Source organism: Mus caroli, unplaced genomic scaffold (assembly GCF_978045245.1).
Source record: "Mus caroli unplaced genomic scaffold, Mus_caroli_1 scaffold_1, whole genome shotgun sequence".
NCBI lineage: Eukaryota > Metazoa > Chordata > Mammalia > Rodentia > Muridae > Mus > Mus caroli.
Genome location: NW_028227256.1, coordinates 75,723,160 through 75,867,338, shown reverse-complemented (window position 1 = coordinate 75,867,338; position 144,179 = coordinate 75,723,160). Strand labels below are relative to the sequence as shown.

Sequence of the window (144,179 nt, the reverse complement as noted above, 5' to 3'; positions counted from 1 at the left end):
GTTAAGTAGCCAAGGATGTTCTTAAACTCACTATCCTCCTGTGCTTTGTAAATCTCTAGAGGGAAAGATTGTCTAGAGTTGGGGACTCCAGTGATACATATTCTGTGATTCCCCATTCTGAAATTATAGGTGTGTACCACCAGATATAGCTATAGTACATATTTAAACATATGTGATTATAATATATATGGCAAGACCATACAGAGAAAAGAGTAAAAGGACACATATTATGGTAGGCTTCTACATCTCCCAGAAAATGAAAAATTTTGAATTCTAAGTGAATTGTGAAAAAAGAAGTTATCAACTATATCACTTCAACAACAGTAAATATGTAAATGTGAGAAAAATTATGTGCAATGGGTATCAACTACAGAGCTTAACACACCTGAGAAGAAACTATTCTACCACTGAGACACACCATTATCCCTGGAGAAAATTTTTGAAAATTGAGGATAGACTTTCTTGAACAAAACACAAGGTCACTAACCTATATATGAATGTTATACATTGTATTTCCTTCCAGATGCCTCAGTGGTTAAGAGAACTAGCCATTCTTCCAGAATACCCAGGTTCAATTCCCAGCACACACTTGGCAGCTCACAACTATTAGTGACTCCAGTTCCAGGGAATCTGACACCCAAACAGAGACATACATGCAGGCAAAACACCAGTGCACACAAAATAAATAATTTTTAAATGTAGAGTAATTAATTATAACAAAAAAACCTGATTTTTAAAATGACCACAAGGTTTGAATGGATGCCTTGCAAAAGAACTTATATAAAAGCTGGGAGATAGCACAGTCAATTAAGTGTTTACTATACAGTCATGAAGACCTGAGTTTCACCTCAAAGAACTTAGCATTAAAAACCGGAATTTTACCAGGCATGAAGGCAGACACTTTAATCCCAAAATTCTGGAGGCAGGAGCAGGTGGGTCCCTGTGAATTCAAGGTCTGTGTGGTCTACATACCAAGTTCAGAACAACACAACTACATAGTAATATCCCGTCTCAAAAATCTAAAAATAAATAAAAATGTTGATAAGCATTAATTATGAAAATTCTGGGAAAGTGGAGCCAGAAAGGTCCCAGGAGCTCACTGTCTAGCCAGACTAACCTACTTGGGAAACTCTAGGAAAGAGAAGGCAAAGGCAAGTATACAAGTACACACACACACACACACACACACACACACACACACACACACACACCTACAGACAGATACAAAGAAGTTACATAGATTACCAATAGGGAAAAAATATAGTCTAGCAATACCTGAGATCAAGAATATACAAATTAAGATCATACAAAGATAAAACTGCACACTCTATAACAGAGATAAAATTAGAAGGGTTGGTGGTAAAAATCTCCCACATTGCTGGTAGAAAAATAAACCACCATCCCCAGCCATGATAGAACCATCCATCACCTAGAAAAATTGTTCAACATTTTCAATTGAACAAATACTTACCCAGCAATTCTAGCCCTAAGAAGAAAGCCTTGAATTTGAGGTTTTAAAACAAGAGCCAAGGAGAAAATGAGAGTAACAATCAAAAAACGACAGAAATGTTCATAGCAACTTCATTTGGGATAACCCAAAGTTTATCGGTGAGAAAATGTGCACATTAATTATAATATAACCACCCACTACCCAGCCATAGAAAAGAATGAGGAGCAGATACAGAACATCCTCAGTAAATCTCAGAAATATTGTGTGAGGGGGGTAAGGCACAGATTGAATCATCCCACTTGTCTTAGCCACTGCTCTATTGCTGCAAGAGACTCAGTTAGCAAGGGAACTCTTATAAAAGAAAGCATTTGTTGGAGCTTTCTTACAGTAGGCCATTATAATCATGGTAGGAGCATGGCAGCACTCAGGCAGACAGGATGCTGGAGAAGTAGCTGAGAGTTCTACACTCTGATCCATAGGAAGAAAGGGAGCGACTGAGACTGGTGAGGGCTTTTGAAACCTTAGAGCCCACCCCCAGTGACACACTCCCCCCAACACGGTCACACCTCCTAATCCTTCTAATCCTTTCATATGGTCCCACTCCCTGATGACTAAGCATTCTGATATATTAGCCTGTAGGGGTCATTTTTATTCAAACCATCATATCATTTATTAATAGTGCTGGACAACCTAACCTATGGTGACAAAAAAAAAAAAAAAAAAAAAGATCAATACCTACATGGAGTTGAACTCCAGCAAACTGTGGCATGCAAGGGAACCTAAGGGAATTTGGTGGGATGATGAGATGCACTGTATTATAATTTGTATGGTAGTAACATGAGCAGATGTATGGCAAAATCTACTTAGCTCTACAGCTAGGATAAAAACATTTTACTTTCTCAAAACTACACTTTAGTAAACTGATTTAAAACTCTCTAAGGGAGCCATTTTTGTCCTTTCATCTCTAGTCTGTGATGTAATATTAAAATAGGCTATTATAGGAAGATTTGGCTTCACCTTCTCAGTGACACAGGGAATTTTTAGTTGATTTGTCAGCTGCCTCAGAAATTACAGAGGATGGGGATCTGCTCCTCTGCTCTCTTGCATCTGTTCTTTTCTTCGTGGTTGACAGAGGCTGTGTCCATATGGCAGAGGAGTAGATCTTTGGCTAGTTCACTTCTAGTTCTAAGACCCAAGATGCAAGAATTTTGTCTCAAAATTCCAACTGTCAATAAACACGGATGCAGCTGAGGTTGTAGGCTCTCCCATGTGCCACAATAGTGCTCAGGATAATGGGGACTTGTATGAACCCAATTATCATTGTGTGGCCTGAAAGAGGGATTAGAGGAAAGGCAGGGTACCGTGACAATGGTCCCATCAGAACCATGAGCCTAGAGCTAGGGAGATTAACACCCCAGCCAAGGTGTGCATCCTTGCCATCCTAAACCCACAGAACCCATCACATCTTCCAAGACAATTGACACTCACAGTGTTCTGAACATAAAAATAAAATGGATGAGCCTGGAGAGGTGGCTCAGCAGTTAAGAACATTTGCTGCTCCTCCAGAGGACAAAAGTTCAAGTTCCAGCTTTCATGGCAGAGCACAACCATCTGTAACTCTAGTCCCAGGGCATCCAGTACCCTCTTCTAGCCTCTGTGGGCTCCAGGCATGTGCATGGTGCACAAGTATATATGTAGAAAAGCCACCCATACATAAATAAAAGATTGATTAAATTTATTTGATTGTTTGTTTTAAAAGATGGAAGTCTCAGGTCACTTATAAAGCCTAGCCCTGCAAATGTATAGGAGAAAACATCTGAGATCACAATCTTTTTTCTCCCCATGATCTCCATGATGTTGTTGTTGTTTTTGATACAGAAAAATAAAGATAACAAGGGGGAGTTGTTATTCTTTTCTTCCTAACCATTGTAATCCTTTGGGGAGAAGACTACACAAATATACATATGCAAAACATCTTCATAAGCATTAGTATATTTGTGTGCCTGTGTTCTCAGTATCTAGTGAGTCTAACTTTTTTTATTTCTGTGAATATTTCTCAGCAGCCCTAACACAGTGGCAGTCTCTAGCCTGCTTTCCCCAGTGCCTCTGTGTCAGAGAATATACAGAAGAGGAAATCAAAAGCCCTATTTCATCAGCTGACAGCAGAGAGAAGAGCAGAGGGAACACAATCTAAGGCTGGCAACCAGCCCTCTTTCTCCCAGAGGAAAATTACCAGAACTCACTGCTGAGTGACTAAGGACTGCCTGGTATTCTCATCTCATAGGAGGCTGAGCAGACAGACACGGCTCTGTAAACATGATAGAGGGAAGCCAGGATTCCACGCTGAGGCCCAGCAGGCTGCCTCCGACCAGGTGGTCTCACCACTTCACCCCATGGACTTCAGACAGACAGCCTGGAATGCTCCTGGGCAAAAGGCCTGCCAAAAGCTTCCTGGCACTGCCACAGATAGGATCCACAGAGCAGCCTTGATGATGAGGAGAGACAGCAGCTTCTTAGTGCTGTGAGTGTGGAAACAGAAGTTCTCGGTAGCCTGTTAGCTTACATAGGTGTCTGGAAGAGATGAGTCAACATTGGAACGCATCCTTGACTGTAGCTTTTCTTGCACCTGTTCTGGGACAGCTGTGTTCCCAAAACCTACACCGTGGCAAAACAAAAAAAGAAGGGAAATCGGATTGTAATGTGTTGCAGGGCACTCAGGAAAGCAGGCCCTGCACCTCATCTGAGCAGCACAGGAGAGCCTGGTAGCAAAGGCACTGGTGAGCCAGGCCCAAGGGCATAAGAACAAGAGAGCTGGCCCTGCCTGTGTCGGGCTGCAGCACTTGAAACCCTGCACCCTGATTGGGTAGTATAGTGGAGTCGTCTCTGGAGGCATGGGTGGTGAACCAGCCTGGAGGGCATGAGAGCAGGAGAGCTACATTAAGTGGCCTAGCCAGAGCAGTGCTAGAGAGCTTGCCCTGGTGTTAAGGCTGATCAGCTCAGCTATCAACCAAGTCTAGATCCAGGGCTCTGAATTGGCCCACCCCAAAATCTCTATCATCAGTTGAGACACATGAAAGGGCCAGTCCTGCCATTCCAAAGCTGCAGGATCTCCATGACAGAGGCCAACAACAGGAGAACTGGGAGGAGTCCCTGTGAGGATCCAATATTGATGGTGTCACAGAAGTCAGAGATCTCAAACCAGACCAGTGACTCATTGCAATGAACATCTGCAAGTGAAGATGTGTGGTCACAGGGATATACTGTGGGACACACTGTGACATACTATAGCTTTCACAATGAGATGTTTTCTATGCTTTTGTTATTGTTGTTTGTGTTTTATTTGTGGGGGGAAGGTTGCAAGGGTGAGTGGTGGATATGAGGGGATGGGGGGATGAGAGGGACTGGGATGCATGATGTGAAACTCACAAAGAATCAATTAAAAATAGGGGTTTTTTTAATGTGTTGCAGGGATAGTAAAAATTTTCACATTTTGCTTATATTTTAGTTGTACTTGTCATAGCCTATAGAGTCAGAGACCTTCTGAGTTCTTGCTGTATTTCAGGCCCCAGTGGGAAAACTGGGATGCTTGAAACAGCCAATGAATGAATAAGACACTGCCTAGTTTTCCTCCAGGTTCACTGTGATCATAAGCTCATAAGTATATGCTACTACAGTGTGTGCGCGTGTGTGTATGTGTGTCTGTGTGTGTGTGTCTGTGTGTGTGTGTGTGCATGCATGCGTGTATGTGTGTTGGTATATGTATACTTGTGTTGGTGTGTGTCTATCTGTGTCCATGTTGGTATGTATGTTTTGGTGTGTTTTATGTTCATGTGTGTCTGTATAATTGTCTATGTGTGTGTGTTGAAGTATATATGTGTGTGAGTGTTGGCATGTGTACAGAATCATGTTTGTGTGTGTGTGTGTGTGTGTGTGTGTGTGTGTGTGTGTGTGTATGCTGATGTGTGCATTTACTGAATCCTAGTTTCTGAAGCACTGATGTCCAAGAAACTATGATTTCTTTTTTTTTTCTACCTTTAGCTATCTAGTTGAGAAAAGTAGAATGTTATCTTCTCAGATTGTCCCACTCCTAAGAGCCTTCCAACCCTGTGATAAACTATGCATTTGAACTGTTTTATACTCAAACTGGATCGTCCCTTAGTAAGAGAGAACTCAAACCATTTCTAAGGAAGGTAAATCAGGACAACCCCACTAAGGTCAACACTAGAGTGAAGTAGAGGCCTGTGACAACTGAGAGAAGGCAAGCATATGACAGAACCAATGCTTACCCACAGCCAAACACGGCTGAAAGTGCCCCCTGCGCACCGCTCCCACCATCTCCCCACCAGCCCTTGGGTAACCGTTACTTCCCACCAGCTCCTCATATTAGAAATGCTTTACCCCACAAGCCACACTTCCAATTAATTCTCTCATTCCTCTGTCCAAACCTAGTTTAGATTACCTTGGAGACCAGTTCTCACATCCACCAAAGTTGGAGATGAGAGCTCTTTCTCATCTCTGATCCTTTGGGATTACCTGCCTGACAACAAGGCCATTGTGCTAATATTCCAGACCAGCAAAGAGGTGTGAGTCTAAGCCCTTAGCTCCTCCACAGACAGAATCTCCTTGGGATGGAGGCAGCATCAGCTTTTAGAGCTGAATATTGAAGCACATTTCCTGAGGAGGTAAATGTTGATGAGAACAGGCAGGCTCCATCAGTTCTGGCCTCCACTGTGACCTTTTCTTCTCTGGGCCAGAGCGTGACCCAGTGTGCCTGAAGGGTTGGAGGACACAGCACTCTCATCCCTGGGCTAAAGCTCATTTAAAAAGGTAAACAGCACTGTGGCCCATTTGGCCTCAAAAATAGACTCGGTGGTGCCTCGAGGAAGCCAATACTGTCCTATATGGCTACCCAGCTTTCAGTGGAAGTTAATCAAGCGTTTGCATTGGGACCAATGGAAGGCTGAATGAGCCCTGGAGGATGCTTGGGCTGGAAGGGAAGGTTCGGAAGTGCTGGAGGGAGAAAGGAAAAGGAAATAAGCAGAATGCAGACGGGTCGGAGGGGGAGCCCTGAGTTTCCTCTGAACTTTGTACATGGAGACCTCGCAAGTTCTCTGCCTTGGATGCAGTGATTGACAGAACCGCAGCTTGCTCCTGAAAACGCATCGAGATTTTTTTTTTCTCTCTGGTTCGGAGCCTGAAGGACTATTACTGAGAGCGATACCTTGTATCTGTTTCTTTTTACCTCCACCATCCCTCATCCCTCTCTGTGCTCTACTCTTCTCATTTCCCCAAGCTCATCTCTCCTTTCCTGTTCTTAGCCTTCTGTCCATCCTCACCAAAGTAGATGGAAAAATTGTGCTCTGGAGGGGAAAAACAAGCGCACTTCCTTGTCGAAGAAGTAAGCCAGTGTTTGAGCTTACAGATTGTCTTAGGCGGTGTGCGAGTGCTCCCGCCTTCACTAACTCCCGGGCACCAACTCCATGCCAGCCCGTGCAGATGGTATCTCTGCTCAACTCTGGGTGTTATAATAATTTGGGTGTCTCACAGTTTTTAGACAGATTGGAGAAAGGTATTGTGGGAGTGCAGTGAAAACGCTTTTAATTCTTTATAGCGTCCTCAATAAAGGCTTCTTGGTGGTGGTACTGTTTATGTTGGCTCTTGAAGGATACATAGAGTTGTTGTTGTCGTCGTTGTTGTTGCTGTTGGTTTGGTTTGATTTTAGACAAAAATAAAAAATTAAAAAGACCTTAAGAATGAAGCAGAACCCCCAGACTACAGGGCAAGCTCTATGCTAGCCTGAGCTACTTGGGAAACCCTGAACCACAAATAAATAAAACAAAAACAACCAAGACCTTAAAAGACTAAAGAAAAATCATCTTAAAATGTGAAGCGATGAGGGCTAGATATACAGCTCAGTTGGTGGAGGGTGTGCCTAGCGTTCTGGAAGCCCTGGGTCCAATCCCCTGCACTGCATTAAGAAAATAAGAATGGGGGACACACCTATCTGTGCTGCAAACACGTGAGAGGTGGAGGGAGGAGATCAGGAGTTCCCATCATACTCGTTACACAGCAAGTGCAAGGCCATCCTAAACTACAAAGACCCTGACTCAAAAGCATGGGGGCCTGAGTTTTGTCTCTCGTATCCTCAATGAGCAGCTCACAACCAACCCCCTGTAACTCCAGACCCAGAGGATAAGACATCCTTTCGGGGTCTCCTTGGGCACATGCAGACATGTGGCATACACACACATGGATAAATCACAGACACATCAGTAACAATAAATCTTTATTACAATCTAGAAGATGAACAGACATAATAGAACACATCTTTAATCCAAGCACTTGGAAGACAGAGGCAGGCAGATCTCTATGAGTTCAAGGCCAGCCTGGTCTACAAAGCTAGTTCCTGGACAGCCATAATTACAAAGAGAAGCCCTGTCTCAAAAAAAAAAAAAAATAGATGACATATTTGCTCAGAAAAAAAAAAGTACCTCAGAGCTGGGCAGTGGTAGTGCATGCCTTTAATCCCAGCACTTGGGAGGCAGAGGCAGGTGGATTTCTGAGTTCAAGACCAGTCTGGTCTGCAAAGTGAGTTCCAGGACAGCCAGGGCTACACAGAGAAACCCTGTCTCGAAAAATTTTTTTAAAAAATAAATTAAATAAATAAATTAAATAAATAAAATAAAATAAAGTACCTCAGGAGCCCTGTGCTCTCTATATTGTCGTACAAGAACTAGGGACATGTAAGTGACTTAAGTTAAAAATTACCATGGTCACATCTTCATAGTAAGAAGATAGCTTTGGCTACTGGGTCGAGATGTGCAGCTAGGGTAAGTAAGCCCACAACAAGCAAAGAAACAAGAGAGGAGGCTCCTGCGGGGCTCGAGCAGGAGATGGTGGGGTCAGAAGCCTGCGCTGCACAGGTTTAGAGGAAACAGCCCCGCGTTCTTACCACTCTGTTTCCGAAGCAACACTTCCGCCTCCCAGCTTTGCTTCAGGGACTCAAACAAGAAAACAGCGCATGCGTGTCAAGTCACGGACCTCTCTCATGTTTCCTTGGCTTGTTCTTGCGTTGTAAATAAGCTCTGGCACAGAATGATCGGTGGTGTGACATGGCAGTGATCACAATGATGACGAGGACGTAACCACCACCTTAGAACGTGAGAGTGGACTCTGAACGTCCATGGAGATTTGCTCTCTTCTGGATTTGCCCTTTTCTCCATGCCCCTCCCTTATGGTGATGGAATTAGAAGGTGGAGATTTGGGGAAGCTGTTAAATCCTGAGGGCTCCGCCTTCGTGAATGGGATCAGTTACGTTATACAAGAAGCAACCTACAGGGAACCGTTGACCTCTGGACACAACAGGATAGCCATACTTAGAGATTCATAGCAGTTGTGACATCATGAACCACACAGGCCCATGCAAGCTCAATCCAGACAAAATCTCAGCATGGAAGGGCAGAGCTAGATAGACGTCCCACCCCACCCCCCACACCCCCGCCACCCACCCCCAGCTAAGGAGCTATTGGCAACTGCTAGCTGTTCATGGACAGAAGAGCCTGTTTTCTTTAAGAGTGTAGCACCCTGTAAGTGCCATGCTCCCATGGAAGACCATACACCCAGGAGTTTATACAGTACCAACTGTGCTTGATTTAAAAAAAAAAAAGACATGGACTGGAAAGATGGCTCAGTGGTTAAGAGCACTGACTGAGTTCAATTCTCAGCAACCACATAGTGGCTCACAGCCATCTGTAATGGAACCCGATGCCCTTTTCTGGAGTGTCTCAAGACAACAACAGTGTACTTGTATATAATAAATAAATAAATCTTAAAAAAAAAAAGATTTAAAAAAAAAGACGCAAAATTGGATGGGTAGGGAAGAGACCAGGGGGGTTGAGGAGTTTGAGGAAGGGTGATTATGACCAAAATACATTGTACAAAATTCTCACGGACCAAATAAGAAAATGAGAAAAAGAGGGAAAAAGCTTGAGTAAGGTGTGTGCCCTTCCACTTGAAGGAAATATGTTAAAAGTATCACCTCTAACAGGCCTCAAGCAGGTACCAAATGCAATGACAGATAGAGCTGACACCCTAGGCTTGAGAACAGCAAGCAGTACTTTTCTGTCATTTATAAATTTCCATATCTAAGATATAATATAATACATATTATATTATATAATAATACAAAAAATTATAATAGCCCCAAACTTAGACAATGTTGAATACCAATTATCCCTTCACAAGACTTGAGGTTGTATTGTCAGAAATAAATATTTTCCTATTAGTAACAAAATGCCTCACAGATTATCTTAAAGGGTTGTCGGAATTGTTTTCTCATCACTGTGATACAACAGCAGCAACCTAAGGGAGCTGAATAAGAATCGGTTTTTAGCTCACAGGTCCAGGGGTTACAGTGACAGGAACTAAGTGTGCAACCATGTGAGCCCGCAGGAAACACTTTATAGCCGAGCCACAACAAGAAGAGGCCACTTGTTCACCCTGACCGAGGCTTCAGCCCATCGTTGCTTTCACCTCCCACTTTTGATCATGACATCAAAGCATCAAGAGCAAAACTCAAAACCACTGGGTCCCATGGTTTTCAAGAGCTTCAACAAAATCTCTTGCTGCCTTTCTGGTCAAGGGCCATGTAGAAGTATGTGTGAAACCCATTTCAAGCCCACACAGCTGAGCTCCTGGGGTTCTTTCTCACAAGATTCGCCAGGGGGAAGCCCTTTCCCCTAGATCGCTTTGTCTTTTAAACCCTGACTACTCAAAATGCGGTCCCCCGACCAGAAACAGCAGCATCACTTGAGAGCTCGTAATAAATGTAGAAGCAGGAGCTGACAGGTAAGCTAGGCAAGAAAAGTACTTGCTGCCAAACCTGATGACCTGAGTTTGACCCCAGAATCAGTGTGCTGGAGGGAGGGAAATAACTCCCTCAAGTTGTCCTTTGACCTCCACATATGTTTCATTACACTTGTATAGCCACACATATAAATGCAAACACACAAAAATAAATAAATAAATGTAATAAATAAATGAATGTAATAAATAAATGAATGTAATAAATAAATGTGAAAATAAATAAATGTAAAAATACATTTTAAAAAAATTAAAGGTAGACCCAGGAACAGTGACAATCTGCATACTCTCAGAACTCAGAGGATAAAGCAGGAGGAACAAGAGTTTGAGAGAAAAAGAAAAAAGATAAAGAGACAGACAGACAGACAGACAGACAGACAGGGAAAAAGATCAAGAAGGAGAAAGAATGTTTCAGCCATACCCCCAGACACACCTGATAATAATTTGCACTTTTCTAGGCTTACCATGTCATTCCTGTGTTTATTAGCATGTGAGAAGTCTTGAATGTACTATGAAATAATCTCTCCAGCCATCCACAGGTCCTGGAGGGAAAGGAAGGGATGCAGGTGTTCACAGTTCTGTATCACTGCAGGGGAAGAAATGATAGAGCTGAGCCAAGACATTCTTTCCCAGAGTGAGCATGAGTTCAAGCGCAGGGTAAGGGTGGGCCCCAAACAGCTGGCCACTTTCCCAGCCAGAGGATAGGGGTCCGCCCGGGCCGGGAGCACTTGGCCTGAACATTGACTGCAGACATCTTGGTTCCAGGACTCCTCCGAGAGTATTCTGCACAGGTGAGAGTGTAGAATACAGAAGCTAACAGCTTCTGGGACAGGCCAAAGCAACTCAGCTTCGGGACAGGTCCTGTTTTGGGCCTTCATCTTCTGCCAAGAGGGAGGTCCTAAGGCCAGATATCTGTGCACCTTTCCTGTAAGAGGAGAGCTTGCCTGCAGAGAGTGCTCTGACCACTGAAACTCAGAGGACAGAGCTAGTCTCCCAGGTCTGCTGACAGAGGCTAACAGAATCACCTGAGGAACAAGCTCTAACCAGAGACAACTATAACAGCTAGCTTCAGAGATTACCAGATGGTGAAAGGCAAATGTAAGAATCCTACTAACAGAAATCAAGACCACACACCATCATCAGAACGCAGCACTCCCACCCCACCTAGTCCTGGGCACCCCAACACAACTGAAAATCTAGACCCAGATTTAAAAGCATATCTCATGGTGATGGTAGAGGACATCAAGAAGGACTTTCATAACTCACTTAAGGAAATATAGGAGAGCACTGCTAAAGAGTTACAGGTCCTTAAAGAAAAAGAGGAAAACACAACCAAACAGGTAGAAGTCCTTAAAGAAAAACAGGAAAACACATCCAAACAGGTGATGGAAATGAACAAAACCATACTAGACCTAAAAAGGGAAGTAGACACAATAAAGAAAACCCAAAGTGAGGCAACGCTGGAGATAGAAACCCTAGGAAAGAAATCTGGAACCATAGATACAAGCATCAGCAACAGAATACAAGAGATGGAAGAGAGAATCTCAGGTGCAGAAGATTCCATAGAGAACATCAGCACAACAATGAAAGAAGATACAAAATGCAAAAGGATCCTAACTCAAAACATCCAGGAAATCCAGGACACAATGAGAAGACCAAACCTACGGATAATAGGAGTTGATGAGAATGAAGATTTTCAACTTAAAGGGCCAGCAAATATCTTCAACAAAATTATACAAGAAAAATTCCCAAACCTAAAGAAAGTCATGCCCATGATCATACAAGAAGCCTACAGAACTCCAAATAGACTGGACCAGAAAAGAAATTCCTCCCGACACATAATAATCAGAACAACAAATGCACTAAATAAAGATAGAATATTAAAAGCAATAAGGGAGAAAGGTCAAGTAACATATAAAGGCAGGCCTATCAGAATTACACCCGACTTTTCATCAGAGACTATGAAAGCCAGAAGAGCCTGGACAGATGTTCTACAGACACTAAGAGAACACAAATGCCAGCCCAGGCTACTATACCGGCAAAACTCTCAATTACCATAGATGGAGAAACCAAAGTATTCCACGACAAAACCAAATTCACACATTATCTTTCCACAAATCCAGCCCTTCAAAGGATAATAACAGAAAAAAAAAAAAAACAATACAAGGACAGAAATCACACCCTAGAAAAAGCAAGAAAGTAATCCCTCAACAAACCAAAAAATAGACAGCCACAAGAACAGAATGCCAACTCTAACAACAAAAATAAACGGAAGCAACAATCACTTTTCCTTAATATCTCTTAATATCAATGAACCAACTCCCCAATGAAAAGACATAGACTAACAGACTGGCTACACAAACAGGACCCAACATTCTGCTGCTTACAGGAAACCCATCTCAGGGAAAAAGACAGACACTACCTCAGAGTGAAAGGCTGGAAAACAAACTTCCAAGCAAATGGTCTGAAGAAACAAGCTGGAGTAGCCATTCTAATATCGAATAAAATCGACTTCCAACCCAAAGTTATCAAAAAAGACAAGGAGGGACACTTCATACTCATCAAAGGTAAAATCCTCCAAGAGGAACTATCAATTCTGAATATCTATGCCCCAAATGCAAGGGCAGCCACATTCATTAAAGACACTTTAGTAAAGCACAAAGCACACATTGCACCTCACACAATAATAGTGGGAGACTTCAACACACCACTTTCATCAATGGACAGATTGTGGAAACAGAAACTAAACAGGGACACAGTGAAACTAACAGAAGTTATGAAACAAATGGGCTTAACAGATATCTACAGAACATTTTATCCTAAAACAAAAGGATATACCTTCTTCCCAGCACCTCACAGGTCCTTCTCCAAAACTGACCATATAATTGGTCACAAAACAGGCCTCAACAGATACAAAAATATTGAAATTGTCCCATGCATCCTATCAGACTACCATGGACTAAGGCTGATCTTCAATAACAACATAAATAATGGAAAGCCAACATTCACGTGGAAACTGAACAACGCTCTGCTCAATGATAGCTTGGTCAAGGAAGGAATAAAGAAAGAAATTAAAGACTTTTTACAGTTTAATGAAAATGAAGCCACAACATACCCAAACCTATGGGACACAATGAAAGCATTTCTAAGAGGGAAACTAATAGCTCTGAGTGCTTCCAAGAAGAAACTGGGGAGAGCACACACTAGCAGCTTGACAACACATCTAAAAGCTCTAGAAAAAAAGGAAGAAAATTCACCCAAGAGGAGTAGACGGAAGGACATAATCAAACTCAGGGGTGAAATCAACCAAGTGGAAACAAGAAGAACTATTCAAAGAATTAACCAAACGAGGAGTTTGTTCTTTGAGAAAATCAACAAGATAGATAAACCCTTAGCTAGACTCACTAGAGGGCACAGGGACAACATCCTAATTAACAAAATCAGAAATGAAAAGGGAGACAACAACAGATCCTTAAGAAATCCAAAACACGAGAAAAAGCTCTTCCGGCCGGACCAGAACAAAGGTAGCTAGAGCGCAGGGTCGGCTGACACCCGCCAGCTACCCACGACCCCCGCCACAGGATTTTGAGACTGCTGGTGAGTGGAACACAGCTTCTGCTCCAATCTTTAAACAGTGACAACGACAACAAGTAACCCCAGAGATTACCAGATGGCGAAAGGTAAACGTAATAATCTTACTAACAGAAACCAAGACCACTCACCATCATCAGAACCCAGCACTCCCACTTCGCCCAGTCCAGGGCACCCCAACACACCGGAAAAGCTAGACACGGATCTAAAAGCATATCTCATGATGATGGTAGAGGACTTCAAGAAGGACTTTAATAACACACTTAAAGAAATACAAAGGAACACTGGTAAACAGGTAGAAGACAGTAAAGAGGAAGCACAAAAATCCCTTAAAGAATTGCAGGAGAACACTGCTAAAGAGTTACAAATCCTTAAAGAAAAACAGGATAACATAATCAAACAGGTAGAAGTCCTTACAGAAAAACAGGAAAACACATCCAAACAGATGATGGAAATGAACAAAACCATACTAGACCTAAAAAGGGAAGTAAACACAATAAAGAAAACACAAAATGAGGCAACACTGGAGATAGAAACCCTAGGAAAGAAATCTGGAACCATAGATACGAGCATCAGCAACAGAATACAAGAGATGGAAGAGAGAATCTCAGGTGCAGAAGATTCCATAGAGAACATCAGCACAACAATCAAGGAAAATGTAAAATGCAAAAAGATCCTAACTCAAAACATCCAAGAAATACAGGACACAATGAGAAGACCAAACCTACGGATAATAGGAGTGGATGAGAATGAAGATTTTCAACTCAAAGGACCAGCAAACATCTTCAACAAAATTATAGAAGAAAACTTCCCAAATGTAAAGAAAGAGATGCCCATGAACATACAAGAAGCCTACAGAACCCCAAATAGACTGGACCAGAAAAGAAATACCTCCCGACACATAATAATCAGAACAACAAATGCTCTAAATAAAGATAGAATACTAAAAGCAGTAAGAGAAAAAGGCCAAGTAACATATAAAGGCAAGCCTATCAGAATTACACCAGATTTCTCACCAGAGACTATGAAAGCCAGAAGATCCTGGACAGATGTTATACAGACACTAAAAGAACACAAACTCCAGCCCAGGCTACTATACCCAGCCAACTCTCAATTAACATAGATGGAGAAACCAAAGTATTCCACGACAAAACCAAATTCACACATTATCTCTCCATGAATCCAGCCCTTCAAAGGATAATAACAGAAAAAAAACCAATACAAGGACAGGAACCACGCCCTAGAAACAACAAGAAGGTAATCCCTCAACAAACCTAAAAGAAGACAGCCACAAGAACAGAATGCCAACTTTAACAACAAAAATAACAGGAAACAACAATTACTTTTCCTTAATATCTCTTAATATCAATGGAATCAACTCCCCGATAAAAAGACATAGACTAACAAACTGGCTACACAAACAAGACCCAACATTTTGCTGCTTACAGGAAACTCATCTCAGAGAAAAAGATAGACACTACCTCAGAATGAAAGGCTGGAAAACAATTTTCCAAGCAAATGGTATGAAGAAACAAGCTGGAGTAGCCATTCTAATATCTGATAAGATTGACTTCCAACCCAAAGTCATTAAAAAAGACAGGGAGGGACACTTCATACTCATCAAAGGTAAAATCCTCCAAGAGGAACTATCAATCCTGAATATCTATGCTCCAAATACAAAGGCAGCCACATTCATTAAAGAAACTTTAGTAAATCTCAAAGCACACATTGCACCTCATACAATAATAGTGGGAGACTTCAACACACCACTTTCACCAATGGACAGATCATGGAAACAGAAACTAAACAGGGACACAGTGAAACTAACAGAAGTTATGAAACAAATGGGCTTAACAGATATCTACAGAACATTTTATCCTAAAACAAAAGGATATACCTTCTTCCCAGCACCTCACAGGTCCTTCTCCAAAATTGACCACATAATTGGTCACAAAACAGGCCTCAACAGATACAAAAATATTGAAATTGTCCCATGCATCCTATCAGATCACCATGGACTAAGGCTGATCTTCAATAACAAAATAAATAATAGAAAGCCAACCTTCACGTGGAAACTGAACAACACTCTTCTCAATGATACCTTGGTCAAGGAAGGAATAAAGAAAGAAATTAAGGACTTTTTAGAGTTCAATGAAAATGAAGCCACAACATACCCAAACTTATGGGATGCAATGAAAGCATTTCTAAGAGGAAAACTCATAGCTCTGAGTGCCTCCAAAAGGAAACTAGAGAGAGCACACATTAGCAGCTTGACAACATACCTAAAAGCACTAGAACAAAAGGAAGCAAATTCACCCAAGAGGAGTAGATGGCAGGAAATAATCAAACTCAGGGGCGAAATCAACCAAGTGGAAACAAGAAGAACTATTCAAAGAATCAACCAATCAAGGAGCTGGTTCTTTGAGAAAATCAACAAGATAGATAAACCCTTAGCCAGACTCACTAGAGGGCACAGGGAAAGCATCCTAATTAACAAAATCAGAAATGAAAAAGGAGACATAACAACAGATCCTGAAGACATCCAAAACACCATCAGATCCTTCTACCAAAGGCTATACTCAACAAAACTGGAGAACCTGGATGAAATGGAGAAGTTCCTAGACAGATACCAGGTACCAAAGTTGAATCAAGATCAGGTTAATGATCTAAACAGCCCTATATCCCCCAAAGAAATAGAAGCAGTCATTAATAGTCTCCCAACTAAAAAAAGCCCAGGACCAGATGGGTTTAGTGCAGAGTTCTATCAGACCTTCAAAGAAGATCTAATCCCAGTTCTTCACAAACTAGTCCACAAAATAGAAACAGAAGGTACTCTACCCAACTCCTTCTATGAAGCCACAATTACTCTGATACCTAAACCACAAAAAGACCCAACAAAGATAGAATACTTCAGACCAATATCCCTTATGAATATTGATGCAAAAATCCTCAATAAAGTTCTAGCTAACCGAATCCAAGAACACATCAAAACAATCATCCATCCTGACCAAGTAGGTTTCATCCCAGGGAATGCAGGGATGGTTCAATATACGGAAATCCATCAACGTTATCCAGTATATAAACAAACTCAAAGACAAAAACCACATGGTCATCGCGATAGATGCAGAAAAAGCATTTGACAAGATCCAACACCCATTCATGATAAAAGTCCTGGAAAGATCAGGAATTCAAGGCCCATACCTAAACATGATAAAAGCAATCTACAGCAAACCAGTAGCCAACATCAAAGTAAATGGTCAGAAGCTTGAAGCAATCCCTCTAAAATCAGGGATTAGACAAGGCTGTCCACTTTCTCCATACCTATTCAACATTGTACTTGAAGTCCCAGCCAGAGCAATTCGACAACAAAAGGAGATCAAGGGGATACAAATTGGAAAAGATGAAGTCAAAATATCACTTTTTGCAGATGATATGATAGTATATATAGGTGACCCTAAAAATTCCACCAGAGAACTCCTAAGCCTGATAAACAGCTTCGGTGAAGTACCTGGATATAAAATTAACTCAAGCAAGTCAATGGCCTTTCTGTACACAAAGGATAAACAGGCTGAGAAAGAAATTAGGGAAACAACACCCTTCTCAATAGTCACAAATAATATAAAATACCTTGGCGTGACTCTAACTAAGGAAGTGAAAGATCTGTATAATAAAAACTTCAAGTCTCTGAAGAAAGAAATTATAGAAGATCTCAGAAGATGGAAAGATCTCCCATGCTCATGGATTGGCAGGATCAACATTGTAAAAATGGCTTATCTTGCCAAAAGCAATCTACACATTCAATGCAATCCCCATCAAAATTCCAAATCAATTCTTCAACGAATTAGAAAGTGCAATCTGCAAATTCATCTGGAATAACAAAAAACCTAGGATAGCAAAAACTCTTCTCAAGGATAAAAGAACCTCTGGTGGAATCACCATGCCGGACCTAAAGCTTTACTACAGAGCAATTGTGATAAAAACTGCGTGGTACTGGTATAGTGACAGACAAGTAGACCAATGGAATAGAATTGAAGACCCAGAAATGAACCCACACACCTATGGTCACTTGATCTTCGACAAGGGAGCTAAAACCATCCAGTGGAAGAAAGACAGCATTTTCAACAAATGGTGCTGGCACAACTGGTTGTTAACATGTAGAAGAATGCGAATCGATCCATTCCTATCTCCTTGTACTAAGGTCAAGTCTAAGTGGATCAAGGAACTTCACATAAAACCAGAGACACTGAAACTTATAGAGGAGAAAGTGGGGAAAAGCCTTGAAGATATGGGCACAGGGGAAAAATTCTTGAATAGAACAGTAATGGCTTGTGCTGTAAGATTGAGAATTGACAAGTGGAACCTCATGAAACTGCAAAGCTTCTGCAAGGCTAAAGACACCATCAATAAGACAAAAATACCACCAACAGATTGGGAAAGGATCTTCACCTATCCTAAATCAGATAAGGGACTAATATCTAATATATATAAGAACTCAAGAAGGTGGACTCCAGAAAGTCTAATAACCCCATTAAAAAATGGGGCTCAGAACTGAACAAAGAATTCTCACCTGAGGAATACCGAATGGCAGAGAAGCACCTGAAAAAATGTTCAACATCCTTAATCATCAGGGAAATGCAAATCAAAACAACCCTGAGATTCCACCTCACACCAGTCAGAATGGCTAAGATCAAAAATTCAGGTGACAGCAGATGCTGGTGAGGATGTGGAGAAAGAGGAACACTCCTCCATTGTTGGTGGGATTGCAAGCTTGTACAACCACTCTGGAAATCAGTCTGGCGGTTCCTCAGAAAATTGGACATAGTACTACCGGAGGATCCAGCAATACCTCTCCTGGGCATATATCCAGAAGATGTCCCAACCGGTAAAAAGGACACATGCTCCACTATGTTCATAGCAGCCTTATTTATAATAGCCAGAAGCTGGAAAGAACCCAGATGTCCCTCAACAGAGGAATGGATACAGAAATTATGGTACATTTACACAATGGAGTACTACTCAGCTATTAAAAAGAATGAATTTATGAAATTCCTAGCCAAATGGATGGACCTGGAGGGCATCATCTTGAGTGAAGTAACACAATCACAAAAGAACTCACACAATATGTATTCACTGATAAGTGGATATTAGCCCAAAACTTAGGATACCCAAGATATAAGATACAATTTGCTAAACGCATGAAACTCGCGAAGAATGAAGACCAAAGTGTGGACACTGTGCCCCTTCTTAGAATTGGGAACAAAACACCCAGGGAAGGAGTTACAGAGACAAAGTTCGTAGCTGTGATGAAAGGATGGACCATTTAGAGACTGCTGTATCCAGGGATCCATCCCATAAGCAGCTTCTAAACGCTGACACCATTGCATACACTAGCAAGATTTTGCTGAAAGGACCCAAATATAGCTGTCTCTTGTGAGACGATGCCGGGGCCTAGCAAACACAGGAGTGGATGTTCACAGTCAGCTATTGGATGTATCACAGGGCTCCCAATGGAGAAGCTAGAGAAAGTACCCAAGGAGCTAAAGGGATCTGCAACCCTATTGTTGGAACAACATGATGTACTAACCAGAACCCCGGAGCTCTTGACTCTAGCTGCATATGTATCGAAAGATGGCCTAGTCGGCCATCACTGGAAAGAGAGGCCCATTGGACTTGCCAACTTTATATGCCCCAATATAGGGGAATGCCAGGGCCAAAAGAATGGGAATGGGTGGGTAGGGAAGTGGGGGGCGCTATGGGGGACTTTTGGGATAGCATTGGAAATGTAACTGAGGAAAATATGTAATAGAAATATTAAAAATTAGAAAAAAAAGAAATCCAAAACACTACCAGATCCTTCTACAAAAGGCTATACTCAACAAAACTGGAAAACCTGGATGAAGTGGACAAATTTCTAGTCAGATACCAGGTACTAAATTTAAATCAGGATCAAGTTAATGATCTAAAAAGTTCCATATCCCCTAAAGAAATAGAAGCAGTCATTAATAGTCTCCCAGCCAAAAAAAGCCCAGGACCAGATGGGTTTAGTGCAGAGTTCTACCAGACCTTCAAAGAAGATCTAATTCCAGTTCTGCACAAACGATTCCACAAAATAGAAGTAGAGGGAACTCTACCCAACTCATTCTATGAAGCCACAATTACTCTGATACCTAAACCACAGAAAGATCCAACAAAGATAGAGAACTTCAGACCAATTTCCCTTATGAATATAGGTGCAAAAATACTCAATAAAATTCTCGCTAACCGAATCCAAGAACACATTAAAGCAATCATCCATCCTGACCACGTAGGTTTTATTCCAGGGATGCAGGGATGGTTTAATATATGGAAATCCATCAACATAATCCATTATATAAAGAAACTCAAAGACAAAAACCACATGATCATCTCGTTAGATACAGAAAAAGCATTCGACAAGATCCAACACCCATTCATGATAAAAGTCCTGGAAAGATCAGGAATTCAAGGCCCATACCTAAACATGATAAAAGCAATCTACAGCAAACCAGTAGCCAACATCAAAGTAAATGGTGAGAAGCTTGAAGCAATCCCACTAAAATCAGGGACTAGACAAGGCTGCCCACTTTCTCCCTACCTATTCACTTGAAGTACTATTGTACTTGAAGTCCTAGCCAGAGCAATTCGACAATAAAAGGAGACAAAGTGGATACAAATTGGAAAAGATGAAGTCAAAATATCACTTTTTGCAGATGATATGATAGTATATATAAGTGACGCTAAAAATTCCACCAGAGAACTCCTAAGCCTGATAAACAGCTTCGGTGAAGTACCTGGATATAAAATTAACTCAAGCAAGTCAATGGCCTTTCTGTACACAAAGGATAAACAGGCTGAGAAAGAAATTAGGGAAACAACACCCTTCTCAATAGTCACAAATAATATAAAATACCTTGGCGTGACTCTAACTAAGGAAGTAAAAGATCTGTATGACAAGAACTTCAAGTCTCTGAAGAAAGAAATTATAGAAGATCTCAGAAGATGGAAAGATCTCCCATGCTCATGGATTGGCAGGATCAACATTGTAAAAATGGCTTATCTTGCCAAAAGCAATCTACACATTCAATGCAATCCCCATCAAAATTCCAAATCAATTCTTCAACGAATTAGAGCAATCTGCAAATTCACCTGGAATAACAAAAAACCTAGGATAGCAAAATCTCTTCTCAAGGATAAAAGTACCTCTGGTGGAATCACCATGCCTGACCTAAAGCTTTACTACAGAGCAATTGTGATAAAAACTGCGTGGTACTGGTATAGTGACAGACAAGTAGACCAATGGAATAGAATTGAAGACCCAGAAATGAACCCACACACCTATGGTCACTTGATCTTGGACAAGGGAGCTAAAACCATCCAGTGGAAGAAAGACAGCATTTTCAACAAATGGTGCTGGCACAACTGGTTGTTATCATGTAGAAGAATGCGAATCGATCCATTCCTATCTCCTTGTACTAAGGTCAAATCTAAGTGGATCAAGGAACTTCACATAAAACCAGAGACACTGAAGAGGAGAAAGTGGGGAAGAGCCTTGAAGATATGGGTACAGAGGAAAAATTCCTGAATAGAACAGCAATGGCTTGTGCTGTAAGATCGAGAATTGACAAATGGAACCTCATGAAACTGCAAAGCTTCTGCAAGGCAAAAGACACCGTCAATAAGACAAAAAGGCCACCAACAGATTGGGAAAGGATCTTTACCTATCTTAAATCAGATAGGGGACTAATATCCAATATATATAAAGAACTCAAGAGGGTGGAGTCCAGAAAATCAAATAACCCCATTAAAAAATGGGGCTCAGAGCTAAACAAAGAATTCTCACCTGAGGAATACCGATTGGCTGAGAAGCACCTGAAAAAATGTTCAACATCCTTAATCATCAGGGAAATGCAAACCAAAACAACCCTGAGATTTCATCTCACACCAGTCAGAATGGCTAAGATCAAAAATTCAGGTGATAGCAGATGCTGGGGAGGATGTGGAGAAAGAGGAACATTCCTCCATTGTTGGTGGGATTGCAAGCTTGTACAACCACTCTGGAAATCAGTCTGGCGGTTCCTCAGAAAATTGGACATAGTACTACAGGAGGATCCCGCAATACCTCTTCTGGGCATATATCCAGAAGATGTCCCAACCGGTAAAAAGGACACATGCTCCACTATGTTCATAGCAGCCTTATTTATAATAGCCAGAAGCTGGAAAGAACCCAGATGCCCCTCAACAGAGAAATGGATACAAAAAATGTGGTACATTTACACAATGGAATACTACTCAGCTATTAAAGAGAATGAATTTATGAAATTCCTAGGCAAATGGTTGGACCTGGAGGGCATCATCCTGAGTGAGGTAACACAATCACAAAAGGACTCAAATGATATGTACTCACTGATAAGTGGATATTAGCCTAGAAACTTAGTATAGCGAGATATAAGATACAATTTGCAAAACACATGAAACTGAAGAAGAACGAAGACCAAAGTGTGGACACTTGGCCCCTTCTTAGAATTGGAAACAATCACCCATGGAAGGAGTTACAGAGACAAAGTTTGGAGCTGAGACAAAAGGATGGACCATCTAGAGACTGCCATATCCAGGGATCCATCCCATAATTAGCCTCCAAACAATGACAGCAAGGGATTGTACGGGGGAGGAACTGAGGCCAGTCCACAGCAAAACTTGTTATGCAGTTGAGGATGGCATTGAACATCTGATCTGCCTGCTTCTATCTCCCAAGTTTTGGGCTTTCAGGCATAGACCCCAAGTTCAGTTTATGCAGTATTAGGAATTAAATCCAGGTCTCCATTCTGCCAGCTAAGCTACATTGCCAGCCTGGCTCTACCTCTTATCCACAGCACGACTCACCATTCCTATATATGGCAAACAAGAAAGAAAGCAGCATAGATGGATCTGAAATCAGAATGCTTTACTAAAATAAGTCAAGTATAGAAAGATAAATATCTCAGGATTTCACTCATCTATAAAATCTACAGAAGCTAAGTGTATAGAAGGTAGTTACCAGGTACCAGAGGCTGGGGAGGGTACAGGAAAGGGATAGATGGGAAGGGATTGGTGATCAGGGGCAAATCAGCCAGCTAAGAGAAATAAGCTGTGCCCTGCTTATTACACAGAAGGGTGATTGTACTCCTCAATATAGAGTCACTGATCCAAAGAACCCAAAGAGAGGATTTTACTGTTCTTATTAAAAAGGAAACAGCAATTCCCTGATGTTAGATAAGCAACATATTCCGCGTTGCTCCTTGGAAGAGGGGTAAACGTACCTACACATCGCTCAGACCCCCTAAAGATGCACAGCCACTATCTACCAATTAAAAATATTAATGTAACTGTAGGATGGCCACCCAAAAGACAAGGATGCAAATCCAAGGTTACAGAGTGTCTGAGGCACTTTGAAAAGAAGGCCACGGGTGCTAGGGATGGGGCCTTCCCCCACAGGAATGGCTTCTGAGAGCTAAGGCAGAGTGGCTAAGTCCTCCGAAGACACCCTGCCACATTTAAAGCGTTTTTGCAGAGGGAGCTAAGCTGCTGATTTCTTGGATGGAGCACAAAGTCACAAACACCTGATGACAAGTGTTACTGCTTCTTCTCCTGGCCCTTGGAAGAGACTAGATGAGGTCAGGCAGGTGGTGGTCTCGGGCCAGTAAGTGGGCGGAGCCTACGGAAGGGCTACTGGGCTGTTGCTGGGACCGGAGTCAGGAAGGCCTCCAGAGGAAGTGGTTTTCCTTCGGCTTGCTAAGAGCAACAAAGGCTCTGGGAAAACAGGATGCCGTGGGAAGGTGGGTGACCCAGAACTTGTAATGTGTGCTTCTTCAGCTCTGAAAATGTCTGCTCACAGTATCATCTTTTAGACTGGAGCCCCAACCCGTAAACAAGTCTTAACAGTATTCCTTTCGATCAAAATACAGCCTAATCCCCTTGAAGGTCACGTTGCCATGGTTTCTGAACTTCTTACTGGGTCCTAGACTGCAACGCTCAGAGGTCAAATTTCCCGCATAACAAACACATCTATCTACCATGGAGAACAGAGGAAAACACAGGGACGGAAAATCACAGTCGGTCAGGGGCACATATGAGTTGTTTTGGTGAGCGCCTGGCTTGCTTCAGGTCACAAAATGATTATCACTGAAGTGCCCTCCGCTGGCCGAGCAGGCAGCCTCAGCCTCTGGATTCCCCCTTTGCCCTAGAGTCACGGGCAGAAATAGGCTTTGAAAGGGGAGAGTCTCTGCAGGTTGTCCTCTTGGTTCCTTAGTTCAGAGATGCTCAGAATAGAATCCATGGAAGAAGAAAGACCAGCCTACAATATTGCCTCTTTTAACCCAATCTTTAATTTTATGTGGGAAATTCCCTTTAATCTTACAGCAAAGGCCTTCAAGTTTTCTTTACTTTTAGTCTCTTAAATGACTGCCAGCAGAGGACCACAGAACCAGAAACTCTGCATTCAGGACTTAACCTTATGCCGTGTGTTTTATCTTACTTCCCCCCCCCCCCCCCACATACACACTCTCCAGCTCTGCCTAAGCAATTTCACTTTGTGATCTGTTTAGTAAAAAAGACTAAAGTGATCCAGTTCTATAATTAAAGCTGAGGCCAGGTTCCTTCCTCACAGGCCCACACCTCACAGTAACAAAGAGAAAAGGAAAGAGCCCTTCTGCCATTTCTCCACATCCTTGGGCACATAGGGAAAAGCAGGAGGGTCCGAGGAAATACTCCAACCTGATAGCCACAGCCCAGGACACTTCATGACAGGCAGAACAGCTGTAACTGGATGGGTTATTGTCACAGAAATCTTTTGAACATTTCAGAGAATCTGGAGGACAGTGGTGCCTCATAACCACCAACAATGTTAGACAGGGAAGAACAGTGGCTTCCATAAGAGGAGAAAGCTTTGAGATGTAGGGAGCACTTTTGATGAACTAGATTGAGACAGAACTCAGAGAACCAGTCTAGTGTTCCAGGTGCTAATTTTTCCCTAGCTTTATTGAAGTCTACTCAACAAGATGTTACCTGTTTAAAGCATCCATATATGTACTGGGACATAACCCACCATCAAGTTGGCTAACACTTCTTTCATCTCAACTTGTGATCATAGTGTCTGTTTGTCCCCAGAAGGAATAGTCAGTACCTCAGAGAAAAAGCCACAGTCTCCTGTTCTTTGTAGAATTATTCACTATAGCAGAAATATAGAATTGATTGAGGCATCAGTGATACATATACAAAAAAAAAAATGGGGGCTACATAGATGCATGCACACACATGCAGTGAATATTATTCAGCCATGAAAAGGAAGAAAATCTTGCCTCCTGGGAGAATGGGGATAAACCTGGAGGGCATTTTCCTAAGCAAAAGAATTTGGAAAGAAAAAGACAAGGATTGCAGGATCACACTTGTAAATGGAATCTTTTAAAGGCTGGTGGTTGCCAGAAGCTGGGGGGGGGGGGGGGGGGAGTGGCAGAGATATGGGTCAAATGTTATTCCTTTGAATGCATGAACTGGGTATAGAAAAGGCTCTTAGAAGTTACAGGTTAAGCCGCCCGTTGTTTACCACTCTAGAGGCGATTAGACGTGGAAGAATGGAGTTGATAAATGAAGTGGACTGAAGCCCCATGCGATAGCTGACTTTATTCAGAGCATCAGACAATTTATACCCTCAGAGTTAGGAAGAATCACACCAATGAAGTGTGCAGTCACAAGAACAAGCTGCACATGGCAAAAACATGTTTCTCCATAGAGGCACACGGACAGAAAAACAGTATCCAGGGGTAACGAGTAATGTGGAGTAAACTCACTCCTATCTGCTACACGTGGGAGGGCCACAAGAACATGTTCCATGTTTTTAAGAAGCTGAGGTTACAAGACTCTTGTTTTCTTGACGTTTTCTCACACGCACACAGAATTTTCCTCACAAGATTCCATTCTTGAACTGCCTTCTGACAGCCTGTGAACGAGCAGCCCTTTCCAATCCTTCGCACATAGACTCTCTGAAACGCAATCTCACCCTTGTGTTTACAGTAAGGCTTTGCTTTTACATTCTAATTTCTGCTCTGCGGCATTTGTCACAGTTCCAGTTTGAGTACTACAGTCTTCAGCAGTTAAGGGGAGGCGTCACGTCTAAGAGAAAAAGCTGTATTGTAAAGACCTGTCTGGGAAGGAGAAGGGCGGGGCGGGGAAGATTGTCCATACAGGGCCTGATAGCAGAGACCCCAAGCTCCTGGGATCAGGAGCCCAGCTTCCAGTGCTGCTTCCCCTCAGCTGCAAAGAGGCTTCACTTAAGTGCTTAAGTGCCTTGTCACCCAGGGCCTCGTCTCCTTATGTGTCATGTGGCAATTAGGTGCAAAATGCTGGTCTGTTTCCCAGCCTCCATATGACATAAAAACCATGTATAACTCCAGTTCTAGGGGATCCAGCACCCTCTTCTGGCCTCCTTGGACATCAAGCACACATATGGTATATATACATACACATATACATACATACATATAAGCAAACACCCATACATATAAATAAAAATAAATCTTTTCCTTAAAGAAGCAAGTGACTGATATACCTAACTTGGGTGAATCTCACAGATATAAGATGCAATGAAAGAAATTAAGCATCACAGAGCACACCCTGCATGGTTTCATTTACATGGAGGCTGGAAAGAAAGCAATTGTGAAGGAGGTCAGAAGGAAAGGGTTCCCTGAAGGATCTCGGCCCAGAGGGTCATGCTGGGAGTCTTCGGTAAAATTCACATGACAACTATGTAAAATATACACCTAAGTAAAAGTGGTCACATGTAGAGTTCAGGGACAGGCACTTTAATGCAAAAGTAGTCATACTGTAGTTAAGTCATACAGTAGTTAAGTCCAAAGGAACAAGTGAATTCCAAGAGAGAAGCAGAGAGGCTGAGACGGGTTGGGTGACCCTAACATTTAAGGATGGCAAGCTAAGTGACAGTAAAGGAGCAAAGAATGCAGAGATGAGGAGGTAATGGATATAGGAAGGTGTGTGGAGCTGCGGGAGTGGCAAGGAAAGATGGAGAGGGTGACAGAGGTGGGGAGGGGATGCACACTCATATGTAGAAATGACATATATGAAAATGTGTGTGTGTGTGTGTGTGTGTGTGCACACGAGTTAGGTTGTATAGAAATTTGGTGAAACTGTTATTTGCTTTTCCTATTGCTATAACAGAATACCCACTGCTAGGTTTTCTAGCGAGCCCATGAGAGCAGCTCAATGGACAATTAGCAAAGTACAAGGTCTCAGGCGACCTAAGGAAGGAAGGAAGGGCTTGCTTCAAGCTGCCACCCACAGTGGCAAGGCAGAGGAGACAGCAGGAACTTGAAGCAGGCGGTCACGTTGAATCTAGTCTGGCTACATAGGGAGAGGAATGAATGTCGGGGCGCAGTTTTCTCAGTTATGTACTCCAGAACCCACTGCCCGAGGGATGGTCCTGCCCACTGTAAAGACAATTCTTCCCACCTCGATTAATCCAACCAGGTGAAACCAGATCCTGTTGATCTGACAACACTCCCTATGAGAGTAAGAGCCTACAGGTGACTATTCTCTTATACTCTGAATGCGTTTGTATACTTCTTTTCCTCCGTATTTGATTATAAATGCCCTAAGCACAGAAACTTGGTTGTCTCAGATTGGTCTTTTTTAAATTGTCTACACCTGCTTCTTCCCAGCAACTTCACACACCTGATGCTCTTGAAGGACAGAATACAGCACGTGTGTCCTGGGGTTCACATTGAGATCAGCTCCCTCTGTGAGAAAGGACTTTGATACCAGTCCACTTGTCCCAAAATGCATCGTCTGGAGTCTCAGGCGCTCTATGTCTGTGAGTGAGGTAAAAATAAATTGCTTAAAATTCAAGAAGACATTTCAGAGAAACAGAGACTAGATGAACACAGCCCCCGTGGCAATAAAGCAGACATCGAAGGATCCAGACAGAGTTCTGAAGGAGGAAGACAGGGTTGCCTTGCCCTCGGGTCTCATTAGATGAAATAACACAGGGAGGTGACATCTTTAAAGATGTTTAGAAGTTGCCTGAGCGGTCGTGAAATTGCTAGTGGCAGTATTAGGTTTTCAAAATACGCAGAGCAAGCCCATGAGAGCAGCTCAATTGGCAATTAGGACAGCAGAGGGTCAGAAGCAGCTTCCTGCTCTTCCAGCAATGAGTCACAAGCTGCTAATTAAGAAATCAGTGACCTGTCAAAGGCTTGATATAACCTAATGGTCTATAGCCCTTGGTGGTGATGACTAAGAATATTGCCAGGTTCGGGATTTCATCTTTAACTTGATTTCCTGGGGTGATGAGAGGATGAACAGGAAAGTGGTCGCTTTGCTCATTGATGGATCCTAGATGCAGGGAAACATGTAATACCATAAAGCAACGGGGATTAAGAGTTTTAGCCTTCTGTGTTCTGCCTCGGTCAACACCACACCAACAGCCACATTTGAGTTAGCAGGCTTCCCATACAGATAGGTTTCTTAGTAAGGCGTGCTAGGATCCACACTGATCAGAGCCCTCACACCCTCCCTATGAAATGATCATGTCAACAGCTCATAAAGGAGACTGCAGATGTGGCTCAGTTGATTAAAGTGACTACCAAAAATAACTAAGGGCCTGAGTCCAGGTCCCCAACGCTCACATGAAAAGCTAGGTGTGGTGGTTCGAAACTGAGCCCTACGCTGGGAAGTGGAGACAGGAGGATTCCCAGAACCACTAAACAATCAATGTGCTCTGGGCTCAGTGACTCTGGTAGTTTAAATGACAGCATGCAGCAGGCTTTAAATGACAGCACTGTGCAGGCCTGAAGAAGTGCTGGCACACGTCCACTAAGGTTGTCATTGGTTTATTATCATCTGAGATGTTTGTGATAGGTGATCTTGATTGGGTCTAGGGTCAACTGAGAGATGTGCCTTAGGAGGGATCTGCCAGTGACTTTCCAGGAAGAAGTAACTGAGGGAGGAAGCTCTCCCCACCCCCAGAGCAGGTAGTACCTTCACAAAGGGCCACCTGCCCCACTGCTGGTGAGTTTGGCTCTCCTGGTGTGCTGCCACCACCCTTCATTGCCATCCCAAAGATCATGTTCAGACTTTGAATATGGATTGGAGACCAGCAGCTCTGTGCCAGATTGGGAATGCTGAACCATTCAACTTTGTATCTGACCAGCTACCAGGTTCTCAGCTTCTCCTGCATGCAGACAGCCATTAACAAACTACCCAACCCCTGTGGGTAAGACAAGCTAACAAGTACCCCTTATCATACACATTCATTGTTATCTGTGCATGACTCTAGAACAGAAGTTCTCAACCTGGGGTCACAACCCTTTTGGGATCCAATGACCTTTTCACAAGAGTCACACATCAGATACTCTGCACATTCTATGCTTGCATTGCAGAACATAACTGTTATGGGGTAGCGAGTAAATAAATAATATTATGGTTGGGGTCACCACAACACATAGAACTGTACTAAAGGGTCACAGCATTAATAAGGTTGAGGGCCACATTCTGAAAAATTCCAATACATTGTCTTATAACCACTCTATTTCTTTACAAAGCTTAAACCATTTCCAGTCATTGCTCCATCCATGGAGAGAAAGCATGAATGTGTTGGTTTTGTCTCCATGTTTAAGACTCTTTGGAGGAAGCCAGTTATAAGCTGGCAGGGGGCCATTAAAGTCCCACAGAGGAGACATTCTCCAAATATCACACTTCATTGTCGGATTATGACTCTAAAGCTAGCCAAGACCTCCAAGACAAGGTCCTCCACTGGTCTTGATTTCTCTACTGATAGTGGAGAAGGCTCCTTTGGACTAGTGCTGGGATGTTGCCATAAAAGATAGGGCTGCTGGCATAGAGTAGCCAGTCTCTTGGCATCTCATGGAGTAATAATTTCCATGAAATTCAATAAGAAAGGATGGAGTAGCTGCCATCATTCATTAAGAAAATGTTGGTTTTCCCCATGCCTGGAGAGCAGTCACCCCGCCTTGCTTATTGGCACTACTGTGGTGATTAATCTCAATTATTGCCGTAGACCCTCTGGGCCCCTTTGTCTGCGTGGAACAGGTCTCTGGGGCAGGTGGGCAAAGCATCGGATGGGATGAATGACAGACAGATGCACACAGGAGAGGTTGTGTAGAATCTGAATGTATTTTGTCAAATTGAGCATCAGACTTTTTATACAGAAGACAATAAAGAAGTTGGGTGACATACCCACAAGGTACAAATAAGGTAACCGGATGCTTAATGATTCTTATACAGAACAGAGGAATGAAAAGGCAAAGATCGGAAGGAACTAGGCAATAAAAATAACTGAGACAAAGTCAGCCCTATCTAAGGTCAGCTATAGTCTTAGAAGCCAGGTCTGAGGTCTTTACTCTCCTAGGGCAAGGGCTTTCACACCCAAGTCATGGTTCTAACTAGGGAGTTCCGTTCTAGCTAACCATCTCATGAATAATGCAATACTCTAAAACCATAGCCCGATCTACTTCCTAAACCATTGTAAATTCCTGTATATGGGTGCAACTTGGCTTTTATTCTAAGTGATAGTGTAATACCAGAGGCTATTCTGAATGTCACTGAATAGCAATATTCTTACTGAATTTCAAGCCCATGGTCTTGCTCAAGGACGTTCTAGGACTTGTTGGAACACTGGCGGAAGGCTTCAGCTATGTCAGAATTCAATCTTAAAAGGCACTTATAATAGGATAATACTAAAAGAGAGCATGTGGATCCATCCTCTAGACTAACGTGGGAATGGAAAATTAATGTATGGGTTAGAGAGAACGCCAAACTCCAGGAGCGAGTTTCTGTGAAACTCTTTTGCCTCGTGAGTAGCTTTCAAGCTTCTCGGCTTGTCAAACTGACTCGACCGGAGTGCGTGGCAAATTATAATTAGATGAGATCTAGAACCACCAAGTTTCCAGGGCTCTGAGCATGCCGGTGATGGGATTATCTTGATTAGGTGGACTGAAGTGGGAAGGCTCATCCACCATGGATAGCACCTTTCTGTGGGTGCATAAGAAGGAGAAATTGAGCTAAGCACAGACATTCATGAGTCTCTGCTTCTTGGTTGTAGCTACAGTATAGGCAGCTACATTGAGCATCTGCTGCTGTGACATCATCATGTTGAACCAGCGCCTCCCACTGTGAGCCAACATGGAGCCTTTCTCACTTAAGTTGCTTCTGTCAGAGTAGTCGTTATCATAACAGGAAAATAAGGGAAGATAAACACTCACTCTAGCAAGGACAGTGTAAATGATGGACATGTCTGCAATGTCAGCAGAGACCAAACATGAAGCCACTGTCATGTCCACGTGAATGACAAACACAAATTAGTATACAGAAAATCTTTCCATAAGCAAAGCCACGCCTTTTGACTCTGACCTCAGCACCAGAGTGCCTGGGCATTGTGGACCACACAAATAATGTCTGATGACAGTGCCCATTGCCAAACCAAAGCAGAATACTAAAAAGAATAAGGAACAGATCACTGTGTGCACAAGAGAAGTCTCAAAATGTTAAAAAAAAAAAAAAATTCATGTTCTCACTTATGTATCTTCTTGGATCTTAACATCTTCATTTACATAAAAAAATATTTCTTTAAAGTAAACCAACACCAGGGAGATAATTCAGTTGGTAAGGTGCCTTCCTTGTGGGAGGAAAAGAGCTGTGTTCCATTCCTAGCAGAGAGAGAGAGAGAGCTCACTAGACATGATGGCATGGCTTGTGCCTGTAATCTCAGCACGGTGGAGGCAAAGAAAGGTGGGTCCCTGGGGCTCACCAGCTGTCCTAGTCTACTTGGAAAGAGCCAAGACAATGACAGATTTTATCTCAAGATATGGATGGTACCTGAGGAACAACACCTACAGCTGTTCTCTGGCCTCCACATGCATACACACACACACACACACACACACACCCCACACAAGCAAATACACACACGTACACACACACGAACAAGAACACACACACACCAAATAAATGCATAACTGAGCACAATAGGTCACATCTGCAGTCCCTACCGTCAGAAGCCCAAAGCAAGAGAACTGCAGTAAGTTTCAGTCCAGCTGTAGAGGAAGGCCCTGTCTGAGAAACACAAATGGAGACGTCCTGTTCAAAAATCAGCAGGCGTCTTCCTTATCTTAGCTTGGAAACTCCTTCATTTCTATTAAAATGTGTGGAATCATTTCTGTCAATATGCTATCCAGGACTAGTCAGATTCATGGGGGAAATCTCACCAGTGGTATGTGTTCTCTTATCAGACATGGGCTGACCCGGAAGCTAAGGGCTGGAGGAAGGGATCATCTCACTGCATAAGCATCTCTGATGATGGTGACAGACAAGAAGCTTCGGAGACCCTGGGAACAAGCCATTCTTGGGCTCAGAGTCACGGGTTCTGCATCTGAGGCTCTATATGTTGTTTGATGTTTCTCCTTACAGCACCTACCAGGAAACTGATGTAGCACAGAGCCAAGCAGAGAAAGAAAGATGGGTAGCCAGACCTCCTGCCTACCCAAGGGCCTCCCTGTCCTGCTGCCTCACAGCAACCCCTGAGAAAGCCTTATCAGTTTCTCAAACAGCCTCTGAACATCTTCCCTCCCAAAGATGAATACATTAGATCCCTTCCAGCCATGAAGTTGGTTGTTGTTGTTGAGATCCTTATACACACAGCATGAGTTTGTCCTCTGGAAATAATTGGGAAGTATCCAGGAAAAGAATTACTGAAAATAAACACTACAGTGAATGCTCCGTGAAACCCGATGCTAGGTCTGTGGAGCAGCTGTTTAAAAAAAAAAATCACAATCGTGTGTGTGTGTGTGTGTGTGTGTGTGTGTGTGTGTGTATGTGTGTGTGTGTAAGAGAAGCTGAGTTTTTTTTTAATCAAATTTAACCGAGGCAATAAATTAATTTTATATTCCAGTGGTAGAAAAATAATCTGGTCTCTCATCTGGAAGCCAGGAGAAATACAAGTTTCTCATTTCTCATCTTGGGAAGATGCCAGGGGCCAGTAGGTGGGAGAGGTGAGGGGGGCAAGGGAGAAGTTTTTCTTTGCTAATCTTGTTTTCTTTTTTTTAAGTTGTATAACACGTATTGTCCTGCTTAAAACTCCCTAAAAAAATAAAAAATAGCTTAGTCTCCGGCTCCAACCCTCCATCTGCTGTAAGGCAAAAGTCATGGAAACTGCACCTAGGCCAAAGGAAATGATAAAAACGGTTTCCGTGACGCCAAAAAGAGACATTGGTCTCCACACGGAGGCATCTGTCAAATGCCAGCTCGTTCCCCTGGCTGATTCTCCCCAACTCTTGCTATTTCCCATCAATATTGTACCAACCTTCAAAGCCCAGCTCAGCAGTGCCACCAGCACCTAGTGGATGGAAGGCGGCCAGGCAGGAAGCTGGTATGCCTTTTGTCCCCTGAACAGCAAACAATCCCAAGCATGGGCTGGAAAAAAAGGCTAAGAAAGCCTGACTGAGTGCTAGCCTGACTGGGTGCTGGCCTGGTTAGGTGTTGGCCTTGGCTGGGTGCTGGTCTGAGTGTGTGCTAGCCTGGATGGGTACTGGCCTGGCTGGGTGCTGGCCTGGCTGAGTGCTGGCCTAGTTGAGTGCTGGCCTGGCTGGGTGCTAGTCTAGCTGTGTGCCGGCCTGGCTGGGTGCTGGTTCTTACTGTTTTGGTAGAGTGCTAACATGGCTGAGCGCTGTTTTGGTAGGGTGCTGGCCATAACCCTCTCTCCTACAAGGTTTGGTTTCATCCTTCTGCTTTAAAGTCCTGTTTCTCTCAAAAAATGCATTCTTCAGTGGGGCAGCCACTGTAATAAATAACTGCAAACACCTGAAATTAAGTCAATGTAAGTATGAAAGTAAAAGCAGGAAGTAATTAAGAAGATGAAAATGATTATCAGGAGTTGAAGGGAACTGTAAATATAGACAAAAAATAGTATGTATAAGTAGAGACTGGCATGGTGAAACCTGTCATAATGTACAATTAATATATGCTAAGAAAAAAATCATTTTGAAAAATCCTCCTTTTCGCCCCAGCCTCTCTCTAACTCATATCCTGCTCTCAGCCCCACTCTGCCCGGCAGCCAGCCTGGCCTCCTGGGTCCCTTCTCAGGGTTGCTACATTACTGTACCCTCACAGGAAGTCTCTCCCCTAAGGTTTTCAGGGCTTGCTCATCAAACCGTCAGGTCTTAATGAGATGTCATCTTTCCCAGGAGGTCTTCTGGGACCATGGATTGAAAGGTACATCCCTCCACTGCCACCTGATGTCCCCATGATATTTGTTGCCATCTGACACACAGGTTATTTATCTTATCTAAGCTGTGGTCAGAGTCCCTGTCGGATGGATGCAAGCTCTTCAAAGACAGGGTATGATTTTTTTACCGTTGCCACTGCACACAACTTAGTGCACACCATAGAAAACGTCCAGTGTGATGAACAATTAAACCACGAGTTAGACCTGAAAACTGCCTTTGTACAGGAGTTAACACGCACACCCCGTTTTCAACACCCTATCTGTCACTGATCTCTTGTACAAGCCAGAAAGAGTCCTTGGGGTTTTCCTAAACATTTCATTTAGTTTGTTAGGACCTCGACATTTCATTGTATATTCATGCAGAATGCTCTAAACGCCAGCTATCTTGTGAAGACTGTAAAGGCTTCATCAAACCAATCCAGCTTCTTCCAGACCCGAGGCTGTGCAGCGCTGAGACGCCATGAGCGGAGTTCCTCCGCCATCCAGTGGACACCTATGGAATTACAACTACTAAAAGACTTCCTGCTTTCACGCATGCGCTTGAGAAATTGCCTGCTTATTGAAGTCCCTTCCCCATCCCCAAAAGGCACCCTACCTCATCCTCTCACCAGGCCTCGGTTTCCAAACGTCCCTTGGCTAGAAGTGTTTTAAGTTAATGATTTTCACTCTCATGAAAAACGAATTTCCTCCTGGCCCAGCAAGCAGGACTCCATCCTCCCAGCTACCCCTAAATTCGGAAACCCTGCGGGGGGCGGGAGGACATGACTCCAGGAGCAATGTGGGGGAGGCTGGCGGCCCTCCCAAATCAAGCCTGATGCGCCAGCTTGGGGCGTCCTAACATATATCTTTCATTCCAAAGTCAGAAGCCAGGTGCTAGGAATAAACACTCTTAGGAGAGAGTTGGTGGTTCAGTCATTCTGTATCAAGACCAACAGCTGACCTTCGGGTCCTGTTTAGAGGGCAGAGGTGAAAGGCAGTCCGTTAGAAGGCAAGATGTTGAGGCAGATTGAAGGGTCTGGTCTGTAACACGGGGCGGCGGGGGAGGCGGGAGAGGCGTCTAAATTCAACTTCACAGGCTTACGAAATACCTTTTGCTCCGCCTAGCTAGCTGTATGTGACAACACAGAGTACTGAGGGGAAGGGGGCCAGGAAGTAGCTAAGCCACCTCAGCTTAGCCTATCTTGACAACAGCCATCAAAAGAGGCTGGGAAAAGGCTGAAGACCAAATGATGTGGCGTGTTGTCATGAGACAAACCTCTTGAAATGACCCCCATTTCTTACTTATGGGAAGGAATCGTGTTAGTCAAGGTTTTGGAAACTGCCTGCTTTTGCAGTATCTATAGAAGAAATGAAGTAGAGCATAGAGTGTTAAGATTTCATCTTCAAGAGGGAATATTCAAATCACCATCAGAAGGAGAAAGAGGAAAGTCCACTGTAATGGAAAACTGGGGGAAGCACAACCCAGACACAAGACGGGCATGTGGAAAGCTCTCTTCAGCAGCCAGCTATCCAACCTTGGGTTCAGCCTCTCTGGGTGCCATGTCCCACCCTGTGAAATGATACGGTGAGCTGTGATAAGCAGTTCAGCAACTCCTCAGAAAACTCAGCACAGAATTCCCATGTGACCCTGAATCTTGCTTCAAAGTGAAGACAGGAACTCAAGCAGGTGTCTACAGTGACAAAGGTACAGACACCCCAACACCTATCACAAGGCACTGAATATACAAAATGTGGTGTGTGTGGTGGGTTATCTGGGCAGTGATTGTGCATGCTTTTAATCCCAGCACTCAGGAGGCAGAGGCAGAAGGTAAATCTCTGTCTTTGAGATTAGCCTGGTGTACAGAGCAAGTTCCAGGACAGCCAGGGCTACACAGAGAAACCATGTCTTTGAGAGAGGTGGTGGGGGAGGGAAGGAGGAAGAGGAGGGATAAGAGGAGGAGGAGGAGGAGAAGGAGGAGGAGAAGAAGAAGAAGAAGAAGAAGAAGAAGAAGAAGAAGAAGAAGAAGAAGAAGAAGAAGACAAAGAAGAAGAAGAAGACAAAGAAGAAGAAGAAGAAGAAGAAGAAGAAGAAGAAGAAGAAGAAGAAGAAGAAGAAGAAGAAGAAGAAGAAGAAGAAAGAAGAAAGAAGAAAGAAGAAAGAAGAAAGGCAGTGTTTCCACAATAAAAAGCAAACCCATAAATCAAATAGATAAACTGGTATGAAGATTGGTGTTAATTATCAACTTGATATTGTCTTAACTCACCTGGAAGTTGGCCTATAGGCATACCTGTGGAGGATTGTCTTATGTTCGCTGATATGGGATGGCCCATCTTACCTGTGGGTGGCACCATTCTCTGGGCTGGCAATCCTGATTGTAGAAACTGGAGAGACTCCACTGAGCATGGCTCCTCGTAACTCTTCATATGACCGGCTGCTTCAACCTCCTGCTGCCCGGGCATCCACACCATGGTGGGCTATGTCTGGAACTACAAGCCAAATAGTTATCAACTAATAAGATGAGCCTGTGAGATGAAAGAGATTTTGTCCTTAAGTTACTTTAGTCAGAGTGCTGTATTGCTCCAACAGGGAAACTGAGAGAAGAGAGAATAGCAGCAAAACAGAAGGGGGCAGACAGGTGAAAGACAGAGAGAGAATGGATAAAGAGTTTATAGACAAACACGCAGGCAGAGAGGGGGAGTAGGAAGGACAGAACAGCGGAACGCTACACACAGTCATGCTTTGTGATGGGTAGCCTTTGCTGTCCACTCGGCACACTTGGGAAGAGGAAACTTCAATTGTCTCCATCCAATGGGAAAACAGGCAAGTCCGTGAGGCATTTTCTTGGTCGCTAATTAGCTTAGGAGGGCACGTCCCACTGTGGATAGCAGCATCTCTGTGCATATGGCCATACATACATGTGGAAGAAAGGCAGATGGACATGAGCCTAGGGACAAAGCAGCAGGTAGGTCTCTGCTTCGAGCCCCTGCCTCAAACTCCATTCCTACCTTGGAGTCCCTCGATGATGAAATGTAACTTCTATGCTGTAATAAGCCCACACACACACTTAGTTGCTTTTGGTCCGTGTTTATTACACAATTAGAGAATGATATTTGGCCTCCCCTCCAAAACACCCAGTGCCTGCCCTGTATTATCCACAGTGATGTTTAACTGAAGGCTCATTCACTATGTCCAAAAATTGAGTTCAGCAGACTTTGTGAGCTAAAGTAGGGTCGTTTTATTTATTATTGTAGCCCCAAAATGGAAGTCTTTATAATGAGTTGTCTCCAGAGAGAATCTCACATAGCCTTCCTCCCGAGTCACCTCCATCCTAGCTAGCCCAGTTATCTCTCCTGAGAAATGCCCACAGGGATGGCAATGTGTCGCCTCCAATGTGTCGCCTCCTTTCCGTGTAGAAGAGTGACTGGTTTTCTTCCCATTTTAATCAATATGGGCCATTCCCAAGCCAGGAAAAGTCATGTATCAGATGAAAGAAAAGGAAGAACACCATGGGAATGACAGTTAACAGGATGCAGCCATTTGCAAAAATATGACCTATGGGCTGAGAAACATGTTGTGCTGTTCTGCTCACGGCTTTTAGTTGGGTGTGCTGGAATCCACCACTTGGTTCTCTCTGGGACAAAAACACCCAGCTTTGCTGGGCATGAGTGAAGGAAAGGGATGGGGAAAGAAGGCACTGCCCACAGAAGGAGGAAGGAGAGAATCCTCCAACTCCAAACGTTGGAAATTCCATAAAGAAGTAACCTACTTGCCCTAGCAAACCAAAACAAAGAAAAACAAGAGATAACAGAGAGTAAGACCGCCAGGCTCTGGCTTTTCAAGAAGGAAAGGAAGTCGAGGGCTCTAACTTTAAAGGAGTTAACAAGCATGTCTGCACACAGAGCCCATTCTGTGCTTTCTCACTACATCCAAGACCTGTAGATGTGCACGCTCCATGCTGAGAATATCAAAGACCACAGGAGTGATCCAAATGCCTCTCCAGATGTGAGTCCCTTCTGTGAGAAAATACATCTGTGAGGACTGATGATAACAAGAGGCATTAAGGGCCGGGCGTGGTGGCGCACGCCTTTAATCCCAGCACTTGGGAGGCAGAGGCAGGCGGATTTCTGAGTTCGAGGCCAGCCTGGTCTACAAAGTGAGTTCCAGGACAGCCAGGGCTACACAGAGAAACCCTGTCTCGAAAAACCAAAAAAAAAAAAAAACCAAGAGGCATTAAGCAAGGCAGTGATGCTCACTGGAGATGTCATCTCCCTCGGTGACGGTAATAGCGTGCCTTCCACACACAGCTCGATGAAAACAAAACGGGGTCCTTCTCCATTGCACACCATAATAGAATTGAGCATTTTAAAGAATCTAATCCCAAACAGGAAGGTGAGTTGAGTGACTAGGTCAGCAAGTAATGTAGAAAGTGGGATTCTAGGGGCTGGGAACATAGCTCAGTTGGTAAAATTCTCAACACGTATACTGGAGGCCCTGGGTAGGATCCCCAGCACCACGTAAACCAGGCATAATAACACATTCCTATAACGTCAGCACTACAGACATAGAGGCAGGAGAATCATACGTTTAAGGCTATCCTTGGCTATGTAGCAAGTTAAAGGCCAGCCCAGTAAAAATGAGACATCTTTTATACATACATGCACACACATATACATATATAATATAGAGAGAGATATCATATATGTGATATAGATATCATATATGTGATATATATCATATATACATATATATGTGTATATGTGTGTGTGTGTGTGTATATATATATATATATATATATATATATATATATATATGATTTTTCATGATAGGGTAATAGTCCTGGCTATCCTGAAACTAGCTTTGTAGACCAGGTTGGCCTCAAACTCACAGAGATCCACCTGTCTCTGCCTCCCAAGAGCTGAGATTAAAGGCAATGCACCTCTATGCCCTGTAAGTGAGGTTTTTTTTTTTTTTAATGTACTAAATATAGATTCAAACAGAAGGTTGGGGATGTTGGATATGCATATCTAGTTCCACTCTCACTTGAGTTTTCAATAAAATGACAGAATGAAATGTTAATAAAGACGTAAACCCTCTAAGTGAACATAAGGATTTGGAGACTATCACTCCTGTCTATTCAACAAATTACCAGAAGATGGGATGGGCAGGAGTATTAAATAAAGCAAGGAAACAGAAGAAGGGAGTGAGGGGGAGGAAGGAAGAGAAGATAGGACAAGGAGGAGGAGAAGGAAGAGTTTCCTCAAAGGACACTGTAAGGACTGTCTTCAAAGGACGTCTGGAGTCCCCACGAAACGGGAGGACATTTCAGGAATGTACAGAGCTTGCCTGCTCTGCTATACCCCAGTGAGACTCAGCTCTCAGGAACACCTTGGGTGGTGGTGGCATTGAAATGGAACCCTAAACTTTGCCTGTTCTCCATCTGAACCTTCTCAAAGCTCCCACAAAACACTCATCCCCATGCCTCCGTCTCCTCTCTGAGTGCTCTCCTCAAATCAGAGTCACTAGGAGCACCTCCACTTTCTATCATCCAGGATCTCCCATACACACACACACACACAGATACACACACACACACACACACACATACACACACACACACACACACACACACATACACACACACATACACACACACACATACACACACATACACACACACACATACATACACACACACATACACACAAAGGCAAGGCCACAAGCCCACAGACCTCATCCCCTACACATGACTGTCACAGACCTGTGCCAGGACAACCAATCATTTCAGGATGGATTGAGCCATGTTTAGTGGCTCCAGCCAATGTAAGATTCATTTTAGAAAACCTCCAACAACCATGTTCATAAAGCAGAAATAAGATGTTATATCAAGGGAGCAAACAAAAGCAAGCCCCTCTGTCATAAAACAGCTATCAGAAATATTCAAATGCTACAAAGAGAAACGTTATTTAAATAAGTAAATTAAAATAGAATCTAGATTATTCAAAACATAGATGGGAGGAAAAGGGAGCAATGACAGGAAGGGCAGAAGACATAGAAGACTGTTCTACAGACTCAGTAGACTTGCAGAACTTAGAAAGGGACAGGCAAAGACGTTATCAAAGACATAATACAAGACAGTCAGAATTCAGGGGTATGTCTGCATACTTCAGGTCATGAGGAAGTCAGCACAAAGGAGAGAATTTTTCCACCCAGCCTTGAAGAATGCACAAGATTCTGACCAATGGGAAAAGGCAAGACTATCCAGGTACACAACACAGCAACAAGTCAAGGGTTTGGACCAGGAAACAGCATTGTTTATTCCATGGAAATGGCATGATCTTGGATTTAAATACCAGTTTCCTAGCATTAGCTTCTGCAGCCACTAGTCTGAGCCCCCTCATACTACACTCAACAGAATCCTCTCTTCCACCTCACAGTTCTCATCTATAGACCAGGTTGTTCAGCATGGAAAGAGAGGGGAAGGGGATGCTATCTCATAGCCAGCTGGTCTGGAGCAGAATCCACGTCCATGATAGCTTCAGATGCTATGTCCCTGATTACTCATCTGACTAGAACTGAAGGGCCTCATGAGGAAAAAGAGGACTCTGGCTATACAGAAGATTAGAGAGATGGCTCAGAAGGCAGAAGTTAATGGCACTTGCTACTCTTACAGAGAACCCAGGTTCAGTTCCTAATATCTACATGGTGCTAACCACCATTTGTAACTCCAGTTCGGGGAAATCCAGCATTCTCTTCTGGCCTCTGTGAGCAATGCATGCATGTGGTGCATAGATAAACACATGAATATTCAACAAATAATCAAAAGGCAGGATAAGTAAGATTAAAGTAAATAAGGAAGAGGAAGAGCAGAATTATATATATACATGGATGGATGGATGGATAGATAGATGATTGATAGATAGATGATAGATAGATAGATAGATAGATAGATAGATAGATAGATAGATACACATACACATTCTAATGGCAATACTTGAGGCTCCTTCAGAAGCAAGGCTTCCTGTTCCTGAGGTGGGTTTGTGTTTAAAAGCAAAGTAAGGAAAGTGAGATTCCCTGAGCTCCAATCCCACAGGTCCTTACCCATGCTGGATGGTACATGACTATACCAGTGCTCTTCTCTCCGTGGCCTGGAGTGGAGTGGGGCATCTCTGCTGTGGGCTGTACCCTCCAGAGCCTTTGTAGCATTCAGCAGAGGCTACTTTCGGTGGCTCTGCCTAGTGTGTCCTGCTACCTCTTCTGTCTCTATCTCTCCAACCATGTTTTTCCGGGAGTGCTCCTCCATATATCCCTTGCACACAAGTCTCCATCTCAGTGTCTGTGTTCGAGGACTCTAACCTGAGACAAAGGAGAAAGGGGAAAGATCGAAGAAGGAGAGGGTGGAGGTGGTCAGGGCAGATGTAATATGAGCATCTTAAGGCCGTGTTCGCTGGCACAGAAGCCTCCAAAGGATGTACACCCAACACCCAGCTCTCCGTGGTCACCCTTTACTGAGATTTGAGATGAGATGCTTTTACCAGGGGTCTTGAAATGTCGGGGGGTGGGGGGGGGCAGGAGATCTGGGGACTGGCCTGCATCACTCTTCCATGAGGACTTCTCTGAGCAGGTTGCAAAACTGTTCAGAAACACCGTACCTTGAAGGGGTTCCCTGTCCCAAGATTCACACAAAGCTAGAAGGAAACGGCAAAGTTCAGAGGGTAGCCAGGCAATTGCTCCCAGTTAGCTACATTTGCCTCCTTCAAATTTCCCAAAGCACACTTGGGGCAGGATGGTGCTTTTTTTTCTTTTTTCCTCTTCCTCTTGTTTCAATTGAAGGGGAGAAAAGAGAGGCTCAGCTTACAGTTTGATCTAATTAAGTTATAGCCCTCCGGGGCCCATGCAGGGACCAGACAGGAAGTCTATGGAGGTGTCTCAAAATGCAGCACTGTGCTCCTAAGCCTCTGCACCCTAGGGCAATGCAGCTACGTGGTAGAGCCTCGAGTTCTCTGCTCCGTGGGAAACCGAAGTCTTAATCCAGGTGAGTTTACTTTCCCATTAACCTCATGAGTCCATCTACTGTTGAGAAGTCACCTCCTAGCAGAATTCCACTAAGGTGCTAGTGTGGTCTTCGGGAAAGCCCTGCCACATATATTATCGTTCCTATCTGTGACATGTTCTAACTGAAAGAACGGCGAGGCATTGTTTCATCAATGGGACAAAATTCTTGAGGGAAGCAATATAAGAGGATAGAAGGGATACTGGCTCATGTGGCCAGAGGTTTCGCCCATGTTTCCCCCTGGCCCCACTGCCTTTGTCTAGAGGCAAGCCCTGTCGTGGTGGCAGAAGAACATGGAGGAGGGGGCTGCTTGTCTCATGGTACTCCCCAGAAGCAGAGACACTCAGAGAGGAATAGGCTAAGGAGAACATACACACTACCAGAAGAATCAGTAGCTCATGGGGCTCAGAAAGTCAGTAAAAAAAGAAAACATGGAGAGAAAAAAGCAAGTTCGCTGAGGTCTTCAAAGCCAATGGACTCTGTGTGAGCCCAATAAAGACTGTTCATGCCTCAAAAACAAAATTAAAAAAAAAAAAATAGGTTGACTATGGGAGGGGTACACCTTTAATCCCAGCACTCAGGAGGCAAAGGCAAGTGGATCTCTTATTAATTCAATGCTAGTCTGGTCTACACAGCAAGTATAGTCAAAGCTGTTACACAGTAAAAAAAAAAACCCTCTCAAGAAGAGAAAGATTTACCCTTTAGAAAGTCCATGCCAATGACTCACTCCTCCATTCAGGCTCCACCCTCCACTCTTTCCACCATAACCAGCAGTCGATCAATTATAAAACTTAATTAATCCATTGATTAGGTCACCATGGTCCAGTCACTTCTTGAAAACACAACCTCTGTACACAACACTATGGACCAAGCCTAAGCATATTAGCCTTTGGGGTGGTAGAGGGGTGATGGTCATTCTTGTACAGAGATGAAAATGTACCTCACACAGAAACATGGACATTAATGTTTGTATCAACATAACTCAGAATTATGTTTGTATCAACATAACTCAGAGTGGAAATAGCTCAAATGCCTACCAAGGGATTGACAGGTAAGCAAAATACAATATATCCCTACAGAGAGGTATCACCTAGACAGTAAGAAAAGGAGACACGCGTGCCACAGAGCTGATGAACTTTGAAAGCCTACTAAGATCTCACTCTAGTCACAATGGCTATCATTAAGACTGCCAATGGCACATAAACAAAAAAACAAAACCAACCAACCAACAACAACAAAAAACCCACTGGTGAGGATGTGTATACAGTTGTCAAAAGCATAAACTGGATCATCCACTATGAAAATCAGCATGTATTTATCAAAAACTAAAAAACAGAAATGCTATACCATTCTTGGGTATATACCTGAAGGATTCTAAGTCATCTTTCAGAAGGGCCCCCACATCCATGTTGACTGCAGCCAAGATATGCAGCACCAGACAAGGCATGGAACCAGCCTAGACATCTGCCAACAATACAGGGTGTCCCCCAATAAGACAGCAATACCCGTGGGTTTGTAAAGGGTGCAGAGATGAACCACTCTGGATAGAGATGATTTCAGGGAATGGCTTCTGCTTTATTGCATGTAAACAACTGCTTATATAGTGGAAGCCTACTAGCTGTGATTACCTCGCACTGCACAGTGAGTACTCATACCACCAGGGTATGTAGAAGAAGCACATAAAAGACATGGAGGGTACAGACCTCAGCAGGCCAGCACCAGCTCACTACTCATACTACTTCAAAATCCAGCGGTCTAACTTCTGGGATAACTCAAGAACATGATTCTCTTTTATAAGCACAGTGTGCCAGGTAGGCTGGCTGCAAGGTCATTCCCACATATTCACCTATAGACTTCCACCAACAGATGTGTGTGTGTGTGTGTGTGTGTGTGTGTGTATGTATGTATGACATAGAAGAAGGAAAGGGACAATGATGGGTAGGGAGAGTAATGGAATATATGTATTATTAAAGCAGAGAGGAGCTTATTTAGAAAGAACCAACTAGAAAGAGAGAGGTAGTTTGGCCATGCATAAGAACAGCGCATATTGGAAATAAGGGGCTTAGTAGGAATGATAATGAGCTGAGAGGACAATGGGGGGAAATATAACCAAAATACATTATGCACATGCATGAAACGCCATAATGACACCCATCATTATGTGTAATTGATATATGCTAATAAAATATTTTAAATGTAATATATATATAAATGTAAACAAACTTTCTTTGTATGCTAATCAAAAGGTTAAAAAAAAAAAAACTTCCCACTAAAAAAGTTTGAAAATAAAGTTACATTTTTCTAAACAAAATATTTTTCCTTGTTTACCAAAAAAAAAAAAAAAAAGAATACTTGCTGGGCAGGCAAGCTAGCTAAGGAGTAAAGGAACTTCCTTAATCAATCCCCACATGGAAGGAGGAGCCCGGAAGTCACCCTGTAACCTCCATATGTGGATATGTGTGCACATACACAAATACAAAATGTGTGGAAATCGTTAATTTTAAAAAGCCAATTACAAATAACTACATATTATATATATGTATATAAAGTGCCCAGAATAGGAAAATCCATAGAAACAGAAAGTAAGTCTGACTGTCCTAGGGACGGGGGAAAGGGACCAGGAAATGAGTGCTAATGAGTTCAGGGAAATGTTAAAATTAGATAGCATACTATTTGCACAAATCTGTTAATGTTAGGCATGAACTTTAAGCTTTAAGTGGGTGAATTATATCTCAGTGAAATTGTTTTTTATAAGACATAATTCAATTTATATTTGAAAAGGTCACTCTGGTGATAGTGTGGGAAAAGTTTGAGCAATATTTAAAAAAAAAAAATTTAAAAAAACAAAAGGAACACAGAAGGGCCAGTGAGGAGGCTCCTCTCTAAGGGTCAGACTGGACCAAAGAGGTGTGGAAGGAGGAACTATTTGAGGAAGACCAAGGTGACACACCCAGTTCTTAGTGCCTGGTGTCTCTTGAACATGGGTGCAGCAGGCTCCTGGGTGGTCACAGGGCATTTATGAGGATTCATTCCTTATACTGGGCCAGAAAGTAAGGAGACCAAGCTTGTTTTGATGAAAGTACAGCTTGGGGCTGAGACTGAGATTTCAAGATTTGATGGATGGCCAAAGGAATGCAAGCACCATGGGAATGTTGGAGAAAAATCAAGACTTGACAGAAAACAAGGGAGATATAGAGATAGAGATGTAGATGTATATAGAGATAGAGATAGATATAGATACACACACACACATGTATTTGTGTGTGTGTGTGTGTGTGTGTGTGTGTGTGTGTGTATGTGTGTGTGATATATCACATAGAAGAGTGGTGTCTTAATGGAGACAGAAGCCAACTCCAAAACTTGGATCCGCCGGGCGTGGTGGCGCACGCCTTTAATCCCAGCACTCGGGAGGCAGAGGCAGGTGGATTTCTGAGTTCGAGGCCAGCATGGTCTACAAAGTGAGTTCCAGGATAGCCAGGGCTACACAGAGAAACCCTGTCTCGAAAAAAACAAAAAAAAACAAAAAACAAAAAAAACTTGGATCCATTGACATAGTGTTCCTGCCTCCAAAGAGTGATGGGGCCATAAGCCACACTTTCAGGGGTTAAAGGAATGAGGTTAAGAGCTAGAGGTGATGGATGCCCTTGAGTCTGATTCCACACATACACACACCCTCAATGGTTACATCTAGGATCCTCAAGACTAGACCAGCAAAGCAAGTGGGGATGCCTATCCAGGAAATACCTCATTCTAGAATCAACATGGATGACAATGCACTAGAGCAAAACCATATTAGCATAGTGACTTAAAAATCAATACATTTGGAAGTCACTCGGCTGAGCAATGTGATCAGCTTTCCACAAGTTTCCTAGAGATACATCTTAGATGTGAGTTATGTCAGCCACTGGCTAGGTTACTTCACAGAAACTTGCACACTACTTTTGCTAAGAGCTCGTTAGAGCCGACAAATGTCTGATGGATGATTAAAATGGGGTCCAAAGCCTTTCTTTCTACATGTTGTTCCCATCACCTTTGCCTTCCTGATACTTGGTTCAGATTTTACTCAGTTTGGTATGTAGTCAGATTGATCATCTTAAAAAAATGTTTCACCCAAGAATGGGTACCACAGGGTGAATTTGGCCCATCACCCTTTGAAGCTGCCATGTTTCCTCCTATCATTGTATTGTTTTCTTCATCTGTCCTTCACTTATTTAACAAGGATTAATATAAGGAAAGCAACAAAACCCTAAAACCTGCAAATGTGAAAAAAAGTAGAGAAATCTTCATCGCATCCTCAGTAAATGACAAGAATCTAAACTAGAGAAGATGGCGAGTGTACAGAGATCCTCCCTTTAGCTTGCCCTTGGCTGGGTATAAAAGAATTCCCAGTAAGAAGAACTGTGAAGGCCTGGGGAAAAGCTGTAGCTGTGGATTGCCCCCCCCCCCATCCCATCTGAGGAAACTCCCCAGAAAGAAAATCTATTCGTATTCATCTGCAAGCCCCACAGAAGCACACTAAAAAGAAAGCTTCTAAGAGGGGCATACTCGATGAAGTACTCAAGCTAGGATCATGTTTTTATTTAATGAAAAAACCCACACGGGAGAAAAACTCTTCCTTTCTTCAAAGGGAATGAGGACTGATATGAAAAGGAACCACCAGTGGGAGAAATGTTATTCCCATGGTGTCACCAGATAAGAACACTACATGGATAAAGGTGGGTAAGAAGCTCACACAACACTGAAGACACCAGCTCCATACACCTTCTCTGGAGGCCACATCATGTTGAGGCACTGGGTTTACTGAGCCAATTCAGAATGTATGAGCCTTTAACTTACATTTATGAGACAATAGCAAGGAAGGGATGCATCTGGGTGAAGTGCGCGCACACGTGTGTGTGTGTGTGTGTGTGTGTGTGTGTGGTAGAGAGAGATAGTATGTCTTCATCTATTCACAGTTTGGATCTTAGGTGTCGCTCATACGTTTTGAAGGGTGGCACTACAGGAAGCTGAGGCTTTATGGGAGCATATTTGGCTGCTGAGGACAAAAAAGTGTGGGGAACACCTTCACATGTTTTCCTTCCTGTGGTGGTTTGAATATGCTTGGTCCAGGGAGTGACACTATTAGATGTGGTCTTGTTGGAGAAAGTGTGTCACTGTGGGCATAGGCAATGAGACTCTCCTCCTAGCTGCCTGGAAGTCAGTCTTCTCCAGTTTGCCTTTGGAACAAGATGTAGAACTCTCAGCTCCTCCAGCGCCATGCCTTCCTGGGCACTACCATGCTTCCTGCCATGATAATGGACCAGTGAGCTAGCCCTAATTAAATGTTTTCCTTTATAAGGGTTGCCTTGGTAATGTGTCCCAAATTAAGACACTTCCTTCCTGAACACCACAGGGTAATTTCATGTTGCCCTACCACAAGGCCAGGCATAATAAAGCCAAATAATCATGAACTGAAACATGTGAAACCCTGAGCCAAATCCAACCTTCCCCCACCTGGGCTTTCTTCCAGAAGTGTTTTGTCAGAGCACTGGAAAGCTAACAGAATCATTGCACGAAAATACTACCTTACGCTAAAATGTAACAACCATGTTTTAAAATGATATTCTGAGCAATTATTGAGAAATGAGATGCCAGTGTTTTGTTGATACAAATAACAAGAGACTGAAGCTTGCACATACCACATGAAAATACCTTATTGGGGTTACTACAGGATAACATAAAATAAAAAATGCTTTTATAGAACGTGTTAGGTTGGATCTGCTGAGATGGCTCCACTGTTAAGAGCATTGACTGCTCTTCCAGAGGAGTTGGGTTCAATTCCCAACACCTATATAGTGGCTTACAACTAGTTCCAGGATATCAAGCATCTTCTTCTGGCCTCTGTGAGCACTGTACTGTGTATGGTATGCATACACACATGCATAAAAGAGCACCTATACACATAAAAAAATTTTAAAAGAATAAGCTACAAGCATACACTATCAAGTTACATGTACCCAGTTTTGCCAGAAATAAACAAAGACTGAAAAGGTGGAGTTAGCTTCTGAGATATTTTAGCTTGCTACATTCTTCCTACCGTAAGCATGGGGATTAAAAGTTGGGAAAAAATAGACACTATTCTTACCCAACACAGTTAACTGGTAAATTTACAATCTTTATTGTACTGTAACATAGCTCTGTGCAGCCAAAACCAAGAGGAGTGAAAGAGAAACTAAGGGTGAACTAGGGAGACATTAGAGCTCAAGCCCTAGAAAACAATTAAGTACACAATTCTGAGACCATGAGAATTCTTCAAACTCCTTTTTCAACAGAATTTCACAAATGTCAAAATTTGACTTTTTATAAGATCTTCTTTTAGGAAAAACATCATTTTGTTTACAAAACTCCTACACATCTTTATCCTTCAACCTTCATGTCAGTACAAAGAACTTGTTTAGTATGCGTACTTTCTCAAGCAGAAAACGACGACAATAACCAAGAACACACTGGCAACAAGCTCACCGCAGGCAAGCAGCCAGCGAAGCAGGGCGCATCACTGCCTTGCAGTGTGATCCTGCGTGCATCCCGTAGCAATGCTCCCTCTTTAGGGCACCACCAATGGGCAATAGGAACTCACACATTAGATTTTCTTTTCCCTAAATGTCTTAAAATTTTGTATGACATGGACTATTTGTTTTAAAACCGTAAAACACTGAGTATCAGCAGTTGTTATTCCAGATTCACCTATTTTTGAGCAATGCTGAAAAATTACAAACTTTATGAAACAATGTAGACATCAGTGAAAGCTCACAAGCTTGGTTTCAGAAAACAGGTGCCATTTACAGCAAATCCCACTACAGTGAATTTTCACCAACACACATGCATGTGTGCACACACATAAAACCTTCAGGCAAGCTAGTGTGAGCATGAGGTGGCCACCATGGACATGTGCTAGACACAACTCCTTACTGATGTTTTATTATTCCCCCATTGGCTTGTTTCTAGTTTTAAAGAGCCATCCTTTTAGGACCCACACTCTACACTTGTTCTTACTAAGAGCTTACTTTGAAATTCTTTAGTTTTTGTCCTTTCTAAGTAAGCAGAAGTTAATAATACATGGGTTTAATATGGTTAATTTGGGTTTGGAGGATAAAGTCTATCTTAGGGTTTCGTTGCTGTGAAGACACCATGACCAAGGCAACTCTAATATTGGGACATTTAGTTGGGGCTGGCTTACAGGTTCAGAGGTTCAGTCCATCACCATCAAGGCAGAAGCATGACAGCATCCAAGCAGGCATGGCACTAGAGGAGTTAAGAGTTCATCATCTTCATCCAAAAAAAGTCAGGAGTAGACTATTCTCTTCCAGGTAGCTAGTAAAAGGGTCTCTAAGCCCAACCCTACAGTGACACACTTCCTCCAAGGCCACACCTTCTAATAGTGCCCACTCCCTGGACCAAGCATATTCAAATCACTACAAGGCCTCATGTTTCTTTAAAACTGAGAGGTTATTTTTTTCTCCTTGAAACAGAAAAATATTGAAGGATTTTTCAGGTCACCTCGATTGGGCTAGAAAATGGTTTATTTGAAAGGGTCAGTATTATGTTCTTTTCTGGCATTTTAAGACTTGCCCTCAGGGGCTGGAGAGATGGCTCAGCAGTTAAGAGCACTGGCTGTTCTTCCAGAGGAAGGAAAGGGAGGAAGGGAGGGAAGGAGGGAGGAAGGAAGAAAGCAAGCAAGCAAAGTCATGACTTATGGAGCTGGAGTGGCTAACAGTGTTGACTGCTCTTCCAGAGGTCCTGAGTTCAATTCCCAGCAACCACATGGTGGCTCACAACCATCTGTAATGGGATCCAATATCTCCTTCTGGTGTTTCTGAAGACAGCAACAGTGTACTCATATATATGAAAGAAATAAAATAAATCTTAAAAAAAAAAAACCTGCCCTCTAACGCCTTAGACTAAATGCAGTTCTAAACTTTATTATACAAGCCTCTGAAGAGACTCTGATGCAGACTAACCAGCTTTATTTGCTGTTCAATCAGCCATTACTATCCTGGTGAGACACTGCCTTTTAAGCTGACATTTCAAGTCACAATTGTTAGTATCTTTCCAAAAGCATTGAAGCTTACTTACATTCTATTTTTTAAAAAAGAAAAAACAATCCTTTGAAAGAGTGCTGGAACGACAGCTCAGCATTTAAGAGCATGCTCCAGTCTTACAGAAAGTAGCATTTGGTTCACCACAGCTTTTAACTCATTTCAGAGGATCAGACGCCCCCTTCTGACATCTTTAGTCACTGCATGCACACATACACACGTGACTTAAATCATTTTTATAAAAATATTTTAACACAATCATTCTGAAGGCAAGCCATCAGGCAGACACAGATGCTCTCCACCGACCATGGTGAATTCTCAGCTCCTAGTATTAACACAGAGACGCCCCATTTCCTTTCTTCCCACACTTCCCCTCCTTTACAAAGTTTCTCCAAAGGTAAGAGTTAAATTTCAACAAGGACAAAACTGTCCAAAACACAACATACAAGAACACAGAACACTGTCCTAGGATGTCTCTAAACAAATACTTTGTGATATGAGTAAAACTCCAGAGCCCTGGTTCCTCACCCACCACCACACCCACGGCCACGGCTGTTCTGTGGGTAAACTGTTCCGTACCCTTACTTGCTCTTTCACTTCATGCAGTGCCAAGCAAACTGTTTTCCCCAACAGAAAAGGCAAGTATATAAACCCAACAGTGTCAGGCATATATTCGCAAGGTTTCAATTTCTTAAAACATAAGTCTGAGTATATTTATTTCTCTCAAATGCATACAAGACAATAATTACACAGCAACAAATCTTTTGTTCAACAATGACTTGATTCATAAGCATTTAAAATGTACATAATTTCACATTGATACCCTTTTATTTTTAAATACAATAAGTAAAAAAGCCCCCCAAATAACCAATTTTTATATTTCCTATTTACCCTTCTATACATCCAAACTTTAAAAAGTTACAAACTGAACAACTGTACAGAACATATAAATCATGTTTAAAAACTTGAGGCTGTAAAATCACTGCTTCCCAGTACGATTCTGAAAAAGTCTCCTGTTGACAAGCACAGTCACAGATGCCAGAAGCAAACTGGAGCAGGGGAAGAAACAGACAGACACGAGTTTGCTGTCTTAATATTTTACTAATCCTGTCAGTTAAAAATGGTGACGTAGTGAGAAGTAACAGCCGGGATTTAATATGAGGAATGGAGTTTGCCTCGGCCTGAGACATACATTTCAAGTATTTTCCTATTTGATCTGAGCTCGCTGTAGTAAACCAATGCCAAAACTAATTATTTTCTTCCATACATCCGCTCAATGTCTGCCTGGTAGTGTGTTTTAAGCTCTTTACGTTTCAACTTGAAGGCATCTGTCACCAGACCAGTTTCGGGAGTCCACGGGTCAGGGCTCAAACGTATTTTTAGTGGAATTTCAAACTTTTCCAGACTTGCTGAAATGAAGAAAACACAACACTAGAAACCCACACCCACAAGAGATGAAGTCAAAGTTCTCAGCAAACGGGTGCTCTTTGAGGCACACCCACCAAATACCCAACAGAACAAGTGATCCCATCAGCATCAGTCCCACTCTCGATATTCAAAGATATGAGAACTATAATAGCAAAAAACATTTAACAAATTATTTATCCATAGGAGAATAAATTAAATAAATGATATAGGTGTAAGATCTACAGAAAGCAGTTCTGTATTAAAACAACTCATTTACATGAGGATACAACCCATGATCAAGCTACAAAAGGACAGCACGCAGCACTACCAAGACAGGCGAGAGAGCATAGACTCACTGGGTCAGGACACACACACTACCCCATGCCTTCCAGGGACTGGGATCCCAGAGGGAGGGGAATTTTACTTCAAGGAGAATGAGATATTTGCAGGAAAATGGATAAATGTGACCAGCTTCCTCAAGCTTTCTGCCACCCTGAGTTTCCCACCATCAAGGGCTGTAGCCTGAACTGTGAGCCAAAAGAAAGTCTCTCTCCCTTAAGTCCAACTGCTTTTAGCAGGGGACAGGAAAAGTAACCCAGACACTGGTAAATTCCTTATTATATAACTATTATAATAGTGAGTGCCATGCATACATTTTAAAAGAACACCTCAAATTTTTAAAATTTTTATTTTAAAATCAGTTTAGAAGATACTGCATGCTCTACAGAAGGGCTTGAACGGTGGAAACAGTTTACAGGCAGAAATGGATGCACTCCAGCCCCTATAAGCTAACTGTTTCATAGACGAGGACATTTTTCCCACCTCACTTCTATGGACTGACTTGCCAGTATACTCACCTGAAATAGCAGCTTCAGAAAGCACTTTAAGGACCTCGTTTTCCATCTCGCTGCTGTTGCACAGCTCTTCCCAAGTTCCTTTAAATCCTTTTGTTCTAGCTAGCTCTGTAAGTTCCTTTTGATTTGGCACAACAAACCCAATTACGTAAGAATGGTAGCTGAAACACACAAAGGATAACTAGTCAAGGACCAAAGTTAACACGTACTGCACTTACTAATCGTCTTAGCACTCTATAGCCAACTCTTTATTACTGGAAAACCCGAAAACATCCATAAAAATCACATGTCATATTTATCTCATGCAATGCCTCACATTTGAGAGCTTTGGCAGAGTTCACTGCAAACAAACCGCAACCTAAGAAATTCTAAGTGTCTACTACTATAAGTAGAAATATACACTTTTAAAGATTTTTTTCATTTTCTTATTCATCTTTGAAATGATTAGTAAATTCATGGAATCAAGGTAAGAAAAGTAAAGCCTGTAAACTATCTTTCTACAGAATTGTTGCAGCAAGTTTAAATCATGTGATGAGCCAGGTTTAATCCCAGCACTCAGAAGGCAGAGGGATGTCTTGAGTTCAAGGGTAGCCTGTAACAATGCTATTGGAAGAATTTGTATCATCAAAGGAACTTAGTATGCACAAAAACAGGCACTATTTTGAGAAATGCAGAACAGCATAATTGCTGGGCAGCGAGCCTGTGGACCCCACAATTGCCATGAATTCAGGGCCAGCCTGACCCTGAGAAAATGACAGCACGTGACAAGAAAAGGACACTTGGAGTTATTCTTAAGTAAATAAAACCCATCTCTAGACCAATGCTGTAGAAACCAAATGGCTTTTTAAAGCGCAGAGTTACTGATGCGTCCACGTACCGGGTGCTAACTGGTCAAGTCTAAGCACATATTTTAAAAATCCCACCATTTTAGAAAGGACATAGCAGTTGCATGCCTTTAATTCCAGCGGCACCTGGGAGGCAGAGGCAGGTAGTTCAAGGGTGGCCCAGTCCAGAGTGAGTTCCAGGACAGCCAGGGATATATAGCGAGACCTTCTCATAAAACAACAAAATCCAGTCTCTGAAACGTTTCTGGTTCTAATTATTTCAGAAGACAACTATTCCACCAGAAGCTCTACCTCCTGGGATGCAGCCCAAAGTGCTCTTCTGAGTTGATTTTCCTACGACACCCATGACTATGTCAGCTGCTACAGGCAGGTTACTAGGCTTATGCACAGACATGTGACTGTGATTACTGGTCATACGATTAAGTTACTTCACTTACTATTACAGAAATGCAGTCAGGTCTAATCTCAGATTCCATCAGTTCCCAATACAGTCCCTCTAGGCTTCTAAACTTACACTTCCATTCCCTGCTGCCTATGATATCCTGGGCTGTGAGGCTGTGGTAAGCCAGGCCAGCAGGAAGCATGGCCAAGCTGCAGGTCAGGACAGAAGAGAGGACTGCAGGGAGGTACTACTTATCCCCTTGCATCTGACTGCGTCTGCAAAGCCTCCCTGTGCAGCGGTACTGAGGCAGCATAAGAACTTATTTTCCTCAACTCTGTCACTCAGGACACTTACAGAGGAGAGCATCCCAGGAAGTTGCGGCTCACTAGCTGTGCAGAGGAGGTGGTGGCCCCACAGGGGCTGCGACTGCTCACAACACACCCGCCAACTTTTATACTGCAGCACATGGCTGCAACTGCTCACAGCACACCTGCCAACTTCTAGACCGCAGCACAGACTCCAGGAGCTCACCTGTTTGCATACGCACAAATGTTATCTATCAGTGGGAGGTTCTTCAAAGCTGCCTCTACTTTCCCAAGAGAAACGTACTCTCCTGCCTGTAGTTTCACAAGGTCCTTTTTACGGTCTGCAAAGGGCAAAGGCAGAAACATTGAGAACGGTCATTAACACCTTAAGCACATAGAAATACTCTCACCAAGTTATTTAAAACTTTTCTCAACTAAGCATGGATGGTTGCCCTAAAGTTGAGATTATACAATAAAGTCAGACCCTAATCTTTTACAATTAAATAAATTCTCTTGTGGAAAATATTGTACTTAAGGGACATCATTCTTATGACTTGAATATATTCTGCTGAGCTGCTGTGCTTCTGGCACTCACTAGTGCAGAGGGAAAGCAGCTTTGCACTGCAATGGGCAAAGGCACACCAGGAAAGAGGAACAAAAACACAGCATCCACACAATACAGCCAACTTGTGGACTGGGAAGGAATCCTTGCAAGTGGGACCTGAAGTGAGTTTTACTGACCAGAGCTATGTCAACTCAAACACTGAAGCATAAAGAGGAAGGAAACAATTCAAGAGGTAGGAGGTGAATGGGTGATAGAGGCTCCCTGAACACAACCCCTAGCAGCTATTAAAGGTTTCTTAGAACTATGAGGTGTCCTCATTACACAATGGAAGTGCAAAGGTTTGGAGAGGTGTGCAGCAGCAAAGAGGAAATCCTTATGATAGATAGGGTGGTAGAAGGCATAGGCCTGACCTACAAATGTGGAGAGAGAGGCAGAAGCAGCTTTGGAAGCCGTCTGCCTCTATTAGTGAGACAGGATGTGGAGCAGAGGACGGGAAGCCTCTCATCTCCTTTTGGCCTTCAGGGTATCAAGACCAGGTGTTGTCAACAATTTCCTACAGGACAAAACTCTCAATGAAACTTTCTAACCTGCAGGGAAGCGCCTCAAGATTCACATGTCATAAAAACAGGAGGCTCACTGAGGAAATGACTCAAAAGCCCTAGGACAGCAGTTCTCTGTTGCAGCATTAGTAAGGTTGAGAACCAGTACACTAGAAGTCCCTGAAACTCACCAGATGCACTCGACTCCTCCCTCCTCAAGCTTGCACAAGCAGTAAAGACTTCTAAGAGACACTGGCAGATAAGCCAAGCAAGCTGCCCAGAGGACGCTCAGACCAACTGGGCTGCCAAGAAGAGACTGCTTCACCTTGTCAAGCTGCCAGCAAGGTCAAGCAGGACGCTCCAGGACGCCAGCTTCTGTGGGCTCTCACCCATACTGGGGTGGACTTTTGCTGCTGCTGCATCTGTCTCTAGTCATTCCTGCTTCGATAAGTAACCCCTCACCTGACACTCACTAGTTCACCAAGTTGGACGCTGGTGACACCAGCATTTAGTCTGTCATCTGTTCCCTACCTATGTGGGGTAAGTAGATGTTTGCTTGTGTCTCCCAGGAAGCCCCGCATAACCCCAGGATACATCTAATGAAGGTGAACAAACTGCAGCAGCAGAAGCACCAAAGGTGTTTTGCCTTGTAGGTCACAGTACTTGACTTGCCAGGCTTTCCTTGGTTTTCCTGGGCAAAGCCAGGACTAAGTTCAGACCAGAAAGCACTGCACAGTAACCTAGCCAGGCAGTGAACAAAACAAGCATTCCCTACACCAACAGTCGAGAGGGACTAATGACCACAAATCTGCTATCGTAGTCATAACATGCCAAGCTTTAAGAATACTTCAGTCTCTCTTTAAAATGTTATATTTCAGAAATGATATAAAAGCCCCCCTCAATATTACAGAGATAAGCTCTTTCACTAGTAAAACAGTCTCTGTAAACACAGGCACCACTTTGTAAAGTCATCTGGGAAAACACTTTCAAGAAGGAATTCAGAGGCTTAAAAGATAACTCAGCATTTAAGACCATGTAGTACTCTGGCAGAGGACCTGGGTTCAGTTCCCAGCACCCATACGGTGGCTCACAACCATCTGTAACTCCAGCTCCAGAGGACTTGGCCACCCTCTTCTGACCTCCAAGGACATCGTGCATACATGCAGTACACATACATACATGTAGGCAAAACAGTCATACACATAAGCTTTTTAAAAGGACGCAATGCTCACCAATGATCTTCAGACAGCCATCAGGGTCAAACTCTCCAATATCTCCAGTGCACAGCCACCGCTGTCCATTTTCATCTTCAAAGAAATCTGTCTTTGTTTTTGCTTCATTTTTGTAGTACCCCATTGTCACATTTTGGCCACCAATAAGAATTTCACCTCTGGGATGTGGTTTGTCAGTATTAAAATAGCCACCTAATTAATAAACACAAAATAACACATATAGGTATTATACAAATATTCAAAACTATTAATTTCTAAGTATAGACATCTTATTTTAACCAATTAAGAGACTCCAAGAGAAAAAACTAGACCATGTGGCTAAACATTATCAATAAACTAGAGACAGATTCTCAGTTGTTAAATAATGAACATCCATGCTTTTAAGCTACTATTCCAGTCTAAAACCCAGCATCCTCCACCTATTATGTAAAATAATTATACAGTTTCTACTCAGTCTATATATCATGCTAGCAAAACTATAAAAGTACTGTCACATATTAAATAATACAACAGACCCCTTTGTAAAATCACATTATTATAGTTATAAATTTGTTCTTTCAGATAATTTCAGTTTAACTCTGAGCTTACATTTATTGAATATATTTCTAACTTCTGCTAAAAACAGTTGAGAAATTTTATCAAAGCCTTAGAACCTTTAGAAAGTTTTGTCCCAATAAGTCAAATAACCTACATGCCTTAATATGACACAAACATTTTACAATACTTTTTATTTCAAAATAGAATAAACAATAAACTTTTTAATAGAATTATTATAAAAATTACTTCCTTCCAAAATATGCTTAAGGCCCTCAGGGAAAAGGAAAAAAAAATATAAAAATTACCACATGGAGCAAATGTGATTTTTTTTCCTGCTGAAAATTCTCTTATCACATTTATTCTCCTCCTCCCCCACCTCTCTCCGTGTGTGTGTGTGTGTGTGTGTGTGTGTGTGTGTGTGTGTCCATGTGCGTGTGAACTACAGCATATGTGTAAAAGTCAATTCTATTTGACAACCATGTGGGTTCTAAGGATTGAACTCAGGTCTTGAGGGTCACAGACAAGTGCTTTACCCAGTGAGCTATCATGCCATCCCTCCTAACTTAATAACACAAGTTTTTGCTATCATTTTTACTTGAATTTTTGTAAGACAATGATAAGCAAGAGACTGGAGAGACTGCTCAGTCAGTAAAGAGCTGCTGTGCAAGTAAGAGACATGAGTTGAATTGGCAAAAATCATTTACAAAAGCCATGCCTGGTGCATAAGCTTGTCATCTCCACAGTCAGGGATAGCGACAATGAGATCCCGGGGGCTCGCTGTCCAGCCACCCTAGCTCAACCCACAAGTCTCACACTAAGAAACCAGCGTAGACATGGCTCCTGAGGAATGACTGAGATCTCTGTCTGGCCTCTATGTACAGGAACATACACACATACATACACACACACACACACACACAAAATAAAATAAAAATAAAAATAATCTATCTTTAGATTGAGTAGAATCATTTCTGAAGCATGCAGGCTAAGTACACCTGTTCAGCTCTAGATAAAACACACGTAATATAATGAACAAAATGAGCACTTAGAATTTTACATTCTAAAATATGGAACCAAAGAAACTAGAACACAATTCCCACTTCAATCTAAAAATAGGCTGTTACCTTCCTCCCAGTTCTTTAATTTGATTTCACAGCAAACTAATGGTGCTCCCACTCTGCCGGTATTGTAGTCCCACACTGAGAGGCAAAGAAAGAAAGACATTTGAAGGCTGTAGTTAACCAACCAATCGCTTCCTTTTCCTAGATGATTTAAAGTGACTCTTCCTAAAGCTCAGATAGTGCCCGCCCCCATCTGCAAGAGAATCTTAGAAACATAACTGAGCCATGGCTGCATGTCTGCTTGGCACAGGTTCACTGCTTGCTCCGAGAACTTTTCTAAATTATTAGAGAAACTGACTGTACCAAGTAGTGCTTGTTATGTTTATGAGGCATGGTTTGAGGTTTACTAAAAATATTTTAAAACATTTTAAGCAAAAGGGTTAAGAGAAAGAGTCCACCCCCTCTCACCCACCCACCCCCACCCCACCCCCAGGAAGGCATAAGATACACTCAGGTAGATGGGCATGGCCTTCTCTTAGTCTTTTCTGGCACTGGGGGAATGTTCCAAATAGTGTGGAATCCACTTTAGTACCTCAGGGTCCCTGGGCAATCAGGCACGCCTCCTCCAACTCCCCAGAGTCTCTGCCCACCACATGTCCTCACATTAATACTGGGCCATATGTGTGAGTGGCTGCCTGGGTCTCAGACGACACCTACCTTCTGTAATTGTTCCAGCCCCAGTAGATTCTGTGAGTCCATAGCCCTGACCAACGGGACAGCAGAAACAGATATTCATGAATCGCTGCGTCGTTGCAGAAAGCGGAGCACCACCACACAGTAAAAGGCGAATATTTCCACCCAGCAGCCTTCGGACATTCCGGAAAACAAAGCTGAAAGTAGCAACAGAAAATTCAAGACTTTTAAAGCAGTGTGGTGGTTTGAACGAATGGGCCCCACAGGTTCACACACTTGAATATCTGGTTCTCAGGTGTCAGAAGGATTAGTAGGTATAGTCCTTTAGGAGGAGGGATGCCACAAGGAGCAGGCTCTGAGGTTTCAAACACCAGCACCATTCCCATCCTCTCGGCTGCCTATGAATCAGGATCTAAGCTCTTGCAGGCCAGCCAGTGCTCCCCACCATGATGGCCATTGACTAAACCCTCTGAAACTACACACATGTCCCCAAGTCAATGCTTTCTTTATACGTTGCCTTAGCTGTGGTGCCTCTTTACACCAATAGAAAAGTAATTAAACCAACAGAAGAGGACTTAATCTCTCGGGGTTGTTATATGCAGCCTTTGAGATTAAGGAATATAATCAATGTGATGCAGCCAATTGAGATTCTCTTGGGCCACTACATCTGTGTCTTAAATGTGAGTAGTTCTAGCAAGCAAAGAAAATGTCACTTACTCTTAATTAATTTTCAAGTGATATAATCATCATATACAATTGCTTATTGTGGGCAAGTGGACCATGCCACAACACAGAACTGGTAATGCTGAGTGAGCCCAAACCCCGTGAACTCAGAACTGAGTAAGGTGGGAGTGGGGCCAGCTCCTCTCCACCTGCTCTGGATCATGTAAATCAGTCAGGTGGGGAAAACGCCTGGAGTCCTTCCCTATGCTAACAGAGCTTCACTAGCATCTTACACTGAGCCAACGGGAAGCATCTAGCCTGGATCCCACCCTCCTCCTCAATGTTTATAAAGTCCTATCCACATAGAATAAAGTGCACAAGTCATTTCACCAAGAATCATCTGAGAGTGGCTCTTTTACTGAGCTGTAACACTCTGGGGAAGTTTTCTCTCTGAAGCATTCATCACTGGACCTTAGAGCTGGCTGGCAGGCCAGGCTCACACCCCTGCTGTTCCTGCCACCGCTGCTGCCCATCATTGCCCGCTGCCACCGCCTCTGCCACTGACATTGGTGCTGCCATGGTAGAGGGCAAGACCTGGGACCCTGTCTGTGCGAACTTCCTTCTGAGAGCTATAAGACCCACAGAACCCCTGGTTCTACAGAGGATGACAGTTTATATCCCTGTTTATGACCAGAGAATTCATTATCATAAAACTGTATTTATGACATACCACATCTTCACATAATTTGTAAAAGCTGACTACTTTTCTGCTTTTATTTATTCATTAGAAATCTATGCACATTGCCGGGCGTGGTGGCGCACGCCTTTAATCCCAGCACTCGGGAGGCAGAGGCAGGTGGATTTCTGAGTTCGAGGCCAGCCTGGTCTACAAAGTGAGTTCCAGGACAGCCAGGGCTATACAGAGAAACCCTGTCTCGAAAAAACAAAAAACAAAAAGCAAAAAAAATAAATAAATAAATTTATGCATATTTATGTATAGCAATTTCTTTAAAGTCATAAGGTTTTGAAGTGTTTGTTACAGTTTTTAAAATTGTAATGGTAAATTATGAGAGAAATTTTAAAGAGAAAATAAATGTCTATTTGATATGTTTCTGAAAACACTAGTAAAAAGATTGCTTATAACTCAAAACCAAGGAGTAAGTAAGGCTAGGAACGCAGCCTAGTGGCAGTGCTTGTTTACCAGCACAGCTAGGTTTAATGCCCGGAACCATGGAAATTAAAAACTGTTCAGCATTTTGAAAGGGAGTAAGACTCAATGGCAACCATTTTAGAAGCTGAATTGAGGCTGATGTGGCAGTGCGTGCCCCTTCAATCTGACACTTTGCCAACTAAGCTATCCAGACTCTTAATCCTAGCACTCAGAAGACAGAGGCATGTGAACCTCTGAGTTCTAGCCAGGGAAACTGCCTTAAGAGTGTGTGTGTGTGTGTGTGTGTGTGTGTGTGTGTGTGTGTGTGTGAGAGAGAGAGAGAGAGAGCACAAGCGCATAAAGAAGGCACTGGTGTCCGACTATTGTTCTCCCTCCACCCATCCTTTTGCTCTAACAATGACACAACTTTAGTGTGTGTGTGTGTGTGTGTGTGTGTGTGAGAGAGAGAGAGAGAGAGAGAGAGCACAAGCGCATAAAGAAGGCACTGGTGTCCGACTATTGTTCTCCCTCCACCCATCCTTTTGCTCTAACAATGACACAACTTTCCAGCCTCCAGCTTTGAACTCTGGATCCTCCTCCCCTTACGTCTCAACGGCAGAGATTACAAACCTGTGCCACCACACCCATCTTAAAGTAATTGTACTTCTTATAACTACCTCACTTCCCTGGGCTGTTGATGTGAACTCTGTCATTGACATAGAGAGCTGGCTTTACTTACCGGTCACACAGTGGAGTACTACACCCTTTTGAAATCTGTTCCATCTTGTAATTATATGCCAAAATAAACAAGTTTCGTTGAAAAGCACTCATTTCATTCACTTTATTCATGACATTTTTGTAGATCCGATCCATGATTTCCTAGATGCATAAATGAGTTCATTAACTCTATCAGCAACCTTCATATTTAAATCACACCCATATGATTAACACTTCTAACTTTGTCTATGTGATATAGGACAATGCATGCAAGCCTGTGCCGTGGTGCATACATGGCAGCTGGAGGACAATTACATGGACTTGAGTGTCTCCTTCCACCTTTACTTGGGTTCTAGGAATTAACTCAGTCCTCATTCTTGCACATCAAGCACCTCATCCATTCAGTGACCTCACTGGCAAGATATGAATTCATTTTAAAGATATATTTTATCAGAACTAAAAATCTTTGGTAAAATCATAATTTGTTTGAAAGTGCTATTACCACCTCATGGCCTGGGGCTGACAGCACTTCCTTTATGGGCAGTTCTTACCGGAACAGCTGCCATCAGTGTTGGCTTCAGCATGGATGTGTCTCCTTTGCTTCCTTTTTTTATTTTTGAAGACTGAAGAACAGGAAAAAAATAATCTACATAAAGATCTTTAACTTAAAATTGTAATAGCATTCTTAGCTCAAAGGCATAGGATATATTTACCCTTTCACTATACTTATATTCTAGACATACAAGGCAAATGTTCATATTAAAATAATTGAAGATACAATGTAAACTGATAGAGAAAACATGTTAAAAATTCATTTAGTATTTCGAGTTGCAGATATGTGATTTACCTGATCTGCTAATGTCTGCGGTGAAGAGTAGCCGATTCGGCATCCATGAGAAAGACACACAAGCTCAGCGCTTAATTCTAGAACATGTGCCAGGGGCAAGTAGCCAATATACACATCTTCCTCTCTGAAAGGAAGGTGGGTAAAGCAAAGGTTAAAGTGGAAACATCTAGTATCTTTGGAAAGTTAGTTCTGTCGAATGATGAATGCATTGCCGGAGCACACAGGTGAGAGGACATATGAATAGAGCAAACACGTGAAAGGATGTCTTCCTGGAGAAGACACAGGTGAGAGGGTGTATGGATATAGCAAACGTGAAAGGACACTTGATGAAGGAGTATAAATCTGATCCCACAGGCAGTGGGAGATGAGTTTTGGTTTGGTTTGCTCTGCCTCGCTCTTCTTCCTAATGACACACATCTATCTATTGGTTCACCTTATATAGCAATGTTGAGCTCAACTGTGGTTAGGCTGCCTTTGAGAGAAACTCAAACGCCTGAGAACTGCTTGTGAGGTTCCTGCGGCAGCTTGCCACCTCAGTGGCCTCACCTCAGGCTGGCCGGTTGGTGAACCTTGAGGTTTCTCCACAATTCAACTGCAGCTGTTGGTTCATGCCTGGTGTGTCTGCCTGTTATCTCCTTCCAGCCTAGCAAGGCTGGCTGTAACCATCTGCCACTTAAGCGGCAGGAGCCACCTGCTGTGCTGCTCCTTTGATGCACCACTACCTGCCTGAGGCCGAACGGGTTCTCTTCCAAGAATTTTCAGAATTTTCGGAGTTAGCACCAAACTATGATCTTCGAGAGTTCCCTCTAGAAGGCTAACCTATCTACTTCAAAGGAACTTTGCATAGCTAGGGATGGGCCTCCCCTCTTCTTTATAAATCGTGTTTGCTGACATTAAAATTGAGCTTTGATCAGAATCTGGTTTGACTTAGCTCTGTTCTTTCTTCTGTCCGTCTAGTTCCTTTTCTTTCTGCCAGCTCGGCCATACAGTACCTCGCGAGCCGCTGGACAGCCCGCAACATCTGCCTGCTGAGAGGACTGGACTGTAGCTGCCAGGCTGGGTGTGCTGTCTGCCTGCCTAGAGGACTAGTCTGCAGCTGCTGAGTCCTATTGGTATTTGCTGCAGGACTAAACTGCTAAGACAGAAGATTGAGCTTGCCCCAAAAGAACTTTTGCTAAACAGGTCCACGTCCCCCATACCCTAGTAACTTTTCTCTTCCACTGTCTCTGCTGGGCGGTGGGCTAGAGGAGAGGTTGAACCCTTACTAAAAGTACATTGCAAAAAAAAATTCATGCCTACAAAAGGTTATGGGAGCTCTCTGCCAGAAGTGACTACAGCAAGCTTACATGGAGCACAGCTAAGCTAAGCATCTGAGGCCCTGCTGATAGGATAGAGATTAGAGACAGAAAGAACAACTATAGCCCAACCCAAAACCAAGGAGGCAGGCACTTTCAGAATGTGGTCTGCTGCAGAAGCAAAGTGCTGAGGCACGAGTAAAGAGGAGGTAACCTTCAGAGTTAGTCAGTGTCTGGTGTCTCTCACAGAACAGACATGCCTGTTCTAGGAGTTGGAGCTAGTAATAAACCAAAAGGTATACCTACATATACAGGAAAATTATATTTGTGTATTTTTCAAGAAATGGCCCTGCATCTAAGACATGAAGAGAAGCTGAGGAGGGTCTGAAGGGAAGGTGCAGTCAAATATCCCAGCTCTACTCCCAAACTCAATTCCACAACTAACTGCATGTGTCTGACTGAGTGTCCCATGAGGGGAACAGTAACAGCGAAGCAGTGTATGACTTGCTCAGTCATCGGATGCTGACTTGATCTCTGAAGCACTGTCTGAACTCTTCTACCCCATCTGCTTTCTTCTGTCTTACATTCTCCCCGGATTCCACTAGAGTACATCAAAACCAAATCATTTGACAATGCTTACCTCATCTGTCTACCAGGACAACATTTACATACAAAAATGACTATGCACATAAAGAAGCAATACTAACTGAAATCATCTAAAATTAAGAGATTTAAAACTATAAAGTCAGTTAAAATTTCATCTCTCAAATATTAAATAATTAAGCTATTATTTTAAGTCACATGGATGTAACTAATTTGAGAGCTGGCTCAGCAGTTAACAACATAGTTAAACACACTACCCTAGTCTGGTTCTCAGTACACTACTAGGCACTCACAGCTACCTGTAACTTCAAGGGCATCTGATACGCCAGCCTCCACAAGTTTTTGGGTACTGGTACTCAAACGCAGACACACATGTGGCTAGACACACATACATTCATACACACATACACAAATAAATTTTAAAATGTTGACTTTTAAAATTAATGTTCTCTAAAATTTCTACTTTCAGACACCTGGGGAACACTTGAGCCATCTGCTAAAATGGCACAAATGTTTGAACTCTTTAACAGCTACAAATATGCAGTCACTCTGAGTTTTACAATGACATACCCCAGTCTTGGAATCCTTCTCGCCATCCCCGTTATAGAAGCAATGATGTTGCTGTGTGAGATCATGACTCCCTTTGGAATTCCTGTGGACCCACTTGTGTACATGATTACTGCAATATCTGAGGGCAGTGGTTTGCTGTGAGCTTTCTTTTCTACATTGAAGAAAAGAAAAGGGGAAACAAAAAAGAAGAAGAAACTCAGCTCTATCAGCAATTTTCTTCTAACTCTCAAACAGCAGTCAACACATAAGGAGGCATAAACAATACTGGGACAAACAGGTTAAGTCTATAATATAATTAGAGCCACAGAGGAAATAAAGACAGGGTCAGATAACACTGCTTAGGTGCACCATTCTGGCAAAGGGTAAGCAAAGTAGCCACAAAAGTCCTGGGAAGCCAGTAGTTCACATAGACGTACAAAGCAGTGGACATGGTAGCAGATGTCTGCAAATGCACACTCGGGAAGCTAAAATGAGATCTTAAGGTCAAGGCCAGCCTAGGACGCATGGTAAGCTCTGATACAGTTTACATAGATCATGTTCCATTTGGTACGTTGGTTAGATAGATCGATAGATTGGTCAATCGATAGACAGACAGACAGACAGACAGAAGGGGGTAAACAAGTCAGTACAAAGGCTTTAAGGTAGAAGTGTGCCTGGCATCTATAAACACTAGCACTGTGGTGGGACTGGAGAAACCCTAAGTACCAGTGGAGCAGCACCCAGAACCACAGGCAGCCGCACAAGGCACTGAGCAGGACTGCATCTCACACCCTGGCATCAGATGAAAGGCCCTTTTCAACAGAGGCAGGCCATCATCTGGAGCAAAAATTACTTTGGAGCTATATAAACTTGGCTGCTGGGTGGCTATGTAAGTTGAAAATGGAATTAAAAAAAAAAAAAAATGAGGAGCAAAAGCTCCTCTGGATAAAGGGCCTGAACCTTTATACCTGCACACTCACTAACATGTTCCTGCTTCAGGAGATGACCTTGTTGGTTATATTCAACTCCCAGGGTTGCTCAGTGTTAAGCTTGTCTCTAGTCACAAGACTACTAGCCTAAAATCAACAACCAACACATTACAGGAAAGGCACGGGAGACAACCAGATGGTATCAACACCATCTGCCTGTCTACACGCATATCCCAAAGCTAATGCAATGGAAAAGGTTCTTCAAGTATGTCCCCTTCTCTCATACCAGGCCAGATGACTTCTTAACAATAAGCCACATAATACATCCTTTTCTTTTCTTTTCTTTTTTCTTTTCTTTTTTCTCTTTCTATAACTAGACGGTACTGGTCAACATTCTCTGATGCCCACGAATACCTACAACCCAATATGCTAAAATATTATCATCCCTGTTATTCCCGTAATGACAGCATTATCCTGTCCCTAATCAGAATCACCCAATTTCCAACTACAGAGGAAATACCATTACAACATGCCAGAGACCCGCAGTCTACACTTTCTGATGCTCATTTCTTTGACAGTTACTGCTTTGAAAGTGTCTATGCCTTGTGTCATCTGGAAGATTAAAAACTCTGCATAGGCAAGTACGAGGAGAGCTAAGTGAGAAAGAGGAGTCCTGGCTTAGAAACTCTACTGTGTCTATTTAAAGTGGTTAACTTTGAACTGTTCAGAACTTTCAGAAAATGTGAACAGGAAACTGAATGATGTGTGAGTACTTTAAATTTACGGCAGGTAACCACTACTGCTCTTTGGTTATTGCTGCCCTTGTTTTGCAGATAGGGTCTCATGTAGCCCGGTCTGGCCTTGCACTAGCTCCCTGGTCAATGATGATCAATTCTGATCCTTCTGCCTGGTGCTGAGGTGGCAGGCATGTGCCATCATGTCCAATGTTATGCGACACTGGGGATCAAACCCAGGCCTTAGAGCATGCTGGGCAAACACTCTGCATAATGAGTTACATTCCCAGTACATAATTTAAGAAGAATAAATAAGTGTTGGCATTTTCCTCAAGTCTTTCTTAAAGGCTAGGTAAAAGTAATTAGAGAAGAACCCATTTCCACAGTTACAGTCTAGAACAAGGTGAGCAGAGAGTGCACATCTGGAATGATCACCACAACGTACCCACATTGGCCTTCACTCCTAGAGCCTGCACTGCAGCCATGGTGTGTACAATGACACCTTTGGGGAACTCAGACCAGGTTGGAGGCTTCCCATCAACAGTAATGATATGCCGCAGACGTGGGACCAAAGAGACTATATCCTGAAGAAACACAACCATCATGATCTGTTAAACAACAGTTGAGTAACTCGGGACACATGAGCACAGTCCTCTTCACACTGAGCCACCAACTGATTTCTTACCCCAAAAGTTAAGTGGTAGGGGCTAGGGAGACAGGCTGGAGGAAAGGCATGAAGAGGGGGTGGGGGAACCGTACTCACTATTCTATGGCACTGGGTATACAACCTTCTTTGATAAAATCCTCATCAATAAAGTTACTGCTCCACAAAATGGACATATAAACACAGAATACCTGAACTACTTATACAGAAGCCCAAAGTCCCTCATGTTTTCAATAGAATGCAAAAGAATAAATCAGAGAAGGAAAGAAGTCTACCTGGGAACTTTCTAAAAAAGAAAAATAAAACAATGCCTGATAGTGATGTTTCCAGGGGAAGTTGCCCGTTTCCTATTATTTCATAAAATCTCTCCCATTTTAGTACACCTACCACCCCCATTCTTTCTTTCCCTACTTCCTCTCTTTTCTCTCTTCTCCTGTATGTTTGTCTCTGTCTCTCTTTCTCTCTCTCCTTCCCTCTTTCTTTCCTCCCTTTCTCTCCCCCTCCTTCCCTCTGTGAATGTCACCTGTATGTCTTTCAGAAGATCTCTTGCAACTTAGGTTGACCTCAAACTTACTATATATAGCTGAGGATGACTTTGAACTACTAATCTTTCTAATTCCATCTCCCAAGTGCAGAGATTACACATATGGGTGCATATGCACACAGATGCGTGTGTGTCTGTCTGTCTGTCTGTCTATCTGTCTATGCACATGAGTGGGGGGACAGAAGACAACTTTTTGGCACTGTTCCTAAGATGCTCTCCAAACCCTCCTCCACAGGGTCCTCTGGCCTGAGCCATGACAACTGTAAGCCCCAGGGAGCCACGTGTTCTGCTAGCACAAGTACTGGGATTATGAGCAGATATGACCACAGCTGACTTTTTAAATAAGAGTTCTGGAAATCAAACCCAGGTCCTTGTGATTACAAAGGCAAGCTTTCACTTTACCTACATGGTGCATAGACATGCATGCAGGCAAAACATGTATGCACATGATATAAATATATTATGTTGAGAGACCAGCAAAATGGCTCAGGAGGTACATTCTACTTGTCACCAAGCCTGATGACAAAAGAAACCCCATGATGAAAGGAGAGTTAACTCCCACAGGTTGTACAGGCTTTTCACAGGTATGCTGTGGCACATTTAACCACATATATGCATGCAGATGCATACAAACAAACTAATTCAAAAATTATACACATGCAAAACTATTAATTTACTTTATATATACAATATACAATAAAAAGTTGTCATCCTTTCCACATTGGCAAATTAACAATTTTTATCTATGGTCTATCACATATATACATATATATATATATATATATATATATATATATATATTGCACTTTTTATATTCTAAAGGAAAAACACAAAATCTCAAAGATGACTATGGGTCAGTATGATTCATCACAGGAAAAGTCAAAGCATCAGACTCTTAAAGAGAACTGTGGTCCTCACCTTCAGCTTTGTTTGCAAGAGTTCTTTGCTAGTAATGATGTTGGTCACCTCTGTCTCATTCAGTCCATGAACAATGGCTGGACCTCCCAGAGTAGCATATAGTGTAACAACTACAAGGAAAAGAATACAGGTCACACATAAGGGCACAGACATAAGGGCTCCCACGCAGCAGCCCCTGTGGAAGTACACATGCATCATAAAGGAGTGTTCTGCATACAGAAGGTTCTGAGCAATATCCTATCTACTCATCTTCCTCCAACGTTCCCAAGATTCCTAGTATTTTACGTGAAGACTCTTAATGTTTCACATTCACTATATTCTAGGACTAACATAACATAAAGGAATTATGTCTATTCTAGAATGTCAAAATCTTCCTTGTAAAAAGGGACAAGCCCATTGGTTCTCAACCTTTCTAATACTGCAACCCTTTAATATAGTTCCATGTGGTGGTGACCCCAACCATAAATTATTTTTGTTGCTACTTCATAACTGTAATTTTGCTACTCTTATGAATCATAATATAAATATCTATGTTTTCCAATGATCTTCAGCAACCCCTGTGAATGGGTTGTTCTACCCCTAGAAGGGGCCACAACCCACAGACTGAGAACCACTGGACAAGCCAGTAAGACAGCGCCTTGAATGTCAGGTCTTAGGTATCATGTCAACACAATAGTAGTGATGAGGCCTACAGTCCTAACACCTGGGGAGTAAAAGGAGAGCATCCTCCATCACACCAAGTTTGATCCAGCTACTCTGAAACCCTGGCTTAATAGAACAACTAAGGAAAAAGAAGATAGCACTCATAAATGGTACACATTATTCTAAAATAGAAAAATCAAGAAGAAAAAAAATTTAGGAATACTGAAGTCATATAGTATATACAGCATGGATCAGAAGTAAAATGACAAAACAATAATCCTTTTTAAATATTCTCAAAAGAAATGTAAACCCAACCCCTGGAAACAGAAAGGCGGTGCCTATCTTAAAAGGTAGAAGTAGAAGGGATGGTAGAGCTATCTTTGATCCCAAGTGGAGTTCAAGCCACCGTGGTCTCCAAGCCAGCCAGGGATAAACAGTGACACCCTGTCTCAACAGCGGTAAAAGGGAGGCAGCTAGAGAGACGGCACAGTGGTTAACAGCACTTGCTGGTCAAGACCCAAGTTCAATTCCCAGCACCCACATGGTGGCTAACATCAATCTGTAACCTCAGCTCCAAGAGGATCCATTCTCTCTTCTGGCCTCTGTGAACAATGTATGTACCCGGTGCACACATGCACGTGTGCAAAACATAACTCTTTAAAAAAAAAGAAAGAAAAAAGCCGGGCGTGGTGGCGCACGCCTTTAATCCCAGCACTCAGGAGGCAGAGGCAGGTGGATTTCTGAGTTCGAGGCCAGTCTGATCTACAAAGTGAGTTCCAGGACAGCCAGGCCTACACAGAGAAACCCTGTCTCGAAAAACCAAAAAAAAAAAGGAAAAAAGAAAAAAAGAAATGGAAAGAAAACCAGGAGTTTATAACAAACAATTGCTGAAACCATCGTTTTTGTTTCAAGTTCATTTACCATGACCTTAGGCACCACCTCCAGGACTGTTTACAAGGTTAGTCCATCACAGTCACCACTCAGAAGTGGACTAACAAAATGAAAGTCGGCTTATAAAGGTCCCTGAGGGATGGTAGCAGAGCAGTGGTCCTGTATGTCAAGTCTGCTTTACCAAATACAGAAAGCCTCCTTAACATCTGACAAGCTGGGTCCAAAATAGACAAGGGAGGAGGGAAGGCAGGAAAAAAGGAAGGGGAGAAGGCAGGAAGGAAGGAAGCGAACAAACAAGTGAATATCTAAGCCCTAACACATGCTCTTCCAGTGAGGACATAAAGGCAAAACCCGGTATCAGAATGCTAACCTATTAAGAAATATTAATCCCAGTGTAGTGGTGAACACCTCTAATCCCAGCACTCAGTGGGAAGAGGCAAGTGGATCTCTGAATTTGAGGTCAGTATATATAGTGAGTCCTAGGACAGCCAAGGCTATGTAGAGACTTTGTCTTAAAAAAACAAAACAAGAAAAAGAGAAAGATTTTAAAAGTGCCATCCATACGTACGCTGGAAGTTATACATAAAACACGCCTGTGCAGCGATCATCCACTCAGCCCTGGTCTCACAGAAGATGGCGATGTTGGCCTTTGGTTTCTGGCCCAACATTTGTAACCCATTTCCAAAGTCAAGGGCTCGGATGAAGACATCTTCATAGGAAAGCCAATTATAGTGCCCCAGAATAACCTGATACAGCAAAGTATAAAAAACACAAATATCATTTAATGTGATGAAAAGAAATAGGAACAAATTTTAAATGTATAAAACATGCTAGTTTCAAGTGAAGATGTATCTTTAAAAAATATAGCTTTGTGACATTGTCCATGACAACCCAATAACTATGCTAAGCTTTTAACTATGATGTAGGGGGAGGGGGGTGGCTTTATTTTTGGTTTTCAAAAGTATTTAGAACTGTGCTAAAACGTGGATCTATACAGTTCAAGACCAGCTTAGTCATACACTGAGGCCCTATTTCAAGAAACAAAAAAAGGTCACATGAGTCTGAAGTTACCTAAGACAGGGGACCTGGAGCACAGAGTATGTTTGACTGAATCACTTCTTAGACAAATAGCCCTAAACTAATCATTCATTTAGAACAGAAGTTTACTTTGTGGATTTCAGAAACAGACAGTATGTGCTCTATAAACAAAAAGTGACCCATAACCAAGATCACAGAAATATTTATGGCCATTTAACCTGAATTAATTATCCTTTCATGATAAGCAAAGTAAAAAGTCTCTCTACAACCAGGTGGAGACTAAGTTATAGTATTCAACATCCCTCTGGTTAAGCCTCGAATACCTAACTAACCTACAGTATTTCATTTGGATTTGTCAGAAGTACAGATAACCTCAAGTTTAACATATTAACTAGCTCCTTTTAAAGCTGCTTAGCATACTTTTCTTCAAGGATTCTCAACTAAAACACAATCAGGAATTCTCCATTACATATAAAAACTGAACAAAGAACAAACTACAAACATATACCGCTAGCTTCTAAGCATGGCCATGCTCATTATGTCTCATGCATCTTAAAAATCAGCTGACCAAGGGACTAGAGATGGCCAGTGACTCCTTTTTTCGAGGACCAAGATTCAATTCCCAGGACCCATGTGGCACTTCACAACCATCTATAACTCCAGTTCCAGAGGACCCAACACTCCTTCTGGCCTCCACAGGCCCTGACACACACGTAGTGCACAGATATGCATGCAGGCAAATCACTTATACACATAAAACTAAACAACAAAACCACCTGACAATGTTATTTCTAAAAATGCAACAACATTCAAGAGAGTTCTGTGATGAGCAGTTAGATGGAAGGGATCAAGGCTGCCCTCTGGTGTCCTACTTGGGATAACTGGAAGATAACACTGCCCTAACTGTAGGTCCAGGAACTCTTCACCTTGTTCTGCACCCCCACGAAATGCTCAACATGGGAGTTCCAATGACTTCACAAGGAGCTCTGCATGACTGAGACGACAGGTGAGAATTTGGCCTAACTGTGCAGGAACCAGATTGTATTTACTAGGTGCTAAACACCACCTGCTAGATTTAAACCTAAGTGACAGGCTTTACATGGCAAAAATCACCCAATATACTACCCGAATACGTAAACTCTAATGATGGCGCCGTCTGACAACAAAGTAAAATTCTAAAATTAATAATCATATAGAGCCCATGCCTCCCATGCCTATAATCCAAGTACTCAGCTGAGACAAAAGGATTGTCCTGAGTCTCAGGCTAGCCCGGGCTATGTGAGGATTCAGGCTAGCCTAGGCCTGTTAAACCCTGTCTCAAAACAGAAACAAAAAATAGGGAGGGAGGGAGGGAGGGAGGGAGGGAGGGAAGGAGGGAGGGAGGGAAGGAGGGAGGGAAGGAGGGAGGGAAGGAGGGAGGGAGGGAGAGGGACCTAGCCAGGTCTGGTTGGGTGGCACACATCTGTAATCCAAGCAATCAGGAGAGTGTAGGTGGATCTCTTTGAATTCAAGACCAGCCTGGTCTACACTGCAAGTTCCAGAACAATCAAAGCTACATATGGAAACCCTGTCTGTGGGGGTAAGAAAAAAACAAAATATATGGGAACCTGGGTTTCGTTATTTAAGCCACTGAGTGTTCTAGCTAATTATCTGTCTCATAAAGGTTACATTTGTGAACACTATTTACCCACAGTTATATCTAATTCATACTGCAGTCTCTATGGCTAACCCAAAACTAAACTCATTTAACTTAACCCCCTGCAACATTATTAAACACTGAAGAAACACACGCAGCTCACTAAATGCAGCCGAGAGTTTCAACACCCACAGTCTGGTGGCCGTCCCAGTCATTCATTTTCTCATCCTCTGATAGCTTGTAAGCTTTTTATTGGTTTTTTGTTTTGTTTTCGTTTGGTTTGGTTTGGTTTTTTGAGACAAGGTTTCTCTGTATAGCCCTGGCTGTCCTGGAATTCACTCTGTAGACCAAGCTGGCCTCGAACTCAGAAATCCACCTGTCTCTGCCTCCCGAGTGCTGGGATTAAAGGCATGAGCCTGGCTCTTTTTTTTTCTCTTTTTATCTTTTTAAATATCCCCCTTCTCTACCTGGAGATGATAACTGTCGCTTACATCGCTAAGCCATCACAAATTCAAGAGAACACTCAAGCCCTCTGCTACCAAGTTCAGTAACAGATGTACACCTACACTCACTCTGCAGCCCATAGGGCTCAATGTCCCTGACAGAAGCCAGACGCTCAAGGACTGCTTCAAAAAGCTCTTCGATACAACCATCTGTTCAACAGGATTCCTAACTGATACATCAAAAGCGATGTTCTCTCATTCACCCTCTTTTCCTTACTTATTCCTTCATCATTCCTATGTAAGCAGGACAGCATGCCCAACTGCTTAACAAAGTAACTGAAGTTACTCTAACTTATACTCATCTTTAATCTCTTTTCTAAGCCTATCCAGAGTCTACCTACAAAGCATAGCCTGACCCCACCCATTTCTTTCACTTCCATTACTGTCATCCCAAGCGTCTTCTCCATAACACATGCCACTCACTCATTCCTTACAACCACACAGACAAGGTCATTCCCTTAACTTCAGACTGCAGGGTTTGGCCTCTGCAGTAGCACTTAGGCCCCAGGGGACTGGAAGCCATAAGTTGTGACCCCTGCAAACCCCAACCCTGCTTCCTATAAACCCCCCATCCATAAACCCCATCCTTTCTGTTCTTCAGAGAGGCTAAAACAGGGCCAGAAAGAAGATGCTTTCTCCAGGACCTTAAAGTGTCAACCCCAAGCACTACACTCAACTGAGCTCAATCGTGTCTGGGACCCACTACTGCCCAGAAGGTTCTTTATCCAAGTTTGCTACGTCTTGTTCAGGTCTCATCTTAACTGAGACCTATTCAGGCAGGCATTTAATCACCAATATGCTTTACTTCTTCCTCTCCTGTAAAAAACGTGAGATCCATGCCAAAATTAACATGTGTGTCTTTATTATGGTTAAGAACTTAGGACAATAGTTCAGTGTGTGGACCTCTGGAGCCCTGACGACTCTTGCTCTTGTCACCATTCGGTCAGATTTTTGGTATTCCTGACAGCACAGTTCTCAGGGAATCTGGGAGCCAGTTTCTCATTTTAACCTTGGGTAAGCATTCTACTACTGAGCTATATCCCTAGTCCTGGCAGTAATCTTGGAGAGGGGTGGGTCACTTTGCTCTTTCACACCTGAGGAGTGACACACATAGATGTAAATATCCATGTTAGCAATCAGAGAATAACTAAGTCTAAAAAAAGTGTAACTGCCTGAAATATACACACGGTGCTTTGAAGCTGTTCCAGACACAGAAAAAAATGTAACGCTCTGAGAACACACAAGTTATTTACAAATAAAAGCACACCAATATTTAATCATTCAGACCTCTGGTAGATGGGACTCGAGAGTCTAATTAAAAGCAAGTTTTCAGGTAGTTGATTTAACCCTCGTTAAGTACTAGGTTGTTGTTGTTTTCCTCATTTACTATCGACAACTATTTCAGAACTTACGTATTTCCCGTCTTCTTCAACAAATAACGCCTGGTTCCCTTTAACTTTCCCTCTGCGGTTTGTTAAGCAAGTCAATCAGAATCTTGAGTTTGGGGCTTTTGTGATTTTGTGACATGCTGTTAACAAACAGGAAGGAGAGAGCGCAAGCACGGGAGGGAGACCCACAGGAGAGTGGGGAAAAAACTAAGCCACAGAAAGCCACATTTCTAATAACACACAAACACACACACACACACAGAGGACAGGACTAATCTAAAATAAGATTTGCAAAACTTTGCTTTAACCATATTATATTCTATGCTGCTGCTTCTCAGGATAAGGAGGAAAGTTTCAGATTTTTGTTTTTGTTTTTGTTTCTTTGAGACAGGGTTTCTCTGTGTAGCCCTGGCTGTCCTGGAACTCACTCTGTAGACCAGGCTGGCCTGGAACTCAGAAATCCACCTGCCTCTGCCTCCCGAGTGCTGGGAGATATTAATGCACATAAGCTTCCTCATCAAATTGAAGGTCATCTTCAAATATGCTAACTATTTTAATGAAAACAAGTCACCAAAAACATGTCTTCCTATCTGCTGTGGTGTCACATACACCACACAATCAGTCCTAGCACTACAGAAGTCCCATGGAGGCAGGAGAATCAAGAGTAACCAACATGGGCCACATGAGACCTTAAAAACATTGAAGTCTTCTGACCTCCCTGGGTGTCTGGTGAGTAAAGCAAGCACTAAACCGTGTCCCCTGTTACCCTGCCAGGACAGCTGCTGCCCCTGCCACCATACAAAGGCTGTAACAAGAACCAAGAGCTTGTGGGTGGGTGCAGGGCCAGCATGTTTAACTAACTCTCTAGCTTGCAGCCCATTCCCATAGCCCGACAGAAACACAGGTCTTAGCTAACTGACAGCAAAGCACACTCAGGTACAGACAACAGTATGTTTCATTTGTTATCTACAAACCTAAAAATTAATTCTAGGTCCCCAAAGTATCTAATCCTAGACAAGAAAAATATAATGGTTTTGTTGATCTATATATATAGCCTTCTGAACAAACTGATAAACCACAATTTTGTTTGTTTTTAAAGATTGGTTTATTTATTTATTTTATATGAGTGCACTGTAGCTGTCTTCAGACATCTCAGAAGAGGGCACCAGATCCCACTGCAGGTGGTTGTCAGTCACCATGTGGTTGCTGGGATTTGAACTCAGGATCTTTAGAAGAGCAATCAGTGCTCTTAACCGCTGAGCCATCTCACTAGCACCAACCACAAATGTTTAACACAAAGTTATGACATAAAGAATGAAAAGCATGCCAGGCAATGGTGGCACACGCCTTTAATCCCAGCACTTGGGAGGCAGAGGCAGGTAGACCTGAGTTCAAGGCCAGCCTGGTCTGCAGAGTTCCAGGACAGCCAGGGCTACATAGAGAAACCCTGTCTCAGAAAAAAACAAAAACAAAACCCAAGAAGAATGAAAAGCACTGGCCTTGGGGGCAGGCAGATACATGAGTTTGAGGGCAGTTTGATCTACATAGGGAGCTCCAAGACAGCCAGAACTATATAGAGAGAAACCTAACTTCAAAATAAATAATAGGAAAATAATAAATAGCGTTTTTCTCCTCTCTTACAATCAATCTGCAGTTAGCTACAAAGTATAAGCTTTTGGAGTTGAAATGCCTGAGTTCAAATCTCAGCTTTGTCACTCGGTAACTTTAGGACCCTCAGGTAAGGAAGTAGCTAATTTATCTGTGCTCCAATGCTCTGATCTCTGAAGCAGAGATATCAGCTAACCGATAAGATTTCTTTCAGTTATAAAAAGAACTAGACAGAAATTAAAACAGCTTGCCTCATAAATACTAATTCTACACTCATAAAGTAACTGTTCAAAAGCCACAGACTAGTAAGTGGCAAAACCAAAATTCACACTTTCAAATCTAAGTCTAAAGGCCAGGCTCTTAACCACAACAATATTTCTGTCTGTCAAGAAAGCTTGTCTCTGTTTCAAGCCAATGGCAAGATTCTCTACAGTGGTGACACAAAAATTTTAGGACATGCAACTGCCATATCCAAAATACCAAGATATTAACCCACTGTGAGTCACAGGAAAATCAAAACAGGTCACATGGTGCCAAGCACTCAAAGAGGGTTCCTCAACCCAAGCTACCTACACGTTCTACCATAAGTCCTGGAGATATCAGGTTCAAGAGTCACATACCAGGGCACATTCTCCATGCCTTTCTGAAAAATAGGTCAAGTCAGTGTGTGAGGAAAGAGGGAAGACAGCAATCTAAAGCCCTGGAGAGACGGTCTCCATCAACACCAGCAGTACCCAGGTACAGGAGACCACACTTCCCACAATGCTAAGTGCACAAGGAGGAGACCCACAAAGCAGTAGAGATCATCTTACCTTTTTAAAAATTTTTCCATTTGGTTGTATTTCATCTTCCTCATTCAAAATTTCACGTGTTCCCAATAGTCTTTTGTTTTTAAATTTGTTTTTTGCATACATAAAGACTTTATCAAGTGTATCGCAGCCAGGATATAGTACTGAAGCCAAGCCATCCACACTGTTGATAGATCTGTATGCAGAGTCCGGTTTGGAACTGACAGGCTTTGCTTTAATTTGGTTTGGTTTCTCTTGTTTTGACTCACACAAAAAATAAAATGGGATGTATGTTAAAATAGTATAGAGTGATATTATAAAATGTATGAAATATAAAAGTATGGGGTTGATGGTTTGTTTTAGCTTCATGGTTGATGGTGTTGAAGATACGTGGTTATTCATAAGTGTTCAAAAAATAGAATTAACAGATTTCAATGAGAATCTAGAAGGAAGAAAAAGAAACAGATTGGTTAAAAATCACATTAAAAGAAAAACTCTTTTCACTTTTTTTGAGACAGGGTTTCTCTGTGTAGCCCTGGCTGTCCTGGAACTCACTTTGTAGACCAGGCTGGCCTTGGACTCAGAAATCCGCCTGCCTCTGCCTCCCAAGTGCTGGGATTAAAGGTGTGTGCCACCACACCCGGCTAAGAAAAACTATATTAGCTAGGCAACTAGAGTTTCTTTTGCTCGGAGTTAGTATACTGGCCCTCTGTAATATCCTAAACTTAGAAAAAAAAATGTATTTCTATGGCATTATTCTACATATTGTTATCAAAAATAGCCTTTCCAAACTAACTTTAAGTATCCACAAATACTTCAAGGAGTGAGGACAACCAGAAGAGAACCACAAATCTGCCTACTTCCTCCTGTTCTTCTGTTGTACTAGCATTAGACACTGTGAAGACAAGTGCAGATTTCCCAGTGAGCCCCACTTGTACTCTGTGCAGTAGCAGGGACTGAATGGCAAACATTTCATTTTCCTTGGTACTTCTGCATATTGGTCAATTTTTACACATCAAATTACAAAGCAAGACAATAATGTATGGCCTCCATGTGTCCCATCCTTAGCATTCACCAACTTCCTCATCTTCACTGCTGTAGAGCCATTATAGAAAATCAGTGTGAAGAATCCTCAATAGCCCGAAGAGCTGCCTTATGACCCAACCACACCACTCTATGGTACATGCCCAAATGACTCAAGATCCTGCTCCATAGAGACATGCTCAGCATGCCTGGTCCTGCTCTAGTCACCGTACCTAGAAAATGAAAACAACCTCACTTTAACTAGTGAATGGATAATGCCTGGTAAGTACACACAATGGGATTCTAGTCATCCGTAAAGAAAAATAAAATCACAATATTCTCAGATAAATAGATGGAACTAGAAAACATACTGAAAAGGAACCTAGATTCAGAAAGACAAACATCACAGGTTCTCTCTTACTTACAGATTCCATCTCTGAATCTTTAGAATAGAACCTGAAGTAACCACAGAAACCAAGTAAAGAGACCATGGGGAGAGGTACGTCCATGGGGGTGGGGGAGATGGTAGGACACAAACGCTGTAACCTGAGAATTGGGAAAACTGGAAGAAATGTAGTTTACCTGGAAGGGGAAGGTGGGGGGGCAATAGAAAGGGAGAGAAGGAGGGGAAAGGATGGATAACTAACACACTAAGGATGCTTGAAAACCACAGGAACACAATGTAAGTTAGAAATACATTCACAGACATGCAAATATATGTATCTAGTATGTGTATAGCCACGGACTCATACATACTTTGAAGGAGGTTACGCCACTTGAGGTAATACCACTCTTCCCTAGAGCCATGTACTATCTAGCCAATCCCAGTACCAGGCAGAGGAAAGCTTCAAGTTGGTCAGGACAGTTATCTCCCAATAATATAAGCGCTATTGCTGCTGTCGTTGGTAGTCTACCAGGCATTGACACTATTGCTAAAAACACCACATAATTCACACCCAAGACTTAGAAGAATCAAGCTGGAACTGACCTGGAAGCCTCCTCCCTGAAGACTAGCTCTCTGAGCATCTGAAGATACTACGCAGGCTGCCAGAGGAGAAAAGCCACCAGCAGTCCTACCCAGTTGTGAAGCCTATAAACCACACAGACCAGCACAGCCATAGAGCCTCAAGGGTAAAATGGCAGCACTTAAACCTGGGGCAACCACAGCTGTCTATCGGAACGTAAGGCCCACTCAGTAGGAATGAATTCATGATTGGCTGTGGCTCCAATGGTTAGAAGCCCGGAAGGAGAACCTACAACTGCTATTTTCCTAGATCAGTACCGTTCCTAACTACATTCTAAATACTCATCCTTGTACCCACAGTAAGTATAGCCCTCATCCTCCATCAAAGCAGCTTTTTGCAGTAGACGGACATCATTACAACTGGTCAAAGTGCAGAGAATAGTACCCAGCCCACCTGATACATCTCTAACACAAGCCCTACACCTAAGACTTAGAAAACATCATGCAAAAGGGGACAGAAAGACTGTAAGAGCCCCCTGGACACCTGGACATCATCTGTGAGATGCCTTCTATACAAGACAAGAACACTGCACCCATGAAATCTTAAAAATGCAACTGATTAAACAAGACCTGTACCATCTCAACAGCATTGACATGCCACTGTGAATGGTGACAACCTCAAAAGGCCCTACCCATAAACAAAAAACTGCAGCCAACCAACGGCTGCTGCGAGGGACAGAGTCTGTCTTCTCCAGGGATGAGGTCCTTCATAGATTAGCCAATCCCAGGTGATCGGTCCTAAACAAACACTAAATGGACTTAGGAGGCTGGCGCACGCCCGCTCTCACTGTGTGTGTGTGTGTGTGTGTAGCAATAATTGAAGAGATCATGAATTTGAGTGGGGAAAGACAGTAGGCATTTTAAGGGGGAAATGATGTAAATACAGTATTTACATATGAAGTTCTAGAAGGGAGCCAGCCAGCCAGCCAACCAGCCAGCTTAACTTAAGAGAGTAAGAACAAGAGCCAAGGGCTGGTGAGATGGCTCAGTGGGAAAGAGCACCCGACTGCTCTTCCGAAGGTCCAGAGTTCAAATCCCAGCAACCACATGGTGGCTCACAACCATCCATAACGAGATCTGGCGCCCTCTTCTGGAGTGTCTGAAGACAGCTGCAGTATACTTACATATAATAAATAAATAAATCTTTAAAAAAAAAAAAAAAAAGAACAAGAGCCAAAGCTGCTATACAGCACAGTGGGAAGCCAGACTGAGGCTGGATGCTACCCCAGTCCAGGCTGGTGTTTGTTTTGTTGCTGTATGACAGTTTGTCCTATTATGAAGTATTAGGAAAAGCAGCCCACAGACTATGGATTTTTGTGGGTGGGTAGGTGGGAGGGGACTGAAAGCTTCTACACAGATAAATGGTAACATGAAAACAAATGGTTGTGGTATTCCAAGAACATCATCAGAGTAGAAAAAAAACAGACATATCCTAATAACATGGTATTATCTAGCGTAGTTTCAGAAAGAATGCCTCACAGGCTTGTATATTTGAATGCTCAGTCATCAGATACTGGAACTGTTGCATTATGGGGTGTGGCCTTGTCAGAGGAAGTGTGTCACTAGAAGTGGCTTTTAGGTTTCAAAAGCCCACACCAGGCCCAGTGTCTTCCTCTCTCTTCCTCTCCTGGCCTGAGATCAGGGTGTACACTGCTTTCACTGTTGTCCCAGCGTCATGAGTGCTGCCATGTTCCTGCCATGCTCCCCACATGGTAACAACAAACTACACCTCTACAACTATATAAGCAAGGTCCAAATTAAGCTGCCTTGGTCATGGTGTCACCTCCTTCACAGAAACAGAGCAATGACTAATACATCTGGCCATTCTCTTTTGATTTTACATTATTTTTATTTAATTAAAAAGCTGGGTCCTGCCGGGCAGTGGTGGCACACGCCTTTAATCCCAGCACTTGGGAGGCAGAGGCAGGCAGATTTCTTTCTGAGTTCAAGGTCAGCCTGGTAACAGTTAGTTCTAAGATAGCCAGGGCTACACAGACAAACCCTGTCTCAAAACAAACAAACAAAAAAAACAAACTGGGTCCTTTACTACCACTGAGGTTTTCCTCAGTCATCTGCATTCTACAGAAACTGACGAACAATCCAAAACAAGGAAATAGATGCCATCTACATCACAGGGCAACTGTACTCCCATTTCCAATCTAGCACAAAGTGCTAAAGTTAATTAGGATGGCAACCACCCTGATTTGCTGGTCCCGGCAGAATTTCCCAGAATGTAGAACCTTCACTGCTGGAAATGAGGGAAAATCTCAGGCAAGCAAGTGATGAGAAGGTTGGCTCTCTACAATTACTCATCTCCTAGAGCTGGCAAAATAATAGTAGCCTGACCTCTAGCACTAATTAAGTTTGATTATCAAGAAACAACTTTTTATACCTGACTTCACCCATCTGCCACCACTTATCTAATGCACAAAAATAAAATGAGTATAAATGTGAAATGCAGTAGATATAAATAGGGCTCTGGGAAAGCACAACAGCATTGTAAAAAGTGTTCACTTTTTTACGCACAGTTAAGACCATATAAGGGCTTGTTTGATTTAGATATGCCCCATGACGTACTAAGTACTATTACTGACAATACTATTTTGATAAGATTTAAAAAAAAAAAAAAACTTCATAAGATTTGTTCCTTTTTTTTCATTTACCTTTATTTTATAATACACTGGTGTGAGAGGTGTCAGATCCCCTGGAACTGGAGTTACAGCACTGTGTGGGTGCTGAGAACTGCATGCAGAATCTGGAAGTGTAGCCAGAGGTCTGAGCTCTCTCAGCCCCAAGACTTGTTCCTTTTAGAACAGTGGTAACAAGGACTTGAGTTAATGCTGGCTCCAATTTACTCTCCATGGAATATGGTAAATACTAAAATTCTAACACTTCAGGTTCAACTGCAAGGCTAAACAGATGTTCCTGCTAGGAACAAACATGAAAAACATGGGACAATCCCTATGTTAACTGCAAAAAGCAATGCATCTGCTAACAGGACTTGATTTTCGCCTATAAAAATACCATTCCAATATTCTTACCTTCACTTAAGCACCTCCACACTTTTTCATTAGAAAACACTGAAGTTTATTCAGCTTCACTCTTCTGGTTTCTCTGTGTAGCTTTAGCTATCCTGGAACTAACTCTGTAGAGGCTGGCCACAAACTCAGAGATCCGCCTGCCTCTGCTTCCCGAGTGCTGGGATTAAAGGTGTGTACCACCACACCCTAGCTCAACCTATAAACATTTAAGCTATAAAGCAAAATTCCAGGTTTGACTCTCAACAATTTACTAAATGCCACCCAAACTGTTCCTATTTCTCCTTTACAGAAATAGACTTCTTGTATCATGACCTCATTAGGAGGATTAAGTCATTAGCATACTTCAAGTCTGTTGCACATATCATACCACAAGCTGATTACAGCTAGGCTTTTCATCACTATCAATTTGTTTGCCACTCTTTTGGTTCATATAAGAGAGTGAGGTCATGTGTCTATCCATGAAGTCCCTGTGACATGAAATAATAGTAATCACAAGAAAAGAAGTCACTCACTCACGTTAAGAGCCAGCCACAGCTCCTGAAGCAACATATCCTGTGCAACCAAGGCAAGCCCCACATGCAAAGCACAGGTATCCCAGAGCCTTAATGCCCAAAGGTGCCCCTCAGTAGCCCACTCTCAGTGGCTTGGTTTTACAAAAATATAATTTGTAAGTAAATAAAAGGAGACTTAACTAGTCTTTGATGAAAATTAGTACTATTCTGCTTTGAGCTCTCTCCATAAGCTTCAGTGAGACAATCACTCTAACTCAAGGCAATCCTCCTGCCTCAGCCTGCTAGGTGTTTGGATTACAGATAGAATGCACATGACCATGCCTAGTTATAATATATAGTCACATACTAGTAATCTTTTGTATGTCTAGTACTTCATGTTCAACGTTTAAATATCAGTAGATTTTAAAACACAGTACTATGAAAATGTGTTGAAAGCTACTTTCTAGACCTCACTGAAATCCCACAGAGAATAAAGTTTAGCATAAAGTGTGACCAATTCTACTGCAATCTCCTAAAATATGTCCTTTAAGAAGCTTCCTTAGCCGGGCGTGGTGGCGCACGCCTTTAATCCCAGCACTCGGGAGGCAGAGGCAGGCGGATTTCTGAGTTCGAGGCCAGCCTGGTCTACAAAGTGAGTTCCAGGACAGCCAGGGCTATACAGAGAAACCCTGTCTCGAAAAACCAAAAAAAAAAAAAAAAAGCTTCCTTAGAGCCCAGAAAACACTGCAGAACCCTCCAAAATGCAGTCGTCTACTCTGTGGTCCCCCACTGCTCACACACACATAGACACATACACACAAACAACAAAAATACTTATACTCACTCAGTATAGAGTTCTGAATCACCTTGTTTCAATTTGCTCACCCCAAGAAAATCTATTCCTATTCTTCTAATTTACCTTTTCAAGCCATAATCCACACTTTTTTATTACATGCAAAAGCAGTTTCAAGTTTTCTCCATTCAAAGGCAAAATTTTATAATTTGTTTGATTAAAGGGGGGAGGGAACGGGGAGGATCGCATGACATGTGTCACCATCTCTGTGTTAACAGATTAAGTGTAAAAGCAGAGTGACTGGAGCCAGGTACTCACAACTCATTGATAGCAACTGTTGTGATTGTTGTGTGTCAAGTCAATAAGTGAATGCCGTGTGTATTAAGACAATAATGACTGGAACTATGTACATTTTGTATACTCCTTTGTATGTAGGCTAATCATTTTCTCCAAGTGAGAGGCAAATATATAACATATATTCATACATACATACATACATACCCCCCAGAACATTAGCTATTAGATTATATGACAATCTAACTGCTTGTGTCTTAATAATTCTAAGTCCAGACAATTAACATTCAGTATCCCATGAACACATACCCATTAAAGTGAACTGCCTAACTTTTTGATGAAGACTGTTTTAAGCAGAAACATAACTTCACTTTTGAACTTTTATTTTCTTTCCTAGAAAATAAAAGAGCGGTGGTGGCACACACCTTTAAGACCAGTACTCAGGGTGGCAGAGGCCAGCTCTCTGAGGTCAAGGCCAGCCTAAACTAGTTCCAGGAGAGCCAAGGTTACTCAAGGTTATTCAAGGCTACTGTCTCAAAAAAAAATCAAATGGAAGGAAGGGAAGGAGGGGGTAGGGAGGGAGGCAGGGGAAATTCCAAAGGATAGATGGGAGGAGGGAGGAACGAGAGGGGAGGGTGGGAGGGAAGGGGGGGGTGACCCAAAGGCCAGAGACAAAATATAAACATTTCAAACAACAAAGTGTTGGCAAAATACAATGTGAAAAAGTAAGGTAGGCAAATTCTACAGAAGACAACTGTTTGCGTATATTCTGTCTTTGAGTGTATAAAGGGAATATGGTTTCTAATCGCTAGTTTTGAGGTGATTTTAAGTGCTTGTTCATTGAAGGCAAAGGCTGTAGCAGCTCAAAGTTTTGTAGATTTTTGGTTTTCTGTAAGGGTTTCTAAGACAAGGTCTTTCTCTGTGTATCCCTATATAGCCTGGAACTCACTCTGTAGACCAGGCTGGCCTTGAACTCAGAAATCCACCTGCCTCTTCCTCCCAAGTGCTGGGATTAAAGGCATGCACCACCACTGCCTGGCCTGAGACAAGGTCTTATGTATTCCCAAACTAGACTTAGAGGCTCAAGGTCCTCCTGTTATAAATCAGGATGGGTTTTGCACTCCCCAACACATACACACAATATACCAGTACTGAGAAGTCAATAGGAAGGCAGCAGCAACAGCTGAGTCACTACGTAAATTATAATGGTCATAAAACTGAAATGACCAGGTCTGTGGTCTGCACTGCAGCCCCAGCCTCAGATGTCAAGCTCACCCACATCCATCTCCCATCCATTCTTTGTATTTATACTACTCTGCGCTACCTCCCAGACCTAATCGTCGCCCCAGCAGTCACTGCCTCCCCAGAGCTTCCACCCCAGAATACTGGGGTCTTTTTCCCATGCCTGTAAAATAATATATAAACTAAACATCTTTAACAGCCTAAGACATCAGTGCTCATATCAAGTATAGTTTGAGTGAATGATGAATACAAGCTCTACAACAGCCTAACAATATAAATATAGAAAGTTATCTGACACAGTAAGAAAATTACAGGGAAATACTAACAGTGATTACAGAAATAAATAAATACTCCACATATTATTGTCCATATTGGTAAGAATGACTCCATGTTTACATTAAAATTACATACACTTCAGACTAGGTTGACAGCAGCTAGTGCTTACTTGCATGTATGAGGCTATATTCGAGAATGGCAAAAAAGAAAAAGAGAAAAAACACTCCAGGAACCAGTCATGGTGGCAACCACTCACCAGGCTCTGTCAGGGAGGCCCAGCAGGGTTACACAGTGAGAGCCTGTCTCAACTCACTTTACACATAAGTCATCCTGGTTTGTCTGGGTTTTCTGATAACTAAAACTTCCTGCTTCATTTTAGAAGAAACTCAACAACATCCTCCTGCCTCAAACAGCAGGAATCCAGGCCAGAGATCAAGTCAACAGGAACAAGTGGAATTTCTAGTCTTATGTTTAGTTTTATAGTAACAAAGCCAGCATCATGGTAATACAGTCTGAATAAAAGCAAAAATATATAAATAAAATTTTTTTAAAAAATAATAACCGAGTTAAAAAGGAACATTTTATAATTTACTAAAAACTATTACTAAATATTCTTTTATTTTTCGAGACAGGGTTTCTCTGTGTGTAGCCCTGGCTGTCCTGGAACTCACTCTGTAGACCAGGCTGGCCTCGAACTCAGAAATTCACCTGCCTCTGCCTCCCAAGTGCTGGGATTAAAGGCGTGCGCCACCACTGCCCAGCCACTGGATACTCTTTAACAAAAAAACTTCAATGAAGATCATTAAAATCTGCAGATATATGCAGAGTTGGGGTGGGAAGTGGGGAAAGAAAAAGGAAGAACAAAAGCTGCCCCACATGTCATAGGCCTACGAAGTTATTTTAGAACTAAGATCATTTTTAAAGGGCAAACAAGTATCTATGTAGTTAGTACCGATAATTAAAACAACAGATGGCAATACAGACATTTCTCACCAAAATAATACTTAGGATATGCAAATGTTTCACTCTTTAATCTCAATAGGAAAGTTCAGATTTACATAATGAGCACAGAATAGTTGACAGGCCTGCCTATCTTGGCTGGCACCTGTTCAACCTTTCAAACTCAAAAACAAATAAACAACAACCAAAAAAAAAAAAAAAAAAAAAACCAACCCAGAAACCTGCCCTACAGAAAACTCTCAATAGTATGGACGTGTGTACAATGGTGCCCATTTAGGTCATTAAGCACTTCCCGTAGACATTTAAAAAAAAACAAAAACAAAAACCTGCTTAGGCCAGAGATGGCTAAAAGTACTTGTCACCAAGTAGCTATCAACCCAGGTTTTATCTTTGGGACTTGCAAGGTAGAATAAAGAACCAACACCCCATAAGTTGTTCTGACTTCCACCAGAGTGTATCAGCATGCACTAGTATGCACACAAACACAAATAAAAGGTTTCTGAATTACCTTCTAGGCACAAAAAAAAAAAAAAAAAAAAAGGTTTTTTTTTTTCTAAAAGCCTGGTTTTTATTTAATAGTACAGAATCATTGAATATAGCCTAATTCTAGTTCTATTCCATCCTTCTCTGACTTCATCAATACTTACATTTTCTATTAGCAATCAGGCATTTTTGAGGGCCTGCCCTCAAGGGCCTAGCAACAGCAGGATAGGTCATTACTAGCTGCCTCTACCACAAGTCTCAACTCCCCTCCCCCACCCATACCAATGTGCTATAACCCCATATTAAAAAAAAGAGTGCTTCCTGTCCCTGCTCTTTCCCTTCCAGCCCCACTCAGCGGAAGTGTCTGCATAATCCCCTTCCTAAAAATCCTCCCATGTGAGATGTTGATCCGAGGTGTCTCTGTACTGTCCACTGCTTGAATCACACCTCCCCAGTCCTTCAAGGCCTTTCCTGACCTGACTGCAATTAATCACTGCAGCCTCAATATTCCCTGCTCAAATTCCCAACTCCTCTATACATGATCCCTCCCTTGCCATGGTACCTCCATGTCCCTCTAATCAGTAATAGTCCCTCTTATACCACATCCTTCAGTGGATTCCTACCCAATGCTTTCCTCACAATCTCTTCTGCCCTCTGGTAAACCTCATGATTTAACATCACCACCACTTTAAAAGCATCAGGTCATCCTTTTATTTAGTCTCTCCTTCAAAGAGGTATCTTCTCTACTCATTTACTTCCTATTAGAAACTAATGAAAACGTTGCGGGTGGGGTTGATTTGGTTTGATTTGAGACAAGGTTTCTCTGTGAAGCTCAGGCTAGCTTTGAACCCTGGGATCTACCTGCATCAGCCTCCCAAGCGCTGTGGGATTAAAGGCTTGTACCACCACCCACCCTGCCCAGCTCTCCCCTCTCCCAACAGAGGTTTTGATCTTATGTTTTGATTGTTGAAGGAGGCTTTGTGGAGAGGGTATTGGAATAGGAATGAGTGAGCTAGGGTTACTCACCTGACTAAGTTGCTGGGCATGGGAAGGCTTGGTGCTTTGGCTTTTATAATCAGTACAGATTCTGGTAGATGCTTTCCCTTGAAGGCTCTTTTTTAGCAATCTTTATTTTAATTAACATAGCTTTATTTTCTTTGTTTCTAGTTTTCAAATTCTTTAGTATTTTGCATATCTTAATTATTTCACAAAAGACTGTAGGGAAACTCACAAACACTCTTTGCCTTGAGTGGTTTCTTTGTAAGTACTAGTCATCGTTGCCAATGCTGTGCCTTAGTGCTGGCTTCCTGTAAGAATCCCCCTGTGAAGTGTAGCACCCCTATCCTGCCTACTGTGGTTTGATGGACAGAAACACGAGTCTAGAACTTGGGGTGTTTGGGTTGGAATCCTCTTACTGGATGACTGTTCTTCGGAAGCTTATAACTTTTCTGGGCCTCGGTTTCTTTACTGAATGGTGGTGATAACAGATCCTATTGTTCAGTGTTGTGAGATTTTAAGTGTCTCAGAATTGTTGTGAGCCAATTTATTTGGAGAAAGCATGCACTAGTGTTTTGTTTTGTTTTGTTTTTTTGCTTACTGCCTTCTCTCTTAAAGTAGCATTATCTTCTCTCTCTCTCTCTCTCTCTCTCTCTCTGTGTGTGTGTGTGTGTGTGTGTGTGTGTGAAAAAATATTTTAAATCCATGAAGTAATTATTAGCTAATGGTCAAGCATCTGTTGAAGACTGGGCATGCTGCACACCCCAGCCCTTGTGGAGTCCAGTACTCAGGGAGGGGCTGCTGACAGATATCCCACACAATGGTCAATTTAACAGTCATAATTACTCTTCAGGGTTTACAAATGCCACTATTTTTCTCCACCCTTGCCCCATCAATCCCAGTGCGTTTACACAGCTCCAACTCTCCAAACTCCAACTCTGATGTCACCTCTTTATGAAATCTTCTAGCAAGTGCTTGGGATCTTTTCTCTAAGAACCCAATGCTTTAAATAAACCTCTATAGGTTTTGCTGGTTTCCACCTACACTTCAAAGAAGTGGGCACACATTAATGACTCATCTCTAAAACACTTAGCCCAAGCAACACAGAAAGCACTACAAATCAATAACTGTAGTTTCCCTTTGTTTCTGTTGCTTTATGAACTTATTTCCAAAAGAGTAAAACAAGAAACATCACAGAAAATACAGTAAGGAATTTTATGCCTTTGCTTCTGAAAAATAGGCTAGAAATCCCCCCCCCCCCAAAAAAAACCAAAGGGATATAATATAAAATCTGGTTAGCTGGATTTTTCTATCAATTTACTCAACACACAGTAAATCATTGAGGGGTTATGCTGTCATCCAACTAGCCCTGTTCTTCAAATCTTTCAGGAGAGTATAGGTAATGGATAAGTATGGTGATTGTTTAAATCAGAACTTCAAAGTCTGGTTTAACCAAAATATCCAAGAGGCTAAGTTCTTTGGAGAGTCATTCTGGTTTTTATATACACAAAACATTAAGGATAACAGATGGAGCTCTATGAGTTCAAGGCTAGTCTGGTCTACATAACAAGTTTCTGGGCAAACAGTGTTATACAATAAAGAGACCCTGTCTCAAAAAAAAAAAAAAAAAAACTCTAAAATGAAAGTGTCTTCTAGCTCTGAGTCCGTAGCACAAGCACTAGTAAAATATGCCACCCTTGTGATGAGGGCACAAGAATGAAGCACCACTTAGAAAGCAAGTTTATAATTTTTATTAAGAGCACTCAACTTCTTCTTCATAGCCTTTATCCAATGCTTCACTTCTAGGAATCTTTAATAAGTCATCTGCAACAGGCAATCAAAAGGAAATAGGCAAATACACAGTAACTGGGAAATATCAAACACACTGACACATACATTCATTATATAGCCACTACAAATATTTCAAACATCTGTTAACACTGTAATTGCTTGTGACATACTAATAAGGAAAATAGGCTGAATATTGAATATACACAATATAGTTTTACTTGTTAGCAAACAAACAAAAAAATATCAGCAGTGGCCATATTTTGGATGCAAAATTAGTACTGATTTCTAAATTGTCAACTTTATGTTCTTACATATTTTCTACTTTTCATACAAAACATATACTATTATAATCAAGCAAACTCTTAAGGAAATGAGAACAAATTATTTCCACACATTCAGACAGGAACCAATTTTATATACTAAAAATCACAAACCAGTGTATAACTTTTTTTTAAACAAACTAAACAGAACCTGGAGACTCTAAACACCAACTTGAAATATACCTGTTCTAAACATAAAACCTGAAACATGGCTCATGATGATCCCAGCATTTAAGAGGTAGAGAGGCAAGTCAATCTGTGCGCTCCAGGCCAGGACACCCAGGCTTCCACAGAGACCTCATCATAAGAAAGAAAGGAAGAGAAGGGGGAAGGGAGAGAGGGAGGGAAGGGGAGAGGAGGGAAGGAGGTAGAGGAGGGAGGGAGGGAGGGATGGAGCGAGCGAGCCAGGGGTTCTGGGAGGGGGCTGAAGAGAAGAACAGCTACCAGCTCAAATACAGTTTAGTCTACATAGCAAGTAGACAAGCCAGGACTACACAGTGGGCCCTTGCTTAAAACAATAAGCTTACAACTTAAACCAGGCATGGTGGCACAGGTAGGCAGACTTTGAGATTGTGAATTTGAAGACAGTCTGGAAAACTTCATGACCAAAAAAACTTTATAGAATTATAAATTTTATGTAATTTGACTAAAACGATTAGATTACTAAATTTAATATATTAAAATAAATTATAATTGGACGTAAGAGTTAAGTTTTTACCAAAAATAACTTTGGTAAATTCTGACATTCCTTATCATATAATGCAAGCCACAAGATAAATGTTAACTCTTTTCATGTCTTATAGTAATAAAACTACTCTTTGTGAAGTGATTGGGACCAAAACAAACTGACCTGAGATGCTGCTGGTCAGTTGTCACAGCACAATCTGCAAGTTCCCGAGTTTTCCCACCCCAGGTCATAGCCTTTTTGAGGATTTTTACCTTTTACCTTTCTCTGATCTGGTGTCTTATACTTTAGGTCCAGTTTTATCTAAGAGCCTCCACAGAGTACTCACTCACCTTCTGGGCCTTGTGTACTGTCCCCAATGTCAGGCCCCCACCTCATCCCAGCCGCTCTGGCCTAGCATGCACCACATTCCCCTACCTCCCTGCTACTATCCATCCTTCTCCTCCTGGATTTGCCCAACACCACTTAAAGTTTTCCACCCTTACCACATTCTGTGTTTTGCCTTAGCCATAACTATTGTGCCTGTAATTAAATAATCGCTTATAAAACTGCTTACTGCTCATCTTCTCTATGCATGAAGAAGTGTCTTTTACTCATTACTCAATCCCTAGTGGCCATCATCACAGAACCTGGTCAAACATACATCAGGTAGGTGGGTGGGTGTGTGGGTGGGTGGATGGACATGTGCCGGCAAGCAGGCACTGAAGAGCACACACACAAAGGTGAATTACAAATGTTATATAATGAGTTGTTGAGCAGTGATGCATGCCTATAAACCTGGCTACTCAGGAAGCTTAGGCTTCAAGATTATAAGTTCAAGGACTACCTAAACAAATGACAGGCGATTTCTAGCCTGGCCTGGGCAACTTAAAAAGACATTGTCTTTAAAACAAACAAAAAAAAAAAGAATTAAAAAAAAAAAATCCCTTGGTAGGGGCACAGTTCTAAGTGTGGGGAGGCACCTGCAGATATAGCTTGTTGACAGAGCTCATGAAGAACATACATAAGGTCTGTGAGTGCCATAGAAAAAATTATCACAGGGAATTACTGGGGAGGCAGAATAGAGAGTTCAAAGCCAATCCAGCCTGCCAGCCTGGTCTAACAAGGTCAAGGTCAGCCGAAAATGCACAAGCAAGACCCTGTCTTAAAAAAAGAAACAAGCCAGGCATGGTGGCGCTCGCCTTTAATCCCAGCACTTGGGAGGCAGAGGCAAGCGGATTTCTGAGTTCAAAGACAACCTGGTCCACAGAGTTCCAGGACAGCCAGGGCTATACAAAGAAACCCTGTCTTGAAAAACCAAAAACCAAAACAAAACAAAACTGAGGATGTAGCTCAGTAGCAGAGCACTTGCCTAGATTACACACACATTACTTTCTTGGCATCTATTTTATAAGCTTAGGAACGCCTGTGATCCTTCCTAAAAGCCTCTTTTGACAGATTTGCCCTACTCAGATTCTGCCATAGAATGAATTCCTTTATGGTAAACACTATGATCACCAAAAGTGCCTCACTAAAATGACCCAAACTAAACAAGACAGAAATACAAAAAAGTTTGATGTGTGGATCCCTAGAACAAGATTCCTATCAATAGAAAATTCAACATTTTAAAATGAACAGTTATAATGGCCTCTGAGCATCTCAAAGTCCTTCATCTATTGATCTGCTCTTTCTGACCTATACTCTAGACATGACCCCTCAGCCCCATTGGTGGTCTGGTCCCAAGGACTCACAGATGGATTCTCTGGCAATCACATTCTTGATAAAAGTCTTGAGCACCAATTACTATAAAACATAAGCATCTGATCCCATATTCAAGGAGTCAACTTTACCACTCCCTTGATCCACCATCCAGCCATCACCTACCTCAAGAGCCCTCCTCCTCTGAACTGGAATTATGTAGACCCTTTCTGGCCTTTAACTTTCAGCTATCCTTCTGCCTCTGCCTGCTCCCAAGTGCTGGGACTGCAAGGATGCCCTGCCATTCATACCTTTACATTTCAAATATATACAAGAATTTTCTAAAACCTGAATTCTCCATCCCACTTCAATATATCCTTCCATCTTTCCAAGAATAATGGAAAAATAGAACGCTAAATCCTCCCAGGTCTAAAACCCTGCTCAAACTTCAAGGGATCCAATAAAATCCCTTTTCTCTTATTCTCCACAGAGCTCTTGCCAGGTGATTACCTCCTGTCATCCAGCCCTCCTGCCCATGCTCACCCTAACTTCTGCAGCTGACATTTTCAACTCTTACCCCCATTAATACAATACATCCTACATGCACGCTGCCAGCTTGGCACTCACTCCTTTAACACAAATGTCACAACGGTCCCCTATCCAAGTCTTAATTCCTCTACTTTGCCTAAGAGAAGAGATGAAAAGTATAGTTTAAATTACTCTGCAAAACATTTAAGGCCCTCCATAACTGATTTTTCAGTAGCCGAGATTCTGTCACTTTGTGCTTCTGTTATTCTGCGTCTTCCCTTGGGATGTCAGGGACAGTTGAACACCAGGGGGAAGCAGAGCTGAATTCCACAGTATGCCAGGCAGGGAAGGATGGGCTGAAGGGAGGTCTGCGGGGCGGTCCCATTCTTCTTTACACACCAGGCAGGAATGGATGAAATGAAGTTCAGAACTGGTGGGTCAGCAGGATCCAGGTCTGGCAATGAATGCTGAGGGAAAGGGGTCTCTGAAGATTTCAATGTTAGAACTTTTAGAAAACAGCTCTCTTAAGACAGTAGTCAATGAAACAGCTTGTGCACTATACTTTATTCAGGGTGGAGCAAGGGCTATATATATTGATCCTGGAGAGTGGGAAGGGGTTCTTCTTAAGGTGAAGTTTCATTAGCTGAAGTTTAAGGTTCAGGGGATACCTCATTTGCATGTTAAGACATTCCAGGAAATTGAACTTGTAACTTCCTCCAAGGATTACAAGACATTCCTTAGGTAGACTGGGGTCAGGTTCCCCATATCAGGGGAAGAGGAAACCCACTAAGGAAAGGGAGCCCTCCATTTTGCACCGGAAAGTTCAGGAAAGCTATCCAGGAATGGCAAACTGTAACACTATTCTTAAATTTTACTTGTCTCTATCTTCATTGTCTGTCTTCTCCAAGTCATTCTGCCTATAAACTCTTCCTAGAATCTTTTTGGGCTTGGTTTGTTTGTTTGTTTTTGAGCCAAGTTCTCATTCTGTGGCCTCAACTAAATGATCCTCAGCCTCGAAAAACGCTGATTACATATATGAGCTACTACACCAGGATCTATTAATTTAATATCTAAACTAACTGAGCATTTTTTGCTGCCCATGCTTCCTCTACCCAGTCCCAGTCTGAACGTCTCTGTCCACACATCCCTCTCTAAGCCTAGGATAGGTACCGATATAGGTACTCTGCATTTTTCCCATAAATGAATCATTTCTAAATTTATCATATACCTCAAAATGGAATGTAAGCCCTTTTATTGGATAAAAATGCCTTATTTCCACAATGTGGCTTAAGTACACAGTGTTTGTCAATTTAGGAAATCACCCTGAAGCACGATGATGCAACCAAGAGAAACACTAGAGGTTCCTAGCTCCAGGTCACAAAGATGCTACTCTGCTAGAAGCTCAATCTGCAGAGCTTTTCTTCAGTTGTTTTTGCTGTTTTCTGGAGAGGCACTTCTGACTGCTCTGTAGGATAGAGAGGTCAGACCTTGTGGAAGAGCAGTGCCCTACGCTTTCTGCTTTTATGGGCTTAATGATATGGCCTAGCTTGGTGCCAACCTTGGGAACTGTCAGCTTTTGGAAGGTCCTCTGGGTGTTCCACATGTACCCAATAGGGTTCTGGATAGTCCTTTCAAACTGCTGGTGGTGGGTGAATGGGTGTGGAAGCGCCCGCACCTGATGAGCAGCTGCATGGATGTTGCGCTTCTCACTGATAATCACATTCGGCAAATTCTTGTCTTTTCTTGGAGAACTCTCAGGAGCTTTAATAAGAAAACGGCGTCTTTTCTTGGCGCTGGGCTTCAGGCCCATACCAACCCACTCACCCCATCCAGGCAATGACAGGTCCAAGTCCTTTGGTTTATTTGTCTCTATAGCTTCCCTTTTCTCTTTTAAGAACTCTCTTATGACATCATCCCCAGCAAAAGCTTCCTTTATTAGCTGCTTGTGACCGGTCTCCACTTCATCTTCTAACTGCTGCATTGTGGGCACAGCCAAAGGCTTCACAGAAGGAGATGAGTTAGCAGCTAGGAGGTTCTGTAGATCAATCATTTGTTCCTTCTTTTTCTTCCCTCCAGAGGCATCAGGCTTGGTGGGTGGCTTCATCTCCTTCCACTCCCCTTTCAACAAAGGTCTGGAAAGCCCTTTTTTTGGATAATGTTCTTTGCTCAACTCTCCTTGTTGTTCCAGAACATGTGCCCTCTGTAGCCTTTGAAGCACCACGAGCTTCTCTGAGGCAGGGTCCTCTCTCTGGATATGGAGGACAGTCTCCTCTGAACTCTCTTTCTGACTCTCAGACTGATGACTTTCCTTGCTGAGTTTCTGTATTCTCACCTCCTGGCTATCAGAGGCTTCTGTTTCTTGGCCATCCATTAACTTAGCATTGTTGGGATCAACTCTTTCTTTCAACATAAGTTCTTCTGCCACTGGTCTTTCATCTCCCTCACTCTCAGAAGACACATGGGCCACAAATGCAGGCATCTGTTCGGGGTCTGTCTTGATCTCACCCCTTTTTGCATTGCTGTTGCAACTGCTAAGCATCCAGGGATTTACACCATCTGCATTCATCTGTAGGTCATCCATTCCATGGGAGACAGAGACTAGTCCCTCTTCTGTGCATCCGTCTTCTTCCTCACTCTCTGAAACTACCTGGAGTTTCTGTGTCAGTTCTCTGTTCTTAGCCAATTGTTCTTGCATAGCTTTTCGAGCCTCCGGGTCATATTTGGCCATAATTGCCTTTGACTTTGCCCATTTCCCACTGCCCTGGTGCTTAAGGCTCATCCGTTCTGTCATTCTGGCCTTTTCCATTTTCTCCAGTTCTTGCAATGCAGCATTTGGACAGTCTTTCCACAGCTCTTCAAACTCTTTTAAGGCTTTCTTGGCCTTTCCTTTCTTTAGAGCTCTATGATACTTCTTACTCTTGATTCTCTTCTCTCTTCGAGCTCTAGCCTCATAATAGGACTGCAGAGCTCGCATCCTCTGAAGCTCTGCTCGGTGTATCTTGGCTTCTTCCAGGCTCATGGCTCTGACGGAGGCTGTTTCCACAGGAGTCAATAAAGGGTCTGTTACTGGCTGCTTGTTCTTATGAAGAAGGTTAAAAACTTCTTGTTCCAGAGGGGTTCTTGCTTTCCAGTCAGTAAAAACATGTTCAATGGGAGCAACAGCTGGCAGCTCCTTCTCCAAGGGAAAAATCAACTGTTCTGCTTGCCGGTTCTTCAGAACAACAGGATCCCACCTGGAGAGCATTTGTGAGGTTTTGCTGAATGCTGCTTCCCTGAGGGCACGGTCAGCCTCTTCTTTGTTAAGGGATGTGGTTAGCGTCTTTGACTTGACTCTATGCAGCTGTTTTTTCACAGCAGCTACCGCAGATAATGCTGTAGCAGACCCAAGCAAATCTGAAAGGACCAGCTTTTCACCTGATCCTTCAGAAGTGACATTGAACTCTGACACCATCCGGCTAGCCTCAGATCTCTCTGCCAACTTCCATGTGTTCTTTCTACCAAGGGAACTGACTGCTTCCAGGAGTTTTTGACGTTTTCGTTCTCCATCACTGTCCCCCTCATCTTCACTCGTACTCAGTGGATAGTTTTCTGGCAAATCCACTAGTTCTTCCTGCTGGCTCAAAGCCAAAAGGTCTGTCACATTCCTGGCCATGTTCCTGGTAGCAGCCTCCTTCCTCTCACAGGGCCTGTTAGCTCTTGAAGAAGCGTCTGGTCTCACTCATCTTTGGCTTCATCTATTTACTGCCCACTGTCTCTGACATAGATGTTTTCTGAGAACCTTATTTATTGAGATGTCTAAAGAAGAAAAGACCCAGATAAATACCCCAGTAATTTCCATGTAGTCAACACATAAAATGTACAAGCCAGTCAGGATGGTGATGTACAAGGCCAGCCTAGGCTACAGAAGTCTCCATATCTGTGTCTGTCTGTCTGTCACCTGAATATTTTAACACAGGTAACAAAAACCTCAAGCCAAAGCAAAGAAAAGGGAAATGAAATGAATGAATCATGATAAAGATATAAGAGATCGGACAGGAAATTAAGTGCAATAGGAAGCCCAAATGGTTGTGGACAATGCCATATCACAAGTTCTAGTAGCATCATGGCAAGCAACTCAGGACACGCTTCTCAATACACTTCCTGTATGTAACAAGTGAAAAGACCCTCATCTTCTCCACTTGCTATACCCCAGGAAACTTTAATTAATCTAACAAGTCTTTCTGAGTTGCTATAAGTCACTGAATGAAATCATTGACTAGATCTGCCTCAAGTCTCTGCTCTATACCTCCCGAAAGGATACATTCTAATCCCCTTAGTCCTCAATAGCTGAACCTTAATGTAAATTTGTTAACCGGTCAAATCCAGAATGCTTGTTCCTATTTAATACAAAAACAGAGATAGAAAAATAAAAAAAAAAAGAGGAACTAGGAAAAGCAAATTAAAACAGAGGAGAAAGGCAGAGAAGCAAGGAAAGAAGCACAGTGCTGAGTCCTCCTAAACTACCTACCTGTTTGTTTCCAAGAATTTAAATTGTCCTGTTACAAAAACTGAAAGGAAAAGCTCAGAGACAGGCTCGGTGCTGCATGCCTATAATCCCAGCACCTGGGAGACTAAGGAGATTTTAAAATCAAGGCCAGCATGGGGTTACATTAAAAATAATAATAATAATAAGTAAAACAACACAACAACACAACCACAACAAAAAGCATGAGGTTACATTAAAAAGAAAAAAAAAAAAAAAAAAAAGCCTGCCCCACCCCACTATAAGAAAAACTTTAGAAGGAAAACAAAGTCTGAGAAAGAAGTGACTGACTCCAATTTACATACCAAGTGTTATATACACGGATGGCAATCCACTCAGCAACCCAAAGTTGGTGATATGCCACTCAGGAGGCTAAGGCAGATGGATCTCAAGTTCAAGGCCAACCTGAGCCTCACAGCAAGTTCAAGGAGTAAACAGTAAGACCCTGTTCCAAAAAAAAAAAAATGCCACCTGAATTCGTGTCATATGACATAAGCCTTATAAGTAATAAAAGTAGAAGCTGGTTATCTGAATGAGAACGTGTGAGAATGCCAGAGTCAGCCTGTTTGCAATGTGCTAACATGTAGAAATTCATTTTCCCAGGAAATCTAAAGCCCACGTCACAGTAAACGAATATTAACTAAAAGAGAACAAAACTAAAGGATGTGGTCAGTGAGATGGCTCAGCAAGTAAAGGCTTGCCACTGAAGCCTAGTGAACTGAGTTCAGTATCCAGAACCCACATAAAGGAGAGAAAGAACCAACTCCAATGCTGTCCTCTGACTTTCACCTGTGTATTGTGCATTCACGCAGATGGACTCTCAGGGGCTCCAATGAATGTGCACACAAACAGACACACATGCAGACATACATATACACGCACTTGTAATTTTTTAAATAATAGAACAAAATCCAGCTAATGGTCCCAAGTTACAGTTTTCTATTTACATACATCTCCAACTCTACTAAAAAGGTTCCTAATACATAAAAGACTTCCTTAAGGTGGAACTATATATAGAGAGAAGCTTAATGATACTATTTCATGAAAGAAGGCAAAGCTGGACAACTGTGATGCACACCTTTAATCCCAGCACTCAGGAGGCAGAGACAGGCAGATAGATCTCTGCTGAGTTTGAGATCAGCATGGTCTACAGTGCACGTTCTAGAACATTCAGGACTATACAGAGAGACCCTACCCTGTCTTGAAAAATGGGGGTAGGGGGGACAGTAAAATATGAAAAACCTTCTACATTCTCTAAAAACAAATAAAGTGGTTCTTGGTTCATGTTTATTGACAATACTGCAGACACTTATTTAAAATCTCACAATTCTTACAGGAAGCCAGCACTAAGGCACAGCATTGGCAACGATGACTAGTACTTACAAAGAAACCACTCAAGGCAAAGAGTGTTTGTGAGTTTCCCTACAGTCTTTTGTGAAATAATTAAGATATGCAAAATACTAAAGAATTTGAAAACTAGAAACAAAGAAAATAAAGCTATGTTAATTAAAATAAAGATTGCTAAAAAAGAGCCTTCAAGGGAAAGCATCTACCAGAATCTGTACTGATTATAAAAGCCAAAGCACCAAGCCTTCCCATGCCCAGCAACTTAGTCAGGTGAGTAACCCTAGCTCACTCATTCCTATTCCAATACCCTCTCCACAAAGCCTCCTTCAACAATCAAAACATAAGATCAAAACCTCTGTTGGGAGAGGGGAGAGCTGGGCAGGGTGGGTGGTGGTACAAGCCTTTAATCCCACAGCGCTTGGGAGGCTGATGCAGGTGGGTCTCCAAGTTCGAGGCCAGAATGGTCTATATAGTAAGCTACAGGACAACCAGGGCTACAGAGAGAAGCCCTGCCTTGAAAAAAAAACAAAAACCTTGTCAACAGTGGGCATGGTGGTGCATCCTTGGGCAAAGGCAGGAGGATCTCTGAGAGGGGAGCAAGACCGGTCTGGAGAACAGCCTTAACTACACAGATTCTGCCTCAAAACTACAATTAAAAAAAAAAAAAAAAAACCCTCTGGCTTGACCCATCCTACCATAGCAGCAAGGTCAAAGAGTTCTCACAGGAGCACTCACTCCAAGGTACTGACTGACTGCCTTCCCTACAGTGACTACTTCAGACAATCTCCAGTGTCCTTTGATGGTTACTCCTGATTGTCAACTTGCCTGGATTAATAAATGCCTACCAGATTAGTTAAGCATAGCCCTGGTTAGGGGAGAAGGTCTGTAAACGCGAAACAAAGCAGGGAGCTAGCCTAAATGCATGCACTAACTCCTTGAGAGACACACAAGCACTGCATTACTGGGAGGTGGAGTCTTTGGGGGAAGTCAGTCACCAGTGGGGTATTCTTAGGGTTTTATCTTGCCCCAGAACCTGCCTATATTCCCCTTTCTGTACTCCCTGGCCACCTGGATATGAAATGTTCTTTCAACAAACCTTTCCCCACTAAAACCGAATGACATCTTGGAAACTATGAACCAAAAATCTTTTCCTGTCTTCTTTGATCAAGTATTTGTCACAATAATACTGAGATAACTAATAATACGCTACTCTTCCTATCTCCGTTGCAAACTCTGCCTCTTCTACTCAGTACGAAGGGGCCTCTTTCTGCTCTTTCCTCCACAGGCAGCCTGGCATGCACATGGTTTTAGACACTGTCACCAGTACAAGAGAAGGCCCCAAAATGGCATTCTCTACTTCTGAACACTAAACCAGCACCCTAAAGAGAAGCCCACAGCCATGGACCACTTCTAAACCTAGAAACATGTTCTCCCACATCCAATACCTACTTCTTTCACAATGAGCCTCAGATCGGAGAATTATAGTGCATGCAAGCCCTCCAGTTGCCTGGGTCTGAGTTGCTGAGCTCCTCTCAGCTCATACTACCTATCACCATGCCATGACAGCTTTCCACCTAACATCTCCACTTTCGTGAATTTCTGCTCATCATATTAACCTCTTCAAAAGCTCAGCTAGTCTAACATATGACAGTGCTATGAAAAAAATCAGTATTAATATGAAATTTTCAGAGCAGGGATTTTCTTAAGCACATCTTTGCACTTATTCTAAACAGTATGCACAAAAGGACAATACTTGCATACAGCTGGTATCCAATAAAAGTATTACAATTAGTTATATTGCCTTCTTAAGTGTTTGAATAGATATCTATATAGTTAACAGTCTCCCAATTCATGCATGGTTTTCTTGCTTCCTAAGAACTGAAAGATGTTTATTTAGTTTTTGGGTTTTTTGAGACAGTGTCTCATTACGTCCTAGAATTAAGTAAAACAGGCTGGCCTCACTCCTAGGTGCTGGGATAAAAGGTGAGCCACCAAACCCAGCTTAGAGCTGAAATTTTTATGTTAAGTTACTGAGTAAAATATACGCTACAATGAATACTTTAAAAAAATTATGATGCCTACTGAAAAATCAGAAAAGCCTATCACTGAGGGATGGGTGGGGTGAGGCGGGTGTTGTAAGGCCGGGATGTCTAAATCACACCACCTTCAAATCCACAGTCCATATAAAAGATTCCTGCTTCTGAGTTTTAAGCACTCTAAAGGCAGGCATGCATCTCTGAGAATACTCCCTACCTATCTCACTCAGATACTTCGAAATTTGAACTGAGAAGACAATCTGGTGGGAAATATATTAAAATTAAAAAAATATATTATTATAGTTGCTCAAAAAGCTCTGAAGCGCTTGTGCTATGTACATTTAATTTCAGCCTGAGAGCACAAATTGGACATCTAGGAAAAAAATCTCACATAATCAGTTCTTAAAAAGCAGCTCCCTGGATTTCCATGTAAATCATAATGCTTGTTAGAATCTTCAATCATCCAATACCTCACCTTTATTGCATGTAACATAGCTTGCAATCACCCATTTATCTACAAAATCATTGGCATGTAGTCTAATCCCAGCCTGAGGGCACAGGGACAGATCAACCTGTCCCTGTTATGTCTCCCAGCACCTGCTAAAATGCCTGACATGACTCAATGAGAAGGCTCTCAGTGAACAATTAACTGAATCAGGAAGGCGCTAGTGTTATTCCCACACACAATGTCCTTCAGTGTGTCCTTCTTTCTTTGCTTTCTTCAAGGAGGACATCTTGGGACTCACAGGGTACCAGTCACTCAGCCCAAATGTCCTACAAATCCAGTAACTGGACTCCAAAGACACCAGGTGACCCTCTCCTGTGGCCACACTGGAGTCAAGACACTTTATGACAGAAGAATCAGAGCCTAAGTTAAGAAAATACAATCAGCCTTCAACTCTACATGTGAGGGGTGCTCAGGGAGACACCAGAAAACGCACTCTCAAAGTCCCAACACTTCCCTCTCTGTAGTAAGCTTTGCATGCACTTCTCGGGCAACTCAGCAGCACCCTTCAACCACACTCAGAGCCAAAGCGGGCATACAAAACAGCCTAAAACAACCAGGAAAAACAAAAACACCAAACTACAGCTCTGCAGAACCCCTAAGACCCAAAAGAACCTAGAAACCCAAAGCCACGGAAACCATTCCAACACCAAACAGAGGGCTGTGTGCTACTAAAGTCATCAGAGGTAAATGTTCTAGATTCAGACAGGCCCTCCTGGGGCTCAAGCTTCTCCTAGTAGCTCAGATCTGGGCTAAGTTAACGTGTTCACAGTGCAGGCTCCTCGCTGTAAAACTGAGAATGTGCGAGCGTCCCGGTGGACTAACAATGTAAACATAGCCATGCACAAAGTTCTTGGTGTGTGGCCTTTAATAAAAGCTCAATAAATGCCAGCTCTGTCATTCTAGGTAGTTATCATCAAGCCCCCTCTCTAGTTTCCACTGGACTCCCAAAAAACTGTCCTGCCCTTTCTAATTTGAGGGGCTCTATGTACAAGTGATCGGAATACCTGTTCTAGAACCAGAACGGACCATACAGTTGGATCTTCATCTGTTAAATCCCATCACGGGATCACAAGTGACCCCCGGGGCTGCCTATGTCTGCATCTCATGACTGACTCGTCCGAGACTAAAATGCACTTAGGAGGGGACACCACGCCATTCCCACCGCCCGCACCCGCATTTCCTGCCCCACACCCGCAGTTTTCAGGGACCCGCTGGGTGCTGGTTCCTCCCACGGACGCCGCGCGGCCGCGTGGAGCGGGACGACCCCACCCACGTGCCCGCGCCCGCGGAGGAGGCCGCGGTGCATCCTTCCTCCCGCGCCCGCAGCTCCACGCCGGCGGTTTTCCCGAATCCGCGAGGACGCCCTACTCGCCACTCACCCTCCACCAACCCCCGCTTCCCCGACCCCCGCCACGGCCCAGCACCCCGCGGTCCAGGAGTCCCCTCAGGCACCGGCGAGCGGCATGCACGCCGAGTGGGAGGAGGGAGGCCTGGCCGCCATCCCGCGACCCTCATCGCCTCACAACGGGCACTGCGCGCACTCACCGCGGGCTCCGACCCACGCAGGCCTGGCTGCTCCTCAGAGCGGCTCCTGCCCAGCGCCACCTCCTCAGGACCCTGACGTAGCTGCTGGGGCCGCCCTGAGAGACGGGAACGACCGCCTGCTGCCGGCTCAGCCTCCCGCTCTGCCGCCGCCTCCTCGTCCGAGCCCGCGACCGCGGCCACAACCGCAGCGACGTTTCCCGGGCGCCGGCTGAGCAGCGTCTGTTGAGCCGCAGTCCTGGACGCTCACCCCGGGCTGGCGCTCGTTGCATATGCAAAGAGACCGCCGCCCATTGGCCCGCGGGCGGTGGCGCGTGCGGGGCTCGGCCTATCAAATGCCGGCCTGGGGAGCGCGGCGCTGGCGGCAGGGGCGGGGCGAGGTTACTATGGGTCATTCTGCGGAGCGGCCGACGGCTGGACCCGGCTGGGGCCCTGCAGGGCGGGGATAGAGCCCTTGGGGAGGGGAGCGGCGGGACCGACCCGCTGCTACAGCAGCTGCCGAGGGGAGCTGGGCGGGGGGCGCCGCGCGGGAAGACCGGAGGCGTCCAGGGTGCCCCCGCTGAGAACTGCAAACCCGCCTTCACTGCTGCGATGCGTAAATCTCAATATAAACGAAGAAATAACCTGCTTGGGTTTTTTTCCCAATCTTCTCAGGACTGGATTCGTTATCCTAGTTTGAACACGGATTTCTAGCAAATCTTGCAAGGAGAAAAAAAAAAAAATGAGGTTTGAAAATGCTTGTGAAGGGGAAAGCTCAAAGCATGCCCTGTATTATTTCTTTTGCATGGGCTTCGTTTAATGCAGCATGTCTCCGTTTACTCGTAAATCTTCGCATACCCACGTCTCATGTTTGCAAAGGATGAAACTTTACTCAAAAATAATCTTTATCAGCCGAGCGTGGTGGGGCACACCTTTAATCCCAGCACTCAGGAGGCAGAGGGAGGCGGATTTCTGAGTTCGAGGCCAGCCTGATCTGCAGAGTGAGTTCCAGGACAGCCAGGGATATACAGAGAAACCCTGTCTCGGAAAAAAAAAAAAAAATCTTTATGAATCTTTATGAATGTGTGTGTTTAGTTTGCCATTGTATAGATCCTCTTGGACACTACATCAGGATATAGGCATTTATTTTACAACTGCCTTCCTCCCATTCAAACAAAACATTCACCCAGCAAAACACAAATGACTAAATCAGCCTCTGGAGTGTAATATTAGAAAGAAACTGTTCATAGCAGAGTTGTTTTTTCTTAACCCAACCTATTATTTAGTTGGTCTGTGAACTTTTCTTTAAGTAGGTGAAAGGTCGAGTTGCTGTGCTAGCCTCAAGCTAAGGCAGAGAGAGGCTCACTTCCCAGGACAATCTAAAACTCCTAGGAGGCTGCCAGGACTTGAGCTAGGTGGAGCCATGATACACTACAAAGCCAGCTCACTCACTCACCTTGGGCCCCTGGCCAGTCTAATTGCCTGAAAGAACAGATAGTGTTTGACTCAAGCAACCTGCTCCTACTAGGAATTTCACATTTCCCAAGGAAACCCTGCCAATAAATGGAATGCAGAATTTCCAGTCTACAGAGGGATGAAGACGTATACCTCAGAAGTGGTAATTCAGAACTGCAAACCTTGAGAAAAACTAAGCAACTTCCAGACAGGAAAACTAATACTGAACCTTCCTCCCCAGTTAACAAACGTAAAACACATGTGTAGAATTCCAGGGACATCTTTCTTCGTTATCTCTTTATAGGCTAAACAATATTTTATGGGCATGTATTTACATTTAACAGAAAATACTCTTGAAATTCAAATACTGAATTGGAATATTGTTTGCTGTTTAGTACTAGTTAAACAGAAATTACTGTGTTTCTGCTCACTAGGCTTTGTATGGTTGTTTAGTTCTTTGTGGGAGAGTGAGAGCCAAGACCTCCTCGTGGAGCTCAGACAGGCCTGGATTTTACTATGTAGATCAGGGTGGCCTAGAATTCACAGTGATTCTAGGATTGCAGGTGTGATGCACCCCTTTAGGCTTTGTTTACGCCTGGAAACTCGGCCTTCCACTAAGCCCACACACAGGCTAACCTTGAACTCCAGACAATCTTCCAACCTCACCTAGGTTTATTTATTGTTGTTGTTGTTTTGAAACAGCAGGGTGTGATGACACACAACTTTAATCTTAGTACTTGGAAGGCAGAGGCAGATAGATCTCTAAATTTGAGGCATGCCTACCTAGCCTATTTAGTAAGGTCTAGGCCAGCCAGAAGCAGAAGATGGTGTTTTGTTGAGAGAGAGAGAGAGAGAGAGAGAGAGAGAGAGAGAGAGAGAGAGAGAGAGAGAGGCTGGCAAGGTGACTTAGAGGTTTATAGGTGCTTAGTGTGAAGCTTGGTGACCTGAGTTCAGTCCCTGAACCCATACTGTAGAAGAAAACTGACTCTCCAAAGCTGCCTTTTGACCTCCCCTGAAGCACCATGGGATACAAGTACACATGCACAAAATAAATATAAGAAAAAGAAAAAGCAAAAACACGTCTGGGCACAGTGATCCCAGCACTAGAAATGCTGCGGCAGGAGGGCTGCTGCTGTGACACTGGCCCTAGCTTGGGTTACGCAGTGAGTTGCAGGCCAGCTTAAACTCCAGAGTGAAACTCTGTCTCTGAATAACCAACCAAGACAAGACAAGACAAGACAAGACAAGACAAGGCAAGGCAAGGCACATTTGACAAGACAAGACAAGGCAAGGCAAGGCACATTTGCTTTTCTCTTAGAAAGGGTTCAGTATGTGTTCGGAGTTTTGAGGGGTATTGAATTTTGATTACATTTCCCTTCTCTTTGTAAAACTTCAAATCAGAGACTATTAAGGGTCAACCACATGAAATCATGAACAGGAGTAGGCAGTTTCTTGTGCCCTTTTGGTGTGTTTCCAACTTACTGCAACAGTAAGGGGAATTGTCTATAATTGACATAAACATGTAATGGTCTATTTCCTGTGAAGAGACATAGAAAGAGACTGTAACTATATCGCAAAAACTACATTTCCCATTACGATAAGACAACAGAACCAGCTGATATTTAGAGTTTTAACAGGAATGTTTTTGTTTCATTTCCGGTGGATGGGTAGGTGTGAATATAGCACATGATGCTGTGTAAATGAAGGAGGCTCTGACTCCAAGGAGCAGAATAATCAACAAAAAGCAACTTTAAAATGTCACTTATAGCCTGGCATGAGAGCCCAAGCCTTTAAGCCCACGCTTGGAAGACAGAGGCAGATGATTCTGAGTTCAAAGACAGCCTAGTCTACATAGCAAGTTCCAGGACAGCCAGGGTTATATGTACCCTGTTTCAAAAACAAAAAACAAAAACAAACAAACAAACAAAAAAACCCACTATTGTCTGGCATAAAGAGACTTCAAAGGCAGAGCAATAACAAATACGGGCAAACAATTGCAGCACTTCAGATTCCAAGGCAGGACTACTGCAAGGTCCAGCCAGCTTGCTCCACCTACAAGACCATTCTGGGTAACTTTAACTGTCTTAACACAACCGATCTCAATTGAGAAGCTGCCTCTACCTCTGACATACCTGAGGGGAGGTTTGGTTGTTAACTGATTCGGCAGGGCTCAACCCACTGTGGGCAGCACTAACCCTAGTAAGCAAGCTAGCTGAGCCAGTATGTGAGCCAGCTAGCAAACAACATGCTCTTCATTACTGATGTATTTCTTGGCTGTGAAGTAAGTTCCCTAGTTGGAGGTCCTGCTGTGTGCTATAGCAAGCAGTCCTGCCTTCAAGTTCCAGCTTTGACTATTATCAGTGATGAACTTGGAGTTGTAGGAGATCCTGGGAATCCTTAACAACGTGGATGGTTCCTATCTTCTCTGTAACTTCTTTTTTTTTTTAAAGATTTATTTATTATTATACATAAGTACACTGTCTTCAGACACACCAGAAGAGGGCGTCAGATCTCATTACAGATGGTTGTGAGCCACCATGTGGTTGCTGGGATTTGAACTCAGGACCTTTGGAAGAGCAGTCAATGCTCTTACCCTCTGAGCCATCTCTCCAGCCCCTCTGTAACTTCTTAATCTACAGTCTATTTCATATAAGTAAGGAGCCCAGTATGCAGACAGTTACAGTTAATGCCCCACCATACTTGAGTTTCTTATTAAAGACCTTCTGAGGTGCTCACGGCAGTGAATACCTGTAATTCTAGCACTTGGGAGGTAGAAGGAGGAAGATCAGAAGTTTGAGGTCAGTTTCAACTACACAACAAGTTATAGGCCAACCTGATCTACAAGAGACTATCTCAAAAAATAATCTTTTCTAGAGTGCATTTGATATATTTAATTAAAGAAGAGAATACATAAATATATAGCAAACTTATGTCTATGTTATAACTGCCTGTAACTAAGTTTAAAATTAAAAGTGGCTTGTGGGGGGGACACATAAAAGGAGTCCCAGATTCATAACTCATGACCAGTACCAGAGAATCACAAGAAACCTAAGACATAGCTTCCTTCCTGGTTTTTCATCCCCAGTGTGCAACATCATACTCAGAGTTATACAATAGCTGCACTGGAGAGAGAGGGCCAATATATCTTCATTTGGGGGGTGGGGGAAGGTAACAGAAACATACAATAGGGATCCACTGGCCAGTAACCCCCTTAGAGGCTTCTCTCCCCCAGCTTTACCTTAAGTCTCATTAACTAGAATATCATCACATTTAAGGAAACTGGGAAATATAAACACACAATGCCAACTCAAATAAAAATCAAGGTTCGTTCCTAGCCACGAAGGCGAAAAGATCTATTGGGCAAGCAATTGAGTCTCTGCTCTGCTGTCTGTCTAGCAATAGTTCATGCCCTTCATTTAGAGCAGTATGTTTGTTTGTTTTTTCCTTTGATTTAAAAATTGTGACAATAGATAATAACCTTTTCATAGTTTTCTAATTACATAATTATAGTCGATCAAAGTATGGACTCATCGATGGCCGAGTGGCAGCAGTTGGTCTGTATGCACATAAAGCCAGGAAGCAGAGAGAAATAAGTTGCTTTCTCTATCTTATTCAGTCCAGATGGCGGCCCGAGGAGTGGTGCTCCCCATGTTTAACCTCATCCCAGAACTCAAGGCAGAAGCAGGTGGATCTCTGTGAGTTCCAGGACAGCCTGCTGTACAGAGCAATCTCCAGGACAGCCAGGGCTACACAGAGAAACCCTGTCTTGAAAGAAGAAAAAGAAGAGGGAGGAGGAGGACGAGGAGGAGGAGCAGAGGAGGAAGACGACTAGGAAGGTGAGGAAGAAAATGAGAAAGAAAAGGAAGAGGAGAAGGGAGGGAAGGAGAAAGGGGAGGGGAAAGGAAAGAGGCAAGGGGAAGGGTAGAAGGGAGAGAAAGGCGAGGGGAGTGGAAAGGGAGGGGGAGGAAAGAAAGAAGAAAAAAGAAAAATGGGTAAGGAAATAATGGCTGAAGTTGTAACTCGGTAGAATGCTTGCCTTGTATACACAAAATTCTGGGTCCAATCCTCAGCACCTCATAAACCAAATGCGGTTGTTATCACACTTGTACTCCCAGCATCCAGGAGATGCAGGGAAAAAAAATATCAAAATCAAGGATGTTAAGTGAGTTTCAGGGCAGCCTAGGATACAAGAGACCCTGTCACAGAAAAATACACAAGTAGGAAGCAAGATAATAAATATCCTGGATGTGATGGCTCACACCTACCTATAATCCCAGAACTTGAGGCTGTGAGGCCAATGACAGCCTCAAGGCTTGACTGGGTGTGAGACCCTGTCACAAAACAAGACCATTAACCATAATGACAGTGCTCACTGAAATATGAATAAGATAAGCAAGAGGGCATAGAAACAATTTCAGATGCACAGGTCCGGAAAGACAATTCTAAGGGTTATATTAAAGCCTAATAAAACCTGACTCATTTATGGCAGGGGAAAAAAAATGTTCCTGCAACTTTAGATAGCCTTCTGGATGCTGGGGTCTAGTTCTTGTCACCTATACACATGGGTATTTTGAGGAATCCTGACCAACTTGCAAAATTCATACAAGCAACAAGAAACGCACACGTTTAATCCCACTACAATGGAGCTTTAGACCAGTGGATCTCTGTGAGTTCAAGACTACAGAGTGAGACCCTGTTTCAAAAAACAAAACAAAAACAAACAAGCAAAAAGAAAAAGAAACAAACAAAAGAAACGTAGTTTCTGTGATCTAAAGTTTCCGCTAGATTTCAGCATTGAAGGCAATGAACTTGAACATGCCAAATGAAACCTTCATGCAAAACAGGACTTCTCCCACGTTGTTACTCATGTTGTTGATTTATGGGTTAAGCCACTTTAGGCTAAAGGGAAGAGAAATGCAAATTGCACTTGTGACAGCAACTGGAGTTTATTAGCTTATAAAATTAAAGGCCCCAGGAGTATATCCGCCCTCAGAGTCATCTTGATAAAGATATCAAAAGCCAGGTGTGGCGACACACATGATGCCAGCACATCATATGATTCCAGCATCGTAACGGAGGAGGCAGGAGGATCAGGGTGTCCTCTGCTGTATAACGAGTTCCAGGTCAGCTTGATAGCAATGCATCAAAAACAAACGAACAAACAAAAGAGACATCTGAACGACTGATGTCATCACTGACCAAGCCAGCTTCCTTGGTGCTGGTTTTTGCTCCACTCTCAGGTTCCCATGACAGCAGATGGCAAGAAGCCTTTCCTGCCTCCCATCCCACTGGAACCTGAGTCTCCTCTCCGAAATCTAATTTGGTTTTGTGGGGTTATGTGTCTCCCCTTACCCAGTCTTTCTATCCATCCATGACTGATGAAACACTCCATTTTGTCTCCTACAATGCAGTTCTGCAGTTTATACCCCTAAAATACTGAAGAAATACATTTGGAGAGATGATACAACTTGCTACAAGAAACTCAGAGTATGCTACTAGCAAAAGGAGAGGAACAAAATATCAGATGCTCCTGCCTGGAGCTTTGCTCCTTCTAGTCTGCTCTGTTATATTTCTTCCTGGTTCTACAAGGAGCTTTTGGAGAGCCAGAATCATGCTGCCTTTCTTTACAAATCCCCAGAATCTACCCAAGGCGCTGTAGGTACAACGTCAACATCCAGTCATCTCAGTACATATCTACTGAATTCAACTATGGATACTGAACAGATATGCATGTCCTTGGAGAAGTACCACATGCTGATGCTAAAATGGATAGGTCACATTTCAACACGTTTTATATTAAACTGTTTATTCCGGGTTCAATGGGAAGACAGTCCCTTGTGTGGCCCAGCTTCAGGTTTCAGTTATTTCTTCTGTAATGTTTACCTTTTTTTTTGTCCTCAATAAATGCATTCTCTTATTTTTTTTTCATTTTTATTTTTTACAAACATGGACCATAGCCCACATTTTTTTTTCCCCCAAGGCAGGGTTTCTCTGTGTAGCCCTGGCTGTCCTGGAACTCACTTTGTAGACCAGGCTGGCCTCGAACTCAGAAATCCGTCCGCCTCTGCCTCCCGAGTGCTGGGATTAAAGGCGTGCGCCATCACGCCCGGCTCATAGCCTACATTTAAGTGGTTACTTTTTTAAGTCCTTGAGCTCGTAGTGCTGAGAGCGTGATGTGAAACTATATCATCCTCACCTGGGAGCTCACAAGAAATGCAGAATCGCAGGCCCTCCAGGCCTACTCCAATGAGATCCACAAAACGTTCATGTGATCAATACACAGCTGCTTACCTAGATGAATAGTATTTACTGGAGATACAAGAGAAGCCCAATATAGAGTCTAAGGTTTTCTGGTCACACTAAAACATAAGAAGAAAAAAAATAAGTTAATTTAATAATTTACTTTGCACAACCTATTCTTAAGTTTTAAAACCAAAATTTTAACATATTAATGCTGGGTATGTTGACACATGCCTTTAATTCAAGCAGATCTACCCCTAGTGACCTCCTTCTGCTGGACAGGTCCCTAAAGTTGCCGCATGGCCTTTCTAAGCATGGCCACTTGCCAAGGGAAAGGCAGCAAAACACAAGGTTTATGTGTGTGGGGCAGGGAGGGTGGGTCCATTTCAGATTTAATGAATATGACTGGCTTGCTTCTTTTTTTTTTAATTTCTTTTAAGTGTGTGTGTATTTGGTTGAACGTGTGTGTGTGTGTGTGTGTGTGTGTGTGTGTGTGTGCATCTCTTCTCTTTTTGTAGCACAGCCCCTCCTCATTCTGCCTGTCTCTGGAGGAATTTTTAAGCCACCAATTTTGTTAACCACACAGATCATAGAAATAAATATAGACACCCCATCCCCCACCCCCAATGACCATTAGATCGTTCCTTTCCAGCTTTTGCCAGGAATATTGTGTCAAAGGGTGGTGACATCATCCAGAGAGGACCAACCAGAGTTCATCCCTGGTGTTGACTTCTGTATCTTGTCAAGGACACGGACTTGGAACCACATGGGCCTGAAGTTCAGAGTCCATTGCAAAGTCTCTTGGAAGTCAACCATTGGGGCCAGCACACAGAGATGAGAGCCTAGAAAAGAGGTAATCGTGGGGATCTCTAAATGTAGAATCGGGGCCAACACCTACCCCATTCTCCCACCAAATAAGTCAATATAGTAAAGTATGCATGTTTGCTTAGGCTGCCTTTGGCTCCTTCGCAACTCAGGCTTCCTTACCCACAAACAGGAAGATGGAAAAAAGGATTTAAAATTAAAATTCATCTCAGCTTAAGAAGGTGGCTTGTTGCTATGGTGAAATAGGAGCTAGGCTTACTAAACAAACATTCAGCCGGGCACTATGCTGGTTCCTGAATGGACTGTATTCTATCGGGCCCATCTCTGCAAGCAGGAATCATATTTCAAGGGTTTCTTTGTTCCTTCTCTAGGACACTGAAGATCAGGTTTCTAGGCAAATACTGCAGAGAATAGAGAGGGAGGTAGACAGATCTTCTTACTAAGTCGCTTTCTCTCTCTTTCTCTGCCCTGATTGACTCCGGGGAAGTTACAAAATTTCCACCCATTACTCTCCCAGTACAAGTGTTAGGATGGAATTATGGGGCTCACTTATTAAATCAATGACACACGACTGCCATCTTCTTTTATTAGCTATCTCCATGAAGTCTTTTCCTGACTTACAGAAAGCATTAAGCCTTTGATAGACTAATTCTCCCTCAGGAAGGGTCTCCTGAAGATTCAGAATGGCCTTGAATTTGCACATATGGGAGGATAACCCTGAACTTCGGGAGTTCTTGGGAACCTCAGAAGAAATGAAATTACAGGCCTGCTCCAGTTCATCCGGTTTTCTGTGGTGCTGGGAACCCAGCTGAGGGCTCTGTGCACTCTACCAACTAAGTGACATCGCCAGCTTACTAGGTACCCTCTCATGTCCCTGCAGACAGTGAGTGGTAGAGCCTGGACCTGCCTCCAAGCCTGATTCCCTGATTCTGTGTTTCCTCTGCAGCAGGTCCTTGTTTTCAGAGTTTCCAGAGAACAGGGTGGTACTCTCTGTTATCCTAGTGGCTCTCACCACACCAAAGCCCACATGCTCAATGGCCTCACAGTGGATTCAGCTTTCCTTTTTTTAAAAAAATATTTATTTGTTTATTTGTTTGTTTGTTTTATGTATATGAGTACACTGTAGCTGTACAGATGGTTGTGAGCCTTCATCTGGTTGTTGGGAATTGAATTTAGGACCTCTGCTCAATCCAGTCAACCCCACTCACTCTGGTTCGCTCAGTCCCTTTTTGCTCTGGCCCAAAGATTTATTTATTATTAAATAAGTACACTGTAGGTGACTTCAGACACACCAGAAGAGGGTGTCAGGTCTCATTATGGGTGGTTGTGAGCCACTGTGTCCTTGCTGGGATTTGAACTCAGGGCCTTTCGAAGAGCAGTTAGTGCTCTTACCCACTGAGTCATCTCGCCAGCCCGGATCCAGCTTTCCTTAAGTCTCAGTGTCAAGTACTAACAAGGAATCAGATGAAGCCACGGTCAAATGAAAACCCAAACATGGAAAGAAAATGGAAAAAAAAATATGCTTCCTGTCTTCCCTGTTCCCAAATATTGACTACCAAGGGGGGAGGGGGGAGAAACACTAATGAGAAAAGATGAACAGAAGAATAAAGGAGAATGAGGAAGAAGAAAGTTTTGTCAGCTGAAAAGAACTCAAACCAAGAATCATTCTTCAAAACCTGCATCTTGAGTTCTAAGAGGGCCAGCAGGGTGGCTCAGCAGGTAAAGACACTTGCTATTCAATGGTTCAAACCTGATGACTGGGGTTGGTACCCAGAATCCACAAAACAGAGAAAGAAGAGAATTATGAATGAGAAAGGAAAAAATATATGTAGTTTAAATTTATTTCAGAAAGACCCCACCATGATTTAAAATGTTAAATTTAAGTAGGAATTAGGGGAAAAAATCTTAGTATCTCATCATTACTGCTCATACAATGTCTTACTAGACCTGGGATTTGAGAAGTAGGGCTAGAAAAAATTGGCAGAGGTTTGCATTTGACAGTGCTTCAGGGTGCTACAACCAGGCAAAGACAACACTCCACCCTTCTCACCCCTCCCTACACAGCCTTGTGGACAAAAACTTCTTGGCTCTTTTCCACCCTTCAGAACTTACCCATCCTGTATCTTGTGATGTAAAGGCAGATCGTGTGCTTTTTAATGCATCCAACTTTGTTTGTTTGTTTGGAGTCCAGTCTTACTACGTGGCTCCGTCAGCCTCCTGAGAGCTTGTGATTACAGGTGTGTACCACCCCACTTGACTCTTCACCTCTTAGTCATACAATGCCAGCATGGAAAAGGCATTAAACTAGATTACTGCAACGGCTATAAAAAGGAAGAAGTAGACCAGTGCACCATATAATGAGATGCAGGAACGGAAAAATGAGTCTGTAAACTGAGAGCAGGTTTTCACCTTTTGTTCTGGGCCTGTCTGTATTTTTCAAATGTTGTAACATTAAGCACGAGTTTACATTGCTTATGCAAATTTTTTAACATACAAGAAACATGAAAGAGATATGTTTGCTAAACTAACCCTCACCTCCCCAGGAGAGATTTTTAGAGAGGGTTTCTAAATATCCAGGAAAGATTGAAAAGTCACGTCACACTGACCTTTTCAAGGCTTCAAGTTTGCACCAAGCCAGAGCTGACAGTCGATCATGTGCTGCCAAGTTTGGTGGCTGGGATTTTTCTTTTAGTGTGAATGTGGGCAGAACCTACACAGTCATGGTAACCATTCCCCAAAGGGCCACTGTTTGCAAGAGCTTATATATATATATATTTGGTTTTTTGAGGCAGGGTTTCTCTGTGTAGCCCTGGCTGTTCCTGGAACTCACTTTGTAGACCAGGCTGGCCTCGAACTCAGAAATCTTCCTGCTTCTGCCTCCCGAGTGCTGGGATTAAAGGCGTGCGCCACCACTGCCCGGCTAGCTTCTATATTCTTATATGGGCCTATATTGAAATTTAATGGTGTAAAGGATGCTGATTGGACACTGGATAAACCTCGGGAAGGAAAAGTTGAAAGAAAGGTGTTTGTGTATGTGTGTGTGTGTGTGTGTGTACAATGTGTGTGTGTGTGTGTGTGTGTGTGTATGTGTGTATGTGTTGCAAGTGCATGAGCATTTGCATGCCACAGCTTACATTACATGCATACACATGCATAGCTCAATCAAAGAACATGTTTTGAGAAGGGGTTCTCGCCTTTCACCTCATTGAGGTAGAGTCTCTCTTGTTTCTGCTGCTATCTGGTTCAAACCAGATAATGGTTCAAACCCCATTCCTCTACTCACTGGGGAAAATGGTTTGGATGGAAGCATTTCTTTATCACAAAACCACTAACCTCTGGAATCACACTGTGTTCCTATATTCCTTGGCTGCTATGATCTGAGTATTAATGAAGACATATTCATATGCAAGTGATAGGCATACAAAGCGAATGTATTTATTCTGACCAAAGAATTAATTCTACGATGTTGTTGGAAAAATTACAACAGACCAGGGCTGACGTGGTGCAGTGCTGAGTCAGGGGCCCAGACGTTATCAGCAGCAAAGCAGTGTCTTCCTGCTCCCCAGCAGATCCCTCTTCATTCTCACCACTTACATAAGAAGACACAAAGCAGTCGCTGCAATCTTGGGGTGTGGGGAGCCCCGGTGCTTCACTGTCATCACTGAAGGGTTTGTTCACTGACCTTTAGGACCGTCTGTCAAGGAACGATATGCATTTTTGCCATATGTACACATTCACTAAGAATTATGTTTCTGAGCCGAAGAGATGGCTCAGCGGTTGAATGTTGACTACTCTTCCGGAGGATCAAGGTTCAATTCCCAGCACCCACATGGCAGCTCTGAAACTCCACTCCAGATCCAGAAGGTCCAACACCCTAATGCATACATACAACATACCAAAGCACACGAAATTAAAAAGGTTTTAAATATGTTTATTTGTTTATTCACTTATTTATATACTTCTTGGGTGTGCATGGGCTCACCTATGCCATGGCGTGTATATATAGGGCTCAGAGAACAACTGTGGAAGTTAGGTCTTTCTTTCTACCATGTGGGGATAGAGTAAAGATCTTCAGCCTTGGCAGCGACTACAATTTATCAACAGAGCTATTTCACGAACTCTGGAGTTTGGTTTGGTTTTGGGGAGAGTTTGGTGGTGGTAGTGGTTGTTTGTGGGTGGGGGGATAGAAGGGTTCATTTGAGGTAGCTCAGACTAGCCTTGAATTTGATAAGCAAGCAAGGATAACCTTGAACTCAGGAACCTCCTATCCATACTTCCCACGTGTCTGGATTACAGGTGCACACCTCCATCCAAGCACCTTCTTTGTCCTGAACATGTTTGATACAGTTCCCTTTTGTTCCAGTTAGAAGTCTATTACTGTGATTAACACCATGACTTAAAGCATCTTATGTGGGAGAGGGCCACATTTGGATTATTTGACATGCTGACCAGTCCTGATGACAATTCATCCTTGAAAGAAGTCAGAGCATGAACTCAAACAGGATCCTAAAGTCAGGAACTGAAAAAAGAGGCAGTGATGGAATGTTCCTTCTTGGGGCCCCTTTCTGGGTCTTGCTTTGACTTCTTATACAACCCAATAGCTTCTTCCCAGAGGTGGCACCATCAAAATCAGGTAGGGCCCTACTACATGAATCATTAATTGAGGAAATACCACCTCCAGAACTGCTGACAGTTCAACCTGACTGCAGCCTTTTCTCAATTGAGAATCCCTCTTTCCAGATGACTCTAGCTTGTATCATGTTGACCACACAGAAACCAGCGCTCCTTTGGAACATTTAACCTAGAAAGGGAACTGTACAGTGGTAAAACCGTATGACAAGATGTGGGGTAGAGTTCAGCATAGGCTGAGAAAAGGCTACAGAGAAGGGTGGAGATTGGCTCTGATTGCTAAAGGTGACTTCTAAGAGTGACGGTTGAGCCACACCCCTAAGGCCATCTAGGAGTTGGGCAGAAAAATGGCAGGTAAGGGAGTGAGCAGACACTCTAGTTTGAGCCCACTGTAAGGGCCAAGGCAGAGAGGCCAGGGCACATGCCTGAAATGTCAAGTAAATCAATATAAAACTATAGCTCAGGCTGGGGAGGAAAACGGTCTAAGAACATGTGGGAAAGAACATGAATGGACTTGTAAACCAGTCTGGCTGCCATGTTTGGAATTTAGCTAGTAGGCAAACATTAGTCACTAAGTGCTTTTAAGTAAGAGACACACAGAAAAACACACCAGGTGTGGTTTTGTTTATTTATTTAATCACAATCACGATCAGAGAGTAGATTGCAGGAGACTCAGCCTGAAAACCAGCATTCTGCACAGGTTCCGGAGAGAGGAATTAGGTGTCTCACACTGAAATCAGAAGAGAGGAAATGAATTAGCAGTATATAGGATATAAGGCTGACACAGCTGGGAAAGTGAGGAGGATGCAAATGGTTACCAGGGTACCCAGATGAGTGACTGGTGGGTTGTCAATCAAATGGAAGCTCAAGTGTCAGAAGATGATGAATACAGTTGGAGGTCTCCCGTTGGAGATATGTAATAGACAGCCTGGTCTGAGTTCAGGGCTAGAACCCTAACTGTCATCAGGGAACAGGGTTGCTGCTGGATTGGATAGGCAGGCATTAGCTCTGTGCTTTTCTGCAGTGGGTAGGAGTGTATAGAACAAGAAAATATCAATCACCAATATTTGAGTCCAGTGGATAAAGAGGAGTAAAGAGTATAAAACCAAGCATAGAAGTTCACACTGTGATCTCAGAACTCAGGAGGCTTAGGCAGAAGGACTGTCTATTGTTGAAAGCCAGCCTAGCCTACGTAGTGAAACTCTAGCCTGGGCTACATAGTTAAAATCTACTATCTCAAGAAACCAAACCACAAACCAAGAATGGTTGTGAGTTCTTGTAACCCCAGTATTTGGTAGACAGAGGAAGTAGGATTGTTGTACATTTGGAGCCAGCCTGGTCTACAAAGAGAATTTCAGACAGGACTGTATAGTAAGACCCTGAGTCAAAAAACACAAATGAAACCACATGCATATAGGAAGGAAAGAAAGAAAAAAAGAAAGGAAAAGAAGGAAGGAAGGAAGGAAGGAAGAAAGGAAGGAAGAAAGGAAGAAAGGAAGAAAGGAAGGAGGGAAGGAGGGAGGGAAGGAAGGAGGAAGAGAGGCAGGGAGGGAGGGAAGGAGGGGGGGAGGGAGGGAAGGAGGGAGGGAGAGAAGGAGGGAGGGAGAGAAGGAAGGAAGAAAGGAAGGGAAGAAGTGTGTGTATATAAAGAAGAGTGTTGGGCAGGGAAGAGAGGGACACTTGCTTGTCTTAGGGTTTCTGTTGCTGTGATAAAACACCATTACCAAAAGCAAGTTGGGGAGAAAAGGGTTTATTGGATTTCCATTTTTCATTTCAAAGCCCATCACTGAAGGAAATCAGGGCAGGAACTCAAACAGGGCAGGATCCTGGAGGCAGGAGCTGATGCAGAAGCCATGGAAGAGTGCTGCTTACTGGCTCGCTCCCCCTGACTTGCTCAGCCCACTTCCTTACAGAACCCAGGATTACCAGCCCAGGAATGTCACCACCATCATGAGCTGGGTTCCCTCATTGATCACTAACTGAGAAAATGCCCCACAGGTTTGACAACAGACCAGTTTTATGGAGGCATTTTCTCAGCTGAGATCCTTTCCTCTCAGAGGACTGTAGCTTGTGCCAACTTGACATAAAACTCACCAGCATAGCTGGAAAGATGGATCCCTGGTTAGAAGCACTTGTTGCTCTTGCAGAGGACCAGGTTCAATTCCCAGCAGTCATGTGGTGATTCATAACCATCTGTAGTTCCAGATCCAGGGGACTCATCAGGTACTAAGCATGCATTTCTTATAGAACCAGGATCACCATCCCAGGGATGGCACCTCCCACAATGGGCTGGACCCTCCCACATTAATCACTAACTTAGAAAATGCCTTACAGCTGGATCTTATGAAGGCATTCTCTCAATTGAGGTTCCCTCCTTTCAGATGACTCTCGATTGTGTCAAGTTAACATAAAACTAGTTGGGACAGCACCAGACTCAAACACATGCAGTGAGGAAATCCATGTTACCACAAAGGTAAGAATTTTTCTTTTCAAACATGGTCTGATTCCTCTCCCTGCTCTGGCCCTAACAGAATTTCCAGCTGTGGTTCAGTGATGTAATGTACTTTTCTCTATTCCCTAATGTAGTGTTACAAGGCTTTTGGCTTATTTCTGCATTGTTGGCTGTCTTCCGGATATCAGATGTCATCATATGCATTGGTTTCAAGCAACTCTTGTGTTTATAAATATTTAAATGGACTCTCTAGGAAAACCCAATTTCTTTTACGTTTTGTTTGGTTGAGGTTTGCTTGTTTGTTTCTTCTTTGGGGGAGTTTGCTTATTTGTGTTTTTTTGGTGTGTGTGTGTGTGTGTGTGTGTGTTGGTCTTGGGTTTTTATGTTTGTTTGGGTGTTTTGTTTTGTTTTGTTTTTTAAGCGAAATAAGTTTCTCTGTATAGCTATGGCCAGCTTGGAATTCCATATGTGCCAGGAAGTAGCACTATTAGGAAGCAAGGGTGTGGCCTTGTTGTATAGCTGTGTAGGCGGGCTTTGAGAACTCTTCATGCTCAGTCAGACTGAACTCAAACATAGAGCAGTTCTCCTGCCTCTGCTTCCTGAGCACCAATATATCAGGAGCACACTACCCCACTGAGTGTATGCTTCGAAGGGGGTGGGGTAGGGCTCAAGGCTTCCTGAATGCTAGGCAAGCAAGCACTCCACCCTAGCAACTCCAAAATTTGTCTTTTGAAATTTAGATATTGCATTGCCGTTAAATACTGCAATATTATGTGACTTCACTACTGTTCTCAAAACATTTTTGAGGAGGAAGATGGCTCTGTGGGTGAAAGCATTCATCACACAAACCAGATGACCTGAGTCTGAATCCCTGGAGTCCACAAACAAGCTGGACAATCCTATACAAACGTCTTTATTTTTTTAACCCTATGGTGGTTTGAATACACTTGGCCCAAGGAGTGGCACTCTTAGGAGGTTGTTGGAGTGGGTAGGTAGCTGTGTAGGCGACTTTGTGAGATTCTAGGGCTCAAGCTCTGCCTACTGTGGAAGAGTCAGTCTCCTTCTGACTGCCTTGGGATCAAGATGTAGAACTCTCAGCTTCTTTTAGATCACCATGTCTGCCTGGATACTGCCATGCTTCCTGCCATGATGATAATGGACTGCACCCCTGAAACTGGAAGTCAGCTCCAATTAAATGTTTGATTTCATAAGTGTTACCTTGGTTATGGTGTCTCTTCACAACAATAAAACCCAAACTAAGACAAGCTTAAAATATATATTTTTATTCATGTTATCTTTAACAGTGCATGTATGTGTTTAGGTATGTGCACATGAGCTTAAGTGCCCAAGGAGAGCAGAGACCTAGGCTCCCTTGAAGCTGAAGTTACAGACAGTTGTTAGCCACCTGTCATAGATGCTGGGAACTCAGGCCACCTGCAAAAGCAGTAAGTGACTTAACCACAAAGCCATCTCAAAAGCTACAAGCATCTGTGTTTTCTTTGTTCTTTTTTAAAATGTACTTATTTGTTCTGTGTATGCAGAGAGGAGGAGAGTGACATAGACTTCAGAGGACCAATAGCACAGTCTCCTCTCACCATGTTGGTTCTGGGGATCGAACTGAGGACATCAAGTTTGGACACAAGCCTCTTTACCAACTGAGCCATTTTACAATCTTATAAGTATTTATAATTCCAGCATGTCCTTGTGGGATTGAGAGCAGGCACAGGCAGGAGACTTTGGGGAAGCACAGAGACCACACACACACATACACATACACATACACACACACACACACACAGAGAGAGAGAGAGAGAGAGAGAGAGAGAGAGAGAGAGAGAGAGAGAGAGAGATTAATTTAAAAAACAAAAAATAAGGGCTGATGAGATGGCTCAGCAGGTAAGAGCACTAACTGCTCTTCCCAAGGTCCTGAGTTCAAATCCCAGCAACCACATGGTGGCTCAAAACCATCCGTAATGATATCTGATGCCCTCTTCTGGTGTGTCTGAAGACAGCTACAGTATACTTGTAATAATAAATAATCTTTGGGTCAGAGTGAGCAGAGGTCCTAAATTCAATTCCCAGAAACACATGAAGGCTCACAACCATCTGTACAGCTACAGTGTACTAATATACAGTAAAATAAATCTTTTTTATATATATAAAAAAGAACACTAGCTCTACATAGCTTCCTGTTTCTCTAGGATGTTTCCCAAGGGTTCCAAAAGATAAAAAATAAAAATAAATAGTAAAAAGTAAAAATTTCTCATTACTCTATTCTGTAGCCATAAAGAAACAACCTTACCCCAGCCCTTGATAATGTCTAATCCACTTTCTGCCCTATGAATTTACTTATTTTAGGTATATTTTAATTGGGTTCATTTATTTTATTTTATGTGTGAGTATTTTGCCTACACATATGGACATGTACCATGTGCGTGCATGGTGCCTGAGGAGTTCAGCAGAGGACATAGGGTCCTCTGGAACTGGAATGACAGGTGGTTATGAACCATCATGTGAATGCTGGGAATTGAACCTGGTCTTCCGCAAGAGCAACAAGTGCATTTAACCACGGAGCCATCTTTCCAGCTGCGCTGGGGAGTTTTATGTCAACTGGACACAAGCCACACTCATCTTAGAGGATGGAACCTCAATTGGCAAAGTGTGATAATGAGAAAATTGAGACCAATAAGGTTGGTTGGCTGTCAAACGTGTGGGGCATTTTGTCAATTAGCTACCAATGGGCAAGGGCCCAGCCCATTGTGGGTGGTGCCACTCCTGCTGAAGGTCCTGGGTTCTATAAGAAAGCAGGCTGAACAAGCCAGGGGGAGTAAGCCAGTAAGCAGCACTCGTCCATGGCCTCTACATCAGCCCTTGCCCCCAGGTTCCTGCCCTGACTTCCTTCAATGATACACAGTACTGTGGAAGTGTAAGCTGGATAAACCCCTTCTCTCCCCAGCTTGCTTTTGGTCATAGAAATAGTAACCCCAACTAGGATCCCAGACCAAGATACCATTGTATAAATGAAATCAGACGTGATTGTTTTGCACCTGGTTTATTTCATTAGTAGGACACTGTTAAGGTTCACTCAGGTAGAACCCATATCAGCGCCCCGCCCCCTTTCTTTCTACAGCCCTATGCAGAGGCTTCACCTCTCTAGGCAGCGTTGTCATCTACTGAGCCCACCTGCGCTTACCCTGAGCCTCTGCCCTTACCTATTGTGAATGAAGCTGTACTAACTACTCACCTGCATCAGCCTCCACTTTAGTCCCCCTTTCAGTTCTTTCAGGAGCATGCGTAGGAAACCCCAGGTCTTTTTTTTTTTTTTTTTTTTTTTTTTTTTTTTTGGTCTTTTTGAGACAGGGTTTCTCTGTATAGCGCTGGCTGTCCTGGAACTCACTTTGTAGACCAGGGTGACCTCGAACTCAGAAATCCGCCTGCCTCTGCCTCCTGAGTGCTGGGATCAAAGGCGTGCGCCACCACGCCCTGCTTCTTTTCTTTTCTTTTCTTTTCTTTTCTTTTCTTTTCTTTTCTTTTCTTTTTCTTTCTTTCTTTCTCTCTCTCTTTCTTTCTTTCTTTTTCTTCTTCTTCTTCTTCTTCTTCTTCTTCTTCTTCTTCTTCTTCTTCTTCTTCTTCTTCTTCTTCTTCTTCTTCTTCTTCTTCTTCTTCTTTTCCTGACTGTAATAACTGTGGAGATCTTTTTTTTTCCTCTCATTGATTTTATTTTTTATTTTTTAAATATATATAAGAGCTGGGCAGTAGTGGCACACGCCTTTGATCCCAGCACTTGGGAGGCAGAGGCAGGCGGGTTTCTGAGTTCAAAGCCTGCCTGGTCTACAGAGTGAGTTCCAGGACAGCCAGGGCTACACAGAGAAACCCTGTCTCAAAAAACAAACAACAACAACAACAAAAAAAAAAAGCAAAAAGATATATATAAGAAATAAATATAATAAATCAAATACATGGACAAAAAAATACAAGGATCATATGATTATCTCAATGGAAGAAAAAGAAAAGAAAAAGAAAAGAAAAAGTCTTTGATAAGATTCAACATGCATTCTTAATAAAAGCCCTAGAACAAATAGGACTATAGGAAATATATTCCAATATAATAAAGGTTATGTATGACAAACTCATGGCCAATATCATCCTAAGTAAATAAAACCATTAATAAGCCCCATTAACATCAGGGATGGGAGAGGACTGCCTACTACTATCCCTACTGTTTATCCATAATGTGATTGAAGCATTAGCTGGAGCAATAAGGCAAGAGAAGGGATACAAATGGGAAAATATTAGGTCAAATTATTTTCAATTGAAGATTATATTATCTTATACCCAATGTTCCCAAAATTTGACAAGAAAAATTGTAGAAATTATCAATAATTTCAGCAAAGTGTTATGATACATAATTGACATACAAAATTTACCAATCTTAATACATATGAGTAACAAGCCTGCTGAGAAAGAGATCATGGGCACACTCCTCTTCCCAGTTTCTCCAAAAAAAAAAAAAAAAAAAAAAAAATATATATATATATATATATATATATACATAACAAAAGAGTTAACCTTTACAGTAAAAACTTTAAATGTGTGAAAAAAGAGATTAAGAGACATACTAGAATTTGAAGACCTCCCAAGCATATAGCTTGGTAGAATTAACATTGTGAAAAAAGACCTTCCAACCAAAACAATTTTGATTCCGTGAAATCACAATCAACATCCCCATCTCATTCTTCACATAAATAGAAAGAAAATCCTCAATTTGATATGGAACAACAAAAGACCCAGATTAGCCAATTCTTGGCTGTTTTTTGTTGCTGTTGTTGCTGTTAAGCCTTTTGAGGAATCACTCACCCGTGTTCCTCGGCACTGCTCTACTTCAAGTTTTACCAGCAAATTCAAGGCTTTGACTTTCTCCACATCCCACTTGTCTTTTTCTCAGTTTTTAAAAATCTAATCCATCCTACAAGAGGAGTAATATCTCACTTGTGACTCATCTGACTTTTGAATCCCAGAGGGGCAGACTAGTCCAATAGAGCAAACCCCATCTATACTTAATTTCATAATGCTTAGGCATTACTGGAAAGTATCTATGGCATACAAGGATGATTAAATGGCCTAAAATATCCACTTAAAATAAGAATATCCAGGGGGCTGGAGAGATGGTTTAGCAGTTAGGAGCACTTGCTACTTTAGCAAAGGACCTAGTTTCAGTTCCCAGAACTCACACAAGTGGCTCTCTAACATCTACTCTCCAGATCTGAGTATCTGACATCTTCTTTGTGCACTAGCCACGTGTGTGGTGCCCATCCATACATGTAGGTAACACATGTACATATAAAAAGACAATAAATAAATCTTTTCAGAGTAATTCTAATATCTTGCTGGTATCCCACTGAATAACTCTGTTAGCCTGACCCCTATGTCTAGCTAATGGTCAATGTCCTCAGAAGAATATGCAATGGTTTGTCTAACAAACAAGCTGGCTACTTACTTTCTCCAAGGTTAGATTTCTGGCTTCTGACTTACTCATTACATAGATAATTAATAAATTTGTTTCAGGACAAGAAACTGCCCTTGTCACTGAGAGTTGAGCAGAAGTCACAATAACATTCATAATTGGCATTGATGGCTTACCACACCGTGAGTATCACCTGGAGGATGGACTGGCTGTAGGCAATATTCTCAAATTTAAAAATAACTGGAAAGAAGAATTGTATTAGGTCCCTTCCCACTCAAAAGGCCTCTTTAGTGGGTATTGCTAAGCTTCGAATTTTACATAAGAGAAAACAGACTGGAGAAATAAAGTAAGCTGGCCAAGGATGGCTCCGTAGCTCTGTCCCTCATTCCATAGTCTAGTGGCCTTCACAGCTGTGTGAGGAGGCTGATGAAGGTGCCATCGAAGCAGGCAGTGATCTTCACCATCTGGAGCAGCCTCAGCAGAGTATTGCCAACAGCTGGCTTGACAACCCGAACTGAAGGTGCAAGTTCGAGCAAGGGGGCAGCAGGCGTGGCTCCTTTGGAAGAATCCAAAGAAAATGTGTTTTGCATACTCTCTCATGCCCAATAGCCTCCCATGTTTCTTGAGCTATAGATAAAACTCCCGGTGCGGGGCTGGAGAGATGGCTTAGAGGTTAAGAGCACTGCCTGCTCTTCTGAAGGTCCTGAGTTCAAATCCCAGCAACCACATGGTGGCTCACAACCATCCCGAATGAGATCTGATGCCCTTTTCTGGGGTGTCTGAAGACAGCTACAGTGTACTTACATATAATAAATAAATAAAATCTTTAAAAAAAAAAAAAAAAAACTCCCGGTGCCTCATACAATGTCCTCTCTCTAGAGCTGTATTTGTGTCCAAATTTAGTTTTTATTTCACTTCATTAAATTTTTATAAAATCTCTGCTTTTCTTTTTTATTTACATATGTGGGCCTATGTACCAGAGGCTTTCCATGGAGATCTCTGTTCTAGCCGGGTGCGAGGGTTCAGGCAAAGGAGAGAGAGGGTGAGCAGGTGGAGGAGTCATCTCCATCGCCTCTGCTGCTGCACGTGGCTCCACCTCTGTGCTGTCTCAGTTATTCCACGTCACCCTGCACTGAGTCGGGCCAGGCTGGGCCAAGAGAGGCCAACTAGCCATCGAGAAGTGCAGGTGGGCTTCAGGAGAGCAGACCTCCTCCCAAGCGTAGGTGTTACAGCTCTCAGATGACGGAGTAGTTCTCACTCACCTTTATTCCTTCTGGATAGGATTCTTATATACAGTTTTGGGGTGGGTCAGGGTCTGACAGCAGGTACTTCTCATTGGCTTGGTCTGAGAGCTTGGAGATACCTTATCTGCATGTGGGAGGGTTTCGTGGTGCTCCTATGTGACTGATGGCCACAGACCTCTCTTCAGGGGGTTGTAGGAGGCTGTAGCGACATGTCAGGAGCCAAGGGCCCAAGGAGCATGGCCAAACGCCTGCTGTTCCTTGCAGGCGACAGTCACCTGCTAGGTCATTGGGGTTTTAAGCCTGAGCTCGACCAGGGACCAGGCTGCCTATCACAGCTCACCATCTCACATATATATGTTGTGGGTTTGTTTTTTTTTTTTTTTTTTTACTTTGTGTGTATGTAAGTTTTCCCTACATATATGCATGATACTTGCAGAGGCTAAAAGAAGGCATTGGATGTCAGGCCTGGAGTTACAGATAGTTGTGAGCCACCATGAGGGTGCCAAGAATTGAACCCATATCCTCTGGAAGAACAGCCAGTACTCTTTTTTTTTTTTTTTTTTTTTTTTTTGGTTTTTCGAGACAGGGTTTCTCTGTACAGCTCTGGCAGTCCTGGAACTCACTCTGTAGACCAGGCTGGCCTCGAACTCAGAAATCCGCCTGCCTCTGCCTCCCGAGTGCTGGGATTAAAGGCATGTGTCACCACGCCTGGCCAGCCAGTACTCTTTTTTTTTTTTTTTTTAAGATTTATTTATTTATTATATGTAAGTACATTGTAGCTGTTTTCAGATACTCCAGAAGAGGGAGTCAGGTCTCATTATGGATGGTTGTGAGCCACCATGCGGTTGCTGGGATTTGAACTCTGGACCTTTGGAAGAGCAGTCGGGTGCTCTTAACCACTGAGCCATCTCTCCAGCCCTTTTTCTTTTTTTTTTTTTAAGATTTATTTATTTATTATATGTAAGTACATTGTATCTGTTTTCAGACACTCCAGAAGAGGGAGTCAGGTCTCATTATGGATGGTTGTGAGCCACCATGTGGTTGCTGGGATTTGAACTCTGGACCTTTGGAAGCAGCCAGTACTCTTAACCACTGAGCAATTTCGTTCTTGAGATAGATTCTCACCATATAGCTCTGGATGGCCCCAAACTGCCTCCATTGCCTAAGTGTTAGAATTTACGTAGCTAAAGCTGACTTTGAACTTTTGATCCTTCTACCTCCACCTCTTGGGCTACATGTGACCTTCTATTTTTAAAAATATTTTTAAAGGCCCCATTATGAAATAAAGATGCATTCTGCAATAAAGGTCATTACTACTCTAACATATCATTATTTTCTGTCCTTTGATGGAGAAGGCACTGAAGGAGGGAACGTAATTCAGCTTGTAAGTGGTGACTAAATATTATGTTGTCCTTCTGTACAGGCTGGCCCTGCTGTCATACAAACAGTCTGAAGGACTTTAGAGCACACTTGAAGTTCAGAAAAAAAAAAAGTTTCAAACTAGAATCCTGTTCAGTATTCCCTCAGCTACTTAACAACCCAGTCACACACAAGGACATCTGTTATTCCAATCCTCAGATTCTTAAGACGTCTTGGGACGTTTCATTCCAGTGCCTGTGGGGCCCTTGACCTTAGTATTGGTTCAAAAGGAAAGTCCTCTTTATTTTCAGTTTGCTTCAAGGTTTATTTTTAAATAGTTTCCATTTCTTATAAATTTACTAAGTTTGGTGCATCTAGAAAAGAATGCTTTAGGTTCCCAAAGTGTATTTGGGAACACAAACATCTATTTACAAAAAAAAAAAAAAAAAATGTATCTCAATATTTTTTGTTCATTTGTGGTAGTGCCTCACCAGTTGCTCAGGATGACCTAAAATTTACGATCCCCCTGCCTCAGATTCCTAAGTGCTGAGATTACAGATTTATCCCACCAAGCCCCACTGTTCTCTCAAAGGTATCTTTCTTTCTTCCTTCCTTCCTTCCTTTCTTTCTTTCTTTCTTTCTTTCTTTCTTTCTTTCTTTCTTTCTTTCTTTCTTTCTTTCTGGAAAAGGAAAGTGTTTTGAAAAATTAAAAGAAAACAAAACATTGCAAGAAAATAGGACCATCTTACAAATTTTAAGGATTTATTTCTTTATTTTGTGTAGATGAATACATTGTAGCTGTACAGATAGTCGTGAGCCTTCATGTGGTTGTTGGGAATTGAATTTTTTTTAGGACCTCTGCTTGCTCCGTCAATCCCACTCACTCCAGTCAAACCCTGTTCACTCAGGCCCAAAGATTTATTTTCTATTATACTTAAGTACACTGTAGCTGTCTTCAGACGCACCAGAAGAGGGTGTCATACCTCATTACAGGTGGTTGTGAGCCACCATGTGGTTGCTGGGATTTTAATTGGGAAAAGCAATCAATGCTCTTACCTGCTGAGCCATCTCACCAGCCCCCATGTTATGATTTTTATGTTTTCCCATTTATTTAGCTTTTGAAGGATGCTGCTAGGTATTTGATTCTTATCTCAAAGCTCTCTAGACCGTTTATCTAGGATGAGGAGGTGAAAGAATGAAGGGTTTCTATTGCTGCGAAAAGACACCATGACCATGGCAACCTTATAAGGACAACATTTAATGACAGTTCATTAAATGCCATCATGGCAGGAAGCATGGCATCAAGCAAGACAACATGGTGCTGGAGAAGTAACTGACAGTTCTACATTGAGATCTGAAGGCAGCAGGAAGAGAGAGTGACATTGAACATCTGAAATCTTAAAGCCCACCCCCACAGTGACACACTTCCTCCAACAAGGTCACACCTAGTCCAACAAGGCCACACCTCCTAACAGTGCCTCTCCCTAGAGGGTTACAGGGCCCTTTTTCATTCAAACCACCACAGTAGGAGACAAAGAAGTAGAAGAGATACCTGAATGGCTTGCTTCTCAGATTCCCCTCCGCTCCTTCAGGCTGAAGAACTTATTTCCTCAGCTGCTAGAATCACTCAGTCAACAGCTCTCAGCTATTCACCCTCTGTGGCCCTTTAGAGAAATGTCTGAGCAGACTTATGTCCCCAGGCCTAAGGCCACTCTTTTCTAGAGCTGTCTATAAAGGGGTCACCAAGGTTGAGCTTTTGACCCCATCATAGGACAACTGTAGAGAACCTTGTCAACTTTGGGCAGTCTGTGGGACAAGCTCCTACAGCATCTACCTTTGCCTGTTTCCTCTATCTGCCCAACCCTGCTTCTCTCAGTCCCACCCAGAATTACCGATGAACGAACTCTGTATAGACTTGCAGAGATAACTTATGATACGACTCCCCAAACAAGGAGAGGCCAAGAGAAACAGGATATGTTTCTATGAGGATAAAATGAGCCATACCAAAAGATGATGGGGAAGTCACTAAACGGGACATGGTTCCCAAGGCTGTTATTTCCTCTGGCATCCAAGAGCCTGATCCTTCACAAATCCCCAAACTCAAACAAAGGATATAAGTAAAGGGTGAACTAGGGGAAACCTTAAGTTCAGTAATGTGTAAGAAATCTAAAATGGGAAAAGGTAGCTATAACTGTCAGGAAATACTGTTTAAAGACTTGAAGCTACGATAAGCCATCAGGTTTCTGCTGTTGTTATGGTTGCTTGCTTGTTTTGTTGTATAGCACAAACTGCTCATACAGCCAAGCCTGGCCTTGAACTCCTCATCTTCTGTGGCCCCACCTCACAAGGGTGTCACCAAGTCCTACTCAATCACAGAGAGACTTGAGTTTGTATTTATCATTGAGTTCAACAGCTTGGCATTTTCTCATTCTGTTCTAAGACTGTTTGGGCACTTGAACCTATTGATTGACTGTGGTGAAGACACATTTAGAATAAAGCTACAACTTGTAGCCCAAGGCTGAGAGAAAAGGTCAGAATCAAGGAACATTGTTTTGATGGATTGTCTTAATTTTTATCCTTAGTGATTATCAGAATTCATTCTCTCTGTCTCTCTCTCTCTCTCTTTCTCCTCTCTCTCTCTCTCCCCTCTCTCTCCTCTCTCTCTCCTCTCTCTCTCTCCTCTCTCTCTCCTCTCTCTCTCCTCTCTCTCTCTCCTCTCTCTCTTCCCCCCCCCTCTCTCTCTCTCCCCCTCTCCCCTCCCTCCTCTTTTCTCCCCCCTACGTTGTACGTGTTTGCATGTTCATGCAAGATGAAATTGGAAAGAATCTATTCCTCCTACAGCCGTATTATGTCCTTATTGTCATTGGTTTGGTTTGGATGTCCCCTAAAACAGAGCTAGGATTTGAGTGCAGACAGTTTAATTTGTAAGTAATATTGTTTAACGAAGTAAAGTTGAATAACCAAGCCAGACAGTTGTGGAACATGCCTTTAATCCAATCTCTGAGTTTAAAGACAGTCTGAAGTTTCAGGACAGCCAGAGCTAAGACAGTCTGAAGTTTCAGGACAGCCAGAGCTACACAGAGAAACCCTATCTCAAGAACAAAGTGGGGGGGGGGGGGGAAGGGAGGAAACAAAGTTAGAAAGTTAGGGCAAGCCAACAAGGGGTCATTGCATTAGCCAGAAGCCAAGAGAGAAATAGGAAAAAAAGAAAACACCAGTTTAAAAAAAAAAAGTTTAAAATGCGTTTGTCATTTTAGTGAGCAATGAGGTTTGGTTCTAACCTGTCTTCCTAAAAAGGGTTCAGAATGTCTCCCTGAGCCAGCCACCCCCACTCACTTTGAGCTCCAACTCCCTTCTTGCCCTAGGGCTGCCCGGAAGGCTCAGCTTCTCACAGTCTGAGGCCGGGCGGGCTGCTTGCAGGCTGGCTGGGCTGCTTTCCACACAGCAGCCTGGGAGAGGATGGGGAATAAGCAGACATCTGCTGGAGGAGGGTTATATGGGGTTCACCTTAAGCTGAGGGCAGCATCAGACAGGAAGGAGACCAACAATGCCTACTGTGGGCATAAACAATAACTGAGTTTGGGAATAGCACACACGTATTTTAGAAAGATACTTCATGGGCTGGACAACCTTCAATCCCAGGACTCTAGAGGCAGATACAGATGGATCTGTGAGTTCCAGGCCAGCCTGGTTTACAGAGTTCCAGGACAGCCAGAGATACTGAGAGAAACCCTGTATGGAAAAAACAAACAAACAAACAAACAAACAAACAAACAAGGTATATCTTGGACTGGAGCTGTACCTCAGTTGGTAGAGCACTTGCATAACAGGCACCAAATGTAGTGTGTAGGTTTTGCTATACCATTTTAAGCTACCAGCCCCACCCAGGTTCCCTCAGATCCTCAAAAGAAACACACACACACACACACACACACACACACTTATTTTTAACCTTCCTTATTGGCTCAATTCCTCTATGCCTTCCCCGACTATCTCATACTCTTCTTTTCACTCGCAGCTCAGCACCCTAAATCTGTCCTCAGCTTAATTACATGTCTAATATCCCACCTGCTGTCCCAGGCCCAGTTAGGGAAGTGGCCAATGGCTACTCTACCCTAGAACCCACGTGACTGGTCACCTTTTCTCTTCCTCCATCTCTCTCGCTTTACCTATGGGGACCCAGAAGTCCCACCTCTTTCCTTGCTCCCAACAATTGGCTTCTGGCATCTTTATTCATTGATCAAAAACCAGTTGGGGAACAGGACCTTAGCGTCAGGACTACCCACTATACCAAGTCATGAATTTGATCCCTATCACTGAAGAAATGGGGTATGAGAGAGTTCAAATCCCAGCACTGGGGAGATAGAGGCAGAAGGATCAGAAGGATACAGTCATCTCACCAGCTTAGGGACTTTGAGGCCAGCCTGGGCTACATGGGACTCTTACTAACTGAACTACACACCAACATAGGGACTTTGAAGCCAGCCTGGGCTACATGGGACTCTTACTAGCTGAACTACACACCAACATAGGAACTTTGAAGCCAGCCTGGGCTACATGGGACTCTTACTAACTGAACTATACAGCAGCCCTGTGCTTTTACTTTATGGTGGTAAAATTATAATTCCTATTTTGGAGGTTTGTTGTGAAGACTTTATAACAATGTAAGTCAAGTGAATAATGGCATGCCTGGTGGGCAGTCTCTAAATGGCAGTGATTACCTCTGTTAGTGAAGAAGAAAAATTTTAAAACATCATTACAAGATACCTGGTTTGAAAATAGGAGCCTCTTAAGAAGGGCTCTTTAATAGGTAATTAACAATCTTGAGAATCCTTAGGCATGTCTAGGTAGAAGTGGGTGTAGGTACTTACATTTTAAAAGAAGAGTCTTGGCAGGTCTGCCGACTAGCACAGAAAATTCCTCCTAGAACATCCCTTCTGCACTCTCTGAACACACTGACTCTGCCTAGGTCCAGCTCCTTTAGTCAAAGGCAGCACACACACACACACAGTCCTAAGAGAAGATGGGAAGCAAAGCTTAATACCAGTCACATAAACATATATTGAATGTACACGTGAAATAAATAAATGATAGTTAAATGACTCATAGTAACAGAAGGAACTGTCTTAGCTACTGTTGCTATGGAGAGAAACTATGCCCGAGGTAACGTACCAAAGAAAGTATAATGGGACTTTTTGGACCTGCCAGTGGTGTAAATAATGATATGGAAACTTAATAATATTTATTTAAGCTTAAGCCTTAGCTTTGGCTACCTCCCAGAAAGCTCATCTAACTTAACCCTCTAACCTAACCATTTAACTTAATCTAACTATTCTATTCCAAAACCGGCCACATGGCTACTTCTTGACCTCTCTCTTGGTCCCAGTACAACTGAGCACCTCCACATCCCTCAGGTACCTCTGCTTCTTCCCCCAAGACTCTCTCAGCCTGGAAGTTCTGCTTCCATTTCCTGCCTAGCTATTGGCCATCAGTTCTTTCTTAAGCCAATCAGTGAGTGAGGAAGGTGGATATTTACAAAACACTGAGACAGGTGATGAGCCTAAAGAGTAACAATGCCCAAACCTGGCCAATACTCAGCTCTCTGCTGGTACAGAATTAACAATTGAATGATACAAAGGCAACCTTCACACAGTGTACAGCAAGGTTACTCCAGCACATTTAGTTAGCAGCTTGCTTACAGTTTCAGAAAGTTAGTTCATGATCATCATCGTGATGGGAAGCATGGTGGTAGGCAGATAGACATGGCATTGGACCAGTAGCTGAGAGTTTACATCTGATCCACAGCGTGAGGCAGGGAGGGTGACTGGGCTTTTGCAGTTCCAAAAGCTTACCCCCAGTGGCATGCCTCCTCCAACAAGGGCTTACCTCCTAATCCTTCCCAAACAATCCACCAAGAGTGGACCAAGCATTCAAATATATGAACACAGTTACCAACCTTGTCTTTATGAAAACTGTCCAAGACAGCATGCTACTTACTCTAAAGACACAGATCTAAGAGTAAACATACTTCCAATATCTACATAGCCTCATCCTGTAGTCCTTGAACTCCCAGAAAGTCTCTTGCATCAGCTTTCTGAGTGCAGGGACACAAATGTGGTCTACCATATCCTGCCTTACGTCCTCAGGCCTCCAGAGGAAGGTGACAGAAGAAAAGACGATGAAGGGAAGAGAAAGGCAAACATACACATTCCTCCTCTCTCCATTACCCCATTTTGTGTCACTAGGGGGGAGGACTGGGGATTGGAGCTCTACCAAGGGATCACCCTCATTCTGAGAAGGGGGTTGAAGTGGTTAATCTAAGATTATTCATACATTCCCACAGAGAAGGCTTCAGGAATGGAAAAAAATATTACTGAAATTGTTAGGGTCAGAGCCTTAGCCTTGGAAGTCCAAGAAAGCTCGACTTGGGCATCTATATTTGGTAGGCTAATTGAACAGACAGGTAATACTGAAAAGCAGAGAAAGGTGGCCATATTAGGATTAATAAAGAGGGCCAGGAATCACAAGTGCATCTTCATGATTCTGACATGAAGTTTAGGTTTAAATACAAAGCAGGAGAGATATGTAACTAAGCAATCCTGGTGGACTTGTGGCCTCCATTACTGTCTTAGTGCTAGGCTACACTTTTTGTTTTATTTGCTTTATTTCCATTTTTGAGATAGGATCTTCCTCTATAGCTCAAGCCAGTTTTATAGCAATCTTTCTCCTGAAAGCTAAGACTACAGGTATGAGCCACTATACTCTGTTTAAGTTACCCAGTTTTCATGAGAGGGACGATGGATCCTAAGGCTTGGGAAGGAGCCAGATCACCTAGATATATGGCGTGAAGGTGGGAGGTATAAGGTCGGAGAAGCTGGCATCCATGTTGCTACCTGGAGCTATTCAAAGGCATAGAGGGTGATGTGGTACCCAGCAGAAACAAGAGCCAGAAGAATACAGCCTTCATCTATGACAGACAGATAAACTCAGACCTTGTCTAAAGGAGGGGGAGGGGGAGAGGGAGAGGGAAGGGGAGGGGGAGAGAGACTTGTGGACTTTTAATTATATGACCCAATAAATCACCTTTACTCTCTAAGTTAGAGTTGTTCAAAAGTTGCAAAAGGTCCTAATTAATAACAATTAATAATAATAAAAGCTATTTCTTCCTTACCTATAATCCTGCCTTGGCCTCCCAAGTGCTGGATTATTGATATGAGCCATCATCCTGGGCAAAACCAAAAACAAAACAAAAACAAAAAACAAAAAAAAACCCTAACCTTTTCAAGATTTACTTTGTATTATTTCAATTATGTGTATCTAGGTGGGTGTATTTGTGGGCATATGCCTGTGAGTGAAGGCTGGTGGTATCTGTGCCCTGGAGCTTGAGTTACAGGTAGGTGTGAGCTGCACAACAGGGGTACTAGAGACCAACTCTGTCTGGAGGAGCAGTAAGTTACTCTCAACCACTGAGTCATCTCTCTAGCCCTTTCATTTTCTAAAAATAACATCTATCTATCTATCTATCTATCTATCTATCTATCTATCTATCTATCTATCTATCTATCTATTTTCTCTGTATATGTGTTTATGGAGGCTCATACCTCCATAAACAAGTACCATAGCATGCAGGTGGAAGTCACAGAGGTAAATTTGTGGGGTTGATTATCTCCTTGGGTCCCAAGGACAGAACTCAGATGGTCTGGCTGGGAATAGATAGATACCTTTACTTGATGAGCCATCTTGCCTAATTCTATAATGTTTTGAAAGACTTACCTGGAATGGATGTAGACATCATGGCAGAGTCTACCTGAGTAATAAGTACTGCTTAACCGACCACTGGATGCTGTAGACAAAAGATTTAGAACCACAGACATGTCTTTCACATTGCATTGAAATCTACAGACATCCAATTTGACCAAAAATTTTTTTTAAAAAAAGAAAAAGAAAAATGCCCACTTTAAACATCACTCTTTAATTCTTAGAATCTGAGAGAAGATTCTGTACATGACCAGGAACAGAAAGTCTCTTTTCTCATGAATAATATTTTAAGTTAAAAGCTACCAAAGAATTACCTTGGACACCTGGAGGTTAAGGACTACTGGTATGTGAATTGAAAAGAAGAATAAAAACCAGAGCCATCTTTATGATCATGTATTTTTAAAACATTACTGTGAAGATGCAGAATCTAAAAACACTATCCTCAAATTTTGGTGGAAAGATTGCTAGAGGGGTTCTTCGGTTAGCTTCATTATTCTTGATTCACATACTAAGTCTCTATCGGATCACAGTCAAACTACCAAGACTGGCCAAGCAGGAAGGACAAGACTCTAACTGTATCCCATCTACAACAAGACCCTATTACTTCCCACTATATTTTACTCAGATAACACAGATTTTATGCACAATTTTGTTCCAAAAAAAGAGCCGATGAAGTGGAATAGTTATTAGAAGTATATAAAAAGTTGGGTTGGAAAGATGTCTCAGTAGTTAAGAATGCTTGGGACACTTGCAGAGAATCCAAGTTCAGTTCCCAGGTCCATATTAGGCATCTCACATCTATGACTACAGTTCCAAGGAATATGACGTCATCTTTTTGCCTTCTCTAGGCACCTGCACACATGTGGCAAGTATTCCCAAAGACACATTTACACATATACATGAATAGGAAAATGTTTTAAATTTTGGAAAAGTTAAATTACATGAAGTAGAAAATGAAGGGCTACTTCTTGGCAGTTACATGCACTTAAAAATACTTTTAAAATTCATTTATGTTATATATACACGCGTTTTATGTACATATAAGTTTGTGTAATTCCCCTGGGATGTTGTTTTAATTAGCATGTTCTATCATGATCAGGATTCAGATGAGTACTGTCCCTCTCCAAAGTAAATAAGTCCCTGTTCTTTGAGAGTTTAAATTCTCTGTATGGCACTAAAATGCTCTTCAGGGAAATCTGGCTAGGGAGGAAAGAGTAAATTGGCCCAGAACCTCCTAGGCCAGCTGTCAGGATCTAGACTGCTGAGAGCTAGCTGGTTCTGAGTAAGCAGCCTGCCTCCATCTTGGGTTTGAAAGACCATCTTATAGTAGAAGCAAACTAGGTCCATTCCTCTTTATGATTGAACATCTGTGTCTGAAGGGTTGGGCTATGCCCCACCTGTAACCATAACTACAAACAGTTCTGTACTGGCTGTTCCAAGAATAATAATCATGCCTTTGTTCCAAAAAGTTATTTATAACCCGTCTTGCAGTCCTATCCTTGTTTCAAACGGGTATATGACTCTCTATGATGACCTTGTTTTGACCACCTGTTGTGTTCTGCTCCTGTAATCCCACCTATTTTCCCCCAATTTGAACCCCCATCCTGACCCCTAAGCTCTATAAAAAACTTGTCTTCCTCAGATCCAATGTTGACCTCTCCAACACTGCCTTAGAGGAGCCAGCCCAACTTGCTTTAATTAATTTGGCCATGATGATTTGGTTGGATCATCCTCAGGGTTAACAGTGCTAGTTTTGCCTTGAAGGTATGTGGCTAAGCAATGGAAAAAGAGCCACATTTGAGAAGATGCAGCCTCAGAAAAATGTGAGACTAGGGGGATGAACCAGAGTCCCCAGGCTCTTTTGCAAAGCGTTTGGAAGCAGTGCTAAGCTAGGTTGGCCCATGGGAGCCTTTGGTAGTGAGGAGAGAGCCCTGGAGACTGAGAGGAAGTGTCTTAGATGTACAAGCCAGTAAAGTCCCAATGACTACCTCAGTCTTAATGGGAAATGTGGCCTCAGTTGAACCTTGACCATGGTAGGGCAGGTGATGTCAATTATAATAATATCACACCATGACCTCAGCAGGTGCTAGATATTCTAAAGCTGTCATTAAACTAGATCTATAAGCAGCCAGATGGACATGTTTGCTTCAATACAACAGACTCCTGTAGATTCATGACCAGATTAGAGTACATGCATGTACCTTTTAACCACCTTAGACTTAGTCCAGTTTAATATACCATATATTTTTTCTTTATGAAATTATGACATGATATATATCATATTTTTTTTTCCAGATAAGGCGTCTGTAGCCCAGGGTGGCCCTTTTTGACCTTCTTCGTCTCTCCCAAGTACTAAGATTACAAACACGCAACATCATACATCACTTGTACATAATGTGTTTACATTATTACTTTATACTTTGTGTGTAAAAGGCTCTCACTGTGTAGCCCAGGCTGACCTCAAGTTTGAGATAGATCCTTTTCTTGCCTCAGCTTCTTACTTGAATTGCAGGCATGTACTACCACACCTGGCTAAAAATATTGCTTTTTTTTAATTTTTAAAGAATTGTTTATTTATCTTATGTATATTGTAGCTGTATACTGTACACTGTAGCTGTCTTCAGACACACCAGAAGAGGGCATCACATCTCATTACAGATGGTTGTGAGCCACCATGTGGTTGCTGGGATTTGAACTCAGAACCTCTGGAAGAGCAGTCAGTGCTCTTAACCGCTGAGCCATCTCTCCAGCCCTTAAAAAAAAAATTAATAGTCTTCCTGAGTGATCTTTCTTTCCTTCCTTTTCTTCTGCCCCTTTCATTCACTCTCAGACAGGATATCAAAATGTTTAGAACTATGTATGAGTTCTCTTCTGGAACTCATACATAGCCCAGGCTGACCTTGAACTCTGGGAGAGTCTCTTGTCGTTTTCTTTTGTTTTGTTGTTGTTGTTTGTTTTTTGTTTTTGTTTGGTTTTGGTTTTGGTTTTTCAAGACAGGGTTTCTCTGTAAAGCCCTGGCAGTCCTGGAACTCGCTCTGTAGACCAGGTTGGCCTTGAACTCAGAAATCCACCTACCTCTGCCTCCCAAGTGCTGGGATTAAAGGTGTGCACCACCACCACCTGGCTAAGGAGAGCCTTGGCCTCCAGAATGCTGGGGAAATAGCAGTGAACCATTATACTTGGCTGGCTGAATGACCACAGTTAATCAATACTTCAGGTGACAATTCCTCACACAATTTCCCTTCAATGTTAAACATTTTGTGAAGATGATATGTCACTAGGTTCTCATACATGATCTGGTAAAAAATTCTGGTTGGGACGCTATCTGGTCTGTGTATGTGTATGTATGTATGTATGTGTGTGTGTTTTAAGATTTTGTTCTCCATGGTTACTGATAGTAATCAAGATACTATTTTTCTTTAAGAGATGAAGTGACAGTTTTGATTATGGAAAGGTGGCATCCTGCTATGACAGCAGTACTATTGAACTCATTCAATATTGGTGATATTCATATCTAAATTATAAAATAAAGTGTAGAGTCAGTTGGGCTGGAGAGATGGTTCAGTGGTTAAGAGCACTGGCTCTTCTTCCAGAGGTCCTGAGTTCAATTCCCAGCAACCACACAGTGGCTCACAACCATCTATAATGAAATATGTAAAAACATCTACAATAATCTTCTGACTTGGAAGCATACATGCAGCTAGAATGATGTATACACAATAAATAAATAGGTTTAAAAAATGTAGAGTCAGTTATCCAAGGGGCTTAATAACAAAGCTCTTGCTTTGTTGAGAATAATGTTTGTCTGGGACGACATGGAGACAGTGAAAAAATCCAAGTCCTTCTACAAAATAGAGGAGGCACACTTGGTGCCTTCTAAGCCAAGCTCAAGGTACAAATGAATGAGGGGAAAAGACAACTGAACTGGGTATGATGGTGGATGGTGCCTGCCTGTCATTCCAGGACTCTTGAAGGACAGGCAGGTGTATCAGAAGTTTAAGGTTGTCCTTAGCAACAGAGTGAGCTCATGCTTATCCTGGCCTACGTATGAGACACCATTTCAAAAAAGAGTGCTGGAGAGATGGCAAGGTGGTTAAGAATGCTTTCTCTTCTTAAAAAAGGCCGGCGTTCAGTTCCCATTACTCATGCTGGATGACTCAGAAAGCCCAGAAGCTACCTTCGAAGGGATCTGATCTCTTCTCCCACCTCAACCCTGACACCCCCCCACCCCCACCCCCCGACCCCCAGCCACCAGTCCCCGAGAGAGGATTTCACTGTGTAGCCTAGCTGGCCTGGAACAGGCTGGCTTCAAATTCGGAGATCTGCCTCCTGAGTGCTGAGGGGTAAAAGGTGTATACCACCAGTGCCCATCCTTTCTTTTTGTATATTTTAGATTTCATTATTTTATTTTATGTGCATAAATTTCTTGCCTGCATATATGTGTACCAATACATGCTTAGTCCCCAAAGAAGTCAGAGGAAGGTATCAGATTCCCTAGAACTAAAGTTACAGGTGGCTGTGAGTCACCCTGTAGATGCTAGGAATTGAAACCAGGGTCCTCTGCCAGGGTAACCAGTGCCCTTAACCATTGAGCCACCTTGCCAGCCCATTTAACCCACTTTTAAAGGCACCTTCATTCACATGTTCATAATCCCTACCCATATACACATAAAACTTATCTGCAAGTTTTCTTGGGGGTGTGTATGGCTTTTTTCAAGGCAGGTTTCTCTGTGTAGTCCTGGGTATCCTGGAACTTACTCTGTAGACCAGGCTGGCCTCGAACTCACAGAGATATGCCTGCCTCTGCCTCCCAAGTGCTGGGGTCAATGGCTCATGTCAGTACCACCCAGCTAATGGTATGTATTTTTTTAAGCCAACCAATAACTGTGATAGAGGAAAATTTTCAAAAGATATTTTACTGAATGCCAAAAAAATCCAATTAGAACTTCAGATTCTATGACATCAACAGCGATATAATTTATTCACACAGATACATTTATTGAAATTACACTATGTACTGGGTACCATGTGATTTCTTGGAGATGCTCACTGTGAGCAAAACAAACATATTATCTTTGTAACCTTCAGACGCAGACAGGGATAAAAGACTACATAAAGAATAACAAAGACGGAAAGCTAGGAACAGCTTTAGACTTGGCTTCCTCGCCAGCTCTCCATCTTCTTCATTCTTGTTTAGACTTCTGCTCATAGGCCTGCTTCCTCGGGCTCCCCGTGTCCCCTTAGCTCCACTTGCAGTCTGTGGAATGAGTCACAGCTTTTTACTGCAAGGGAATGAGGTTAAGAACCATTATGAACCCCGCGCAGTCCTCAAAGAGTAAGGCTGTTATATAAGGCAGGACCCAATTATCTCCCACACTGGAACAAATGAAGCCAAAGCCCCAAGCAGCAGCGCTGACCGTAGCGATCGTCCCTGCAGGGGTTTCTTCATGGCATCTCTGGTCTGGTTTTCTCCTCACTTTTGAAGTCAGGCCTGTGAAAACTCACTTTAAAAAAAAAAGAAATTATTTTAATTTATGTGTTATGTGTCTGTATGTATAAATGTTACATGTGTGCAAGATCCTACAGAGAGCAGAAGAGGCTTGGATCGAATCCCCTGGGGCTGAAGTTACAGGTGACCATGAGCAGCTGGATAGGGAGTGCTAGAAGCGAACTCAGCTCCCCTGGGAGAGCAGTCAGCAGTACTCTTATCCACTGAGCCATCTGTACAGTCCCAGAAATTCACTTTCTGCAGGGTTAGTTGAGGTCATGGGGGCAGGAACAACTTTAGATTTGTAGTGGTGACTGGATTCCCTTAGAAAAGACCAAAGTCGCTGGGCGGTGGTGGCGTACACTTTTAATCCCAGCACTTGGGAGGCAGAGGCAGGCGGATTTCTGAGTTCGAGGCCAGCCTGGTCTACAGAGTGAGTTCCAGGACAGCCAGGGCTACACAGAGAAACCCTACCCTGTCTTGAAAAAAACCAAACACACACACATACACACACACCAACAAACAAACAAACAAAACAAAGAAAGAAAGAAAAAGAAAAGAAAAGACCAAAGTCTATTCTTTCAGCACCATGTGGGGACATACTGAGGAGACCATCTACAAACTGGAGAGAGAATTCTCACCAGACTCCAAAGCATATCAACAACTTTTTAAATTATAAACCTTTGAGGTTTTATTTTTTTTTTAAATAAGCTTTACTTGTTTATTTTGTGTTACTTTGCAGACGAATGTACAGAGGTACTCCTGTGGAAAATCAAGCTTGAACGAGTTCTCTTCTTCCAACATGGGAGTCCTAGGGACTTTCTTTCCTGGGCTTGAAAGGGGTTTGTTGTTGTTGTCTGAGACAGGGTTCTGGTAGTCCAAACTGGTTTCAGTCTTGTGTACTAGCGACTGGCCTTGAAGTCCAGAGGATTATAGATGCATATCAGCACACCTGTCTCCAGACTCCCTTTTTAAAAGACAAGGTCTCATGTGTCCCAGGCTTGAATCAAATTCACTAAGTAGTTAAGGATGACTGTGTCTGATCCTCCCGCCTCCAGCCCCTGAGCACAAGGATTACACATGGATTCTACCATGCCTGGCTCATGTGTACCAGAGAATGAATCCAGAGCATCGTCTCTTCAAGGCAAGCATCCTACCATATGAGCCACATGGCTGGCTGTGTCCCTCCTCACTCTTTTCCTCATTCACAGTGGTCATCCTGCTTCAGCTGCCTGAATCCTGAAATTACAGGCCTGTGCCACTACATCCAACTCAAGTTTACCTCTCCTCTTTTTTGCCCAACTACACAGGTGCTCCCAGAAGTACCAGGTAGGATTAGATGACCCAACCCTGCCCACATCACCTGGTACTTTGACACTTAGGTTTGGAGAGGCAAGTGGAATATTTTATTCGTCACAATTTCATGCTGGAATTACACTAGGAGAAGATCATTCCAGAGTCGACTTGCAACAAAAACTATCAGATGAAAACGAAGGTCAGAGGACGTGATGCACAAGTCAGGACCTAGGCAGTCAGAACCGGAGCTACCTGCCACAAGTTGGTTTGTATGGTCTAGAAAATTTCCAAGGAATGAACCTCTTCCAAAAGGAGATGAAGCCAAATTTGGACTCTGGAAAAGAGGCGAGGAGTATCAGGTCTGACCTCGTCTCCATAGAGACTGTCGTGAGAATAGGGAGGGAAAGGTAAGGCAAAGAGGATGTCTTCTGAAAACTCAAACAAGCTTCTCTCTAAAACCTCGGTGAGACCAAAGGCAACACAGAACCAGGCAATTCTAAGTCCCTAAATACTGTCTCAGCCCCTCACTGGTCCTGTGATTTGGGTAACTTGTTTTCAATTCCCCATGCTTTAAATTGCCTTTGTGTGTGTGTGGTGGGGAGGTGGGAGGGAGATAGGGATGGGTTAGTGAGAAGGGTAGAGGGGATGGGGAGGGTTAGGCTGAAATGGGATCTCATTGTATTCTAGGCTGGCCTGGAATTCGCTGCGTAGCCCAGGCTGGCCTCAAACATTCAATTTTCCTACCTTCGCCTCTTGAGTGCCAGGATTATAGGCATGAACCACCATCCAGGGAGGTGGTACTAGAAGATGTAAGGAACCTGGAAAAAGTGGGATCTAGTTGGAAGATCTGAGAGCTTGGGGACCATCATCGGGAATGATTAAGAGGTTCCTAGTCACTCAGTTCCCTGCTATTTTGTCATTTTACTGAGGCAAGGTCTCATATAACCCTGTCTAGCTTTGAACTCACTATGTAGCGAAGGCTGATCTTTAATTCCTCATCTCCCTGTCTCTACTTCCCAAATGCTTGGATTATAGGCATGTACCACCACACCCAACTGCTTTCTGATTTTAAGATGTGATGTCTTCCTTCTACAGGTGATACAGCCAAAGTGGGTCCCTTGCCAGAGCCAACCTCCCAAAGTGTGAAATTATTATTACTAACTCTCTTGTCTTTATAAAGTTAGCCTGCCTCGGGTATTTTATTATATTATTAAACAGGAAACTAATAGAGTGCTTGCAGTTGTTTCTGGTGTGTGAGCAAGAACAATAATCACGACAACAGTGGCGTTGCATTTTTATACCCAGTCTTTCATCTCAGGGGCGCATTAGCATCATCAGCTCACTAGTCATGGGAACACTTGCTTCAAGTTATGTTTAGTGGTTAATTTTAATTATCCTTTCCATGGACCCAGAAGCTGCAATTAAAGTATAGTCATTCCCAGTGCTATATAACAATTTCAATTTTTTTTTAAATTAAGATTTCTAAATCTTTCAAGTTTGAAAGCATCAATCCTATGAGTTAATATTTGGGATATCTGGGTTTTAGGGCATCATTTATTAGTTAACATTTACATACCTTAGAAAAACTTCTTTCTGGGCAGTGATGGCGCACGGCTTTAATCCCAGCATTTGGGAGGCAGAGGCAGGCAGATTTCTGAGTTCGAGGCCAGCCTGGTCTACAGAGTGAGTTCCAGGACAGCCAGGGCTATATAGAGAAGCCTTGAAAAAAAAATAACAACAACAACAAAGAAACAAAAACAAAAACTTTTCTTAGCCAGGCATGACATTAATTTCAGCACTGGGAAGCAGAGGCAGGAAGCAGAGTTTGAGGCTAGCCTGGTCCACATAACAGGTTCTAGCCTAGCCAAGGCTATAGAGTAAGATCATATCTCAAATAAAACAACATCACAAACATAAAAAGCCAACCTCTTCAATATGCATCAGTCAGGAGCCATTTCTGACTTTTCTTGACAATTCCTCCTTCTTTTAGGGTTTCCAAGTTTAATGGATTAGTTACAATTAATTAATTAATATTAATTGAATGAATATATATGTTTTGTCTTTGTGTATGTCTTGAATCACGTACGTGCCTAGTGCCCTCATAGGCCACAAGAGGTTGTTGGATCCCATGGAACTGGAGTTACAGACAGTTATAAGCTACCATGTGGTTGCTGGGAATTGAACCCAGGTCCTCTGGAAGAGCATCCAGTGTTCTTAACCATTGAACTACCTCTCTAGGCACAGCTGATTGGTTCTTTACACATTTTTTCTTTTTAAAAGACATCCTTTGTTTCAGAGCTGTTCTAGATTTACAGCAATGAGGAGAGGATGGTCCAGATTCCTCCTGTTCTCCTCCATTTGCACCACACCCAGCATCCTCCATTGTCAACATCACTACAACAGGAGGACCTATGTAGTGCTGAACGATCTACACTGACACATCTTACAGCCAACACTCAGGTGACAGTTTACAGAGCTGCTGACTCTCATGCTGTAAATTCTCCATAGATGTGCAATGACATAGGCCACCCCCAGCACAGTGATACAGAATATTCTCTGTCCTCAAAATCTATGCTGAGCTTGTTCATCTGTCCTGTTTTCTTACCATTAGTATCCCTGGTGTTTGTATAGTATCAATGGTTTAACATTTTTAGAGTGTTATTGATTTGTGCAGTCACTCTTTTTCATATAACTATACCTTGTTTGTTTGTTTGTTTGTTTGTTTAAGACAGGGTCTCTCTGTAAAGCTCTGGCTCTTTTGGAACTCTCTCTCTTTATAGACCAGTATAGCCTCAAAATCAGAGATTCTTCTGCCTCTGCCTCTTGCCTCCTGCCTCCTGCCTCCTGCCTCTCCCTGCCTCCCTGCCTCCCTGCCTCCCTGCCTCCCTGCCTCCCTGCCTCCCTGCCTCCCTGCCTCTCCCTGCCTCCCTGCCTCCCTGCCTCCCTGCCTCCCTGCCTCCCTGCCTCCTGCCTCCTGCCTCTCCCTGCCTCCCTGCCTCCCTGCCTCCCTGCCTCCCTGCCTCCCTGCCTCCCTGCCTCCCTGCCTCCCTGCCTCCCTGCCTCCCTGCCTCCCTGCCTCCCTGCCTCCCTACCTCCCTGCCTGTCTCCCTGCCTCTGCCTCTGCCTCTGCCAAGTGTTAGGACTAAAGGCATGTGCCACCATGACCCAGACAGACTTCTTACACTCAGCAAAATGCATTCCAGTTTCCTTTCTGTCCTGACTCTTTTCTTTTTAGTATTAAATTATCTGGGTACAACCACACTTGAGTTAATTCACTCAAATCTATTTCATTTTTAATTGAGCCCAGACTCTCAGTAGATAACTGGGAACCAGACAGGAAGTAAAGAGGTAGGCTGACACTGAAGAAAACTTGAGAAAATAAAAGAAATTTTTCTTTAAAATGGTTGGCTGAGGCTTAGGGAAAATGACTTTGTCCTTGAGCAAGGGTCTCTTTCCACCCACCTCTCTTTTCTTCTTTCTTTCTGGTTACAGAAGCAACTCTACTGAGTGTCCTGCAACACTTGTTTCATGTCAAGAGGAACTAGGCATGGAGGATGGAGGTGGGGCTTAGCTG

The 144,179-nt window shown here is 42.8% G+C and overlaps 2 protein-coding genes across 3 annotated transcripts; both read right to left on the bottom strand.

Moving 5' to 3' along the window:
• Positions 1-48,384: 48,384 nt before the first annotated feature.
• On the bottom strand, positions 48,385-102,658 carry Acsl3 (acyl-CoA synthetase long chain family member 3). 2 transcript variants are annotated; one of them, XM_021176316.3, is made up of 15 exons: positions 97,289-97,427; positions 76,862-77,279; positions 70,445-70,622; positions 68,344-68,453; positions 66,663-66,801; positions 64,576-64,726; positions 62,108-62,231; positions 61,812-61,883; positions 61,283-61,422; positions 58,755-58,927; positions 58,101-58,175; positions 56,440-56,631; positions 54,330-54,444; positions 52,575-52,732; positions 48,385-51,719 (listed from the first exon to the last, which is right to left on the bottom strand). In XM_021176316.3, the coding sequence occupies exons 2-15, from the start codon at positions 77,237-77,239 to the stop codon at positions 51,562-51,564; spliced, it is 2,163 nt and encodes a 720-aa protein (XP_021031975.1). In that variant the 5' UTR covers positions 77,240-77,279; positions 97,289-97,427; the 3' UTR covers positions 48,385-51,561. The 2 variants fall into 2 exon arrangements, with proteins under 2 accessions (XP_021031975.1, XP_021031892.1); XM_021176233.3 differs by lacking the exon at positions 97,289-97,427 and adding an exon at positions 102,420-102,658 and having other exon boundaries at positions 48,386-51,719.
• Positions 89,112-97,385, bottom strand: LOC110304627 (U3 small nucleolar RNA-associated protein 14 homolog B). Its single transcript, XM_021176098.2, has 2 exons — positions 97,289-97,385; positions 89,112-96,256 (listed from the first exon to the last, which is right to left on the bottom strand). Exon 2 carries the CDS (start codon positions 96,111-96,113, stop codon positions 93,864-93,866), a length of 2,250 nt encoding a protein of 749 aa, XP_021031757.1. The 5' UTR covers positions 96,114-96,256; positions 97,289-97,385; the 3' UTR covers positions 89,112-93,863.
• Positions 102,659-144,179: the final 41,521 nt, after the last annotated feature.

Excerpts from the sequence above, each read along its gene's own strand:
- Acsl3 (XM_021176233.3), bottom strand. The coding sequence starts at position 77,239 with ATGAATAACCACGTATCTTCAACACCATCAACCATGAAGCTAAAACAA. Across the intron at positions 62,232-64,575 it reads AGAAGGATTCCAAGACTGGG|AGAGGAAGATGTGTATATTG; the intron begins GTATGTCATTGT and ends CCTTCCTTTCAG. Across the intron at positions 61,884-62,107 it reads CGCAGACATTAGCAGATCAG|TCTTCAAAAATAAAAAAAGG; the intron begins GTAAATCACATA and ends CCTGTTCTTCAG.
- LOC110304627 (XM_021176098.2), bottom strand. The coding sequence starts at position 96,113 with ATGGCCAGGAATGTGACAGACCTTTTGGCTTTGAGCCAGCAGGAAGAA.